The sequence below is a fragment of the Heteronotia binoei genome, chromosome 14 (assembly GCF_032191835.1).
Source record: "Heteronotia binoei isolate CCM8104 ecotype False Entrance Well chromosome 14, APGP_CSIRO_Hbin_v1, whole genome shotgun sequence".
Lineage (NCBI taxonomy): Eukaryota > Metazoa > Chordata > Lepidosauria > Squamata > Gekkonidae > Heteronotia > Heteronotia binoei.
Genome location: NC_083236.1, coordinates 14,929,309 through 15,070,314, shown reverse-complemented (window position 1 = coordinate 15,070,314; position 141,006 = coordinate 14,929,309). Strand labels below are relative to the sequence as shown.

The 141,006-nt window shown below is 47.9% G+C and overlaps 6 protein-coding genes across 7 annotated transcripts; 4 read left to right on the top strand and 2 right to left on the bottom strand.

Annotated features, from left to right (window-relative positions):
• Positions 1-622: 622 nt before the first annotated feature.
• On the top strand, positions 623-6,999 carry DND1 (DND microRNA-mediated repression inhibitor 1). The gene is made up of 5 exons (XM_060254067.1): positions 623-696; positions 899-1,016; positions 3,275-3,733; positions 4,773-5,171; positions 6,647-6,999. The coding sequence occupies exons 1-5, from the start codon at positions 646-648 to the stop codon at positions 6,661-6,663; spliced, it is 1,044 nt and encodes a 347-aa protein (XP_060110050.1). The 5' UTR covers positions 623-645; the 3' UTR covers positions 6,664-6,999.
• A 37,797-nt stretch (positions 7,000-44,796) lies between these two features.
• Positions 44,797-52,592, top strand: WDR55 (WD repeat domain 55). The gene is made up of 8 exons (XM_060254343.1): positions 44,797-44,846; positions 46,795-46,943; positions 48,588-48,688; positions 49,228-49,315; positions 49,485-49,664; positions 50,475-50,574; positions 50,793-50,962; positions 51,777-52,592. Exons 1-8 carry the CDS (start codon positions 44,829-44,831, stop codon positions 52,096-52,098), a joined length of 1,128 nt encoding a protein of 375 aa, XP_060110326.1. The 5' UTR covers positions 44,797-44,828; the 3' UTR covers positions 52,099-52,592.
• Positions 52,593-60,261: 7,669 nt separating this feature from the next.
• Positions 60,262-79,879, bottom strand: IK (IK cytokine). Its single transcript, XM_060254089.1, has 20 exons — positions 79,708-79,879; positions 76,990-77,056; positions 76,200-76,292; positions 75,885-75,944; positions 73,222-73,389; positions 73,010-73,124; positions 71,783-71,853; positions 71,616-71,662; positions 71,085-71,248; positions 70,883-70,991; positions 70,074-70,113; positions 69,552-69,771; positions 69,158-69,176; positions 66,525-66,603; positions 64,752-64,832; positions 62,856-62,913; positions 62,025-62,113; positions 61,818-61,926; positions 61,358-61,392; positions 60,262-61,168 (listed from the first exon to the last, which is right to left on the bottom strand). Exons 1-20 carry the CDS (start codon positions 79,721-79,723, stop codon positions 61,141-61,143), a joined length of 1,668 nt encoding a protein of 555 aa, XP_060110072.1. The 5' UTR covers positions 79,724-79,879; the 3' UTR covers positions 60,262-61,140.
• Positions 79,849-84,369, top strand: NDUFA2 (NADH:ubiquinone oxidoreductase subunit A2). The gene is made up of 3 exons (XM_060254088.1): positions 79,849-80,087; positions 83,145-83,251; positions 84,157-84,369. The coding sequence occupies exons 1-3, from the start codon at positions 79,993-79,995 to the stop codon at positions 84,246-84,248; spliced, it is 294 nt and encodes a 97-aa protein (XP_060110071.1). The 5' UTR covers positions 79,849-79,992; the 3' UTR covers positions 84,249-84,369.
• Positions 83,720-99,775, bottom strand: TMCO6 (transmembrane and coiled-coil domains 6). 2 transcript variants are annotated; one of them, XM_060254085.1, is made up of 12 exons: positions 99,503-99,775; positions 96,743-96,867; positions 96,011-96,120; positions 95,452-95,635; positions 93,291-93,395; positions 91,407-91,492; positions 90,876-90,992; positions 88,138-88,246; positions 87,872-88,052; positions 87,255-87,346; positions 85,647-85,814; positions 83,720-85,549 (listed from the first exon to the last, which is right to left on the bottom strand). In XM_060254085.1, the coding sequence occupies exons 1-12, from the start codon at positions 99,606-99,608 to the stop codon at positions 85,397-85,399; spliced, it is 1,536 nt and encodes a 511-aa protein (XP_060110068.1). In that variant the 5' UTR covers positions 99,609-99,775; the 3' UTR covers positions 83,720-85,396. The 2 variants fall into 2 exon arrangements, with proteins under 2 accessions (XP_060110068.1, XP_060110070.1); XM_060254087.1 differs by lacking the exons at positions 96,011-96,120; positions 99,503-99,775 and having other exon boundaries at positions 96,743-96,872.
• A 25,438-nt stretch (positions 99,776-125,213) lies between these two features.
• LOC132582725 (toll-like receptor 2) lies at positions 125,214-126,618 on the top strand. The gene has a single exon (XM_060254424.1). It carries the CDS (start codon positions 125,247-125,249, stop codon positions 126,588-126,590), a length of 1,344 nt encoding a protein of 447 aa, XP_060110407.1. The 5' UTR covers positions 125,214-125,246; the 3' UTR covers positions 126,591-126,618.
• Positions 126,619-141,006: the final 14,388 nt, after the last annotated feature.

Sequence of the window (141,006 nt, the reverse complement as noted above, 5' to 3'; positions counted from 1 at the left end):
GGAAGGTAAAGGAGATTGTGAGCCGCTCTGAGACTCTTCGGAGTGGAGGGCGGGATAGAAATCCAATATCTTCTTCTTCTTCTATCTTCAAACTGCTTATCAGTACTGGAGATTAACTCAGTATCTTCTGGAACACACCCAGAAAACCAGCATCTCTCCTCCATAATTGCCTACGAGCTGCACAAACCCGTGCAATTTCAGCCTAACCAATGGCGTCGAAAGCATGCAAGTTTCCAGCAGCCACAGAAGGCTGCTTGCCCCCATGCAGTAGTAGCCTAAGCCAGAGGGGTCGGGAAAGTGGATCCCGAAAGTCGAGGGGCGCCAGGGGGGGAGCAGCCGGAAGGCCTCAGAAGAACGAGTGAGGAAAAGGCAAAGGGAAAAGGTCGCCTTAACTGTTTCTAGGCTGAAGTTTAAGTGCTCCAACCGCGAGCAGCCCCGCACCCACTAAGACCTCGCCTCCTTCGCAGGACAACTGCAGGCGAGCACGCGGCTGCGAGTCCGAAGTGGAGGGGGGCGGGAGGGAGCTCCCGCCCAATCAAAAGCGCCTGAACGGCGCCCCGTCCCGCCCCCGTCTGCCGCAGGCGCCCTATAAAAGCAGCTGCCGCCGTTGAGCAGCACGAGGCTGCGAGGGTGGGGCGCGGCAGGATGGCGAGGGCCGGCGGAGCAGCAGCCGAGGCTGGGGCTGGCGGGGAGCAGGTGGTCGCGCGGGCTTTCTCTGCTCTTCCCTGGGGGGGACGGGGTGGCTCTCCCGGCTCGGCCGCCTCCGGGCTTTCCGCCCGCATTTGCAGGGGAGTGGGGTGGAGATGCGAGGGGGAGTCCGTCCGGGGAAGCCCCGTCGAGCGGCTTTGGGTTTTTGCAAGAGCGGCAGGCTGGAAGGGGTCTGTGTTTGCCTTTGCAGGCGTGGAGCGAGGAGGTGAACCGGGCCAACAAGGAGGCCCTCTCGGCCTGGGCGCGAGAGACCGGCATCCGGCTGGTGCAGGTGAACGGGCAGAGGAAATTCGGCGGCCCTCCGCCAGGTAGGTGGTGGGGGAGCGGGCCGAGCACTCTGAGAGAGCCGGTTTGGTGTAGTGGTTAAATGTGCGGACTCTTAACGGGGAGAATCGGGTTTGATTCCTCCCTCCTCCACTTGCACCTGCTGGAATGGCCTTGGGTCAGCCTTCACTCTCGTAGGAGTTGTCCTTGAAAGGGCAGCTGCTGTAAGAGCTCTCTCAGCCCCACCCACCTTACAGGGTGTCTGTTGTGGGGGAGGAAGATAAAGGAGATTGTGAGCCGCTCTGATTCAGAGAGAAGGGCAAGGCATAAATCTACAGTCTACACCATTGGTGTAGTGGTTAAGTGTGTGGACCCACCCACCTCACAGGGCGTCTGTTGTGGGGGAAGAAGATATAGGAGATTGTGAGCCGCTCTGAGTCTCTGATTCAGAGAGACGGGCAGGGGTATAATCTGCAATTCTTCTTCTCTGCGTGCACACCTTGCTGGGGAAGGGCGGTCCCTCATTTGGAACCTCCTGTGGTGTCTGTTGACCCCCCAGAAGTGGATCTTAATGGGGGCTGCGGTGGGGAAAGGCCATTTAGTCTCACCGTCTCACTTGGGTGTTACCCATCCTCGTTGCCTTTACTGCGAGGTGGTTAGCAAGGGTCGTTTTTGTAGAAAAATAGGTGGAGCTCATCCAGGGATTGTTATGCAGCTGCACCTACTATTCAATGGACAAGGAGGTGGAACTCTCAGAAAGGTTCAGGAGCTGTGCTCCTGTGAGCACCCACTGAATCTGAGGCCTGGTGGTTAGTATTCTAACTTATTTATTTACTCCTGGTTGTATCTTGTCTTTCTTCCTAATGAGGACCAGGATAGCTTACCAGGGATATTAAACTCATTTGTTAGGAGGACCGGATCTGACATAAATGGGACTTCGTAGGGCAGAGCCATGTGTGTCCTAAAATGTAATGCCAGATAGAGGAGATAGACCCTTTATAAATATGCCCATTGGCCTGATCCAACATGGCTTCTCTTATGTTCTTATAAAGGACACAGGCAAACACAATTAAAGATATTATTTTTTTAAACTTAAAATACAAGCATGCTTAAACTCTTGCAATATTTTGTTTAAAACTGAAAGGTAGGGGAATAGTGGGATTCTGCAATGCAGTTTTAAAAAGAAAACATAAAGGAAAAACACAAGGATCCCACAGCAGAAAACGAAAAATATAAAATGCTCTCAGCCTGGGGAAACATGAAGTGGCATTGCAAGCTCCTCTCCCCACCCCTACCTCAGGTCTACTCAGATTAGCAATGGCTCTCCAGTGTAGTATCCCCCTTTGGCTGTGGGTTCCCAAGTCAGAGTACTCACTAGGCACTAGGCCTCATGTACATTAAGAGACAAACCTGACAAAATTTGATTTGCAAGGACACAACTCCAGGAAGCTTCAGCTGATCATAGGAACGCTTGGAAGTTAAACCTCTCCATTGAAACAAAGTTGTAAGGAAAATGTGGATTGGATTTCCCATTCTGGTCTGCTCTGCCCATAGCCCTGGGTGGGAAATCCATTCCGCATTTTCTCTGCAGCTTTGCTTCTACTTTAGCCTCTGCAAAGAAGAGGCAGAAGGAGCTGTAAATGTCTGCTTTGCAGGGTGAGGACAGGAGGGGAGGAAAAAGGGAGCCCTGCGGCCCTGATTGAAGCCCTCTGGGGGCCGGTTTGGCCCGTGAGCCGCACGTTTTACACCCCTGGCTTATACCTTGTGTGTTTTATCCTGACAACAGCCTTGTGAGGTAGATCAAGATGGATAGCTGTGCTTGTCTGTCGTAGCAAAAAAGAGAATCCAGGAGCACCTCAAAGACTTAAAGAAATTTGTGGCAGGTAATGAGCTTTCATAAGTCGCTGCTCATGCTGTTTGAAGATGTGAGCAGTGACTCTCAAAAGCTCCTAATCTGCCACAAATTTCATCAGATTGTAAGGTTTTATTGGGTCCTTGCTCTTCTCTCCTGTGAGGTAGGTTAGGCTGAGAGTGTGAGTGACCCAAGGACAACACAGTGGCGATTTCAACCTGGGTCTTCTAGATATACTCAAGGAGAGTTCAATACTCTTTAACTGCTGCACCACACAGGCTCACAACCAAAATTAATTTAGGCTAACAGGATTCAGCTACAGACCTGCGTAAGTATGTTGTGTTCTTCCTTCTCCCAGAATCTTTGACTATTTTTTCTGGGGTCTCCTTGGTTTTGGAGGTTTGTTAATATTTTGTTCTGAGCTGACCGGTTTTTCTCTTCTCTCCGAAGGCTGGACCGGCACCCTGCCCCCCGAGGGTTCTGAAGTGTTTATCGGAAGACTCCCTCAAGATCTTTATGAGAATCAACTGATTCCACTTTTTCAAACTGTCGGGAGGCTCTACGAGTTCCGGTTAATGATGACATTTAGTGGCCTGAACCGGGGGTTCGCCTATGCCAAGTACACCAACCGGCGCAGCGCCCAGAAGGCCATTGCACTCAATGGCTTCGAGATCCAACCTGGCCACCCCATTGTGGTCTGCAGAAGCACTGAGAAGTGTGAGCTCTCCATAGACGGGCTGGCCCCCTCTGTCAAAAAGCGGCCACTTCTCCAGCTGCTTTGTGAACTCACTGCAGGAGTGACCAGCATCTCCTTGTACCCAAGCCCTTTCCAGAAAGACAGGCAGGTTGCAGAGGTGAAGTACGTCTCCCATTGGGCTGCTGCAATGGCAAAAAAGGTGCTGGTGGAAGGTAGGTCTCCCCACTGGTTGGAAGAAGATAGAAGATAAGATATTGGATTTATATCCCGCCCTCCACTCCGAAGAGTCTCAGAGCGGCTCACAATCTCCTTTACCTTCCTCCCCCACAACAGACACCCTGTGAGGTGGGTGGGGCTGGAGAGGGCTCTCACAGCAGTTGCCCTTTCAAGGACAACCTCTGTCAGAGCTATGGCTGACCCAAGGCCATTCCAGCAGGTGCAAGTGGAGGAGTGGGGAATCAAACCCGGTTCTCCCAGATAAGAGTCCGCACACTTAACCAAACTGGACGCAGCTTGGTAAACTTCAGTAGCCAGTTAAGAGAGTAATTAGTCATTTGTTGGTTTATTAATGTCTATGGAGCAGATTTGATGTACTGTTACTTGCCCTCAAAAGGGTTTGTGCTAAGGGCACTGATTGCCTTTAGACAATATATGGCTACTACTAGAGAACATGTGTTTTATCATAGGGAATAAGGGGTAGTATTCTTGCCCACGGGGAATAATGGAGAGCGCACTTACTCATAGTTTTAGTATGGTTCCCAAAGGCACTAACAGTCCTGTTAAAATGGAGTCTACTCTTACATGATTAGTCTTGGTAAATGTCTGTAAATAGCAATAGATATTTAGGTTTGGCAAATTTCTGCCCCCCTCCCCCTCACACATGTTTGAGCTTCTGGGCACAACCACAAAATGGCTGCCACACTAGGTGTTGCAGGCGCAAAGCTGCACACACCAGGGAAGGCCAAGTATGGGGAGAAGAGAGGGGTGATTTGAAAAATACAGTGAGAAAGAAGAATGAGGGAGAATAAAACCTAAACTGTAGCACAAAAGCTCATACCCAGAATTAAACTTTGTTAATCTTAAAGGTGTCGCTGGACTCAAGCTGTGCTACTGAAACACTATTTTAATTATATCTGCAGTAGACAGTCAGAAAAGCCCCACTGGACACCACCCACTTTCTAAAAATATTTGGGCATATGTGGAGGATCCCTTTGTTATGTTGATGCTGAATGTTTCCTGGTTTTTATGCAGGGACTTTATGTCTCTATGGAGACCAAATTAAGGTGAAATGGGTGAAACGAAACACCAAACAAGAATTCCACAACTCTGTGCAAGCCTTCCCAGAGCCATCTAGTTGCTCTGCCAAAGATTCCCGCAGCCAAGGTGATCATCAGGTCTCACTGGCAGTGAGCCATGCGCTAAAATACCTGAATGTGCAGTGTGAGGAGCGGCGACTGGGGTCCCCTGTATTCCTCACCAAATGCATCCAAAGGAAACCCGATGGCTGGCTTCAATACTGGTATCAAGTGGTGATTCCAAACTACCCAACCCCCTTCAGTGGATTAATCTGGATCAAGCAGGATCACTCTGTCGTAGAAGACCATGAAAAGGCAAAGAATGCAATAGCGCTACAACTGCTGAAAGTCCTGGGTAAGAAACAGCGTATGATTTGAGTGGTGTGAAGTGTCGCCAGGATACTTGAATCCCTCGCAGGAACAGAGAGAGGGGGGGCCCAGCTCAAAAGTGGGGAGGGGGGGATCCCAGACTTTTTCCGTTTTTAACTGATAAGCTAGAAAATTTGGGGAGAAGCTCTTGGTACAGAAAGTACTGTGAAGCATTTTCTCCATAATGAATGAGACATTTCTGAAGGCAAGGTTTTTTTATGTTTAAACTTTTTTACGCATGAAAAAGTCTGAGGAAATTGGGGGGGGGAATGAAAAAAATGTATGAAATGTTTCTTCTTTTTTAAGTATAAAAAACTATGTCTTTCACTCATTTCAAATGTACAGCATGAAAATTAAGCCAGGGGTAGCCAAACTGGCTTGGGAGCCACATGTGGCTCTTCAACGCATATTGTTTGGCTCCCGGAAGTCAAGAAGGAGCAATGCAGGCTTACTCTCAAGTAAGTGTGCTTAGCATGGGGACTTCAATCAGCCTCTTAAGTGCTGATTCATATGTAGCTGACTATTTCCATCATATGTAAAGCAGGGAAGGAAAGGGAAATAGGTATGCTTGCCGCAGAGGTTGCCTGGAGGCCTAGAGCAGGGAAAGAGCCCAAGAGCCGAGGAAGCCAATGGAAGGAGGGACAGAATTAAAGAGGGTGAAGCAGGGTTCCTCAGTTTCATAGGTCTTGTATTTACTAACCTTGGTGTCAAGGCAAAGCGATACATCATGATGTAAATGGTGGTTAGTGGTTTGTGTGTGTCCTTCTCCCGCTGTTGCCAAAAAATAATTCCCTAATCTTTTCCCTATGTTGGTCTTATGGGGACTGTTATTCCTAGCTTTTGTTTTTAAATAAGTCGTCTTCTAGCAGGGTTGTGTTGTAAAGTGTATACATAAGTATTTTATCTTTCTGTGCAAAGAAAGTATTAAGAGTTTTCATAAAGACATGTGTTTAATATTAGTTCATGTCTTGTGGCTCTCAAGCCTCTGCTGTTTATTCTGGGTGGCTCTTGTGTTAAGCAAGTTTGGCCACCCCTGGTCTCAGGATTTGCCAGTTGGGGAATTGGAGAACTTCCTATACAGCAGACAGATAACAGCATTTTCAGGATATGTTCATTTTTGTTTTGTTCAAATGCTAATATTAGCAGAAAAGACATTATGGAATATTGTTGCCAACACATTACTAAGGAGTTGTGTTTAAAAAACATAGGTTGATATCCAAACATGCTAGTAATCCTACCCACTGCCATTCTTGGATCTCTCAGGTGCCTAGGGTAGCAGAGGGGCATGGTGGTTTGCAGCTATTTCAAATATTGGGTATACATGCAGTTTTTCTAAAGAAAACAAAGGCAATTATACTTCTGAATGCCTTAAATATGCTATATAGTGCAGTTTTATGCTAACTTTATTATATATGCTTTTTCACATTGTCCAATCAGTTCTTAAATCTTTTCTCCCAATAGGCTGTCCCATGATGTAAGAAGGTTCTTGCAGAAGAATGCACTACCATGCGTTGCAGAAGACCTCTCTTGTGGAGAGAGCTTTTTTTTGAGGGGGGGGGGTCTCTTTTACTGTTCTTTTGATGTTAAATTTTTTCTTGTATTTTGATATATTTTTGTTGCGCGTGGCAAAGAGGGTTTTTTGTTGTTGTTGTGTGGCAGAGTTTAAGAGGGCTTCTTTTTTTTTTTGGCCAGGGTTCCATCTGTAGACCTGCTGCCTTAACATTTTAAAAAGTTTTGTAAAAGCACATGAAAGTAATTTGTATATAACTTGCGCCAACAAACTGGCACTTTTATTAAAGTAAGTTTGAAAGTAATGTGTTCAGTGTTCTTTGCTGGTACTGTTATCCTCGAGACCGGGGTGGCCAAATTTGCTTTAATGCAAGAGCCACACAGAATAAATATCAGATGTTTGAGAGTCAGGAAGGAAAGCAAATAGATGTGGGAAGGGAGAGGTGGAAAGAAAACTACTTTAAATACATTTTCCAAGCTTCCAGCTGCCTTGACTTGGAGAAGTGATTTAAAGAGACAAATGCCTTCTCTGGGCCAACCAATGGCTTGATGCGGCGTTTGAGAGCCACATGTGGTTCCCAAGCTGCAGTTTGGTCACTCTTGCTCTAGTCTGCTGTTAGTAAACACAGCCTTCATTGCACATGGCTTTCTCTACTCCAGGCTACTGTGGTACATGCTATTTAAAAGACTTAATAGTCCCTTGTTATAGAACTGCATTTATGCTCACTTGGTTAAACTTTCCCCTCAGCCAAATTGGAAGGCCAAATTGCAGGCTAACGTATTCAGACAGTCTGCCAATGTGGATTTGGTCAGCTTGACTCCTTAGAATATATTTTGAAGTGTGAAATCTGGCCTGATTTAAGAGAGATTTGTCCTTTGTGAAAATGTACCAGTTTTTCCTTGCGGATGTGGATTGGAAAACTATCTTAGCAGTCACTAAATATTTAGCTGCTGTGATTGCTTGGAAGAGGGTTGGATCTTTTCAGGACCTTTGAGTGAAAAACAATATAAAGACTTATGTGGCTTCTAGTGACCATTTAGCTTGTTAAATTAATGACACTCAACTGACTTGATATCCCTGATAGCATTGAGTGGCTTCTGTGTTTTTAACTTTTTACTAACAAAACTCCCAGATCTACCATAAGAATATCTGCAAGAGTGGTAAACAGCCTATCGGGTAAATTGGTAGAATTTGTTATTAAAGATAGAATTGGGTTTTATTCCCTACTCCATATGAAGCCAGCTGGGGCGACCTTCGGTCAGTTACAGTTCTCTCCAAGCTGTTCTCTGAAGAGCAGTTCTCAGCTCTGTCGGTCCCACCTGCCTCACGAATGTATCTTCTGTGGGGAGATGAAGGGGATTGTAAGCTGCTCTTGAGTGAAGGGCAGGGTATAAATCAAACTCTTCTGATGTTCTTAACAGCAACATGAGATGATAAAGGTGAACATATATGAACATATGAAGCTGCCTTCTACTGAATCAGACCCTTGGTCCATCAAAGTCAGTATTGTCTTCTCAGACTGGCAGCGGCTCTCCAGGGTCTCAAGCTGAGGGTTTTCACACCTATTTGCCTGGACCCTTTTTTTGGAGATGCCAGGGATTGAACCTGCGACCTTCTGCTTCCCAAGCAGATGCTCTACCACTGAGCCACCATCCCTCCCCAGGATCCCTCCCCAAGGTTTCAAACTCAGGCTGACCATTCTTCTGTACCAAGTAATTCATGCAGATAGATCCAAGAGGGCAGCCATGTTGGTCTGAATAAACTGAACAAAGCAGGAGTCAAGTTTCACCCTTAAGATCAACCAAGTTTTATTGAGAACAGGGGTATTGTTGTTTTCTCATTACATATGCTAAACCCGCTCTCAGTGAATATAGCTATACATCCACAGTATTCCAATGTATTTCTTTTATAATAATGTTATCAGAATAATGTTTTATACTGACATACTCAAATAAGGGATATGGGCTATTCATCTCATTACATATACCTAACCCATTTTCATTTTATGTATTGTTTTCTAATGGCAGACTAGAATGATGTTTAAAATGTACAGATTGATGCTGATAAGTAAGAACATAAGAGAAGCCATGTTGGATCAGGCCAATGGCCCATCCAGTCCCAACACTCTGTATCATGCTGTGACTAATAGCCACTGATGGACCTCTGCTCCATATTTTTATCTAACCCCCTCTTGAAGCTGGCTGTGCTTGTAGCCGCCGCTACCTCCTGTGGCAGTGAATTCCACATGTTAATCACCCTTTGGGTGAAGAAGTACCTCCTTTTATCCATTCTAACCCGACTGCTCAGCAATTTCATTGAATGCCCACGAGTTCTTGTATTGTGAGAAAGGGAGAAAAGGACTTTTCTCTACCTTCTCCATCCCATGCATAATCTTGTAAACCTCTATCATGTCACCCCGCAGTCGACGTTTCTGCAAGCTAAAGAGCCGCAAGCGTTTTAACCTTTCTTCACAGGGAAAATATTCCAAACCTTTAATCATTCTAGTTGCCCTTTTCTGCATTTTTTCCAATGCTATAATATTCTTTTTGAGGTGCGGTGACCAGAATTGCACACAGTATTCCAAATGAGACCGCACCATCGATTTATACAGGGGCATTATGATACTGGCTGATTTGTTATCAGCTCCCTTCCTAAATTAAGCAAATTAGGTAGCCTACAACTAGGAAATGCATGTCCTGTAATTTGCAAAAACACCAATTGGCAGGGAACTTTATTACCTTTTATGGCTATCCAGACCAAATGGCCAAGCCACACTGTTTTATCATGTGACCATAGCCAGTTTGCACTCTTAAACAACAAACTGCATGTATTTCAGCCCACAATACCGGATCCCCTCGTCTAATGAAGTGTGCTTAGAGAGCGCATGAAAGCTTACATTCTCAATAAAACTTGGTCTTCAAGGTGCCACTTGACTCCTGCTTTGTTCAAGTGCTTCAGGTCCCTGAAACCAGACAGCCGCCAGCCCAAATCTGTAGCTTGTAGGACCTAGCAAGAGGGAGGAGAGCATTAAGTGTGACCAGAAGGGAGAGGAGAAACAGGCAAGCTAACAACTCTACTGAAGAGGAAACAGAACATTATGAAGACGAGAGAAACAGCAGGCTCTGCCAAGGCCCCAAACAAGCCCCGGGCAGAGGAAAAGGAAAGGCTAACCAGGGCATGCAGCACAGTTCTGCAATACCCCTTTAGAGCTAAGCTTGACTACCTGACAGGGCACACCAGACATGAAAGCTCATATTTTAAATAAAACGTTGGTCTTAAAGATGCCTCTGGAGTCTGACTTCGTTCTGTTACTTCAGCCCCACACAGCTATCCACCTGGCAGGAGTAGGGGCCAGGCTATGAAGGTATTCCCATTTGCTCATCCGGGGCTGAAAGAATCTGGCCTGGGAGGCCCTGGTGGAGAGCCAGTTTGGTATAGTGGTTAAGTGTGCGGACTCTTATCTGGGAGAACCGGGTTTGATTCCCCACTCCTCCACTCGCACCTGCTGGCATGGCCTTGGGTCAGCCATAGCTCTAGTAGAGAGCCAGTTTGGTGTAGTGGTTAAGTGTGCGGACTCTTACCTGGGAGAACCGGGTTTGATTCCCCAACCTCCACTCGCACCTGCTGGCATGGCCTTGGGTCAGCCATAGCTCTAGTAAAGAGCCAGTTTGGTGTAGTGGTTAAGTGTGCGGACTCTTACCTGGGAGAACTGGGTTTGATTCCCCACTCCTCCACTCGCACCTGCTGGAATGGCCTTGGGTCAGCCATAGCTCTAGTAGAGAGCCAGTTTGGTGTAGTGGTTTGTGGTTAAAAGTGATCCCCAAGTATTTAAAATTTTTTGTTTGCTCGATTGTTGAATTGCCAATAAACCATCTCTGTGGGCGCCAGCAGTTTGAAAAGACAACTACTTTAGATTTGGTGTAATTGATAGTAAGTGAATTACAATTACAGTAGTCATAAAAGGCATTCAAATACCTTTGCATGCCCACTCTTGTACAAGAGAGGACTCTTACCTGGGAGAACCGGGTTTGATTCCCCACTCCTCCACTTGCACCTGCTAGCATGGCCTTGGGTCAGCCATAGCTCTGGCAGAGGTTGTCCTTGAAAGGGCAGCTGCTGGGAGAGCCCTCTCCAGCCCCACCCACCTCACGGGGTGTCTGTTGTGGGGGAGGAAGGTAAAGGAGATTGTGAGCCGCTCTGAGACTCTTCGGAGTGGAGGGCGGGATATAAATCCAATATCATCATCTTAGGTTAGGAAAAGGGTCTGACTGCACCTCTCGGTACTGCAGATGTTGTGCAGGTTGTGTGAGGTGCTGCAACTGGTTGTAGGTGGCTCAGGAGGCTTGGAACTTCAGCTAGCCCGGCCTAGCATGTGTTTCTTTGCCAGACACAACCTCACTGAAGTCTGTACAACACTTAGTAATAAAAACACTCAAAAGTTACAGCATTTAAAAAACTGCAAGCCCCTAAAACCGAGTACGATTGAGCATGGGTGGGCTGGTTGTGAACCTAATCTTTTCCTGCCTCTTAAATGTTTGTGATAAACATCTCCCATTTTAACCCCTCCCCCACTGCAACATATTTGCTCAACTATTGATGTCTGCTGCTCATTTGGACAGTGGCCACTAAGTGAGCAAAGTTTTAAATAGTTCTCGTTGACCAGATTCAGGGGGGGGAACCATGTTGGTTTGAAAGAGCAGGACAAAGTTGGAGTCCAGCAGCACCTTTAAGATCAAGTTTTATTCTGGGTATAGGCTTCCGGGTGCCTGCACACACAAGCTTGTACCCAAAATAAAACTTGGTTGGTCTTCACGGTGTCATTGAACTCAAACTTTGTTCTAATAATGAACTAATTCAAGTATTACATCCTTTTTTCTGGCTGAGTGGGATGAAAGCGGCGCACAAAACCCGCCCTGCCTCTGCGAGAGGTTTGGCAATGAATTCGGCATGTCTGCAACCCTGGGATGGTAAATTTCAGCTACAGGGGCATACAACTGTTCACGCATACCCTGGGATATTTTTCCTCTCACAGCAAGTCCAAAACATGAGAAACTTGGCCCTTAGCTGTGAGGTATTTGCGAGCCTTTTTGTGGACATTTTTTTAAATTGTGACAGATCGAAATAGTTAACAGTTAATGAACTGCATCACGTTTCCAACAGCCCTTCCTGATTTGCACGTCTGAATAGGCCAGCAGTCTTTTACTACTCATTGATCACCTTTTTCAAGGGTCAGGTACACAGGGGGACCGGATTCGGCCCACGCCATCCACCAAACATCAAGAAAGCCCCACAGCTGGCCGCAGACCTTGCAAATGCAGTTGCCTGATTCCAGAGTTGCTCTTCAAAGGCTCCTGTTGTACTCCAACCCTCTCTATGAATGCAGAAATTTGATGCCCTTGTGACAGATTTTCACAGCCATTCAAACATGGTCTACTTCATGTTTTAGCAATCTGCTTTAAACTAATGAGTTAAAAGCTGAATGAGTTAGAGCAGGGGTGGCCAACGGTAGCTCTCCAGATGTTTTTTGGCCTACAACTCCCACCAGCTCCAGCCAGCATGGCCAATGGCTGGGGCTGATGGGAGTTGTAGGCAAAAGCATCTGGAGAGCTACCATTGGCCACCCCTGAGTTCGAGAGTTAATACATTTTCTACTTCTGAGGAGCAGGCCCCAAGCCACACAACTCTGTAGGAGTAACGGCTGGTTATGTCTTTTAAGATGCTACAAGACAATCAATTTTGGCTGCATCGAACTAACACAGGTGTCCCAAAAGGGGCTGGCTGCAAAAGAGGGGCACCACCAGCAACCTCTATGCCAACAAAGCCATCCAGAGAGAAAGAAGAGAAGGACAACACATACATTGCCAGCCTGCCCGAAGGAACCGGGAGCAGCAAACCTGAAGGGCAAATATCAATATGTCATAGCATTTTTGTCCACCCAACAGCATCTTTCTTCCCTTTGGGGGAGAAGTTCCTGCATTGTGAAGTTCCTGCATTGCGCAGAGGGTTGGACTGGATGACCCTCTGGGTCCCTTCCAACTCTGATTCTCCACCCCCACCCTCCAAGTGCCCACATCTAGAATCTCACAGGTCTCCCAACAAGCATATACTGCATCCATAGCCATTTTTTTTTTTTATATTCAGAAGGACGGAGCTTAGGGTTACTCCCCGCAGAGATCCAGAAAGGCCGCTCGACACGTGACCCTCCGCGAACTGATACCTCCAATGTCAACTGATGACTGTTAAGCACCAACAGGGGTCATCAAGACCTAAAAGCCTTTTTTAGGAAAAGCTTCAGCTCAACTAATAATTATGGCCAGGGCTTGCCTTGTAGGAAAAAGCCCAGCAGGAACTCATTTGCATATTAGGCCACCAGTGTCCCCTCTAAGCTGCAGAGACCTGAGAGCAAAAATTCTACTTTGCGAGCTACTGGCATTAAAAGTTGTGAGCTGCTGCTGCATAAATTATTGTGCTCTGAGGCCATTTTTCCTCTGCGGAGACAAAAATGTGTCTGCTGGCGGCTGACAATCTGTGAGCCAGCGCACGCCAACTCAGCTTGGAGGGAACACTGCAGGCCACACCTCCTGATGCCAACCACCCGGAATTGCATGCCTGCTAAAAACAAAAAAGAGCCCTGATTATGGCCTCCGGTCTGGTCTCGGGAGGGGAGAGGCTGGCAGCGTCGGGGACAGAGAGAAAGGGCGCCTTCTCCCCCCCCCCCGCCGCCTCAAGCAACGCCCCTTCCCATTCCCACCGTTGCTAGCGGCGGGGAGGGGCCGCATCCCGCCAGGCGCTCCCGGGGAGCTTCGGCCTCGGCTTCCCCCCTTCGCGAGGGAGGAAAAAAGCAACAAATTCCGTTTGGTTGCTAGGAGACGGCCTGCGGAACCCACCTACCCATACCCCGCCATCTTCGCCCAGAGGCGCCTGCGCAGTAAAACACACGTGGAGGGCTAAGAAAATGATGCGAAAGAAGCTGATTGGGTAGAAGAATCCTCATTTGTCAGCGTTGTCCCGCCCCAGCCAGCGCCCTCTTATACCGTCTAAGGAAAGCTGTATTTTGGACCAGCGTGGCTTAGCGGTTCCTTCGCAACAAACTGCCTTTGTTCAACCAAACTTGGTTCGAGTCCCGCGAGCGCTGCCTGGCCCTTTTGGGAACTTTTTCTCCCTTCACGCTTTCCTTCTCTTGGAACTGTCCGCTTAGGCTGTGGCACCGAAATCGAGAGCACTCTCTTGGGGAGTCTGAACAGAAATCTTCCCCCTGGCCGGCTACAGCCCCATCTCTTCGCATGCAACAACGAGGCAACCTTCCAGAGCTCACCCTCACCCTTTACCCACTTTGCCTCGTCGGCTTCTCTCCTTCTCTGAATGCCTTTTCCTACTTCGGTTTCCCAGGTCTCTGGGTCAGGGCTGTAGCCAGGATTTGGAAGGTTGGGGGGCTTATAAATTTTTCAGGGGGCACTCAGCGGCCCCACCCCATAGCCTTCCCTCCCACTCCCTTCAAATAAAACTGCCCTACATGATTTGGGTGATGGGGAAGGGAGGGCAGCAGCTACTAGAGCACTGACTGAACTTGGCAGACGCTGCAGAGGGAATTTTTCCTTGGCTTTAAAGGGTGGGGTGGGGTGGGGGATAACCCCTTTCCAGCACTGGCTGAATTCGGCTGGGGCTGCAGAGGGAAACTGACAAGTGCTTTTCCTTGGCTTTAAGGGGAGGGGGAACCCTCCCCCCCTTAAAGCCAAGGAAAAACTGCGATTCCCCTCTCCTGCGACGGCGGCAGAACTCCACAGGCCAGGCCTGGTTGCAGGGAAGGAAGGGACTGCCCTTCCCTGCCACTCAAATAGCGCCCGCGGGTTGACCCGCAGCAGAAGCAGTCCCAACCTTCCATGCCAGTTAAAGGGCCCGAGGATCAGCTGATTGGCGGGTGCTTTAACAGGTTGGGGGATGCTTCTGCACTGCCACCCACCCTCCCATAAGATTTGGGTGTCAGAGAAGGGAGGGGGGCGGAAAGGAGACCAGAGGCCCAGGGGGCTGGTGGGGGCCCAGAGTTAGGGGGGTCTTGTCCAGAAGTGGGGGGCTATGCCCCCACAGGCCCCCTCCTAGCTACTGGCTGCTCTGGGTTGACTTTGACCTGGAGACTTTGGGGGTGGATCTGGGAGAGGGCGGGGTTTCGGGAGGGGAGGAGCCTCCGCAGGGGGGCAATGCCAGAGAGCCCACCCTTCAGTCCCAGCTTTGAAGTCGAGAAAAAGGAAGACTTCGGGCATGCTGACACGACCAGCCCTGCTTTATTGGGGGCGGGGGGGGGGGTCCTTGACTAAACACAAATGGGAACAAAGGTATTGACAATATTGACCTGTGTTCATCCTGTGCCCTCTACAACACAGAGGGGCTTCCCAAAACCAAGAGATGAAGAAAACCAGCGAGTATTTTCAAGGCCAAGTGGGACAAATTTGAAGAAGGTTGCCCCATGCTTTGCCCACCTTCAGAAAGGAAAGGGGGGGGGGGCGGTATCTTCATGCCTCTTCTTCGAGGGCAGCCCCATGTAGAGAACAGGGTCATGGCAGTCCTCCGGAGGGTCTGCAAGCTCGGATGCGCAAAGGCCAGGTCGTGCTCAAAGTGAGATTGAAGGGGATCGATTGATCGAAGCCCTTTCCTAAGGAGAGGGATGGCACATGCCAGGACAGAAGCAGGGAAATCATACCGCATGAAAAGGCTACGATTAGAGGAGAGAAAACCCGAAAGGGCAAAATATGCAAAGGGTTAGGGTTAAATCCAATTCAAGAAATATCTGGGGACTTTGGGGGTGGAGCCAGGAGCAAGGGTGTGACAAGCACAATTAAACTCTGAAGGGAGTTTTGGCCATCACATTTAAAGGGACCGCTCACCTTTTAAATGCCTTCCCTCCATTGTACATAATGAAGGATTTGGGCACTTTTTCAGGCTCATAGAATTGGACTCCCTGGTCCAATATTTTTGAAATGTGGGGGGTATTTTGGGGAGAGACACTGGATGCTGGGAGCAGCAAACCTGAAGGGCAAATATTAATATTTCGTAGCATTTCTGTCCACCCAACAGCATCTTTCTTCCCTTTGGGGGAGGTATTTGTGAAGTTCCTGCATTGCGCAGAGGGTTGGACTGATGACCCTCTGGGTCCCTTCCAACTCCGATTCTCCACCCCCACCCTCCAAGTGCCCACATCTAGAATCTCACAGGTCTCCCAACAAGCATATACTGCATCCATAGCCATTTATTTTTTAATTTTCAGAAGGACGGAGCTTAGGGTTACCAACCTCCAGGTGATGCCTCCTTGGAGATCTCCTGGAATTAGAACACAGGTCAGCTGCCCTGGAGAAAATGGCCACTGTAGAAGCTGGACTCGGTGGCATTATATTTTGCTGAGGCCCCTCCCATGGCTCTACCCCCAAATCTCAAAGCGCTTCCCTCCCAGAGGTCGCAAGGCAACCCTAGCAGGGCTCTCAACTTGGCTCAGGACATCAAGAGGGATCTGAAGTCATGGGGTGGTGGGCTTAAAATGCACAACTTCCCCTTAGTCCTGATCGAATTAAGCATGAAAGCTGGGAGTTGTGAAGGGGCGGCAGTGGTATTGGCTTGTCAGTGGGGGAGTTGTGCTTGGCAGAGGCATTCATGGTGGTGATTGTGCCACCCTGGCCCAGAGTACTGCGTCTCCCTGTTGGATGAAGGCCACACTGTCAGCGTCTGTCCTCACTACTTGGCCTGGTGCTGCGAACAGTTCTTCCACCTGCCTTCCAAAGTGCTAGCCTGCTTCATGGGCGACTTGATGCTGCCCGACTTTGGGGCCAAGTCCCAAGGGGAAGCAGGCTCTGTATGGGGTGGACAGCTGATACAATCAAATTCTTGGGCTCCCTTTGTGGAAAAGAAGTGGCTCCCTGGACACATCTCACTGGCTGCCTTCTGAGCCTTGCTCAACACCTCCTTAGGAGGCAGTTCGCTCCCACTTAAGCAGGCCCCTCCTCTTCCTCCACCACCTCCTCTGGCACCCATTCCTGCCACCTCCGCTCTTGCCCAAGGAGGCCACTTAAGTCCTGGTTCCCTGGAGGACTTCTGTGCTGCCAGAGCAGGAAGTCCTGAAGAAAAGGATAGGACTCCCTAAGGGAGGATGAAGGCTTTTCCCAGAGAGTGCCCAGAAGTGACTTCGGGTAGGAAGCCACCCCAGATGAACTCCCCTCGAAGGGCATAAGAACATAAGAGAAGCCACATTGGATCAGGCCAATGGCCCATCCAGTCCAACACTCTGTGTCACACAGTGGCCAATATGTGTGTGTATATATAAGTATATACATACACACATATAAATATATATTGTGGCTAATAGCCACTGATGGACCCCTACTCCATATTTTTATCCAATCCTCTCTTGAAGATGGCTATGCTTGAAGCCGCCACCACCTCCTGTGGCAGTGAATTCCACATGTTAATCACCCTTTGGGTGAAGAAGTACTTCCTTTTATCCATTCTAACCTGACTGCTCAGCAATTTCATCGTCTCCCAAATAACAACCTGGGATGCACCACTCAGCATGTTTTCTTTAAAATCTTTTTAATTTCTCGTTCAACGTCATTACTTAGCATTAAAGAGATTTCTTTAACGGACTTGGAAGGGGAAAGTCCTGGCAGAGATCCAGAAAGGCCGCTTGACACGTGACCCTCCGCGGACTGATACCTCCGATGTCAAGTGATGACTGTTAAGCACCATCAAGATCTAAAAAAGGCTTTTTAGAAAAAGCTTCAGCTGAACTAATAATTATGGCCACGGCTTGCCTTGTAGAAAAAGCCCAGCAGGAACTCATTTGCATATTAGGCCACCAATGTGCCCTCTAAGCTGCAGAGACTTGAGAGCAAAAATTCTACTTTGCGAGCTACTGGAATTAAAAGTTGTGAGCTGCTGCTGCATAAATTATTGTGCTCTGAGGCCATTTTTCCTCTGCGGAGACAAAAATGTGTCTGCTGGCGGCTGACAATCTGTGAGCCAGCGCACGCCAACTCAGCTTGGAGGGAACTCTGCAGGCCACACCTCCTGATGCCAACCACCCGGAATTGCATTCCTGCTAAAAACAAAAAAGAGCCCTGATTATGGCCTCCGGTCTGGTCTCGGGAGGGGAGAGGCTGGCAGCGTCGGGGACAGAGAGAAAGGGCGCCTTCTCCCCCCCCCCCCCGCCGCCTCAAGCAACGCCCCTTCCCATCCCCAAGGTTGCTGGCGGCGGGGAGGGGCCGCATCCCGCCAGGAGCTCCCGGGGAGCTTCGGCCTCGGCCTCCCCCCGCCGCGAGGGAGGGCGGGAAAAACCAACAAATTCTGTTTGGTTGCTAGGAGACGGCCCGCGGAACCCACCTACCCATACGCCGCCATCTTCGCCTAGAGGCGCCTGCGCAGTAAAACAAACGTGGAGAGTTAAGAAAATGATGCAAAAGAAGCTGATTGGGTAGAAGAATCCTCATTTGTCAGCGTACTCCCACCCCAGCACAGTGCACTCTTATACAATCTAACTTTTAGGGTCCTTATTCTAGGAGAGGGAAGACTGTGGCGGGGGGGGGGGAACCAGCTGCAACCCCCTTTTTCTGAGCTGGCTGAACAGCGCGGGAGGAGTGCAGCCCCCTGCAGCAGAGTTACTCCCGAGCAGCCCCACTGAGCAGCACAACACAAGGCGTGGCTGGCGGCAGCCTGGCTGAAGCTCCTCCAGGACACGTTTCTCCTTCCTCTGCAGCACGAAAGGGTTAAAACCGCGGAGCTGCTTGCTAGAGAGGCCGAGCAAGGAGGTGGGGGCAGGAGAGGAAAAGCGCTTTTCCTGGGGAGGGGTTTGCTTTTGCAGAACTAAGGAGAACTGGGGTGGGGCTTGCAGAGAAGCTGCAGCTGGAGGGAAAAGGCCTGCAACATCCGGATCCCGGGAAAGTTTACTTGGAAGTAAGTCTTGGAGGAGGAGGAGGAGGAGAGGGGGGGGAATGAACGTTTAGGTTCTGGAGGGGAGGAAGGCGGGGATCATGCCAATCCGTGGCTGTCCTTAGTCATCCAGCTCCCTCCCGTGCTACCATTTTCTCCCCTGGAACTCATCTCTGTCTGCTGGAGGTGGGTTCTAATTCTGGGAGAACTTCAGGCCCCACCTGGAGGATACACACAGAAACAGCTGAAGCAACCGCAATCAACTACTGTGAATGCATCACTAACACATTTTGCTACAGTTCCAAATATTATTTCTTATGTTCAGTGATCAATAAATCGGTCCTCGTCTCCTTCATGCATATATCCGTTGCACAGTTCACAGCATACAGTGCCCGAAATGTCTCCTAAAGTGCAAACATCTTCTCAGCCTCTCACAACAGCAAGCAAAAAGTTCTTGGGCTGATCCTGTATTTCTTGAATAAAGTGCTTGCAAAAAGTATTGTCAGTTTCACGTGTGGATTTCAGTGCAAAGTGGGGGCCTTGTGAGGATGGCCTGGATCAATCTCTCAGGGATTTCTTTGGCACTTGTAGTGAACTTTCTTGGTTATTTATTCAGGGTAGTTGATTGATTATTTTGGCTTCAGCCCCCTAGAGGTTGGTTACTCTGTTAGGCAGCGGTTTCGTTCAGCTTTGTAAGCGGAGTTTGTCGGGGATAAGCGATAATCAGTGGAAGAAAAGTTAACTGTATGAAACTGATATTTTCTTGCTGCAAACCAACAACCCAATCAGGCCTTTTGGGAAGTGGGGTGTGTGGGAGTCAAGAAACCAGACGAGACGACCGTGGGGAAAGCCGACCTCCTGAGCCAGGAGCGCTGCTTTATTTATCCTCGGAAACCAGGCGTTGGCTCAGGTAATGATTGATAACCTTTGGCCACAGTGCAGCGCAAGTGCAAAGTACATACACACGAGGCAGTTCCTGATAGGGCAACGTGGGGTGCAGGCTGCACAGGCTTCCACGTGGTTTGCCAGTGTGGTGTCTGGTACTCTTCCTACACCCTACATCTCCCCCTTTTTGTTTTTAAGCTGATAATAAGCATAATACAATGCACGCCGTTGCCATGTTTCCTTAGAACGCGTATACATTTGCAGCAAATTAGGAAGGCACTGAATACAACAACCGGTAATAATTAAAAAAACAACAATAACAATTATAGCACAAATCAATTGTCGGAGCCAAGTAAGGTTTGGAAGGAAAGAGGTGAGCCATGCAAACGGGTCCCAGTCTGGGTGGAGCGCGTTATTTGCAATCAAGGTGTGCAGATGCTCCAGTTCTTTCTCTATTGTTCGGTTGAGATCTAGAAAGCGCACCTCACAGGCCGCGGGTCCAACAATCTTGCAAAACCCTCCTTGGCGTGCCAACAGATAGTCCAGGGCAAGCCGGTGTTGCAACTGTATTTGGTGCAGGCTGAAGATTTCATTCTGCAGATCACGAATAATGGAGGTGGTTGCATTAATGGATTGTTCTAGACGGCAGGTGAGGCCAATGATGGAAGCGCGGTTCTCCTGTGCTACTATATTAGAATAGCCGCCTAAGGTTAAAATGCCTGTGAGACTTGCAGCGGCCGCCCGCCCTGTACCCCACTTCTCGGGACCCCCACGTTATCAAGAGAGCAGGCCCCAGCCACGCAGGATCGGGCGCGCGGCGATAATAAACCAATGGCCGGGCCAAGGGGGTCCCTTGCTGAAAATGGCGGTGAGCACGCGTATAAGACGACTGCTGAGAAAAACATAAATTCAAGTGATTAATAGTAAAGAGGGTTTGTGCTAAGAGCATTTCACAGGAGACAGCGGAGGGGGGTTCTCCCCCTTTCTGTTTTTCAAGAACCGCCAGGGCAGTTTTTAAGGCATGGTTGGCACGCTCCACAATAGCTCTTAAATCATGTAGTAAGCGCCATTTTCCAGATTTCTTCTTAATAACAAAAACAGGAGAATTAAAAGGCGAGGTAGAGGTCGTAAGGTGACCTGCAACTACTTGCTCATCGACCAGGGAGTGCAGAGCCTGTAATTTTTCAAGGGGCAGCGGCCATTGTTCTACCCAAACGGGTTCGTGAGAAAGCCAAGAAAGGGCCACTGCGGAAGGCTTGGCCATTACTCATCAAGAATCAGGCTTGCTTTTAGCTGATGGAGAAGATCCCTCCCCCAGAGATTTAACCCCAGCGGGACCACAACGGGCTGAATATAGCCCAAAAGAGTTGCCGTGTGCGGGGAAGCGACGGGGAGGGACCGCTGACTTTGGCGGGCGGCCCTGGTCCCACCAACACCATGCACCGCTGGGCTATCGTCTAACGGCCATTCGGCCGGCCATTGAGCAGAATCAATAACAGAAATATCAGCTCCGGTGTCCAGAAGGCCCTCAAAGGGTTTTCCGTTGACCAAATAGGTTCGTAAAGGCTTGGAAGCAAGGATCTCTTGGTTCACCAGAGCGATCTGAAAAACAGAAGAAGAAGAGAAACCACCCTCGCGCCCCCTTATGGGAAGCGTGTGAACGACAGGAGTCCCGGGCGGAAGTGAAAAAGGGAGTTGGCTCCATGCTTGCACTAGGAGCGGCACCCCCGGGGGAGGGGCTTCCTCACAAAAAGGAATGATGAACACTCCCTGTTCCCCCATTTCCCCGAAGGGCTGCGGCCAGAAGCGCCATCTCGTGCTGCTTGGAGCCCACCTCAGCACAGGCTGTTAACATGTCGGCTAAGGTGTAGCCAGGGCGGCTGACGACAGAGCTCAGAACTCGCTTGCAGTCAGTGTTGGCATTCTCATAGCCTAACTTCACCAGCAACTCGCTTTGCGCCTCGATGTTATCCAGCTGCCGCTGGATGGCCTCTTGGAGGCGATCGATGAAGGCGCCATAAGGCTCCCCGTTACCCTGCCGGATGGCACTGAATGATTTTTGTGCCTTCTCTGTAACTGGGACCCGGCGGAAGGAGCGGAGGATGCAAGCTTTAACGCCTGCCAGATGAGCGTCAGTGAGCTGGGCTTGAGCAGCCAGGTCAGCAAACTGTCCCGCCCCATAAAGCTGGTCGGCGGTAATTTGAGCAGTACCCGCAGCAATGGCGGCGGCCCGATATTCGCTGTCCCACACGACATATTGGGAGGGGGACAGAATCATACGAGCAAGAGCCTTCCAATCATAGGGCAACATAGAATAACCTTGTGCGATACCTTCTAAGGTCCCCTGCACAAAGGTAGACTTCAAGCCATAATCTTTAATAGATTTGTTCAATTCTCTCAGGACGGAATAGGGCAACCCTGTCCAAGTTACTTGAACCTGGTTAGGGTGCCGCGGATCCGGGGTCCGTGTTATGGGGAACAACCCCGGAGATTCCCCACCCCACTCCTCTGACAAGTCCAGTTCCCCTGCCTCTCGGGCTCGAGCCAAGGAGCGTTCTAAAGGACTGAGAAGGATGGTGGGAGAGGACTGGGGCACCGGGAGGGCTGAGCCCAGCGGCTCACTGGGAGACACAACCGTCTGGGGAGCTCCCGCGGGAGCTGAGGCCGCTGGCCAAGAGGCCAGGGCCGGGTAGAGATAAGGGGGGGGTTCACCCGATGTCTCAGGGGGCTTACAGAGGATGTTATCAGTCGGAGTGAACTGGCAAATGGCATGATGAATCCGCTGCCAGGTTATGAGCAGAGACATAGGAGCGCGGGGTTCCTGCCGCAACTCCGCTCCGATTTTCCCCCAGTCACTGGGCTTCATGGAACCACGTTGTGGATACCATGGACACTGGCAGTCTATCTCCCGCAGGAGCTCAAGGATCTCTTTCCCTGACGGGCATCTGTCTGGCTGCTGCGACTGACATAATTTCCTTAGTTCATCTGCATGCACAACTTGTTCCTTAGACAACGTTTCCCCCATACTCACCTGAAAGGAGGTGCACCGTGGAAGACCGAAGGGTCGGGTGAGCAGAGGCAGGGAGCTGATCACGTCGGGGTCACCAGCTGTGGGAGTCAAGAAACCAGACGAGACGACCGTGGGGAAAGCCGACCTCCTGAGCCAGGAGCGCTGCTTTATTTATCCTCGGAAACCAGGCGTTGGCTCACGTAATGATTGATAACCTTTGGCCACAGTGCAGCGCAAGTGCAAAGTACATACACACGAGGCAGTTCCTGATAGGGCAACGTGGGGTGCAGGCTGCACAGGCTTCCACGTGGTTTGCCAGCGTGGTGTCTGGTACTCTTCCTACACCCTACAGGGGTGAGTTAAGAAAGGGGTGTGGGCTGGGGGAAGGGAAGTCCAGCCTGCACCGGAATCCTCTGCAGCCCAATCCTAAGTCCCTGATGTGGGGCTAGTGTGGGGCTGCGGCTGCCAGTCAGTGCCCAAGGCCCCCCAGCAGAGGAGAGGATAATTTTAAATGCCTCAGTTGCCAAGGTGAAGAGTGCCTAGCAACCCCATTGGTGCTCATGCAAACACCACCCACTCCCACCAATCAGAGCATTAGGCGACTCCCCTTACAGGCAGAGAGGGGTGGAGCTTGCTGATGTGGCCACGCCCCCAATATATACAGGGCCTGGAGGAACAAAGGCCACACAAGAATCCATCACTGTGAGAATCATGGCATGTAAATACACCAGAGGACTCCACGGATCTGGGTTCTAGTCCCCATTTGCATCAGTGTTCTGCTAAGTGGGCACCCAGGGAGAGAACACGCCTGCTCCAAACACATCGCTCCTGCCCCATCCCTCCATGGCTCACTTGGCAGAGGCAGACGTGACAGGATGCCAGATTCCCCCTCCTGCACTGGGGTTGGGGTGGGAGGAAGGGCATCCTTTTGCCAGGCGAAAGAGGCACAGACCCCCAGGCAGCACAACAGGGAGGAACACCAGAGCACAGTCCCAGGAGGGGGATGGGGTTTCAGATCTCGTTAAGGGAGATGCCAACAAGACTATGAAGCCTGCCTTTGGGGGGCCCAGTAAGGAATCCCAGATGGGATCACATGTAGGAATCATTCATGCTGATTGGCTTCTCGCAATGGCAGGTATTTTGGCTGACCCTCCCCCCAACTGCCATCTCCACCACTGAGATAATTAGTAGCCATGCAAAGGTCTTCAGAGTCTTGGCTTTATTCCAAATAGTCTGGACTCTGGAAAATGGCCCTTCTTTCAGGGTGAGTGGGAATACGGGGCCAGGAGAGAACTGTGATAATTCTCTGGATGAAGGACTTCTGTTTTATTTCCCGCTTCTCTTGGGGAATGGAGGTTGTATTTATATGTGCACCTATGTGTCTGCAGGTGTGTGTGTGTATCTTCCTTTTGACACACTCCTGTCTGTCTCTCTCCATCCCCTCAGGGAGAAGCCTCCCTTCAGAGCCAAATTATTAAAGGCAGCTTTTCAGAGACGGAGGTGACACAAGAGAAGGGGAAGGAGATGGAAGAGCAGGACCCAGAAGGACCTGGAGCTGGCAAGAGAGCAAGGAAGAGTCCCCATTCCATCTCATCTGGAAGTGGTGCTGAATTCTGGGAAAGAGCTGTGCCAGAGGTCCTGTCTAAAGAAACCACGACCTCAGATGTACACTGCCAACACTTTCGGCAGTTCCGCTACCATGAGGCCGATGGGCCCCGAGAGGTTTGCAGCCAGCTCCATGGACTTTGCATCCAGTGGCTGAAGCCGGAGAGGCACACCAAGAAGCAGATCGTGGACCTGGTGATCCTGGAGCAGTACCTGACTCTCCTGCCCCAGGAAATGCAGGGCTGGGTCAGAGGATGTGGGCCGGAGACCAGTTCCCAGGCGGTGGCCCTGGCTGAAGGTTTCCTCCTGAGTCAGGCAGAGGAGAAGAGGCAGGCAACACAGGTGAGGTGATTCTCTCTGTATGTCTAATTCAAGCAACTAAATCTGACCTTATCTTAAAAGTTTCCTTGCCAGATAATTGCCCAGAGCTTCTTCTGCTAGAGAATTTCTGACCCCTGCAGGTACCTCACCAGCTCTGCTGACAGAAGGGTGCAGAGTCTGGGAGTGGGGCAGGATCCCTTCCTTGGTCTCATTCCATTCCATCTCTTACCCCTCTCCCTCGGTGCTGTTTCAGATGCTGGGACCACCTTTGGAGATGGAAGCTGCAATCCCTGAGGCAGAAGGAGCTTCCTTGGAGCAGGGGCAGAGAGTGCCGGCGGTGGAGCGTGCCCAAGATGCCCTCTCCTGTGGTAAGGACTCTTTGTGCAGTTGGGGCAGCCCGTGAATGTGGTGGGTAGAGAGTTCAGGTCAGAGGGTGGGTGGGATGCGTATTTCTACAGACAACACAGAGTTAATTGGTGGCACTCAATGTCCACAAATTGTTGTGCCTCTAAAAGATTAGAAAAATTCCTGGAGGTCACTGCCTCTCATTATATATATATATAAAAAAAAAATGCACATCTCACCTTTTTTCCATCAGAGTCTCAACTTGCCAAGGTGGGGCGGGGGGTAGATCAGCCTCAGCAGAGCTCTTCAGCCTGGTGAATAAAGGGAACCTCCACCTTCTGGGGCAGCCAAACTCTGAAAACGTGTCCCTGGGTGCAAATAATAATGGGTAAATGTGGCTTCAGTGTCTGTGCTTGAAGGGTCACCTGGGGGGCTGCTGTGGGCAGCAGGGGGTGGAGGAGGGTTAGCAGGTGATGGCCCAGCACTGCCAGGGACTTTGGGGAGGGTCTTGGGGTGGGACTTGGGATAGATGTGATGCCATGTTTAAGTTGCATCTGGCTGAAAATCTGGTTGTGAACTTAGTATGCCCAGAGACACTCTGAAAACTCATTCTTATTTCCTTCAACTCTCCAGAACTGCTTGATTCACATCTGGAACATTGTGACGGTGAAGTTTCATGCTATGGCTTTTCCACCAACCCCTTTCCCTCTCCATAGAGCAGAGGTGGCCAACGGTAGCTCTCCAGATGTTTTTTTGCCTACAACTCCAATCAGCCCCAGCCAGCATGGCCAATAGCTGGGGCTGATGGGAATTGTAGGAAAAAACATCTGGAGAGCTACCGTTGGCCATCCCTGTCACAGAGGAAACCGAAGTCTCACAGAAATCTGAAAAATGTGGTGCCCAAAACTGAACACAATACTCCAGGTGAGGTCTTACCAGAGTAGAGTAAAGTGATACCATCACTTCACATGATCTGGACACAATACTTCGGCTGATACAGCCCAAAATTGCATTTGCCTTTTTAGCCGCCGCATCACACTGTTGACTCATGTTCAGCATATGGTCCAGCATATCATCCACCTCACTGCTCCGAAGTGCCTCATAGAGAAAGGAAGGGAGCATCCTTCTCTTGAGTGTCTGAACAGATTACAGGAAGGACAGGTTATCAGAGCCAAGCAAGCTGGAAGAGTAAGCTAACAAATGGTGGCCAGCATAAATTGTTTTATTACTCTCTATACCGGTAAAACTAAGCATTTGTCTAAGCACATCCTCTACGCCAGGGGTGGGGAACCTCCGTCCCAAGGGCCGTATACGGCCCTCGAGGTCACTTGGTGTGGCCCTCGGGGATTGCTTGGCCAAACCGAGCCATGTGGCAGCCTCTCTGGGGCCTGGCTGGCCAGCCAGAATTGCTGCAGGGCCTGGAAAAGTTATTGTCACCGTTCAGTTTGCATTTGATTATCCCAGATGGTGTGGCCTAATACGCTGAGTGTGTGACCTAATATGCTAGTATTAGGGAATATGGTCTAATATGCTACTGAGTTCCTGCTGGGCTTTTTCTACAAAAAAGCCCTGTACCTATGCATTTGCCTAGGGCAGTGGGCCAGGTGTGTGTGAGTGCCAGATTAGGCTCTCCCCACATGACTTCAAATTGAAAAACAATTATTTGCATTAATTTTGCTGGTCTGAATCATTCTCCCTCGGCGGAGCACTGTTTTTTAAGTTGATAATTTTTTATGGCCCACAAAGGATGTTATAAATATCCATATGGCCCTTGGCAGAAAAAAGGTTCCCCAGGTTTTGTTTTTTTAAGACATGTGTATAATGTTTGTTCATGTCCTGCACCGCTCAAAGTTCTGACATATAACCCATTTGGCTCTTATCTTTAGCAAGTTTGGCCTAAGCAGTTAAAGTGGCAGTTCCAAACAACAACTGAATAGGAAAAAGACTCTTGAGTTGTGCCTACGAAACAACGGAACAGAGATTATTTTTCCATCTGTGAAACTGAAATGCACAATTATTGCAAAGGAAACAAACACTCAGGCAGGCACATAAGAATGTAAAAATTAAAAAAAGGGTGGGGGGGGGGGTTTGAATAAGCCTGTCCTTAGGCCAAAGCCACAATATCCTCCCCACAAGAACCCCCATTTTCCCTCCAGGATGCTCCAGGCTTCTATGGTCTCCTCCTCCCAAGGGACAAACCCCCTCCTCTTTCTACAGAAGGTCTCCCCCACCAGCAATCCCATGTCAGAGAGTGCAGCCAATGCCATTGCTTTCAATACATATCCCCCCCCCCCCCCGCAAATGCATCTATGGGAGGGGTGTATTTATTTCTTTGTTTGTTTGAGTTTTAGCCCGCACTTCCCGTAGAACAGGCTCAGGGTGGGTTACATCATAAAAACAATCAACAATGAAAAAAAACCAATTTAAAATATATAAAATCTAAAATTACAACGTAACAGTAGAGACTAAAATGGCAAATTCTGCCTCACAGACATGGCCTTTCCACCAACCCCTTTCCCTCTCCATAGAGCAGTTGTGGCCAACGTTAGCTCTCCAGATGTTTTTTGCCAACAACTCCCATCAGCCCCAGCCAACATGCCAATAGCTGGGGCTAATGGGAATTGTATGAAAAAACATCTGGAGAGCTACCGTTGGCCACCCCTGCCGCAGAGGAAACCCAAGTCTCACAGAAGTCTGAAATATTCTGGCAGCATTTATAATCCCTGAGGCTCATAGGTCCCTGGTGCTTCTCTTCTGCCTCTCCCAGAATGTAATAAAAAGGGTAAGGTTTCACAACCCCAGAAAGGAGGTGTGTGAAGCAGGGAACAAATAAGCCAGCACCCTTCCTTCCTCCCTTGTCTCAGGAACAGGCAGTGAACAGATGCTCTTGAGCCTTCATCTTTTCAGAAGGGTGGAGACGGCTGCTGAACCTGCAATCCAGGTAGGAGAGATTGTGGGTGGGGGGCACAGCCCGAGTCCCTCCTATATTCTCAGAGCAGTTTTTGCTTCTTCTGTTTCTACAAGGAGTCTGTGTGAGAGATCCCTTGAATACTATTCCATTTACCCATCCCAAGCCTTCCTTTCCATATCTTCCTAGACAACTCCCTTCCAGTGTGCAATCTCTGCAAGGTGTGTTCTCTGAAGAGGAGGGAATCTGCTTTTTCTTCCAGGGTCCCTTATCCTTGGAGGAGGTGTCCGTCTCTTTCACGGAGGCAGAGTGGGCCCTGTTGAATCCAGGCCAAAGAGCTCTGTACAGGGAAGTCATGCTGGAGAACTATGAGAATGTGGCCTCTCTGGGTAAGGATCTTTCATGGGTGCCGTTCCGTTGTGATGAGGCATGAATCCAAATACTGAATAGCAATGCATCATTCTGAGGCATGTCCTACCACTAGAGGAGGGGCTATGGCTCCCTGGCAGAGGATCTGTGTGGAATGAAAAGATCTCCAGTTCAACCGGCAGCATCTCCAGAGAAAAGGATCAGGTAGGACGTGAAATGAAAGACTCTGCCTGGACCCTGGAGAGCCGATGCTGGACTGAGCAGATGATACGGACTCCAAGGGATCAAGGGTCTGATTCAGGATAAGGAAACTTGACGTATTCATAGAATTGGAACTGACCTCGGGGGTCATCTGGGGGAGGGGGCAGAGATGCCCATATGCAGTATGTAGCGATGCAGGTGAAAGAACTGCCGACAGCATCCTTAAAATCTATCTTGCAAAAGGGGCTCTTGATGTTCCAGCCACCCAAAAGGTATTTCAAGTGAAGGCAGTTGCAGAAAGGCTCTGTGGCGCTCTGATCGGCCCTTCCTCTTCCAGCTCTGCCCCTCTTCAGAAGGTTCAGACCAAATTCCTTAGAGCAAACCTGCAGGTCCCCAGATGTAACTCGAATGTACTGACATGACTAGAAACTGGCACTTTAAAAATGGAAGACAAAATGGCTTCACTCCATTACTGGCTGGAAAGGGACTTTCAACCTGAGGGACTAGTCCGGGGTGGCCAAACCGTGGCTCTTTCACACAGATCGTGTGGCTCCCAAAGCTCCCACTGCCCTGTCGGCCAGCTTGGAGGAGGCAGTTCTCTTTAAATCACTTTTCCAAGCAAAGCCAGCTGGGAGCTTGGAGAATGCAGTAACAGTTGATTTCTTTTCACCTCTCTCTCCCTCCTCCCTCCCCATCTATTTTCCTCCCTCCCTCCCTTCCTTCCACCCTTCCGCCCTCCCTTCCTTCCTCCCTTCCTGCCACACTCCCTCCCTCCCTCCCTTCCCTCCCTCCCCCCTTCTTTCCTTCCTTCCACCCATCCTTTCTCCCTCCCTCCATTCCTTATTTATTTATTTATTTCTCAAATTTATATCCCGACCTCCCTGCCGAAGCAGGCTCAGGGCGGCTTCCTTCCCTCCCTCCCTTCCTTTCTTCCCTTCCTCCCTCCCTCACTTCCTCTTCCCTCCCCGATCTTCCTTCCTTCCTTCCTTCCTTCCTTCCTTCCTTCCTTCCTTCCTCTCTCTCTTCCACCCTCTCTCCTTTACTCCCTCCCTCCCTTTCACCATCCCTCCCTTCCTTCCACCCTCCCTCCTTTCCTTCCTTCATTCCACCCTCCCTTCATCCCATCCTTCCTCCCTCCCTCGAACACACCTTGATGTAAAGAAAAACCAGAAAAGCCTTCACAATGGCTAGATGTGAGGCTTTCCCCTCTGTGGTGCTTGAGGGCAGATTCAGAAGAGATCCAAATTCAGAAGAGAGACTTTGTGAATGTGAGTCTGGGGAGACAGAAAATATTGAGCATCTGATGCTGAGAAGCTAGTGGTATCATGAGGTTCGAGTTAGATTAATTCAGCCTCTTATAAAAGAGATGCCTGGGCAGACAGATGGGAGGGGGACGTATTTTTAAATATTAATTATTCTTGGGGAAAGGTGGATGTGTGGTTCAGATCAGCCAAACTTTCCTCCTATAGTCATATAGATGCTGTTAGATCTTACTCCCTTTCCAAGTGCTAACAGTTTCTTTCTTTCTATCCCAGCAGAAGATGAGCAGAGGAATGTGGAGGGTGAGGAACTTTATCAGAAAATGCCACATAGAGTTAAAAATGAAAACTTGAACAAAATTGTCAGGAATCAAGGCAAACCTAAGATAAAGAAATATGGTGGTATGGTTGAGAAGCATTATGGAAAAAAGCAGAATGTACATTTTCCAAAGCACAGGATAATGAAGGCAAGGAAATCCATTCAGTGTGGAAAGTATTTCAGAAATAGATCACAGCTCCTTGTACACCAAACAATACAGAGAGAGGAGAAACCACCTGAATTCTCAGAAATGAGTAATAAATTCAGTCAGAGTAGAATCTTTCAGCTGCACCAAAAAACCCACAGAGGAGAGAGAACTTTTACATGCCCAGAGAGTGGAAAGAGATTCAGTGGGAGTGGCAGTCTTCAATGTCATCAGAGAACCCACACAGGGAAGAAACCTTTCGAATGCTCAGAGTGTGGAAAGAGATTCAGTCAGAGTGGCACTCTTCAATGTCATCAGAGAACCCACACAGGAGAGAAACCTTTTGAATGCTCAGAGTGTGGAAAGAGATTCAGTCGGAATGGCACTCTTCAACATCATCAGAGAACCCACACAGGGGAGAAACCTTTTGAATGCTCAGAGTGTGGAAAGAGATTCAGTCGGAGTGGCCATCTTCAACGTCATCAGAGAACCCACACAGGGGAGAAACCTTTTGAATGCTCAGAGTGTGGAAAGAGATTCAGTCAGAGTGGCCATCTTCAACGTCATCAGAGAACCCACACAGGGGAGAAACCTTTTGAATGCTCAGAGTGTGGAAAGAGATTCAGTCAGAATGGCACTCTTCAACATCATCAGAGAACCCACACAGGGGAGAAACCTTTTGAATGCTCAGAGTGTGGAAAGAAATTCAGTGAGAGTAGCGATCTTCAATATCATCGTAGAACTCACACAGGGGAGAAACCTTTTGAATGCTCAGTGTGTGGAAAGAAATTCAGTGAGAGTGGCACTCTTCAATATCATCAGAGAACCCACCCAGGGGAGAAACCTTTTGAATGCTCAGAGTGTGGAAAGAGATTCAGTGGGAGTGGCCATCTTCAACGTCATCAGAAAACCCACACAGGGGAGAGACCTTTTTAATGCTCAGAGTGTGGAAAGAGATTCAGTGAGAATGGCACTCTTCAACATCATCAGAGAACCCACACAGGGGAGAAACCTTTTGAATGCTCAGAGTGTGGAAAGAGATTCAGTCGGAATGGCACTCTTCAACATCATCAGAGAGCCCACACAGGGGAGAAACATTTTGAATGCTCAGAGTGTGGAAAGAGATTCAGTACAAGTGGCAGTCTTCAATATCATCAGAGAACCCACACAGGGGAGAAGCCTTTTGAATGCTCAGAGTGTGGAAAGAGATTCAGTCAGAGTGCCAATCTTCAAAAGCATCAGAGAACCCACACTGGAGAGAAACCCTTTGAGTGCTCAGAGTGTGGGGAAAAATTCAGTCAGAGTGGCCATCTTCAGTATCATCAGAGAACCCACACAGGGGAGAAACCATTTGAATGCTCAGAGTGTGGAAAGAGATTCAGTCGGAGTGCCAGACTTCAAAGTCATCAAAGAATCCACACAGGGGAGACACTTTTTGAGTGCTCAGAGTGTGGAAAAAGATTCAGTCAGAGTGGTTATGTTCAACATCATAAAAGAACCCACACAGGGGAGAAATCTTTTGAATGCTCAGAGTGTGGAAAGAGATTCAGTGAGAGGAGGAGTCTTGAACAGCATCATAGAAGACACAGAGGGGGGGAATCGTTAGAATTCTCAATGTCCGGCCGCGGCTTGCCACACCTGGGCTCGTTAATGACCCCAACGGACGCTTTGATGTTGGAGAGACAGCATCCCAATGAATGAGACCACTCCCCCCCCCCCCTTGAACTTGCTGATAAACTCCAAACATGAGAAACCTTTTCATTGCTTAGAGTGTGAGAGAAGATTCAGTTAGAGTGGCACTCTTCAGCTGCATCAAAGTACCTGCACATGGGGAGAAAACCTTTGAGTGTGCAGATTCAGTCAGTGTGACAATTTTCAAAAGCATATATGAACTCTTATAAGGGAGAAGCCTTTTGGCTTTTCAGACTGTGGAAAGAGATTCTGTTGCAGAAGCAGTGATGGCAACTGAGACCCCACACAGGGAAGATACCATTTTAACGTTGGGTACTTTGAAAGTGATTCAGTCGAAGAAGTTCTCTTCTACTGTGTTGAGGAACCCGCACAAGGAGGATCCATGTAACCTCTAAGCCCATAAAAAGAGCTTTCCCCCTTTTTCATATGTAAAAGACAACCACAGACCACAAAAAGTATTGATGCCACTTGCTTATAAGGCTCTAATCTGCAGAAGAAACCTTACTCTAATCAGAAATAAATGTTATAAGTGCTTGGGCAGGGTTTTTTGTTGTTCAGTCACACAGTCGAGTCTGACTCTTTGCGACCCCACGGACAAAATCACGCCAGGCCCTCCTGTCTTCCACCATCCTCCAAAGTCTGCTCAAATTCATGTTAGTTACATAAATAACGCTGCCCAGCCGTCTCATCCTTTGCCGTCCCCTTCTTCTTTTGCTTTCTGTCTTTCCCAACATCAGGGTCTTCTCCAGGGAGTGCTCCCTTCTCGTTTGGTAGCCAAAGCATTTGAGCTGCAGCTTCAGCGCCTGACCTTCCAGGGAACAGTCAGGGTTGATTTCCCTTAGGACTGACTGATCTGATCTTCTTGCACTTCAAGGGACTCTCAAGATTCTTCTCCAGCACCACAGCTCAAAAGCATCTATTCTTCTGCGCTTGGCCTTCCTTATGGTCCAGCTCTCACAGCCATACATTACTTCTGGGAATACCATCACTTTGACTATACAGACTTTTGTTGGCAGGGTGATGTCTCTGCCTTTTATTATACTGCTCAGGTTCGCCATAGCTGTCCTCCCAAGGAGCAAACGTCTTTTAATTTCATGGCTACAGTCACCATCTGCAGTGATCTTAGATCCCAGAAATGTGAAGTCTGTCACTACTTCCATGTCTTCCCCTTCTATTTGCCAAGGTGTGATGGGGCCGGATGCCATGATCTTAGTTTTTTTGATGTTTCAAGCCTACTTTTGTGCTCTCCTCTTTCACCCTCAACAAGAGGTTCTTTAGGTCCTCCTCACTTTCTGCCATTACAGTGGTGTCATCTGAATATCTGAGGTTGTTGATGTTTTTACTGGCAATCTTAATTCCGGCTTGTGCTTTATTCAGGCCAGCATTCCGCACGATGTACTCTGCATATAAATTAAATAAGCAGGGTGACCTAATACATCCTTGTCGAACCCCCTTTCCTATTCTAAACCAATCAGTTGCTCCATATCCCGTTCTGACAGTTGCTTCTCGATCCTTATATAGGTTTCTCGGGAGACGTGTGAGGTGGGCTGGTGCTCCCATCTCTTTAAGAACTTGCCACACATCTGCATTGTTTTTTCCTTCTTTTAGGGAAAAGGTTGTGTCCAATGTCAGCTTGGGGACCAACAAAGTTTTATTCTGAGTAGAAGCTTCGTTGTGGAAGCACACTTCTTCAGATAGAGAAACAGAACTTCCTCAAGCCCCCTGCCATCTAGGTAGAAAGAGGGTGGGCGGAGGGTTAGTTGCCAGGCAGGGCCAGTTAGAGTCACGATGCAGAAGGAACTGGGCCCTGACTGGGAGAGACCAGGCAAGCCTGATCTTGTCAGATCTTAGAAGTCGACCAGGGTGGACTCTGCCAAGGACTTGGATGGGAGACCTCCTTGGAATACTAGCAGTGGGGAAGCAGAGGCAGGCTTTATTTAGCTACCTCCCTGAAGACCCTTCCAGGCCTCCAGCAGGGGTCAGTTACCAGAGGTCGTCATGGTCTTCAGATGCACACACACACACCAAAAGACGAAGAAGAAGATGCATCAGTCACTGGTCATAAATACAGCTGAGCCTGGACTAAGGCAGCTGGTAAAACCTAAGCCAGGGGTGTCCAAACTGGCTCGGGAGCCACATGTGGCTCTTTCACGCATATTGTGCAGCTCTCAGAGGGCAAGGAGGACCTTAATGCAGGCTTACTCTCAAGTAAGCTTACTTAGCACTGGGACCACAGTCGGCCTCTGAGCACTGAGATAGGCAGATATTTTTTTTTGTTATTTATACTTATTAAGTTTTTCATAAAGCATATCACAGACATTCATTCCGTCGAACGAACAGAGGCACTCATCCTACACCTTGTGCACTGCCACCATATATTTTCCTAATCTGAACTGCCTGAACTTAATCGAGTTAATTAGATGCCGGCATGCCAATTCCCCAGCCCAAGCGCCCCCAGGCAAACAAATCCCAGACTTCAAAATGCGGAGCTTTGAGCACTAGATGCTTCTAAAAAAGCCGACCAAATCTCTTCAAATTGTTGTTGTTGACATTGCCGGCGATATGCTATCCTTTCTTGCACAGCCAAAGCATACATTCCCTCGAGCCAAGTAGTAATCTACACGCCACTGCAGCAGGATAAGCCGCTTCGCAATCATTATCGCACGTGCCACCCATCTTCGCTGCCAACGAGTCAGTGACCAGGTCGTCGGGAAATAGTTCAGTAATATCTGCATGGCAGAAATAGACTGGTCAATGAGATAGGCAGATATTTAACTGAGAGTGAAGGGGGGAATGAAGGGGAAATAGGCAGGCTTGCAAGCGCTTCTCCTCCACCACACGGGTCACCCAGGGGCCTAGAGCGGGAAAGCCAGTGCAAGAGCTGAGAGATCCCCTGGAAGGAGGGATGGAAGTAAAGGGGGCAGTGCCGGGTTCCCCCCATAGTTTCATAGCTCTTGGAGGAGCTGTATTTACTAACCTAAATATCATGGCAAAGAGATACATAATGATGCCAACGGAGAGGAGAGATTTATATGGTGCCTGTTGTGGGGAGAAAAAAATAGAATTGAGGTTTGGGTCCAACATCAAACCATCAGAGTCATATTAATTTGCTCTTGACCTGTTGCAGTAAAAAGGCCGAGACCATGAAGCATTTTTTCTTTCTGCTTGACCAAACAGCCAGGAAGCTCATTTCCACTCACCCCTTCCCCACCCTACTATCACACACACAGTCTGGGCCCCACACCAGCACGCAGGAGGGGGAGGCATTGACACAGAGAAAAAATTGCAATTCACAGAAAATGGCTTTAGAATCATAGAGTTGGAAGGGACCTCCAGGGTCATCTAGTCCAACCCCCTGCAGAAATACCTCCCTCTAAATTCACTGAATCTTCATTGCTGTCAGATGGCCATCTAGGCTCTGTTTAAAAACCTCCAAGGAAGGAGAGCCCACCACCTGAGAAAGCCTGTTCCACTGAGGAACCGCTCTAACGGTCAGGAAGTTCTTCCTAATGGTGAGCTGGAAACTCTTTTGATTTAATTTCAACCCATTGATTCTGGTCCTACCTTCTGGGGCCACAGAAAACAATTCCACTCCATCCTCTATAAGACAGCCCTTCAAGTCCTTGAAGATGATGATCCTATCACCTCTCAGCCGCCTCCTCTCCAGGCGAAACATCCCCAGCTCCTTCAACCTTTTCTCATAGGACTTGGTCTCCAGACCCCTCACTATCTTTGTTGCCCTCCTCTGGACCCATTCCAGCTTGTCTATATCCTTCTTAAAACGTGGTGCCCAAAGCTGAACACAATACTCCAGGTGAGGTCTTACCAGAGTAGAGTAAAGCGATACCATCACTTCACATGATCTGGACACGATACTTCTGCTGATACAGCACAAAATTGCATTTGCCTTTTTAGCCGGCGCATCACACTGTTGACTCATGTTCAGCATATGGTCCAGCATATCATCCACCTCACTGCTCCAAAGTGCCTAATAGAGAAAGGAAGAGAGCATCCTTCTCTTGAGTGTCTGAACAGATTACAGGAAGGACAGGTTATCAGAGCCAAGCAAGGTGGAACAGTAAGCAAACAAATGGTGGCCAGCATAAATTGTTTTATTACTCTCTATACTGGTAAAAGTAAACATTCTTCTAAGTACATCCTCTGCGGCAGGGGTGGGGAACCTCCGTCCCAGGGGCTGTATATGGCCCTCGAGGTCACTTGGTGTGACCCTCGGGGATTGCTGGGTGGAACCGAGCCATGTGGCAGCCTCTCTGGGGCCTGGCTGCAGGGCCTGGAAAAGTTATTGTCACAGTTCAGTTTGCACTTGATTATTCCAGAGGGTGTGGCCTAATATGCTAATGGATGTGTGACCTAATATGCTAATATTAGGGAATGTGGTCTAATATGCTACTGAGTTCCTGAATCAGTATCAGAAATAAATTGCTTCATATTTAAACACTTGAATATAGATTACTAATCGTGTGAGCTGGGACCAGATTCAGCCCTGTACGCCTCCCCCCCCCCGGGAAAATGTGAAGTCTACGCTCTCCCCCCCCCCCCCGCAAGAATGACAATCATGGCAACGCCTCTGTTTGCTCGTGGGTTAACACTAAAAAGTGGTGTTGGTCTGCACTTTTCTCTTTTATACACGGCTGTTGAAAACACTGATCGTAGGAGAAAGATATGGCCAAACACTACTTGAGCCTGCTTTGGCGGGCAGAGCGGGATATAAATCCAATAAACCTTTACACCTTTGCTTTTAGAGGAAGGTTTTGAGCCCAGAGCCATCTTTTAAGTCCAACCAAGTTTAATTCTGGGTAGAATCTTCTGTGTGCACGCACACTTCTTCAGATACAGGGAAACAGAACTACCTCAACCATTGCATATAGCTAGAGGGGGGGTGTTGGTAACCAGGAAGGGCTAGTTAGAGTCAAGAAGGTGCGTGAAGTCTCTCTCTCTCTCTCGGCTTGGCTTCGCGAACGAAGATTTAAGAAGGGTGCAGTAGTCCACGTCTGCTGCAGGCTCGCTGGTGGCTGACAAGACCAATGCGGGACAGGCAGGTCCGGCCACAGTGGCTGCAGGGAAAAGTCTGATTTAGGGTTCGTGCTGTAGCAGTGCGATTCTTCCTCAATCTCCTTTTGTCCTCAAGACCAGCTATGCGTGCGTTCTCAAAGGAAGAGACAGCCTGGTGGATGGTGTGCCTCCATGCTTTGCGATCTGAGGCTAGGTCAGACCACTGGTGATGGTTGATGCAACAGGTGCCAAGAGATTTCTTCAAGAAGTCCTTGTACCTCTTCTTTGGTGCCCCTCTATTTCGATGGCCGGTGGAGAGTTCGCCATACAGGGCAATCTTGGGAAGGCGGTGGTTTTCCATCCTAGAAATATGCCCTGCCCAGCGCAGCTGCGTCTTCAGCAGCAGTGCCTCAATGCTGGTAACCTCCGCCCGCTTGAGGACTTCAGTGTTGGTCACAAAGTCACTCCAGTGGATGTTGAGGATGGTGCGAAGGCAGCACTGATGAAAGCGCTCGAGGAGTCGCAGGTGATGACGGTATAAAACCCACGATTCGGAGCCGTAGATGAGGGTTGTCATCACAACCGCTTTGTAAACATTGATCTTTGTGCCTTTTTTCAGATGCTTGTTGCTCCACACTCTTTTGTGCAGTCGGCCAAATGCACGGTTTGCCTTTGCCAGCCTGTTGTCAATCTCCTTGTCGATCTTGGCATCTGAGGAGATGATGCACCCCAGGTAGCTGAACTGCTGGACTGTCTTCAGAACTGATTCACCCACAGTGATGCAGGGAGGGTGATAATCTTCCTGGGGTGCAGGCTGGTGGAGAACTTCTGTCTTCTTCAGACTAACTTCTAGGCCGAATAGCTTGGCAGCCTCTGCAAAGCAGGACATCATATGCTGCAGAGCTGATACCGAGTGGGAGACGAGTGCAGCATCATCAGCAAACAGTAGCTCTCGGATGAGTTTTTCCATTGTCTTGAAGTGGGCCTTTAGTCACCTCAGGTTGAACAGGCTGCCATCGGTGCGATAGCGGATGTAGACACCATCGTCATCATCTAGATCTACTGTGGCTCTTTGAAGCATCATGCTAAAGAAGATAGTAAAGAGAGTTGGCGCGAGAACACAGCCTTGCTTTACACCTGTGCCTATTGGGAAGGGCTCCGAGAGGTCGTTGCAGTGTCTGACTTGGCCTCGCTGGTCTTCGTGTAGCTGGATGATCATGCTGAGGAACCTTGGGGGACATCCTAAACGTTCCAGGATTTGCCACAGGCCTTTCCTGCTAACGATATCGAAAGCTTTGGTAAGGTCGACAAAAGTCACATACAGAGCCTTGTTCTGTTCCCTGCATTTCTCTTGGAGCTGCCTGAGAACAAATACCATGTCGGTGGTGCTCCTGTTAGCTCTGAAGCCGCACTGGCTCTCTGGGAGTTCTTCTGCAATGGTGGGCACCAGTCTGTTCAGGAGTATTCTGGCAAGGATTTTGCCTGCGATGGAGAGCAGGGTTATCCCCCGGTAGTTGGAGCAGTCTGACTTTTCCCCTTTGTTCTTGTATAGGGTGATGATGATTGCATCGCGAAAGTCCTGTGGTAATTTGCCTTGTTCCCAGCAGGTGACAAGTACTTTGTGAAGTGAGCTATGTAGTACTGTGCCCCCATGCTTCCAGATCTCTGGTGGAATTCCATCAACTCCCGCTGCCTTGCCACTTTTCAGTTGCTTGATGGCTTTAACAGTCTCTTCTAGGGTGGGGATCTCATCCAACTCTGTTTTCACTGGTTGAAGTGGGGTGAGGTGGATTGCTGGATCTTGAACTACGCGGTTGGCACTGAAGAAAACCTGAAAATACTCCGACCACCGGTTCAGTATGGATGCCTTGTCTGTGAGGAGCATTTGGCCGTCTGCACTACGCAAGGGACTCTGAGCCTGATATGATGGACCATATACTGCCTTTAGGGCTTCGTAGAACCCTCTTAAATCACCAGTGTCTGCACACAGCTGGGTTCTCTCTGCAAGCTTGGTCCACCAATCGTTCTGAATGTCTCGAAGCTTGCGCTGGAGCTTGCTACATGCAGTGCGAAAGGTTGCTTTTTTCCCAGGACAGGAGGGCTGAGCAAGATGTGCTTGGTAGGCAGATCTCTTTTTCGCCAGTAAATCTTGGATCTCTTGATTGTTCTCATCAAACCAGTCCTTGCTCTTCCTTGTGGAGAACCCGAGGACTTCTTCAGAGATCTGCAGGACGGTAGTTTTTAGGTGTTCCCAGAGTGCTTCTGGAGAAGGGTCTGTGGGGTAACTGGGGTCCTCAATTCTTGACTGGAGTTTTGCCTGGAAGGCAGCTTTAACTTCGGCTGACTGGAGACTGCCAACCTGAAACTTCCTCCGAGGGATACCTCCTCTCCTGGGTGTGGGTTTAAAGTGAAGACGGAGATTGCAGCGTACAAGACGATGATACGTATGACATTCTGCACTGGGCATTACTCGGGTGTGTAAGACATCTCGAAGGTCTCTCTGGCGCACCAGAATGTAGTCGATAAGGTGCCAGTGCTTGGACCGTGGGTGCATCCAGGTTGCCTTCAGACTGTTCTTCTGCTGGAAGATAGTGTTGGTGATGGTGAGCTGGTGCTCCATGCAGAATTCTAGCAGGAGGCGCCAGTTGTCATTGCAGTTGCCAATGCCGTGTTTGCCAAGTACTCCTTTCCAGGCTTCCGAGTCTTTACCTACTCTGGCATTGAAGTCGCCAAGAATGATCTTTACCTACTCTGGCATTGAAGTCGCCAAGGTGCGTGAAGTAACTGGTTATCAATATAGCTGAGATTGGATTAAAGCACGTAAGACCTAAAGCAACAGGAGGAGATGATTTTTCCACCTGAGAAGCTGAAAGGCACAACTCTTGCAAAGGACATGAGGTCTTCTGGTTTCATAATTTCTACACCCCTCACAGAGGATGCTGCCACCATAAAGCCGACCCCCTGCCCCCTTCTCAAAGCCTCCTTCGGAACCATGTCGTGGCAGACCAGGCCCAGCGCCCGGGGCAAAGACGCCCCCCCCCGCCTCCTCAGCCATTCCGGTTTGTATCATTCTGGGCAGGAGCTTTCCTGCATCCACAGCTGTACCCAGAATCCAACTGGGCTGGTCTTCAAGGTGCCGCTGGACCTTTGGTTCTGCTGCTGCTCCGGCTCAACCGTGCATCGAATGGCGTTGCTCTCTCAGCCGAATCTACCGCAGGGCTTCATTCCTTGGCCTGCATCATTGCCTGCCCCCCCCCCACAACCCCACTGTGTTCTCTGAGCTCTGTTGACCCCCGCCCACAAGTAAAGGGGGGGCTGCCCCTGGGGGAAGATGGGGGAGTTTGCATTCCTCCTCCTTTGCTGTGGGGGGTTAGGCAAGGAAGCCCAGCCTGGCTTGGGGGAGGGAGTCCTGTTCGCCCCCCTTTTGCCGGTGCTTCCTTGCATTTGTGTGGGAGGATCACGCGCTTGACACACCAACCTGATCACCCCTACTCCACAAAGAGCACAGACTTCTCACACTCGGGTTCAACCACATCCCGGTTTCCCCGGGACAAATCTATCCCTGGCAACTACTAGCTTGTATTAATTTTTGTAGACTATGCAAACGCAACTTCCTTGTGCTGTGCAGGTGTTTCCTGTTATGCTTTAAGCTTGAGCAACTTCGGCGTAACTTAAGCATGTATAAATAACGGAGACTTGCACAGAAGGCAAGTTCTTCTTCCCAGTACACGTGTCGAGTGATCATTCCCACATAGGGGGAGGGGAGGGGGGCAGGGCTGGGTTTGTGCCTTGGAGATACATGAACCTATGAAGCTGCCTTCTACTGAATCAGAGCCCCCCCCCCCTCGGTACACCCAAGTCAGTCTTGTCTACTCAGACCGGCAGCGGCTCTCCAGGGTCTCAAACTGAAGTTCTTCACGCCTACTTGCCTGGCCCCTTTTTAGTTGGAGATGCTGGAGATTGAACCTGGGACCTTCTGCTTATGAAGCAGATGCTCTACCACTGAGCCACCATCCTTCCCCGAGGGGAGGCGGGGCTCTGGAAAAGGTAGGGGGTGGCTGGCGGGGGCGGGAAGATTGGGGGAGCTGCCATGGGGTTTCTACCAATATTTGAGGCAGGATTGCCAGTCTCCAGGTAGGGCCTGGAGATCTTCTCGAACAACATTGCTTATTTCCAGAGATCAGCTCCCCTGTAGGCAAGGGTGAATGCAGAGGGCAGCGGGGAAGGGGGGGGCTCTGTGGAATCAAAGCCAAAGCCCCCCCCCCCGCCATCTCCAAACATTCCAAACCTGCAGTTGGCAACTTTGCAGAGGGAGGAGGTCTTCAGAAGGGCCCTGAGAACAGGTGGAGGTGAACAGTTCAGGTTTGTGAACTCCCTGGAGGAAGGTCTGAGTTCTCCTTCGGCCCAGCCTTCCCTCTAGGACTGGTCTACCTTGCAGGGTGGGTGGGTGGTGGAGAGAAGGGGGAAGGGCACAGTGGAGCTCCTGGAAGACGGCGGAGGGGAGTGGAAAGGGCTGCCATTTATTTTTTTAATTTTCAGGACAGAGCTTAGGGTTACCAACCTCCAGGTGGTGCCTCCCTGGAGATCTCCTGGAATTAGAACACAGGTAGCTGCCCTGGAAAAAATGGCCACTGTAGAAGCTGGACTCGGTGGTATTATATTCTGCTGAGGCCCCTCTCATGGCTCCATCCCAAATCTCCAAGTGCTTCCCTCCCAGAAGTGGCAAGGCAACCGTAGCGAGGCCCTCAACTTGGCCCAGGACATCAAGAGAGGGATCTGAAGTCATGGGGTGGTGGGCTTAAAATGCACCACTTCCCCTTAGTCCTGATCAAATGAAGCATTAAAGCTGGGAGTTGCGAAGGGGCGGCAGTGGTGTGGGCTTGTCAGTGGGGGAGCTGTGCTTGGCAGAAGCATTCGGGTGGTGATTGTGCCACCCTGGCCCAGACTACTGCGTCACCCTTTTGGATGATGGCAACACTGTCAGCGTCTGTCCTACTTGGCCTGGGGCTGCGAACAGTTCTTCCACCTGCATTCCATAGCGCTGGGCTGCTTCATGGGCGACTGGATGCTGCATGACCGGGGCCAAGTCCCAAGGGGGAGCAGGCTCTTCTTGGGGTGGACAGCGGGTACCATCGAATTCTTCGGCTCCCTTTGTGGAAAAGAAGTGGCTCTCTGGATATATATCACTGGCTGCCTTGCTCAACACCTCCTTGGGAGGCAGTTATCTCCCAATGAGCAGGTCCCAGGCCTCCTCTTCCTCCACCACCTCCTCTGGCACCCATTCCTGCCACCTCCGCTCTTGCCCAAGGAGGCCACCTAAGTCCTGGGTCCCTGGAGGACTTCTGTGCTGCCAGAGCAGGAAGTCCTGAAGAAAAGGATAGGATTCCCTAAGGGAGGATGAAGGCTTATCCCAGAGAGTGTTCAGAAGTGACTTCGGGTAGGAAGCCATCCCAGATGAACTCCCCTCGAAGGGCACAAGAGCATAAGAGAAGCCATGTTGGATCAGGCCAATGGCCCATCCAGTCCAACACTCTTTGTCACACAGTGTCCAATATGTGTGTGTGTGTGTGTGTGTGTGTGTATATATATATATATATATATATACACACACACACACACACATATATATATTGTGGCTAATAGCCACTGATGGACCTCTGCTCCATATTTTTATCCAATCCCCTCTTGAAGGTGGCCATGCTTGTAGCCACCACCATCTCCTGTGGCAGTGAATTCCACATGTTAATCACCCTTTGGGTGAAGAAGTACTTCCTTTTTTAACCTGACTGCTCAGCAATTTCATCATCTCTCAAATAACCTGGAATGCACCACTCAGCGTGTTTTCTTTAAAATCTTTTTAATTTCTCGTTCAACGTCATTACTTAGCATTAAAGAGATGTCTTTAACAGACTTGGAAGCGGAAACTCCCCGCAGAGATCCAGAAAGGCCGCTTGACACGTGACCCTCCGCGGACTGATACCTCCAATGTCAACTGACGACTGTTAAGCACCAACAGGGGTCATCAAGACCTAAAAGACTTTTTCAGGAAAAGCTTCAGCTCAACTAATAAGTATGGCCGGGGCTTGCCTTGTAGAAAACGCCCAGCAGGAACTCATTTGCATATTAGGCCACCAGTGTCCCCTCTAAGCTGCAGAGACCTGAAAGCAAAAATTCTACTTTGCCAGCTACTGGCATTAAAAGTTGTGAGCTGCTGCTGCATAAATTATTGTGCTCTGAGGCCATTTTTCCTGAGCAGAGACAAACAGGTGTGAGCTGGCGGCTGAAAATCTGTGAGCCAGCGCACGCCAACTCAGCTTGGAGGGAACTCTGCAGGCCACACCTCCTGATGCCAACCACCCGGAATTGCATTCCTGCTAAAAACAAAAAAGAACCCTGATTATGGCCTCCGGTCTGGTCTCGGGAGGGGAGAGGCTGGCAGCGTCGGGGACAGAGCGAAAGGGCGCCTTCTCCCCCCCCCCCCCTCAAGCAACGCCCCTTCCCATGCCCAAGGTTGCTGGCGGCGGGGAGGGGCCGCATCCCGCCAAGCGCTCCGGGGGAGTTTCGGCCTCGCCCCCCCCCCCGCGGCGAGGGAGAAAAAAAGCAACACATTCCGCTTGGTTGCTAGGAGACGCCCTGCGGAACCCACCTACCCATACGCCGCCATCTTCGCCCAGAGGCGCCTGCGCAGTAAAACACTCGTGGAGAACTAAGAAAATGATGCAAAAGAAGCTGATTGGGTAGAAGAATCCTCATTTGTCGGCATAGTCCCGCCCCAGCACAGTGCCCTCTTATGCCGTCTAAGGAGATTTATGCTTTGGGTCAGCTTAGCCCAGCGGTTCCTTCGCCATAATAGAGATTTCTTTCTATCAACCAGTCCTGGTTCGAGTCCCGCGGGCGCTGCCTGGCCCTTTTGGGAACTTTTTCTCCCTTCCCGCTTCCCTTCTCTTGGAACTGTCCGCTTAGGCTGTGGCACCGAAATCGAGAGCACTCTCTTGGGGAGTCTGAACAGAAATCTTCCCCCTGGCCGGCTACAGCCCCATCTCTTCGCATGCAACAACGAGGCAACCTTCCAGAGCTCACCCTCATCCTTTACCCACTTTGCCTCGTCGGCTTCTCTCCTTCTCTGAATGCCTTTTCCTACTTCGGTTTCCCAGGTCTCTGGGCTGGAAAACACCTGGAGACTTTGGGGGGGGGGGCGGGATCTGGGAGAGGGCAAAGTAGGTGAAGGGTTAGGGTTAAATCCAATTCAAGAAATATCTGGAGACTTTGGGGGTGGAGCCAGGAGCAAGTCTGTGACAAGCACAAGCAAACTCTGAAGGGAGTTCTGCCCATCACATTTAAAGGGACCGCTCACCTTTTAAATGCCTTCCCTGCTTTGTAAATAATGAAGGATAGGGGCACCTTCTTTTGGGGCTCATAGAATTGGACCCCCTGGTCCAATCTTTTTGAAACGTGGGGGGTATTTTGGGGAGAGGCACTGGATGCTATACTGAAGATTTGGTGCATCTACCTCAAACAACAGCCCCCTCCCCAAGAGCCCCATATACCTGCGGATCAATTCTTCATTATTTTCTATGTGACTGTCTTCATAGAGAATAACAGAGTTCCCAGCAGACATTTCCCTCCCCTCCCCCAGCTTGCTGATGACCCTGAAGCGGGGGGAGGGCCTCCAAACCGCGGGATCCCCTGCCCCCACCTGGGGATTGGCTCCCCTAGGGTGCCGGTGAGTTCCGCAAAGGCGTCTCCTTGCCTGCGAAGACACCTTCCAGCCAGCTTGCGCTGGAGTCAACTCTTGAAAGGTTTGCAACTCCCCCCAGGGGTTGGCCTGGATTTCGGCGGCAAAGCCTAAGCGGAGCGTTCGACTTCCAGGAGGAAGGAAGCGGGAAAAGCGGAATCCCCGAGAGAGACCCCCACCAAAAGGGCCAAGCAGCCCCGACGGGACTCGAACCATCAAGTGATCGGCATTGCTGTTGATCGAAGGAACCACTAGGCTAGGCCGACGCGAGCGAATGTTTTCGCCGGACGGTAACACAGTTCACTATGCAGGGAGGGAATACGCCAGCCAACGAGGATTCTTCTATCCAATCAGCTTCTTTTGCAGAATTCCCTTCGCGCGCCACGCTTGTTTCACTGCGCAGGCGTCTCTCGGGGAAGATGGCGGCGCCCATGCAGGTGGGTTCCCCCGGCCGTCTCTTAGCAACCAAACCGTTTCCTTGACTGGATTTCGGACAGCTGCTTTGTGCCTTCTTTCCTCCCTCGGCGGGGAAGGGCCGCCGGCTGCTGGGATGGAGGAGGCCGCTTGTTCGGCTCCCTTGCCGCTGGGGGAGGCCGAAGCTCCCCTCCCCGCCGCCAGCAACCTTGGGAATGGGAAGGAGCGGCGGCGGGATCATCAGGGCGGGGGAGAAAACGCACTTTCGCTCCGTCCCCGACGCTGCAGGGGCTCCGCCTACCCCCCCCCCCCCGCTCCGAGACCAGACCTCTGGGTGGAAAGTGCCTGGAGAGCTGGGGGTGGAGCCGAGTGAGGAGTGGGTGGGGCCTCAGCACAGAACCAGACTTTCCCCCAACAGTTTTGTGGCTTGGGGCCCTGCCCCTCAGAAGAAGAATCTGCAGTGATTCTCTCTCTCATTTACTTGTTGGTTGGTTGGTTTGTTCATTTGCATTTATGAATCGCCTAATCCCCACAACTGTGGGGCTCTAGGCAGTGTAGAACGTTATAAAAACAATAGAACCATAACACCAGATCATTGCATGTAATAAAAAGGTAAAGGTAGCCCCCTGTGCAAGCCCCAGTTGTTTCCGACTCTGGGGTGACGTTGCTTTCACAACGTTTTCACGGCAGACTTTTGACGGGGTGATTTGCCATTGCCTTCCCCAGTCTTTTACACTTTCCCGCCAGCAAGCTGGGGACTCATTTGACCGACCTTGGAAGGATGGAAGGCTGAGTCAATCTGAGCCAGCCGCCTGAACCCAGCTTTCGCTGGTCGTGAGCAGAGGGCTCCAACTGCAGTACTGCAGCTTTACCACTCTGCGCTACGGGGCTCCTATTTGCATTTAAATACATTATATATTATACGCATGTAATACATTAATTTAAAATCAAGTGGCAGAATTTGCAGTGCCCTCCCATTTACAGCCTGTGGGTCCCTCGTGAAAGTGGGGGAGACGAATTTGGTCAGTCAAAGAGCAAGGGAAGGGTGCCAACCATGATGTAAGCCATTGCTGCCCTCAGCCAAACACTAGGCGGGACATCTCTGCCTTGCAGGCCCTGCGGAACTGCGTAAGATCCCACAGGGTCCTGATGTTATTTGGCAGAGAGTTCCGCCAGGTTGGGGCCAGGATCGAAAAGGCCCTGGCAGAGGACATCTGGATATCTCTTAGGGCCAGAGATCCCCAACAAGTTGTTATCTGAGGAGTGGAACACTCCTGGGACAGTACTGGAGGAGGTGGTCCCACAGATACATTGGTCCAAGGCTGCTCAAGGCCTTGAAGGTCAAAACCAAAACCTTTCTAACTCATGCTGCTTAACTCATTAGTTTTAAGCAAATTACTAAAACATGAAGAACTAGACCACATCTGAACAGCTGTGGAAATCTGTCACCAGTGCATAAAGTTTATGCACTCACAGAGAGAGGATTGGAATAGAAAAGAAGCAAGGGTAGCTCTGAAATCAAGCAACAGCATTTGCGAGCTCTAATGTAGCCAGCTAGTCTACGCATTCTTGCCTATCTGTGGGGCTTTCTTGATGTTTGGTGGATGGTGTGGACTAAATCCACCTGTGTGCCTGAATCTGGAAAAAGATGATAAATGAGTGGTAAAAAGTCTGCTGGCCTATTCAAACATGCAACTCAGGAAGGGCTGTTGGAGATGTGACGCAGTTCATTAACTTTTAACTATCCCCTCACTCACAATTAAAAAAAATGGTTTGGGGGTGGGTTTCCAACATCTGATAGAACAGTCAAAGAACAAAGAGATGTTTTAAGTAACGTGTGCATGAGCGAGCCATACATGTGGTTCTATCAAATGGTGCTGGGCTGTGATCAGAAAGATGGTGATTTGCAAGGGATGGGTAGGGCCCTGGCAGAGGTTTGATACTTTTTGTTTCTCTGCCCATGCCAATCAGGCACATTTAGATGAGGAGGAAGCAGGACATGAGCCGAGGCTTCGAGATACCCCCGAAGACATTTCCCTTGACGCAGCGGCAAACACCATTGCCTTTCACCCTAGCCGGGATATCATAGCTGCAGGAGATGTGGATGGTGATGTCTATGCGTAAGTACAGCGGCTCTGGGAGAAATGTGGGCTGCACGAAGAGAGAAGTCCTTGTCCTGGGGGATATGGAGGGGCAGCAGCAGTGGGACCTCTTCTCAGTGGTCCAGCACAGTTTGAAAGTGGTGAAATAGACGCTTTTCATTCAATTTTTGAGCCTTCGTTATGGAACAACTGAAGAATTTTTGGTGTGGCTTTCTAAGACTGACAGCTTCAGATTTCCCAAACAAGGAGTGGTGCTACGGAAGCAGATGTGTGGGGAGATCCTGTCAGCCCTGTTAGCTGAAGAAAAAGAATTACAGCTAAAGCTCTGCATCCAGAGGGCAACACAGGAAGTACATTGTTGCAAATACAGGCTTCTTTCTACTTGCAAGGTTTCGGTTCTGGTTAAGAGCAGAGCAGCTAGGAGGGAGCCGCTGCCAGTCTGAGTAGACAATACTGACTTTGATGGACCGAGGGTCTGATTCAGTAGAAGGCAGCTTCATATGTTAAGGCAATATATGTTAAGGGATCAGGCCAAGGGTTCACCTCTAATCCAGCATTCAGTTTCCAGCCTTGGCCAGTACAGAAGCCTCTGGGAGCTCTCAAGCCCGTAGCTGTCATGGTTGCAGCATTTTCAGAGTCTTTTAACACATGATTGTACAGACGTCTGTCCTCATCTCTCGCATTCGTGGCACATTATTAGGATGGATTTTGTGAGTACATGTGTCTGTGTGTGCAGGGTTGTTCTTCCTTGTTTTTTAAATCCCTCCTCCAAGATTACTACCTTCTTACGCCTTCTGTTTGTCCCAAATTATTTTAGAGATTTTTATAATTGACTCAGTTAAATGCACAGCTCACTTGTTATGAGCGATAGATGAATGAGAACCCCTTTGGGGGAGTGTTTGTGCGAGTATTCTTTAAGGAACGTTGTTATTGCTGGCTTCTCTCACATTTTAAACCATTGGCAAATTATTGTAAATATGCTGAGGAACAAGTGATGAAGTTTTTATTGGCTGACAGTTATGAATCCGTCTCACGCAAGGCTGCTAGGTATTGTTATCTGGTAATTAAAAAGCGTAGATCGTACTGTAAATTGAGTTATTAGTGAAGGATTAGTTCGGTCCGGAATTTTAGGGAATTATGGCTGTAACTGTCTATTGCCATGTTCTTATACGTTATTATCTTATATTATTTTGTATGCTGGTCTTATGACTGTTTTTAATAAACTTTGCTTTGCTATTGCTGGTGCACATTTTCTTGGCATGCCTTTTGTGTGAGACTACTAGGAATCATTTGGATATCATTTCCTTTTTATCTTACTGTAAAATAATCTCAGTCCTATTTTCTGATAGATCTCCAAATATTACTGTTGCTGTTAGTTTTTTTTAATAGTTTGGGCATGAAGTCTTGGTGATATTTATCAGAGGAGGGCACATGATTGCTCAGTATACTGGATCAAAAGAGCTTTAACCAGATGAAGGGAAAGGAATATTATTACACATCTCAGACTCAAAGGTGCTTCCAACTGTATCCCCGCTTCTTCGCCGAACCCTTGTTAGGTCTGATGCTTCCTGTGGCTTTTCAACAGGTTTTCTACTTCACCTTGAAGGATTCCCCCCCCCCGCCCCATTACTTTACACTTTCCCTCTTCTTTTTGAATTTCAGGTATTCCTTTTCATGTCTGGAAGGTGGGAACAAAGAGCTTTGGTCCTCTGGGCATCATCTGAAATCCTGCCGGGAAGTGTCCTTTTCTCATGATGGAGAAAGTGAGTGTTTCTCTCTTCTGGGCTTTGTGGTTAATGATTGAGGGGTCCTGGAGTTGGATTCCAGTGAAAGAGTAGCTTCCAGTCACTGCTTCTGGGTAGCATTGTCTAGGGTGCCAAACAGTCTAGGTCTGGCCCTGGACAGCTCCCACACCTTCCAAGGGTCCGAGAGAGGCTCCTACTACTTCCCGCAGAGCATGGAGGAAAGGCAAGCTTGTGGCTGCGTCGTGTCTTGGCATGTGAGATGTGCCAACCTGACCTGCAGGGAATGGCTCCATCATGGGTCACTTCACTGTCACTGCCGAAGATGAAGCAGAGTCTGCCGGGTGCCTTCCAGGGAGCCCTCTTTGGCCACAACTCCAGGCAGACCAAGATTTGCTTCTTCTCTGTGTCACAGATCTTAAGAACTGGTGGGGCCTGAGCGCTCAGGAGCAGTGCTCAGGGATGCATTCCAGTATTGCCGGTTCCACAAGATATGAGCAAGTACTCCCTAGTGAGGGCTGCTTTTATACATCTGCTATTTCCTCGGCCATATTTTCCAGAGCTCTTCACGGTATCCAAGGACAAATGCATTCATATCCTGAATGTGGAGGAGGGCCGTCTGGTGACACGCTTTCCCAAGGCACACAGGTAAGCATTTGGGGCTGTTTCCCGTGTTCCTTTCCTTTGTAACCCTTGGGCTTGGGTGGGGGGTGGAGTGGGGTCCATAGCATTGCCCAGTGACACCAAAACACACACACACTCTAGAGTGACATGGCTAGTGCTGGATTTGCTGCTAGGTCTTTCGGGCTTTCCACAGCTCTGCCTTGAACAGTCTGCTGGTGATAGATGAGCACTTGTTTGCCACGGGAGACGACAATGGGGAGTTGAAAGTGTGGGACCTGCGCAAGGGCACCTCCATCATGGAGATGAAGCAGCATGAAGAGTACATCAGCGACATGGTCCTGGATGGGAACAAGAAGCTGCTGCTGACAACCAGGTATTGCTGCCTTCTGCTTTTAGCCATGTGGAGGGGTGGGATTGGGGTAAAGAACAGCGAGATTTTAGAAAAGAACGAAAGTCCAGAAGCACCTCGAAGACTAACGAATCTTGTGGCAGGGAATGAGCTTTTGTGAGTCACTGCTAACCAAACAATGGGCACATCCACAAACCTATTGCCCTTTCACCACACCCCCTCCAGCCTAGAAATAGCAGCTCTCCAGCAGCCCTGGCCTCACCCAATGCACAGCAGCCAAGAAGGTCAGAGCGCCTGCTCCGACTGCAACGCCACTGAGGATGTTCTCCGTAGCCGAGAACGAACCGTCTGGAAGAAAAACTTTCTCCAGTATTATTTATTTATTTATTTATTTGGGATTTATATCCCGCCCTTCCCACAAGTGGCTCAGGGCGGCCACTTCCCACAAGTGGCTCAGTAGAACATGGCACTTGAGCCCAAAAGAGTCTACAAGCCCTAATCACTGCTAACTTCTTCAGCGGTTTTGACTGTGTCTTCTTCAGCGGTTTTGACTGTGTCTTCTCACTTTAAAGCAGACTCATGCGTTCTTCACCATCAATTCAAATTTCACGAGAGCTGGTGCTACAGGCCAGGCTGAACATTTGATGATCCACAGTTCCTTTGAACACTGTGAGATCCACAGTTCCTTTCTGGCCTTGTTCTTCTTTCTGTGCTCCAACCGTCATCCTGTTACTCATAAACAGAGGAATATACCTGGGAAGAAAACATTCTGTAACGCTTGCAACAACTTTGAGCTGGGGTTGACGGTGTCCTGTGCCTTTCTTTTCCTTGCAGCGGTGATGGGACCATGGGGGTCTTCAACATCCGAAGGCGGCGCTTTGAGCTGCTCTCTGAACCTCAGAATGGAGATCTGACAGCCATCTCTTTGGTGAAGGTCGGTCTGCCACTCAGTGGTCCTGAAGAAGAGGCTTGCCTCCGGCTCGGCCATGTTCTTTTCTGGGGGTGGGTGGATTTGAGAGTCCCTGTTGTGTTCCTCCGTAGTAAAACGTACCTGCTGATTCTGGTTTGCTTTCGACCCGACTAAAAGGGACATGGGCCTTAGGCTGGATACTCTGTCTCTCCTTCACGCTTCTGCTTTGTCTCCTTGCTCAGAGAGGAAAGAAAGTAGTTTGCGGCTCCAGCGAGGGGACTCTTTACCTCTTCAACTGGAATGGGTTCGGTGCTACCAGCGACCGGTTTGCCTTGAAAGCAGAATCCGTTGACTGCCTGGTCCCCGTTACAGACAGCATTGTGTGCACAGGCTCCACTGATGGCATCATCAGGTGAGAGTGGATCCGTTTGCTGAGTGGGGCATGGAAGGGAGCCCAGCAGGGGGACAGAGACCCACCATCCCATCCTCTGCCCCCTTCATCTTGCCTCCTCCACTGCAGTGACTGGCAAGGTAGACTGAGCTGACCTGGAAAAAGCAGCCGTAGGGAGGAGTGGTAGCAGGGGCTGCCACCCAGATCGCAAGCTGGGCAACTGGCCCGAGGGTGCCCCCAGCCACACCAGCTCTGCAGGTTGGGCTGAGCCGCTCCTTCCTCCTTGGCTGTGGCTCAGAAGTCGAGCAGCTGCTTGGCATGCAGAAGGTCCCCAGCATAAGGCAGTAGGTGATGTGAAAGACCTCTGTCGCTGCTGCGGAGAGCTGCTACCAATCTGAGTAGTCAGTACTGACCTTTGGTGGATCAGGGGTCTGACTCACTTTAAAGCAGACTCGTGCGTTCTTCACCATCAATTCAAATTTCACGAGAGCTGGTGCTACAGGCCAGGCTGAACATTTGATGCTGGTGCTGGGAATGAAGTTGAAGGAATCGAGCCCAACCATTTTAATTGATTGCTGAGTTTCTCACCCCCTTTTCTGGCTGCATTCTTATCCCTATTGCTGCTGTGAAATATACAGTGTTGAAGGTTTTCTTTGTCTGACATGAGCTTATCCCTGCAGCAGTGGCAGAAGCCTTCCCAATCATTTTCCAGAATGAATTGGGGTGTCTAGCTCGATTCCACTGGCAACCCTGTGCACACACGTGTGACCTTCCTGAAGAAATGGGGCTGAATTGCAGTGGCCTTCCGTTAATGCAGTTTCTTTCCCTCTCCCAGGGCCGTGAACATCTTGCCCAATCGGGTGATAGGCAGCGTCGGGCAGCACGTAGGAGAACCCATCGAGCAGCTGGCCAAGTCTCCCAAGAGCCCCTTCTTGGCCAGCTGTGGCCATGACCAGAAGGTGAAGTTCTGGGACATTTCCTCACTCGGCTCCATGGTTGTGGAGGACTACAGGAAAAAGAAGAAAAGTGGTCAGCTGAAATCCTTGAGCAGCAAAGCGGTTGGTACTGGGGAGGATTTCTTCGCAGGTCTGAGAGAAGACGTCGCAGGCCCAGAGGAGAAGGAAGAGGACCAGAGCGATGACACAGACAGTGACTGAGAAGTCAGATATTTTTGGGGGGCTCATTCCTCACAAGAGAAACTTGTAGGGTGATTGCCAAGGGAACCTGAAAAGGCAGCAGCCCCTGCCTCCTCCCAGGCATAGCTGCTGGTTGCTTTCCTGAACTGCCTTTAAATCACCACGTGCTTCTGGAGTGTCTTCTTGAGAGAAGTACGGTGGAGGTGGCTGAGGGGCTCTGACAACCTGGAAAGAAAATCCCTTCTCTCTGTGCTGTCAGGAGAGGACGTTCTCTTTGGAGGAGGGACAGAGAAGCTGCTGTTCCTGATTGGATTAATAGTTGTCTTCCTGAGCTATTTAAGAACCATGTGGTCATTCTGTGTATATGGACTGGCTTCCATGCTGCAAAGCAGAATTAGGTATACGGGGTTTTTTTATAATCACATAATGTGGACAGGTTAGAATGCTGGAGGCTCTTTGTTGAAAACAACTTGATAAAAGTCTGTGTGGCTCATCCATTAAAACCAAGACATTGATAACTGAGTGGCTTTTCCTTCTTCATAGATACTTGGCAAGCAGCAGTTCTTTCCTGCTACTCAAGACAGTTAAGGCGACCTCCTTCGTCGTGTCTCCTGTTTGTGGGATGGGGTTACTAAAGAACACCCCGTCCTGCTCATGAACCTCGTTACGGTGTGACTTGATTCAGATTGCTTCTTAGGCCTCTGAGGACAGTGTAACTCCTTCCTAGGTAGAACAGTGGACATTTTGCTAGGCACTGCCAAACCTGTTTCTTTATATTGATTCGTGCCGTAGGTAGGTGGATTTGCAAGGCTACGTTGTCACCCTCCACAGGCCAAGGAGTGTGGAAAGGGCTGCCATTCGATAAAAAGCTAGGTGTTCTGCTATAGAAACTAATGTATGTAACCCACCCTGAGCCTGTCCTGTCCTGTGGGAAGGGCAGGCTAAAAATCGAATTAAATAAATTAAATAAACTGCACATCATGCCCTGCTAGCCTTTCCATTTCCTCTGCCCTGGGCTTCTTTGGGGCCTTGCAGAGCCTGCTGCTTCTCTTCATGATGTTCTCTTCAGCAGGGAGTTGCTAGTTGGCCTGATTCTCCTGCCCCTGCTGGTCACACTTAATACTCTCCTCCCTCTGCTAAGTTCTACAAGCTGGTGGCACTCTCTTGCTTCTAAAACGCCAGGGCTTTTCTTGAGCAGGAACACAGTTCCGGCTGGCCTGGTGTCAGGGGGTGTGGCTTAATATGCAAATGAGCTCCCGGGGCGCAGAGTGGTAAAGCAGCAGTACCGCAGTACTGTGGTCTGAACTCTCTGCTCACGACCTGAGTTCAGTTCCGGCGGAAGCTGGGTTCAGGTAGCCGGCTCCAGGTTGACTCAGCCTTCTATCCTTCCGAGGTCGGTAAAACGAGTACCCAGCTTGCTGGGGGGGTGGGGGAGTGTAAAAGACTGGGGAATGCAATGGTAAACCACCCCGTAAAAAGTCTGCCGTGAAAGCAACGTCACCCCAGAGTCGGAAACGATTGGTGCTTGCACAGGGGACCTTTCTTTTCCTTTCCTTGCTGTATCTTAGTCTGAACTCAAACCTCTGTACCCCACTGGCATTTGTGGGATGGTTGCTGCTGAATAGGTGAGTCATGCTAGTCAGGTGGTATCAAGTTGCCCAAAACAGCCCTGGCTATAGCCCATCCCCATCCCCCTTTCTTGACAGACACTAGGGCTGACAATACTGTTGTGGGTGCCTAGCAATGACCACAGAGGACATTTAAAGCTACAGGCATGGCTTCTATTATTTATAAGGTGTTTTGATTCATCAATGTATTCTTTTTCAGATTTCATATTTTTTCCCCTTGGGGCTTTTCTCAGCTTTGTAGAAAGACCTGTCTTGTGCGCCCATGGGTCTGCTTTCCAGATTCAAGCATCCAGACTTGGCTATGCTGAGATTTAGATATATTGATGATATTTCACTGTTCGTTCAAGACAGACCGCTTCATCTGTTCACGTGGAACGAGAGGACCCACTGCAATTTTTGCAAACCGAGCAATCCAAAGGTGGCTTGCAGACACACATTCCGCATAGCAGAGGATCACTAATGAACTCCGTGGCCAGAGGCAAAAATTTATCACTCCAAGAACACAACAGTTAACTTGTTGGGTGAAAGTGTTGGGTGGTTGTTAGTTTTCACCTGTGATGGGCGTGGCCCTTTTACTTTATTACAAGGGATCTACACCCCAGACAGAGCCATATCCTGACATTCCAACAGACCCAATTAACACTGAAGTCGCGGCTCTGCTACTTGCCATGCGGTTGGTTTAGCATTCCCATTAACTAAAAATGCCTACCTCGCAAGCACTGCGTTTTCATATTGCTCTGTTTTGCAAGTGAGGAAGTAGGACTCAGGTCTCAATAATTTGCAAGCCCAAAGCAGCCACTTGTCCATTAAGCAGGAGCTAGCTCAGAAATTAAGGACAGACTACTTCCATGTGCGATGCCTTGCTTGAGTTCCAGAACACATTTTATCTAGACGGAGTCCATAGCCCCGGGGGCTTCAAACTTGTAAAAAGGCAAAATGCAAAAGCTTCCCAAAGGGAAAAAAAGTTCCAAAACGTAGAACTTCATTAGGGCATTCTGCGCAGACTCGGAGGAAGGCAGCCGCTTGTCTCTTCGCTCCTACTAACGCTAAGTTGTTTTAATCTTTTAACTTTTATCTTGCCTTGACAGAAGGAATTGTTTTTAAATAATCTTATCCTATCACCTCACTTTTGATATTTGGTGCCTCTGTTTTGTCTTTCCCAAGCTCTGGTTGTTTAATTAGTCAATAAGCCTCTGCTTTCGTTTTCCTAATCAGAAGCTGCTGCAGCTAACGACCTACAGCTGAAGTTTTATAAAGTTTTATAAAGTTTTACATAGTCTTAGCCTGTCTCTCAAAGACAGGGTTTTGGTTTTTTTTGTTTTTGTTTTTTAGAATCTTTTAATTTGAACTGAAGGTTGAAATTAAGTCAACTCCTGCAAAGCAACAAGGCGGAGTGCAGTCGGCTACAGAGTTGGCTCTGACAAATTTGGCTTTTAAAGATATTTTACGATATTCTTAGCAGATGTTGTGGCTTTTATCTGTAAGTTTTAAGACATTAGTTGTTTGGTATTTGTTTTATTTATTTATTTTTTTATTCATTTTTATCAGGACAGGGCTAATTGCCACCCAACAGAACCCTCTTAATGGCATCAGGCAAGCGGCCAAGAGAAGTGGAGGAGGAATCTGCTTCTTTGCCACTTTGCAAACAGTTCAGGATAGAGGACTTTTTTACCTTAAACAATAAGTCCAAATCTGCTCTGCCGTCATTTGCTATTGAAACATCGAATCGCTTCTCCCCTTTAGAAGACGAGGTAGAGCCTGCTGAAAAGGAGGAACCGACTAATGAATTGACTAATGAGTCTGATCACGAGGATGGCGTTGACTCTCAACTCCTATCTGGGGTGGGGGCTTTAAAGGTGCAGCAGAGTCAGCATGATAATGAAGAAAGATCCATGTCTTCTGACAAACTTGCCCCAATTACCCTTATTGCAAGCACAGTGGATTGTATCTTTAAAAAGTTAAAGAGTTTAGAAGACCAAATTCTTGACCTTTCTTTAGAACTAAAGAGACTATCAGTGTCAATGGATAAAGTCTACTTAGCCCAGCTGGATGATACCTCTATTGGTGCTCTAGCCCCTTTAAAGCGATGTCCGTCTGCAACTCAGGAGGTTGATCCCCGGAGCTCCTTTACGGAGTCTAAGGTCAGCGTGGGCCTTAAAAGGAACGTGCAGCAATTGGTTCTACAGCCCAATAAGGTTTGCATCACTGTTTGTCCTTATGGCAGGAAGACCCCATGCTGGAGAAGTAAACTTTTAGCTAAATCCCATCTCTGTGAACTTCTTCATCTGAACTATCACAAAATTGACTTGATTACCATTGAATCTCTTAATGATCAGTCTCAAATGCAGAGGATTCTGCTTACCTTTCAATCCTCCAACATTCCTTCACTAATTTTGAGGCGAAAGAATTACCTATGGTCAAAGGGGGTTTTCCCTGTTCGATCTTTTATTAACTCTCAAACTAATGCTCTGCTGCCTAACCTGTCCGCAGGGGTCAGGACACGAAGTAATCCCCATCTCTTGAAGAACGCATCATCTTCAGCGGCAAAATATAAGGCTGCAATGTGTCTTAAGGTATCCAGATCTGGTCAGTCCCAAGCAAACCCCGAGTTGCATAATGAGTCATCAGTGCAGCCCTCTATGGATGTGACGCATAGTCCCCTTAATGTTTCATTAGAAGATGACCTTTTGCAGTCATTTGGGAGTCTTCCAGCAAAAGATCAACAGGCGATACTCATAAGACTTGAAGGTACTAAGCTGCAGCTGCAAAGGTCTTTAGAGCCGGGGAAATCAGTTCCTTCAATCAACCTAGATCCTGCAGGCAACCCCCTGCCCCCTTGTCCCCCATCAGCTGACTTAATTGATCTGTCTATGGAACTCTCTCTAACTGGCTCAAGGGCACCCCAACATAATGGTTGTATTTTCACTGATGACTCCAGGGTTCTAGAAAGGATATCCATTATCGATTGACTACCAGCTAGGGAAGCCACAAGGAAGATCCACATCATCTCCTGGAACATTGCTGGGTGGAAGAGTAAAGCGAATGACTCAGATTTTTTGGACTTTTTGAAATCCTTTGATTGTGTCTTCCTTCAGGAAACATGGGCAGAAGACAGTTTTAGACTGACGGATTTTAAAGTTTTTAATCTCCCCGCTTATAGATCTCACTCTAAAGGTCGCAGTAAAGCAGGCATGGCTGCTTTGGTGAAATCCAGCTTACCATTTAAGGTGATCCTCTTGGATCCTTGCCCGCCAATTGCCCAGGCTTTATTGCTGTCCTCCCCAGCACTGACCCTAATCATGATTAATGTTTATTTAGCCCCTTCTAATGGTGAGCTGGAGTTTGATGCTGTCTGGGAGAAATTTTCTGACTATGTGACGTCTTTGTCTAGGAAATTCCATACTGCTCAGCTCATGATTTTTGGTGATTTTAATGCTCGGATAGGCAGTAACAATCAGAAATGGATCTCTCATTTTGGCTTTGAAGCGGTTGAATCCCCTCCACTACAACTATGTTTACCCCGTTGTTCTAAAGATACTTTAACCAATAAGGCGGGTCTTAGATTAATTGAATTCTGCATAGCGCACAATGTTATAATATTTAATGGTCTCTCCAAATTTCCAGCTGCAAATGACTTTACTTTTTTTTCCACAAGGGGTTGCAGTGTGATAGATTTTTGTGTGGGCTCATCCAACCTTCTGTCATCTATCGATAACTTTTACATCGATCCGCGCACAGAAAGTGACCACCTGCCCCTAACTCTATCCCTACGATTGGATCTGGAGGTTAATATGGTATCACCTTCCCAATCCATGAAGGCCCCTGAGAATGTTCTAAAAAAAATCAAGTGGTCCCCGGCCCTAGAAAGGGAGTTTTCTTCCCTCTTTGGCTCTGAAGCGCTATGCAGATTAAGGGATTCAATCATTAATTCCAATTCAGATGATTCAATCCTTTCAGGATTTTCATTATTAATTGATTATTGTAGTGCCAAAGCTAAACCGGTGATCTTGTCTAGGTCTAGTTTCTCCAGCTGGTTCGATACAGATTGTTTAGCTTGGAAACAAGAACTGAGAGCTCATTTTAAAGAGGCTTGTCACTCCAAAGACCAATCAAAAATTAAGGCCTACATTGCTTACAAGACAGCCTACCTGGAGCTTACTACATCCAAAAAGAAAGCTTTCTTTCAGAATAAATGGGACCAACTTTACCACTCGATAAAATCTAACGATAATAAGGCCTTCTGGAGAATCATTTCAGGTAATCTAAAAAACAATTCTGTTACTGACCCAAATATCTCTGAGCAAACATGGGTTGATTACTTCTCTAACATTTTTGCTGCCCCATGTGTATCCCCTCCCATCTTAGCAAACCCCTCAGTTACTGATATGCCGGTCTGGCCTCCAGTAACTCTAGAGGAAATCAGTGAGTTATTGAAGGATTTAAAAGCGGGTAAAGCACCTGGCCCTGATGGCCTTCCCGCTGAGGTATTCACAAAGTTTGCCGATTGGTGGCTCTTGCCCCTTGCAAAATTGTTCTCTTTTATCGATCTGCATGGCTCCATCCCTGACTCTTGGCTTGACTCTATAATTATCCCAATATACAAAAAGGGGGGGTTGGAGTTACCAGAAAACTTCCGCCCCATTAGTTTATTATCTATAGTGGGCAAATTGTATGCAAAACATTTAGAACTCCGATTAACTGACTGGATGCGCCTAGGCAACATCATAGGTCCTGAACAGATTGGCTTCTCCAAAGGCAGATCTGCTATGGATCACTGCTGCACTCTGGCCTTCCTTGCTGAAAAATATATGCATACCGGGTCAAAAAAATTATATGCTGCCTTCATCGATTTGAAGGGTGCTTTTGATTCAATAGATAGAGCCCAACTATGGATCAAGCTAGGTTACCTGGGAATGGACCCTCGTTTGCTGTTTCTCTTGAGGAAACTTCATTCTAATACCTTTTGCCAAGTGAAATTTTCTTCTAGCGGTGACTTGACTAGTAAAATCCCAGTGTTAAAGGGGGTAAAACAAGGTTGTGTGCTGGCCCCACATCTTTTTAATTTATTTTTAACTGACCTGGCACAATTTTTGACCCCTATCAATGGTCATCCGCCTAAACTTGCAGGCCGAGCGGTCCCCTTATTACTTTATGCCGATGACACTACCATCCTCTCTTGTACAAGAGTGGGCCTGCAAAGGTATTTGAACGCCTTTTATGACTACTGTAATTGTAATTCACTCTCTATCAATTATGCCAAATCTAAAGTAGTTGTCTTTTCAAATTGCTGGGGCCCACAGAGATGGTTTATTGGCAATTCAACAATCGAGCAAACAAAAAATTTTAAATACTTGGGAATCACTTTTAACCACAACTTAAGCTGGGTTTCACATCGTAACAACACCATCAACTTGGCTAAGTGTTCAGCTGCTCAAATTAAACAGTTTTTCTTTGCAAGGGGCAACCAATTAGTTCCAGCAGCTATTAAAGTATTCAAAGCCAAAACGCTTGCCCAAATCCTCTATGGTATCCCTATATGGATCTCAGCTTTTACCAGGAAAGTGGAGGGCATTCAAGCCTCATTCTTCAGACAAATTCTTGGTTTGCCAAAATGTGTGTCCTACTTTGCTCTCTGCTCTGAAGTGGGTCAGTCTTTGGTGGAGACAAAAGCCTGGATTGCAGTGTTTAAATTCTGGCTCAAAATTCATGTTAGAACAGATCCCAACAGCCTTCTTGATTGTATGAAAAGAGACCCATATATTTCGTCCTGGACAGCACTGCTTCTGTCTAAACTCAATCAATTGGGGTTAGAGGTAGATGATTTTTCTACCTCTGAAGAGTCATATATCTTCAGATGTATTAAACTGAGACTGTGGGAATTGGAGGAAACGAAATTACGGCCAACTCTCCCTTATACTTGCTCTCCAGCTTCCTTAGGTCTTTATGCTTTTTGTGGCAAAATGCCCAATTATCTATCAGACCTAACCACTCCAAGTCATCGCAGGGCATTTATGTTGGCCAGACTAAACGCGTTTCCCTCCAAAGTTTTACAAGGGAGATATCAGCGAGTCCCTTTAGCCGACAGACTTTGCTCCTGTGGAGCGAATACCCCTGACTCAATCCAGCATATATTGCTTGATTGTTCTTTTTACCATAACCTCCGTAAAGATTTAATTGGCAAGCTTTCTTTTTCTCCAGATTTGTCTATTCTGCCACCCTGTTATTATTTATTGAGTGATACTGAGGGGGTGGTTAGTGAGGCTGTGGCAAAATTTCTGGCTGACATCCTTAAATTTAATTCTGACCATGTTTGAATGTATCTGTAAGCTCGGTTTTATTTTGATTTTATCTCCAATGTTTAAATTTTTATATTCTGTGTATTTTTATCTGAATCTATTATGCCATTAAAGGTTTGGTATGGTAAATTAGGGCTTCGGAAGTGGTAATAACCCAGGATCACATGCGCATAAATTCTACACGGTACCAGTCTAAATCTGACATCAAGGTCATCTGCATTATGGGACCCACCGGAATCACAACTTGAAAAGAACGGCACTCTTGGGGTACTTATTTAATATATACAGAATGGCACTCTTGGGGTAGTTATTTAATATATACATTTCCTCCCCCAATGGGGATACAAAGTAGCTCACTGCATTCTCTCCTCCTCCATTTTAGCCTCATACCATCTCTAGGCCTCTCAAGATCCTAGTCCGATACTCGAACCACAAAAGCATGCCAGAGCATCAGACCCACGTTCAGTTTCCCACTCTGCTACAGGAGCTCACTGGGTAACCTTGGGCCAGTAGCTCACTCTTGGCCTAACCTACCTCAGGGGAGGGGGTTGTGAGTGGAAGAACTATGCTGTAAGCCACTATGAGCCCCCACTAAGGAGAACGGTGGGATTTACATAACGAAATCAGTAAGAAGAGTAAAAGACCACCGGAAATCCTTGGCTACAGAGGATGCAACAGGAAGTGCCTACATATATTCGAGTACTCATTTGCTAAAGGGACACACACAAAAAAGTCCTCTTCCCAAAGCAGCCTTCCTTCCCTCTACCACTAATTCCATCCAACAGCAGTCTAGTGACGATGCTGCTCATCAAGTATTATAACATCACATCTGGCAGGTGCTAATACAGGTTTTATTGATTCTGCAAGGATTACGAGTCACAGAATCCCAAGCTGCAGTCTGGGGAGGAATGCGCAGAGCTGCAGCCGAGCCAAGAGATGGGCGTGTGGCCTTCAAAGCTTGTCAGCGGCATCGGAAGCTTCCTCCTCCTCCCAAAGGGCCTGCTCAGTCCTCAGAGCAGGGGACGCTCCGGCAGGGAAGGGGGACAGGAAGGGCTAAACTCTCCCTCAAGGCCACACACATGTCCAGTACAGCCAAGTTTCAGGAACAGAACAGGAACGGCCAGGCGCACAAGGGAACTTCAGTACTTTGGTCTCTTCACCTCAACCCTGGAAGGAGAAACACTGATGAGATGTGGAAGAGCAAACCCTGGCGGGAGAAATATGGGAAAGCGGTGCAGCTAAGAGCAAGGAAGCTCCCCTCCTTCCTTGAGATGGGCACTACTGAAAAGCTGCGCCCACTGGGCAGCGGGCTGCCAACTGCAGCAGCATCTCAATGAAGAAAAAAGTTCTACTAACCCATCAGCCTCCATCTTCTTCCTTTTCTCGATGATCTAGGAAAGAAGAGATTGTTACTGCTCGGCAGACGCAGCACTGCTTTGGATACAGGAAGCCGGCCCACTACAGCAAAGGGGGGCACCCGCAGCCCAAGCAGAACACACTGATCTCCAGCAGCATTTAACCGACTTCGCGTGGAGGTGAAACTGCCTGGCAAGTTGTGTCTTCCTTGACCAGCTTCTTCAGCTACAGATTTATCCAAGAGGCCAGAAGATCAGACAAGTTGGACATCAAACCACAGCCTTGGAAGTGGGTGAAAACAGTTGGCCATACAGCTTACCTATACACATCCACCCGGTGTCCCAAACAGACAGCCCTTTCTCAGAGAATCTTAAAATGTGACTCTGGGAAGCTTTTGCCAAACTCCAGACAGGGATATGCGGAAATTCACTGCAGGGGCATGAAGAGTCAAAATACTCACAGCACTGATCTTCTTCCACTGCCGATCCAGCTCAGCCTTGTCGTTGGTTTCCTTGAAACGGCGTGTCTTACGGCCTTCAGACATCTTGATTCCGTACTGGAATGCCGCTCTGGAATCGAACAGGGATATATATGGATGAGGAATAAACAGAACAAGGAACAACCATTCTGCTCCACCCTCACCCCCAGGAAAAACTTCATCACTTACTTGGGTAGAGCCTCTTTGTTGTTCATGTATTCACTGTACTCCTCTTGGGTGTCGAAGTCCCAGCGGCCAAGGGGTCCCTTTTTGTTGCCCTTCAGAAGGGAGAGAGAGAAAACAGGCTGGTTTATATATGCAGCAGAAGATGATACTGGAGCAGACAGCATCATTTGATAATGTGGGAGAGGGAGGGGAGGAGATACAAATCTTGCACATCCCCATGTAAATTTTCTCTCTCACAAGCACATGCACAATTACTTCTCTTTCCTTTGCTGTTTTTCTGCTTGCAGTGAGTCTGAACATTAAGAACAGGTGCAAAATGGCTGCCCACTTTGGTTATATATATATATTCCACTGCCAACCAGAGTGAGCACTCTAGGCTCCAATGGAAACCACGTGAAGTCACATCACCATGAGGCTGCCTTACACTAAATCATAAAGTCCATCAAAGTCAGTATTGTCCACGCAGGCTAGCAGCAGCTTGCCAGGGTCTCAGGCATAGATCTTTCTCATCACCTACAGCAGGGGTGGCCAACGGTAGCGCTCCAGATGTTTTTTGCCTACAACTCCCATCAGCCCCAGCCAGCATGGCCAACGGCTGGGGCTGATGAGAGTTGTAGGCAAAAAACATCTGGAGAGCTACTGTTGGCCACCCCTGACCTACAGCCTGGATCTCTTAAGTGGAGAGGCCAGGGAATGAAAAGAGGACCTCCTGCATGCAAAGAAGCTTCCACTGAGCAACAGCCCCTCCCTTGCAAAGACCAAGCTCTCTAGGAGCCACGAGCTATCAGTGTTGGGGGGGATTCATTCTTGTTCTGCAAACAACTGATAACACACCTGATCCATTTTACTGTAGTCGACTTCTTCGTCACTGTCCACAGCCATGTCATCCATTCTGGAGAGGAAAGAGACAATAAGCTCTCACTTATCACTGGAGTCTTGGAGGCCCCATCTGGATCAATACAGCCAGCCAACATAAAACTTCTTTAAACCTGCCAATACTGGAAAACTCATTCCAGAATGACCTGAGATAATAAAAGTCTGGCAGTTTAGATTCTGTCCCTGCATTCCGCTGGGGAGCTGCTGCCAAAGCCACTCAAGCTCGGTTGCTGGAGTCTTGACAGGCTCCCCAAAGAGTCCCTTGCTCACTTTAAAACTAGTGAAGAAAGCTTCTCTCTTTTGTATCTGGCCGTTTTATGCAAGCTTGAATAGCAAAGTGAAGTGCAATTATCGTAAAAATAATCATCGCGTACTCTCTGTGGGTATTAATGATCTTCCTTACGCCATTCTTTATTACAAATTACTTTGAGAGCTCCACCGCCACCAATGAGAAGCGGCTATAAAATTTATAAATTAGCATGACTAGGAAGTTATTCATAATGAAGGAGTTTTCATTCAAACTGTTGACCTTGAAAAACTCCACTGGTCGGTGGGGAAGGTATGACCTCCAAGCCGCCTCCGGCTCCCGACATGGGAACTTCGAGAGTAAAATACAATTGTTCTCTTTCTGGTTATAGCAATCCCCCGTGAATCAAGCCCACAAGTAACTTTTGCTACTGAAGCGACTTACACCTGCCTCGCTCCATATTCTATATGAGGCTGCAAAAGATATCACCTTTAGGTTACCTTTCACGTGCAAGCTAAAATGCCAGAAGCAGCTTCTACAGAGAAAATACAATTTTGACCTTTATTGTAGATTTAATGTCCATCTTCTGAGCAAATATTTCTTAGTTCCTCGCTGCTGCTCTGGCAGAAGCACAAACACACATCTCAGTTTACTCTAGTGTATTAGCATGTTAAGTTACTGTTTTGATCAGGTGTTCCCAACACGGTGGCACCTGAGCAGCATGGTGCCCACCGACCCACACCTTTCCTTGTACCAACTGTTTTTAAAGATGGGGCCAACAGAACTCCTGACTGCCGGGGGACTGTTTCTTAGCTGTCTCAATAGGTATACCGTGTAAATGAAAGAAGATACTTTAAGTATTTCCATCTTGTTAAACAGAGCCTCTGTTGGAAATGCTGAAGGGCCACAGAGTTATGCATAACTTCACTCTCTGACATTTTGTGGTTGGCACTGCCTCCTGAGACAATCCCTTTATAGTTGTGCCCAGCATCCTGTGTCAGATTCCCAAAGGTGCCCACTGGCTCAAAAAGATTGGGTATCTCTGGTTTAGATGTCATTTGGGAAGTGTCTGTGCCCTCTCCAGGGAACCTGCTCAAGAGAACTCACAAGTCACATAGTAGCAGGTTCCAAGAAGAAAAAGCACCAACAAAAATGGGAAACTCAAGACTTGCAGCTCAGGCACAGATCTCACATTCAAATAGGGCCACAATAATTATTACAGTTGGATTCTAGCAAAGGTTCATTGTCAACCAGCAACAGTGTTTTGGGACTAGTGGTCCAGTGGAAGCAACCAGGTTCCCTTTTGATTTGGTCTACAAACCACATCAAAGATGTGGTGGAGTAAGGAGAGAAGGAAAAACTTCTGGACTCAAGGGAGCATTAATCCAGCATGAGAGAGAAAACCCATCAGCGAAAGAGCACTCACGTTTGCCCCAATTATACAGCACTCTGCACATTCTACACAAGGGTGTATGAGTGGCTAGCAGCCATTTCCACATTGCCAGCTGGGAAAGCATCTTTAAAATAGCCCACCAGGCAAAGCAAGCAAGCATCTTGTTGAAGTCCAAGTAGTTTCCCACCCCCCTGGAGGAACACAGCTTCCTTACGTTGCAGGGTAACATTCAGCGTAGCTGTTCGACATTCCAAAGAAGTCACCCAGCTGTTTTTTGTCTTCAGGTTTTTTAATTGTGGCAAATGTTAAGGGAAAAACCAACAGTCTGGGTAATTCTACAAATGACAGCATTCATGGGAACAGGAAGGAGAAAGCTAGGCCCAAATCCAGCTCTACAGTGGGGGGCTGGAATAGATGGGCTCCTCTCACCCCAGTGAACATGCCTCTTTTGTCTTCCGTTTCCCTCCCAACACTCCCTCCCCCAAGCTGTTGCTTGTCCCCACTGACAGCAACACAAGGCACAAGTTACTGAAGGGGGAAACAGCCATTTTGGTGTTGTGGTTAGAGTGTCGGACTAAGATCTGATTTGCAGCCCCATTCTGCCATGGAAGCTTACTTAGTGACCAGCAGAGGATAAAACGGAGGACAAGGAGAGTGACGGAAGCTGCTGGGGTCTCCTTGGAAGAGAAAGGCAGGACATACATAAAGGCGTTCTCCTCCATAGGCTTGACTCACAACAGTGGCAATAACTCCCTAGTCAACACATTTTGCATTGTGTAGACCAGGGGTCCCCAACATGGTGCATCTGGGCACCACTGCACCAGCCAACATATTTTCTGGCACCCCACCAATTATCTTTAGGAGGTGGGTGGGGCCAGGTAGGGCTTTTTCCCAGCAAGGCTTCTGATCAACTATTAGAAGATTTGATTGGCTGGGCAGATTTTTTTAAAACATTGCTTTGGCGGCAGCTGCCAGTACAGCACAAGAATCTTCACCGTGCATTGGAAGTAAAGTTATGTCAATCATTTTATGCCTTCTGCAGCAGCCATTCTGTGGCAGCCATTTTGTTGCTGCGCCCTCCATGCTGCATCAGAATTCCAAATATGCTTGTGGGCTCAAAAATGTTGAGGACCCCTGGGATAGATGCTCCCTGTTACCGATTCTACTGCGGTGAGTAATATCACTGCCCACTTCAGAGCAAGAAGTGTGCCACTGCCCTCCCCACACTTTAGAAGCCAGCAGTTCTAATTGGCCCACCAAGAATCAGAGTTCTTGGTCATTTCTGAGGAGTCTCCAGAACTGCCCCACCCCACTTCAGGAAGACAGCATCTTTACAAGGCAGGGTTGTAGATTAACATCTGAATCCAGGAGAGGAGGGAGACCGTTCAGGCTTCAGCTTTCTACAGCCACTGTAGTGGTGGAAAATGCCATCAAGTCACAGTCAACTTATGGCAACCCTAAAGGGTTTCCAAAGGCAAGAGACGTTCAGAGATGATTTGCCGCTGCCTGCCTCTCCATAGCAACTGTGGGCTTATTTGGTGATCTCCCATCCAAATACTAACCCGGACTAATCCTACTTAGCTTCTGAGATTGGGCTCGTTTGTGCCATCCAGACAGGGCTGGCTTCAGCATACCCTTAGGTGGGGCTGCTGTTGGGACCCAGGGCTTCTGGTAAGGCAAACGCCCCAACTGCCAGTGCCTCGACATGCCGTTTGTCCGCCAGTTCACTTTTGAGCGGTTCGCCATCCATATGCCCAGTGCCATCAGGAAAAGGGCTGTGGCAGTGCAGATGGCTAGGAGCATGGGCAGTCAGAGGACTTGTGAGCAGGGCAGGGGAAGGATGCACAGGCTGGGCAGGTAGTTGGGAAGGAGCTCCCTTGGGAATTCTCTGCCCAGGGCTCCTGAAAAGCTGCAACTGGCCCTGCACCAGATCAGGGCCTGTGGCCACTGGCTCCCATCCAAAAATCTGATTCACGTGAAAGGATATGAATCGGCTCCTTCCCAGCCGCCGGCACCGGCAAACTTCTCATTGATGGACTTAATTAGTTCCTTGGCTGATCCTGGTCCTGCAGGTAGAGAAAAGCACAGAGGCAGGAGAGATCATTCCCATACAGAAGTGATTCTACACTCCCAATGCCCATGGTCAAAAGAAAGGGCTCTTACCCCACTGTCCTAAAACAAGTAATACACGCAAGCCGTCACAGCAAGCTACTCAGACATGGTTGATGTGCAAAAAAACCAGCAGTAACCGAGTGACCCACAACATAAGGAAGCACACAGGGGGTCAGCGGACGACAGACAGCTATCAAATACAGCATACATGACAATCTCATATCACCTGGAAGACTAATACATGTATTGTGGTCTGAGCTTTCTTGAGTCCCACCTTTCTCCCCAATGTGGACCCAAAGTGGCTCTTCGTTATATCCTCACAACAACCCTCTAAGGGAGGTTAGCAGCCTAAGCATCCGTGACTGGCCCAAGGTCACGCAGCAGGCATACACAGCACAGGTCTCCCAGATCCTAGTCCAAGTCGTTCAGCACTCCATCAGATGATGCAATCAGCCCACAAAGCGATGTCACAATGAGTGAGGCAGTCTTTAAGGCACAGGGTTGACCAGCTTCAGGTTGGGAAATACCTGCAGATTTTGGGAGATGGAGCCTGAGGAGGTGGGAGTTTGGGGGAGGGACTTCAATGGGGCATAATGCCACGGAGTCCACCTTCAAAAGGAGCCATTTTCTCCAGGTGAACAGATCTTTGTTGCTTGGAGACAAGTTGTAATAGTGGGAGAGCTCCAGTCACTACCTGTAGGTTGGCCCACTATCATTTAGGCTGCAGGAGACTAACACAGTTATTTAGGAATACATCGGAGTTACTGATTTTAGAAGATACGTGAAGAGAATCTTTTAAAAGCACAAATCCCTGAACAGGTCAGCTAAGATCCGAAGACGTGAGCGGTGACTCAAGAAAGCTCCTACCCTACTACAAATGCTGTTAGTCTTTAACAGGTGCAACTGGACTCTTGCTCTTTTCTACAGCTAAGATAACATGAGCCTTTTATTTATTTATTTTATTTCTCTCCTGCCCTCCCTGCAAGCAAGTTCAGGGCAAATTACAACATCAAAATTAACAGTAACTGCATTAAAATTCCAAAAATATCAGTTAAAACCACAAAACAGACAGATGGCATATTAAAAATGTCCTGTTATCCTGATTCTGCATCAGCTATTAATAAATACGGTCTGGTTCGCGGGTATCTCAAATTACATCGTTCCCTGCCGTTATGAATCGCAGCCAAACAGCTTTACAGTGGTTTGAGCGGGAGGGGCTGAAATTAGCTGGATGTCTGCAGCCTCAATTAAAATCCTGGTGGAATAGCTCTGCTTTGCAGGACCTGAAGAATTGTAACAAATCCTGCAGGGCCCTAATCTTAACTGGGAGCTCATTCCGCCAGGTTGGGGTCAGGGTGAAGAACACTCTGGCCCTAGTTGAGGCAACTCAGACATCTTTTGGGCCAGGGATTATGAGTAGATGTTGATTGGCTAAACGTAAGGCCCTTTGGGGTACATAAGGGGAGAGGCGGTGCCTCAGGTATGTTGATCCTTGGCCGCCCAAGGCCTTTAAGGTTAAAACCAACACCCTGAAATGGATCCAGAGTTCTTATTGGCAACCAAAGCCGCTCACCTAGCACAGGGCGAAAGCATGTCTGCAGAGAGGGCACAGCTAGCAGGCACGCTGCCGCATTCTGCACTAGCTTCAGCTTCCAGGTCAGGTACAAGGATAGACCCGCACAGAGAGAGTTACAATAGTCTAATCTGGAAGTGGCCACTGCATGGATCACTGTAGTTAAGTCATGGGAGAAAATATAAGGGACTAATTGCTGAACCTGCCAAAAATTAAAAGAAGGCTGATTTGGCAACTGCAGTGACCTGGGCCTCCATTGATAGTGAGGAATCCAATATCACTCCTAGACTCTGGACCCTAGGCATCAACACTGCCCCCAACCCCACGTCCCGGATCAGGAGCTGGATTCTCCCATCTAGACCGCAGTGGCTTAGGTACAGGACGTCTGTCTTTGATGGATTCAACTTCAGCCAGCTCTGCTGCAACCAACCAGCCACAGCCTTCAGTGCCCAGTCCAAAACATCTGAGGCCATGTCTGGCTGGCCATCCACTAACAGATACAGTTGGGTGTCATCAGCATATTGATTGCACCCAAATCCAAACCCCCGGAATAGCTGGGCGAGATGGGGCATATAGATGTTAAACAACATTAGGCAGAGGATCACCCCCTGAGGGACCCCGCAAACCAATGGGAATCCTGGGGAAACCCTCTCCCCTAGTGCCACTCTCTGTCCCCAACCTTGAAGGAGGGAAGGAGAGCCATTGTAGGACAGTTTTCCTGCACAAGACCAACATCAGGGGGATTCAGACTGGACTATTTAGTCCTAGCAGCCACATGCTTCAGTCTTATTATTTCTTAACATTCACAAAACCGCAGGGTTCAGAATTAAACCTCACCCTGCCCCACAAGCCCATAAAACATACCTTATATGATCAAAAATAAGTCCTATGTATCTCAGTCCATTTCAAATTGAACATAAAAAAGAGGAACTTACCTTTATCAATATCAATTGGCTAAAAGGAGAAAGGAAAGAACTCATTATTCTGAGAGGCCAACAAAGGGAGCGACTGAAGTGTCAGGGTCTCACATTAGGCAAGAGGGAAGGGACAGATCTGTTCAGAATTCATGACTCTTCATTATCCCTCCTTTGTACTATGAAACAACATACCATCCACCTCACTGCATTCTCTGGCTCCCCACTGTGAATTCTACACCAGAGACATCCAATCTGGAAGAAACTCATAGCCCCAGCTATGACCCCAAGGAATTCTTAAACCCAGCATACTACGCCAAGGCCCTACAGCTGTTACTGCAACCAAGGAAGTATTCCCAGCTTGCACTTTCAAATCCCTGGACATGGCATGCTGGCAGAAATAACATTCACTTACCTCGTCATCAGCTTTGGGTTTTTCAAAGTAACTGTGCCTCTTCTTCTCTTCCTCCCGTTCACGTTCTCGCTCCCTCTCTCGGTCCCGTTCACGGTCCCGCTCGTGTTCCCTGTCTCGCTCTCTCTCGCGCTCTCGGTCCCGTTCCCTGTACCTCTCCCGCTCTTTCTCTCGTGGCATCTTTGCCGCAGACGGCACGTAATCTCCAATGTCCTCAAAGATACTGTTTGCAAAAGAGATATGCATTAAAAAGGCTCAGAGAGCACGAAAACATACAGGTTCCTCTAAAGTAAGCCCTTCCCACCACCAGTTTCCTGCAGTTCTGGATACTAAAGTTGTCCTACAGGAAGGCAATGAGCTCAAAGGGGTGATGAACCCAGCCTAGATATTTGCTTGCTCTATCCTAAGTCCTGTGGGAAGTCCATTCAACAGCCCTCGTTTCAACTTAAAGTAAGCAACTGCTTGAAAAAGGCCCCAAATCTCACTTAAACCCTGGGGATAATCTACTGAACGCAGCTTACTTACTTCATATCTGCCTCTGGGGGTTTCTTCTCATCCAGTTTCCCTGCAAACAGAAAGCAGTGAGAAGAAGCCTATTTTTGGCACCCATTTTATCCACTTCAACTCTCATCTCCTGAGATAATGGAATTGTTTTGTGCAGTTGACCGTATCAGAGGTGGCTGGATTTCAAGCTTGAAGGAACTTTTTTTTTAAAACCAGAGCTCCAGAAGCCACCAGTTGCAGCCAGCTTCAAAACTGAAGGTGCAGCCCGCCACAATGACACATGGATCTGCTGTACAAGTTCAAACTCACAGCTGATTTCCCTGAACACATCAGAGATTCCAACACTGAACTCTAAAATTCTACAAGGAGACCTGATCACAGGCAATTATACAATCAGTGTACAGGCAAGCAGTACTGATACTGAGGGACTAGAAAGCATCCTTGCTTACAAATGGGCAATGAGGAATCCCTGGAGCAGCTGAGCCAGGAGTTTTACAGAATCTACCATGACCCACCTGAGGACTAGAACTGCACATGCCTGGCAAGCCAGACTGACCTCTCCCCCTTTTCCTCATTTGGGCCCCCCTCTGCAGCATGACATGCAGGCAGTTTTGGGAAGAGGTAGAATAAGGACCGTTTGCATCACAACTTCACCCAGTCCCAAGAAGCCTCTTCCAGGAGGAGCCCTTGTCTTAGAATTCTGACAGGGCTACTTTCTTCCTTCCTGGGAGTTTGTTCATTATCTTCTTTCCGACACGGCTCATCACGGCCAGCGTTCGTTAGGGAAAGAAAGACGCATCGCCCTACTAAGCTGTGCAACAGAGGCCCACCTTTGTCCTTCTTCTTGAGCTTTTTGTTGCGAGTGCCTTGCCTCAAGTAGGACAGAATTTGGGTCAGTTTACTGATGACAATATCATTGGTGGTCAGCGTGGTCTGGGCCTGGAAGGAGGAGACAGAAGGCATCACCCATGTGACACTCACAAAAAGAAAACATGCCTTTTCAAGTTCAGGGAAAGCATTCTGGATGCTCACCTCCATGGTGGGGCAATCAGCTTTGCTTCGAATCAGGGTTGTGGGGATGTCTGTGTCTGCATACTCATCGTCAAGATCCACCACATAGGCCATCCGCCCTGGTAGGAAGAGCTCATTCCGCTCATATGCTTTGTTCTTGAACAGCATCCGATAGATGTTACGGCCTGGCACAGACAGATAGTCAAACACTCATATGAACATATGAAGCTGCCTTCTACTGAATCAGACCCTCAGTCCATGAAAGTCAGTATTGTTTACTCAGACTGGCAGTGGCTCTCCAGGGTCTCAAGCTGAGGTTTTTCACGCCTGCTTGCCTGGACCCTTCTTCGTTGGAGATGCCGGGGATTGAACCTGGGACCTTCTGCTTACCAAGCAGTTCCTCTACCACTGAGCCATCCTCCGTCCCCTATGGAACTTGTGTCCCAGTAGCACTGGGGCATTTTATCCTCTGCCTGGTTTTTCTAGCCACCTACATTCAAGACCACAGTATCTCATCAATGCAATATTCATATACACACACACGCGTCTTACCCAAACGGGTCTTGAATTCAATTTTGTTTTCTGGATCTTCATCTTTTCTAAAAAATAAAATGGGAAGGGGAGAGAAAGAGAGCATTATGGGAAAATAGGAATTTCTATTCCACCTTCTCCTTGACATTAAAAGCCCACAATCCGGTGCTTTGCTTGCCCCTACTCACTTTGTTTCTTTCTGGGGCTTCTCCATCAGTTCTTCCTCTTCCTTTTCCTTGCTGGCAATCTCCGCACGCACCTGACCAGAAAAAGAAAAGATGTTCAAAATGCTACTCTGTTTCCTTCAGTGCAGTTTATGAACCTCTCAGGGGCTTAGGCAGAAAGACACAGAGCCCTCCAGTAACACGGGCAGTCGGTGAAGAGACAAGGATGCCGGCACTCAAATTAGCTCTCCCACATATACACCAGAATGGGGAGGGATGTGCAGAGGAAGGGGGAAAAAACACAGAAGAGAAGCCTGAATTTTTCCTGAATTGCTCATGAAAATTCATTGTATAACTGTCTTTTCATTATTCTCAACTCCTATCAATAAAAACAGGTGTTTCAATATTTGGTGGAACTATATAACACTTGGATGTTTTATGTGAATAAAAATCACACATGTACACACACGCTCTGCATATAAAATTGCACAATTTATAATAAAATTTTGACTGGCCAAGAGCAAACAGGCAGAGCTGAATACAAAGTTGCAAAACAACACTGCAGAACAGTCTCCCAGCTGCAGGGCGTCAGCTACCAAACTGTGGTGCAGGGCTAGAAAAAGGAGACGTTCCCCTCCTAGAATTCTGTCTGAAAAGCACAGAGCAATTGGCAGTGGGAAGTACCAGATGACCACTCATATATAAAAAAGGTTCAAGTTATGCACCAGCAGTAAAGTCATAATCCTTGACCTCTAGCAGGCAAAGTGCAAGAAATATTCTTCAGCACTGTAGCAGAAAAGAGCAAGAGTCCAATAGCACCTTAAAGACTAACGAAATTTGTGGCTTTTGTGAATCACTGCTCACTTCTTCAGATACCAAAAAATCAGACTTGAGCACACAATGCACGCTTCACATTTTGAACAATAAAACCCATATAAGAGATTCTATACCAGTCTATTAAATGAATAGCTATGTCAGAAGTGTGTAGATCCTACCACCCTACTGAAAAAAGTCTGAAGCCTTCCTCCAGCCAAAGGTGCCTTCCTCCAATGTAAGAGCTATTTGAGATGGAGGAAGGCTTGATTCACACCACTGTCTGTTTCAAACCAGTTCTATAGGAATTAGGGTGAAATAACTGCAAAGAGGAGGCCAACTGGATCATGAGCAACATATTGTTAGTGGAGAAGTCACACACAACACATGGGGAAAGTGGTTCCCAAAAACATGAATGACTGATATGCTGTCGCTCACCTTCTGCAGCAGAGCAAAATCCAGACCCTTCACCAAGTGAGTGTGCTCCATATCACCACCCAAGAACTTGGACTCTTGAATCAACTGCCGCCTTTTTTCTGCAGCTGACTTATCCCTAGGGTAAACAGAGGGGGGGGGGGGGAACCACACATGTGACACCAGAATCACACAACACTTCCAAGAGAAAAGGCCTTCACAGCAACTGCACTCACGCCTCGGCAGTGGGCCCCACTGCCCTGTAGTTGGCCGTTGTGCTGATCAGCTCTGTCTCCTCGTAGTCCTTGTTGACGCCGTCTCGTCTCTCCTTGGCACGGTCCCTGTACTTCTCAGCCAGCTCTCTTTCTCGCTCAATCTCCTGCTGGCGCAGCTTGGCATAATAGCTGGTATCGGAAAACAAACCAGTTCGTTATCATTAAGAAATCCCTGCTTCTCATAACATATGCGCATCCTGACTGCTACCACACGGTATTAAAGCAATAGCTATTTTGGTTATTCTTGATCCGCTTTGTCCATGGTGATGGAACCAGCATATTTAATATCGGATTTCCTATTTTTTTTTAAAGCAGATCCTCAATAAACTCCTAAGTTTACAAGCTTCTGGAAAAACACTCCAGCCTAGCTTCTGTTGACACCCCCTCCCCCAAATAGGGACTCTGACTGCACTGGGACTACTCAGAGGCCACCTCTCCACTTTTGCTCTTGGGGAGACAAAGTACCTGGGAAGAACAGGGCATCAGGTCCAAGCCACTGAAGGCATCTTGAATCATGAACAAGAGAGTGCAAGCAGATGCCTTGATGCTAGAATCATGTGGGCATGAGGCACGCCTCTGCTTTGACTATAGGAGGTCACAGATTCAATCCCTGACACTTCCGGTTAAAAGACACTCTGGTAGCGGGACCAGGAAAAACCTCTGTCATGGATCCTGGGAAAAGTACCAACTATAACATGCATAGGGGAGATTTAATAAGCCTTATACACTTGAGCTTCCAAGAAACTTCTGACAAGGTCCTTCATCAAAAAGCTCCTGAATAAATTTAGAAGGGGAAGAATAAGAGGACAGGCCCTTTTCTCGATCTGTAAGTGGCTGAACAGTGGGAAGAAGGATGAGAGTTAAAGCAAAAAGTGGGTCCTAGTGGGAATCTGTTATGGAACCAGGGGTCATGGCAGAAAGCTTGCTGAAAATGTCAGTAACGGTTAAAAAAAAAAAGGTAAGTTCTATGATAAAGATTGACAATAAAACTGTGATAATTTACATCATGGCTGTATTTTGAATACTTCACAGTTTTAGTCATCCCATCTCAAAAATGAATGGTACAAAACCAAAATAAAGAACAGAAGAGGGCAACTAAAACACTTAAGGGATTGAAATATCTTCCCTGGGAGTAAAGGCCGAAGAGCAAAGAGAGGGTCTTAAAAAGGGGTCATAATATAGGCTTATAAAATTATGCATGAGTAGAAGAAAGTGGAAAGAGAGGGCCCTCCTCCCCAACATCACCAGAACTTCAGGTTGTCCAAAGAAACTAACTGGCAACATATGCAGCGAAGAGTATCTCTGTCCCCAAAGCATAAGCACTGTTATACCCCAGCGACTGAGACTCAGCTATGAATCAGGGAAGCCTCAGGCAAGCCATTCTCTCTCAGCCTCAGCCCTGCCTTCATCTGCAACACTGGAATAATAATTATCTACACCAGGGGTGGCCAACAGTAGCTCTCCAGATGTTTTTTGCCTACAACTCCCATCAGCCCCAGCCATTGGCCATGCTGGCTGGGGCTGATGGGAGTTGTAAGCAAAAAAAGCATCTGGAAAGCTACCTTTGGCCACCCCTGATCTACACTACAGAGTTGCAAGGACGACAGCAGCCTAACTTATATGGACTGTTTTCAGTGCCTAAAATGTGCACTGTGAATCTGGATTATAACTTATAGAATTCATGGTCATTTCAATGGCAACTAGCTCAAATGGTTTTAAAATGAGACTAGAAAATTCAAGGAAGACCGATTCCTCTACAGGTGTTAGCCATAATGGCTACAGGGAACTTTTATATAAGGATTCTATATAATTTTGCATTTCAGTTACAGAAGAACAACAGCGGGGGAAGGCCTCTATATTCTTGCGCCGTCTGAGGACTTCTTTTTTAATAATCTATGTTTTCCTTTAGGGATGGAAATAGTCTTTTTGCATCGGTAGTGATTAATTTATAAGAGGTATTTTCCCTTTTTTGTTTGTTTGTACCTTCTACTTCATATGCATTTTATAATTATTTTATGATAAATACTTTATATATAACAAGGTTCTGTATATGATACTTTGTAACTTTTTATGAACAAGGAATTAGCATTGTGAATCATATATATTATTTTCAAGTATTACATTCAAGATAATATCATGAAATATAAACAGCCTGAAGAATTCTAATAAGTGTAAAAAGGTTATTTCCAAGTTGAAAGATCTGAAAACTTGATCTCTGGCTGCCCTTTGCTTAGAATTTTCATCTTTATGGCTGTTGGTTTTCAGGAGAAATAGGATTTATGGCTAGATGAGGTCGTGATTTGATCTAGAAGGGCTGTTTTCACTGCAAATTTTGTAGCTGCATCACCAATACTTCCTGTTTAATGATGTCATAGGCCGTGCAAAGATACAATAAAATAATTATCAGCCTGGATGGTAAATGGATGGAGCAACCAGTATCAAGGATTCAGTTTTCTATCCAAACACAGAGTGAAGTCCTCTCCCTAGCCATCTGCCTTCTCTTAAAAGGGAGCCAAGCAAAAGTCCACCTTCTTCTAGCAAGTATTTACTGAGAATTCTTCCTGTACTTTAATAAACCATCAACTCTGTAGGAAGTCTGTGTTGCCAGGTGTGCGTCTATTTACCTTTTCTTCTTCCTCCTGCGAGCAGCTGGATCTTCATCTTCATTGTACTCCCTTGGCATCCTATAAACAAGAACATTCACGTGCATGAAAACAGCAATCACCCTAAAGCACTACATAAAAAGTAAGTGTTATTAACTGCTGCTCAGGATTCAACATACTGTTGCATTAACTCTGAATTTAAGTTTCCTACTGTCTCAAGCATACAGATTATTTAGACTGAGACTTCCATACTGAAATGTAATAGTAAATAAATACACAGTAACTAAGAAATGCTCATCAAGGCTTTGTCAAGAAGTACAGAGAATATGTGCTTACTCATGATGTCGAGATTTGGATGGTGGGGCAGATGTCGGTGTTGCCCTTGGGGTCATAAGAAGCTTCCGAAAGTCTTCATTGGTAAGCTTGGACCTGTGACAAAAAAATAGTGTTTTACTTTCAGGACAACAGTGGAATGCTTTCTTTTTTTTTGTATTTTGTATATTGTGTGTGTCTGCACCTGGAAGTCATGTCGACCTATGTTGACTGACCCTGCTGGGGGCCTGGAGAATATTCAGAGATGTGGCAGAATAGAGCCTGCCCCTGCCCTCTTGACTGGGTATTTCAAGGAAGTCTCCTATCGAAGCACTAACCACAGTTGGCCTTGCTTAGCTTCTGGGATCTGATGAGATCAGGCTTGCCTGGGCTATCCAGGTCAGGGCAACAGTGAAATGAATTAATAACCTGCATTCATTAAGTAATGCCACAAGTTAGTGACACATCAGAAAATGTTTCCAAGTGCTGCTTTACAGTGTGCTCCCTGGATGTACTTGCAAGACAGCAAGGAGCTTTGGAGACCCTATAAAAAGGAGGATCCACGGCCCTCTTGTGGATTATAACATATGGGGTTGGGAGGGGGTACAGAACATATACAAAACACAGCACCACGAATGGTTTTCTAGATCCAGAGCTAACAACGGTTCACTCTCCCTCCTATACTGGGTGTAACTCCCCCAGCCTGTTGCTGCCAAATGTTGTTTGGGCTCTTTGCAGTTTGAGCAGTTGCCAAAATTTTGATTTCAAAAACATTGAGCTGTCTACTCAAAAGACAATGAAAGGCTGTACTCACTGGTGGAAAGAATGAGAATCATCCACCTCATGGCCATCTGGGGCCAGAGGGTTAGAAAACGGCTCACCTGGAAGGAAGGAAAAGTGAATTACTAATCAATGAGGTAGACATTCTATTGCCAAGCACACAATTTACTGTAAGGGCTCTTGACCATGCATATGCAGACTAACGATGAACCAAGAGCAGAAAAGAGTAAGGGTTCAGTAACACCTTAAAGACTAAAAAAAATTGTGGTAGGATATGAGCTTCTGTGAGTCACTGCTTACAAAAGTTCATCCTTTGCCACAAATTTTGTTAGTCTTTAAGATGCTACTGGACTCTTAGTCTCTTTTACTGCTACAGACAGACTGACATGGGTACCCATCTGGATCTATCTCCATGAACTAGGGACTTCGTGGATAACTTGAGATTCACTGCTCTGTAAGGTAAGTGGTCCTGTCTCCGCTGCAGCAGTCCTGAAACTACAAGCTGGAATGTTCTATGGTAGCTAAAGGCCCTCCTATGCCCAAGTCAACCCATGCAATTCAGCCTCCAGTGTGTCACAAGCATAGTGCAGTGGGCACTGCAGCAAAGTCTTGCAGATCTATTGTAGGAGCTACTCCCAAAGATTCCCCACCCCATTCTCTCTGTCTTCAAACAATACATCTTACCTGACATCTTAACTTGTATTGATAGTCACTGGCTCTTTGGCCCATAGACTTCTTGACAAGCAGTTTGTCTTCCTTCTGATGCACTATTTCCACTGTGATACTGTAGCCCTCTCCTGAACAATCAGTAGTATTCAGATTATATTCCAGGAACCAGACTGTTCCTTGGATGGTTTTCAAGATCTTCTCAATTAGACTATCAGTGACAGCAGACAAATTTCCTTGGAGGACATCTAGCCTGCAATTACTAACATTCCCCTGCAGTTTGCAGCCTCAGAGAGTGTCATCTGTCTTTTACGATGCACCCCTGGTTAACACAAAGCACAGGCCCAACAAGCATGGCCAGAACCCTGCATGAATTTAACTTGCTTCCTAGAACAGGGCCAGTCTGTCCTACGTGGGAATCATCGTTCCCAAAACAGAATTCCCATAATTCATTAAGATGGGTTAAATACACAAGAGCACACACTCCGGACTTCTTAAAGCACAGCTAACTTCTGTTCAGCAGTCTTGGATCAGACTAAACTCCATTCTTTACAAGAGCTCCAGCCACTAGCAAGTCCCACCAGAAACTGCAACTGAGGAAGCAAAATTCTGACTCTCACAAACACACGGGAATAAGTGTTTTAAGTTTTCAAGGTGCCCTAGCCACATGTTTTGTTTTGCCTCCAGAAACTGGCTAATCTACCCTGTGATACAGTGCACCCCCTGTTCAACACACACTCACATTCTCTACAATGCCAAGAACTGAACTTGGTCAATACCAAGTTCGTTTCAAATGGGTAGCCATGTTGGTCTGAAGCAAAAGAACAAAGTTTGAGAAGTGTGCAAGCACAAGAAAGCTTGTAACTTGAATAAAACTTTAATTTTAAAGGTGTCACTGGACTTTATTTTACTGCTACAGAATCTTTTTGCCAAAGGTAGAAAGCTTGAAAGTGTTGCTTTAGGACGCTCTTCTCTGACCACTCACACAACAGACTGAAAAGCAGTGGTTCTTACCCTGGAACCCGCTACCACCTACCAAATACAAATGCCCCCCAAATCATAAAAAAGTTACAGCATAAAAACAGCATTCCAGACAAAACTATTTTATTGAGAGCCAGTTTGGTGTAGTGGTTAAGTGTGCGGACTCTTATCTGGGAGAACTGGGTTTGATTCCCCACTCCTCCACTTGCAGCTGCTGGAATGGCCTTGGGTCAGCCATAGCTCTGGCAGAGATTGTCCTTGAAAAGGCAGCTGCTGTGAGAGCCCTCTCAGCCCCACCTACCTCACAGGGTGTCTGTTGTGGGGGGAGAAGATAAAGGAGATTGTAAACCCCTCAGAGAGAAGGGCAATGTGTAAATCTGCAATTCTTCTTCTTCTTTGCAGTATATAGCCATAGGCCATCAGCGAACTCCTTGAGGCTAGGTTTGGTTCCTATTTGCTGTGTACCAGTACTTTAAGGGTCTTTGAGAGAAATCAAGGCTCTGAAATTTTACCCTCACAAAAAGTGAGCAGTTATGAAACAGTTCTCCTCCAGCAGCTGCCAAGAACCATTGCGAGTGGGAAGGAGCTATCTAAAGTTCCAGATACCCCAAGCAATTCTGAATGCCACCACCCGCCCCCTCACGAGGATAACTCCTGTTAACAACTCCCTTCTTACGGAGTCATTATCACACTTTTTCTCCCAACGGGGACCCCAAGCTGCTTACATCCTTCTCCTCTCCTCCACTTAATTCTCACAACAACCCTGTGGTTAAGATTGAGTGCGTAATTTGGCACCCAGCAAGCTTTCATGGCGATGTGGGCATTCGAGCCTAGATTTCCCTGATGCTAGCCCCGACAGTTTAACCACACCACTACACTAAGCTGGCTCTAATTGTGTTGTCTGAACATGCCTTTAAGCAAGACCTGCTGTTCAGATACCGGAAGTTCAAAGCTATTAAGCGACCCAACTCCACACTCAGCCCACCCCACAGGGTTGCTGTGATAATAAAATGGCGCTAGGCCCGGGATACTGGGAGATACACCTCGGCACCTTACGGGCCAGGGAGAACCAGGCTCCTCCACCCATCACCCCGGTGACACTCACTGTCCCGCTCCGGCATCTTCGCTCAGCAGTTCCAGTCAGGACAAGCGCCGACACCACCACAACAGCTGAAGGCCTCCCTTCCCACAAGACACTGCGCGGAGAGGGCCGAGGCAACAAGAGCCAATGAACGCAGCTCAAAGAAGGACTCTCGCCCCACAATGCAACGCGCGGCAAGCAGCCGCGGAGGGGGGCACTTTTACCCACAATGCGGCGCGCAAGGCCACGCCCCTTTATTGATTCTGAAACGTGGATTGGCGGAGGCGTTTTGCGGGCCTGGGGCTGAACATGGCGGCGAGTTCGGCTGCGCGGGTCATCGGGAGCCACCTCAAGGAGATTCGGCTCCACCTTTGCCAGCGCTCGCCGAGCAGCCAGGGCGTCAGGTGGGTGGGCAGAGACTTCCCGACGGAGGAGTCAAACAGCTGATGTTTGATCAAGCGGCCTTGAGTCTCTGCCCTTTCAGTTGCCAGGCCCCAAACACCGGGGGCGTGGTCTTAAGGTGTGGGTGGAGCTCGAGGGCGGGGTTAGGATATGTAGTTGATGTATATAGAAGATTTTGGATTTATATCCCTCCCTATAAAAGAACATAAGAGAAGCCATGTTGGATCAGGCCAATGGGCCCATCCAGTCCAACACTCTGTGTCACACATTGGCCAATATATATATATATATACACACACACACACACACACTGTGGTTAATAGCCACTGATGGACTTCTGCTCCATATTTTTATCTAACCCCCTCTTGAAGCTGGCTATGCTTGTAGCCGCCGCCACCTCCTGTGGCAATGAATTCCACGTTAATCAACCTATACTCAGTCTAAGAGCGGTCACAATCTCCTCTACCTTCCCCAACCCCCCAGCAAACACCCTGTGAGGTAGGTGGGGCTGAGAGTTCTTTTATAGCAGCTGCCTTTTCAAGGACAGCTTCTATGAAAGCTATGGCTGCAACCAAGGCCATCTCAGCAGGTGCAAGTGGAGGAGTGGGGAATCAAACCCAGTTCTCCAGATAAGAGTCCAGGCACTTAACCACTGCACCAAACTGGCTCTGAATCTGAATCTATCAATACACCAAACTGGCTCTGAAGTCTGAATCTATCAATATAGAAGTCTGTTCGTCCTGCTGCTCCCATGTATTTTGTTTATAGAACAGTGGGACTTTTAAGACCAACCAAGTTTTATCCTGTGTATAAGCTTTTGTGTGCTGCTTCAGACCAACACAGCTACCCACTTGAATTTACTCATGCTGAGACTCAAAGCAGATTGGTGGTGGAAACTGCCATTCAAGTCACAGCATAGGGTTTTCATGGGAAGAGACGTTCAGAGGTGGTTTGCCATTACTCTCCTCTGCATAGCAACACCCTGAACTTCCTTTGGTGGTCTCCCATTTGATTACCAACCAAGGCTGGCCTTCTTCAGCTTCCAAGATCTGGTGAGATGATGAAATCAGATTAGTCTGGGCCATCCAGGAGAGGGCCAAAGGTGGGTCACAGAATATAAAACAAAACTCCAGTGGCACCTGAAAAGCTAATGAGGTCAATTTCAGAATGAGCTTTTGTGAGTCACAGCTCATTTCAGATATAATCATGATATAAAGTGGTATAGTCACGTAGCATTAAAAAGACAATGGAGCAATGCATTACAGCAACAATTAGAGAACAAGATAAATGGCAAACTATTGAAGGCAAGATATACTATAAATACAGAAAGTGGATTAGAGGGTAAAGACAATGCAGTAAAAGCATGTGATAACCTACAATAATCATTGCAGTAGATTACACTCCTATTCACTTGTAAAGGTGCTGTTACTTCTTCCATTGAAGATGCTGAGAGGGACAAAACTTTGACGCTTCCAGCACAAACCTCTGTTCACGTAGATGGTGTATGTTGAACTGAGCATTCCTAATATGTCAGCTCATCTTGAAGGCTGTACCAGAAAAGGGGAAGTAGCTCTAGGGCAGTGATTCCCTAATGTGATGTAAACAGGCACTATGGTATGAAGATACAAATTGGCTGCTACTGTTGCATCTAATTTGGTCCTCAGCTGTGTAGAGCGAGATACAACACAAGCTTTGGCTAAACTGTATCAACAATGAATACACCGTTGTGATTAACACAGGATTTTATTGATGGCATTCGTGTGCGTACAAGGGGTGGGGAAAGATAAGGAATGGTATATGATAATGCACAATCCTGTGGTCTCGGAAGCTAAGCAGGGTTGGTACGTGGAAGGGAGAGCCAATTTGGTGTAGTGGTTAAGTGTGTGGACTCTTATCTGGGAGAACCGGGTTTGATTCCCCACTCCTCCACTTGCACCTGCTGGAATGGTGTTGGGTCAGCTACAACTTTCCCAGGAGTTGTCCTTGAAAGGGCAGCTGCTGTAAGAGCTCTCTCAGCCCCACCTACCTCACAGGGTGTGTTGTGGGGTGGGGGGGAGGTAAAGGAGATTGTGACCGCTCTGAGATTCAGAGTATAGGGGTGATATATAAATCCAATATCATCATCATCTTCCTTCTTCAACTTCGCAGAGGATGGCAAAGGCAAACCACCTCTGCTTTTCCCTTGCCTGGAAAACCCTATGGAGTTACCATAAGTTGGCTGTAACTTGATGGCACTTTACACAAATGTGTGCAAGAAAGTCTTTCAGTGTGAAAGTGCTTAGGATGCCTTGCTGTATCCTTCAGTTTTTGCATCTTTGAATCTGTCATTGTGTTGTGCAGTAGGAGGGAAAGGAGCCAAGAGCATACATGCTGCTCTACTTTTGACTTTTGAGAGGCAGCAAGAGACATGACAGATAATCCAGTCTGCCCACAAAGAGAAGGGTGAGCACAAGTATGCAACAGTCACACTGACAGTGGAGATAAAGTGGTGAAGCATGGGGGGTGACTGGCGCAACTATTAATGTCAGGTTACTGCAGGGAACTAGGAATGGAGGTATCAGCCGTTTCACCACTGTTGATTTTTGCCATGCTTATTCCAGCAAAGATCAGTGGCCCCCATAACACACGTGTCGTTATTGTGTTGCTTAGGTCTATCGTACCAGTTGATGCTTATCTTAGTACAGAGGTTTTCATACTGAGTTCCAGGGAAGGGAGGGGTCCCTCAATAATATCAGCAACATTGGCTAAGCTTCCCTGAAAGACATCTTAATCATCACTACTGATCCTTCTCTTTACTGGAGTTGAGCACAGAGTATCTTCAAGAACAGACTCTCATTTGGCGCCCTCAAACAAGTCCCAGAATTCTTGGCAGCATGTAGAGCTTTCGTGGCTGATAATGGAAAATGTTCCCCAAAGCTGTGAAGTTTGAAAACCACAACACTAAGACAACCTGTATCTCTCAGGTCATATCCCTAGTACTGCATATTTCTTATTGCGTTAAACTGAAAGGCAGTTAGAAAAGACCAGCCTGACAAATGTGTGTGGTTTCTCCTTTCCAGAGACTTCATTGAAAAACAGTATGTTCCATTGAAGCAGGCAAATCCAGATTTCCCTATTCTGATCAGAGAGTGCTCAGACGTGCAGCCCATGCTATGGGCTCGATATGGTGAGTTATGGAGCACTTTCCTGTTGATGTTTACAAGTGTAAGTGTGGTGGCTCAAACATCAGTTTTTCAGAGTGGTGGGAAATTGGGAGTGCCTCTTCTGTGGTTCTTCAGTCTTATTGGGATTCATAGGACTGAAAGAAATGTCAGAAAGCGGCTTCAGCTCAACTTATTGCTTCCTTCTTTCTCACATGTCCCTCCCTCCTGGAGCTTAGAGATCCAAAGATGCTGTTTTGATTCTTCTCCCAAACACATTCAGCCTGGCTGAATAAACCTTTCCTGCAGGTGGAAAGAGTATGATGAGCAGGAAAATCCAATCGTTGAGCCTACAGAACAAGGCATATCAGGATCTCTTTCTCTCCATTCCCTAGCTGTGGATCTCTTCCCCCAAGATTTTCTTTTCTTCAGGGGGGACGGGATATCAAGATTACATAAGAAATTTTTAGGACATTATCTCCAAAAAGCCTATATAAGATTTTATTTATTTATTTATATTTCAATTTATATCCCGCCCTTCCCACCGAGGTGGCTCAGGGCGGCTTACAACATATAAAACTTACATAGGTTTGGCTTAAAAACAGTTCAGTACAACAGTTAAAACAATAATTTAGTAAAACGTAAAACATAAAAAAGCAGCGGTCTATCAAATGCATTCTAGCTCCATCCAAAGATTCTCAGTGTCAGTTAGTTGTTGTAGGCCAGCCGGATATGCTTATGATTAAGGAAGGGGACCGTGGCTTGCAGGTGGGGACACTGCTTTGCATACTGAAGGCCCCAGGGGAGGAGGAGCATCATGACATCACTTCAAGCTGAGCACCAAGAAGTGATGTCACGGCAGGTACAGTGCTAGTCTAGGAATTTCCCGATCACTATGGTAAATGCTTACATACACTTTGTATTCACCCAGAATTTGGCAGAGAGAAGTGTGTACAGCTGAACAACCTGAAGATGGACCAAGTTGCCAAAGCTTTAGACACTGTTATAAACAGCAAAGCATGAAGATAACGCACGGTACCTGCATTCAAGAATCTTAATCCAGTTGTGAAGCATGTATGGATGTAACTTATTAAACTGCATATAAAAATAGAGCTTCCAAAATACAGCCCAAATACCTATTTTAGCCAAGTGTATTTTTTGCAGGTTGATTCTTCTTACTATACTGTGTTACGGTCCGGGGGTGGAGGTGGGGAGAGGAGAATAAAGAGGTTGTAAACTTGCAGACTACCCCTTTGTTGACACCCCCTGACTAATACTAAGCTAACCAGGTCAAAGGACTGCAGAAAAAAAACACATCTGGTAGAAGCTAAGGCAAGATATTTATTTGATCAAGAAGCTCTTTCTTGCACTAATGCTGCCTCTTGGCTTTCAGCCATCATGCCTAGGTGTCTTCCAAGGTCTCTAATTAGGGAAAAGGGGGGGTGGGGGACATGGTTATGGTACCTAAGTCCTTCCACTCTTTCCTGGAGCATTGTCCCTGCCTGAGCTTAGAACAAGGGGCTCTTTTCCCCCTCATCCCTTGCCTGGTTATGCCATCTCCATTTACGCTCCCTCTCTGCCCTGGCCATTCATTTCCAGCCCCACCCTTGTCTCTTGAGCCATCATTTGGGCCAGATGTTGACACACACACCCTCAGTCTCCTACCTCACCCTCTCACTAGCCAGCTCTCAGAGGGGCCTCTGCTGAGCTTGCCTTTCCTGGTTCTCTGAAAGCCCTTGCCTGGTTCAGCTCCGCCATTCCCTGCCCAGTCATCACATCTAGGCTGCTGTAGGGATCACTGGCCTGCTTGATAGCCTCTATGGAGGCTTCTTCTTCCTTGGCCTTTTTGTTGGTTCCTCGATGCCAGCCGATGACATCATCAGAGGGTGACAGATTTTCTGTAACCCAGGAGAGTGCTGGCTGGGCCCACATTCCACTACTGCAGCCACTATTGACCAGGTTCTGCCTGCATCATGGGGGACAGCAGGAATGCCAGGAAGGTAAGTACGTGGGTCCTGCTGAGTTCCAGGGGAATCCCCAGACTTGACAGCGCAGGATCTGGACAGTGAGAATGCCCTTCCCAAAGGAAGAGAGGTAGTGCTTTCTTGGGAACAAGCTGGTACAGGTGACTTGTCTCTCGGTCAGTGTTTTAACAAAGTACGCTACAGATCTTAAGCTGAATCCTCAAGTGGACAGTTCTGAGAGGGAGCTGCTAGCTGGCTGGCAATTCTGACGAGTGCCTCAACCTTCTCTCGCAACAGCAGGTTCTCCCGATGCCGCTCTAGAGCCTGTAGTCCTGATTGATCCACAAAGTCAATGGCAGCCTGAATCAAGAGAGGGGTTCAGGTTAGACTTGTTATTGAGCCCAATGATGCAACTGGAGCCTGAGTGCAACAATACACATCAAGTCAAATCTTGTACCTCTGGCCAGTGTAGGAAGAGGAGGTATGCCAGTTCCAAAACTTGATTCACTGCTTCGTCATCAGAAAGGGCAAGGGCACCAAGGAGAGAAGGAAGCCGGGCCTTCTGGAGCAGTGCCTGGCAGTGGGCAGGCCCCTTGGCCGCAATGTTGCACAGCACTGTTAGAACCTGTGGAGGGGGACAACAATGGAGAGCAGCTGATCACCTGCCATTCTAGTTTGTATAGAAGGACCTCTGGGGCATTAAGTCCCTTCAGCTTTCCTTTACTCTGCTTGCCTACACTGATCACTGCCTCCCCTCCTTGGGATGCAGGAGTTCAGTCAGTACAGCTCCAGGAGTCTTCTTCCTTACTAATTTGGCACTCATTGAGTGCTGCCTTGGATTACCGGTATATACTTTGTGGTGACTGAACACCCAATATGATTTCTGTACAGCTTCTGGCTTGCCATGCCCTTGGCCTTATGTTACGGTTAGCCCTGGCTTTTCTAAGCCTCAAGAAATGTCCAGATCAAGCCCTGATAGATTCATGTTCAACTTTAGCTTGATTTTACCTGGTGAAATATGCCTGCATTTCTGACCAGCAGATTGTACGCAGTGTGTTCGGTCAGGATGCTCTTTTGTGAGAACCGACCTTGCTGGTCAAAATTATGCCATTTGGAAGCAACACTTGCTTAGAAAAAGGGACTATTCTGCTGAGAGGGTCAAAGCCTGAAATGATTCCAAAGAAACTGCTCTCTGTCTTCAACATGCTTGTTCCTGTTTGTTCCTTATCCCGCCATTTTAATTTTTTAAATAAAATCTTTTTTAAAAAAAGATGCATGCTTCAACCTCTTTTTATTTTCTGTTAGAATAATCTGATCGATGGATTCTCATTTGATGATGTGTATGGATATACACATCATCAAATGAGAAATAAACAGCAAGTTGGAAAGATAAAACTCTCAAGGAATTCAAATAAAATTACTGCAGTGCGAAGAAAGCAGCGTGAGACTTGACAGCTCTTCTGGTAAACGGTGTTTCTGTTCCTTCAGAAATCCCAGTTAGTGAATTCCAAATGGCACGGTGGCATGATGCTGGAGGTTTTTTCCAGCTTACATGAAATCATGGATTGCAACCAAGAGATTTTTTAGGCTGGAGAGTTGCTTTCTAAAAATACAGATGAGTGGTCTGCCGGTCTGTGCATTTGGAATTCACTAACTGGAACTTCTGAAGAAGGAATGGAAATGCCGTTTACCGGAATGGCTGTCAATTCTCCCACTATCTTCTTCACACTGCAGTATCCGTAATTTTACTTGGACTCGTTGAGAGTTCTGAGTTTATTTTTTCCAGCCTGGTGTTTATTTCTCATTTGATGTGTATATGTTTCTATAATCGTATAATTACTTTTGATAATCTTTTTGTGAGTCTTCAATACTACGGACACATTGCATTTGTTAATGGTTTGTTCATTTATTCTTTACATCCAATACTGAGTGTTATTATATTTTGCATACATGGTGTTTACAGTTTTGTGCTTTCAGCTGTTTGCACAGCATGGTCCCGTTTGCCTTTGCACACAACGTGGATAGGCAGCTCCATGTTCCAATCCCAACCGGTATTGTCACCTACCAGCACGCTTGCCTTCTGGCAATGCAAGAGCTGCAGCAGAGATGGAAAGAGGTCCAGGCTGAGCAGAGCAGAACACAACGTGGGGTCATCAGCTGGGAAAAGCAGGACGTAAAGGGGTCAGAGGTTGCTACTGGCATTTTCCGTTTCATTAAAAACAGACTGCAAGAGGAGCTCTCATGAAGAGTTAGGCACACAGGAAAAGGAGAATGAGTAGAGCAGGTAGCCCAATTAGGCTCTGAAGACTTCTTTTTTGGCTACTCAGTCTAGCCCGTGCAACCCCACTACGCATAAACATGGTATACATGGCAAGACACATATGATTTTGCTGAAAAGATCTTCCTACAAGATACAATCTCTTTGAAGTGTTTAGAAGGCTCTGAGATCAAATGTATGTTAATACTGTCATCAGTTCCTTGCGACAAAGAGATTTACCTGTTCTTGGGACGTCCAGGAGACTCAGTTGGCATTTTGTAAGAGTCTGAGGGATGTGAGAAAGCAGCACTATTAGCTCAGGTCAAGAGAGCTGCCTAAAAAGCACACAGGCTGTTTGGCTCTCAACAATACTAGCTGTTGTGCTTCCTCTTCTAGCCTTGACGCAGCGAGTGAAAGGGATGTACCTGTGAGGTTATTCAGCAGCCACAAACATTCCTGCACAATGAAGAGGTGCCTGGGGAGGAAGCTCCTGATGAAGACAAACACAGCCCGCAGGAGGCCCTCTGCTTGTGCCTGGAGCTCGCCACCACAGGGCTCGTCTTCAGCGAGGAGGTTGCTGACGCACCGCACCACAGGACAGACCAGCTGAAAGCAGAGGGGAAGAAGGGATCTTCAGGAGAAGCTGGGCCACAGGTCAGCAACTCAGCAAGAGACCTCCTGTTTACTTTACCAGTTCCAGACCCTCAGCAGAAGTTGTCGTCATGGAAGCCAGGGCTAGCAACAGCTGCCCGAGAGTCGGCAGGGTCCCTTGGGAGATGAGCAGTGAGTTGTTCACTCGGCTGAGGGAAGAAGAAGAAGAATTGCAGATTTATACTCCACCCTTCGCTCTGAATCAGAGACTCAGAGCAGCTTACAATCTCCTATATCTTCTCCCCCCACAACAGACACGCTGTGAGGTGGGTAGGGCTGAGAGGGCTCTCACAGCAGCTGCCCTTTCAAGGACAACCTCTGCCAGAGCTATGGATGACCCAAGACCATTCCAGCAGCTGCAAGTGGAGGAGTAGGGAATCAAACTGGGTTCTCCCAGACAAGAGAGCTATGGCTGACCCAAGGCCATTCCAGCAGCTGCAAGTGGAGGAGTGGGGAATCAAACTCGGTTCTCCCAGATAAGAGAGCTATGGCTGACCCAAGGCCATTCCAGCAGCTGCAAGTGGAGGAGTGGGGAATCAAACCCGGTTCTCCCAAATAAGAGAGCTATGGCTGACCCAAGGCCATTCCAGCAGCTGCAAGTGGAGGAGTGGGGAATCAAACCCGGTTCTCCCAGATAAGAGAGCTATGGCTGACCCAAGGCCATTCCAGCAGCTGCAAGTGGAGGAGTGGGGAATCAAACCCAGTTCTCCCAGATAAGAGAGCTATGGCTGACCCAAGGCCATTCCAGCAGGTGCAAGTGGAGAAGTGGGGAATCAAACCCGGTTCTCCCAGATAAGAGAGCTATGGCTGACCCAAGGCCATTCCAGTGGGTGCAAGTGGAGGAGTGGGGAATCCAACTCGGTTCTCCCAGATAAGAGTCCGCACACTTAATCACTACACCAAACAAGAAGAGTAGGTTCTTATACCTCATTTTTCTCTGCATTAAGGAGTCTCGCAGTGGCTTCCAGTCACATTCCTTTGCTCTCCCCACCTTGTGAGGTAGGTGGGACTGGGCCAAGGCTTAAATGTGGAGGAAGAGTGGGGGATCCAATCCAGTTCTTCAGAATTAGGCCTAGGAATGGGTGCTGGCCGTAGGCCATTGAAAATCTGCGTCATCCACAGACTGAAGTTGACTGCAATTATAAGCAGGTTTACTCACCCGTAAGCCCTATTTTATTCATTTATACTCCACATTTCTCCGCAACAGGAAGCCAAAGCAGCTTGCATCCGTCTCCTCCATTTTATCCTCACAAAAACCTTGCGAGGTAGGTTAGGATGAGTGTGTGACTGGCCCCAAGGTTATCCAGCAAGCTTCCATAACAGCGTGGGATTCAAACCTGGGTCTCCCAGACCCTAAACTGATACTGTATCTATGGTACCACACCAGCTCTCAGGAAAGTGCACTTAGGATTGCAGCCTTTGTCTATTATCTAGCCCATGATGGGATTGGACTAAGTATTCTATCAGTATTCTTATATGGCAGAAACTGTGTTAGGATACAGACAAGTCTGTAGAAAGACTTCATCTAAATATCTATTTTTGAGCTTACAGCAGGTATCATTTAACTTCAGTACTCAGCATTCACATCATCCTTCTCCAAAGCACATAATTAAACAAAAGAGTGATTCAAGAGACATGTTTGGTCCTATCAAATTTGTGACCAGAGATGAGGCTTTGAGTGGGACTGGCTAAATCAGTGTGCCACTCTTAGCGGGCTGGGTCAGGTCCCATTCACCATAAATACCTAGACGTTGGGGAAACTGGGGTTCACAAGAGGTTGGGTAGTGGTTAAAACTCCTCCAACATCTTGATACTACAAGAAACTCTGCACATACTCTGAGAAACCAGTTACAGCCTAGGTAACATGTACTTAGCCATGTTAAATCAACTGCTGTTTATCTGAAAGTCTGCAGACTGTGTGTGCCTTTCTCGTTTTTGCTTTTTGCCCATTTTCCACCCCTTTTTTGAATCCAATCCCTTTTTCTTTTCATTTATAATAAATATTTTAATAAAGCCATTTTTGCCTTCGTTTAGTATAATCTAGTTCTCTTCCCTATATCCTAGACCACACAGGCGCTATGTAGTTTCATATAACTGAAGGACTTCTTTTAAAGTATCTTTCAAGACTTTCCACCTTGTTACTTGGTTTCTGTTCTAGTACTGCACTAAGGACACCTACTTATCAGGTCAGTCTAGATGTTCTCAAGAAGTCCCTGAGTGGCAGCAGCTGGTTACCAAAGTGCTTTACAGGGAACACTTGGTCTAAGGGCATTTCCCAGCAAGGAAAGGCGTCTTCTCCACTTCCCTCTGTAACACTAACCATCAACAATTTTCTTGAGGTCTGTGTCTCACCCATGCTCTAGCTATCTGCATCCTTACCTTCATCATGTACTACCAGCAGCTTAGGCCAGGGGTGGCCAAACTGTGGCTCTTTCACGCATGGTGTGTGGCTCTGGAAGCCCCACCACCCCATCAGCACATGTCTCTTTAAATCACTTCTCCACGCTAGCCTGTGGCTTGAAGAATGTACTTAAAGTTGCTTTCTTTCAACCTCTCTCTCCCTCCTCCCATCTGTTTTCCTTCCTCCCTTTCTCCCTGTTTTGTAGCTTTCAAACATCTGACGTTCATGTCTTGCAGCTCTCAAACATCTGACATTTATTCTATGTGGCTCTTATGTTAAACAAGTTTGGCCACCCCTGGCTTAGGCAATCCACTCACCCACAAGATCCCTGCTCCAACCCCCTGACTGTAATTTACACTCTACTGAAGCACCCTTACCTGCAAATAATGTAGTGCAGACACCATGCAAATTCCACAGCAACTCCCATTCCCTGTTCCAAGTTGGAGCAAACCAAGCGAAGCATGTGTTGGGAGAGGCCAGAATCTAGAACCAAGCTGGTGGGGGGGAGAGACAAAATAAGCTTCTGTGTAGTGACTGGGAGAATTAAGCAGGCTTAGAGAGAGTAATACAGCTGCTCTGACCAGCAAGAGGAGCTCTGACATGGCAAGGGAAATCCCCAAGACCACGAAGCCAACTCCTGTCATTGCAAAGAGGAAGCTGAGGCTAGCATATGTCCTTAGAGAGCAAGTAATTGCCTGCTGGAGCCAACTGGTTCAGTTCCTCTCCTTGCTACCGGCTCTTGAGACCAGCTCACAGAGCAAGGGGCGTGCATGTGACAGAGATTCATACTCCAGGCATGCAGATTCCTTCTAACATCTCAGAGAATGGTAAGCTTGCTTCTCACATGCACACACATAAACAGACATCCAATTCCCAACAGGGTAAACTGGAAAGACTGTTCTGCTTACGAGATTATTTCCTCTGTGGATTCTTTCGACTGCAAGAGCTGTGACAGAGCATAGCCTGCGCCTTCCTGCACTGCCAGGTGAGGAGACTGAAATCAGAAGATACAACATTCATCAGCCAATGACATGGGCTCAGAAGCACCAAGGAAAAGGAGCACAAGCAACAAAGAGCTCAGCAGAGAGTGCATTTTAGTTCTTTTCCACTCCATGCAATAAATCAAATGGAACATTTGCCCAAGGCCACCAGCATCTGCCCAAGCCCAGAGAGCAAAAGTGTGGCAAAAGACCATAAGAACATAAGAGAAGCCATGTTGGATCAGGCCAACGGCCCATCAAGTCCAACACTCTGTGTCACACAGTGGCAAAAAATGTTATATACACACATACACTGTGGCTAATAGCCACTGATGGACCTCTGCTCCATATTTTTATCTAAACCCCTCTTGAAGGTGGCTATACTTGTGGCCGCCACCACCTCCTGTGGCAGTGAATTCCACATGTTAATCACCCTTTGGGTGAAGAAGTACTTCCTTTTATCCATTTTAACCTGTCTGCTCAGCAATTTCATCGAATGCCCACGAGTTCTTGTATTGTGAGAAAGGGAGAAAAGGACTTCTTTCTCTACTTTCTCCATTCCATGCATTATCTTGTAAACCTCTATCATGTCACCCCGCAGTCGACGTTTCTCCAAGCTAAAGAGTCCCAAGCGTTTCAACCTTTCTTCATAGGGAAAGTGCTCCAGCCCTTTAATCATTCTAGTTGCCCTTCTCTGCACCTTCTCTAAAGCTATAATATCCTTTTTGAGGTGCGGCGACCAGAACTGCACACAGTACTCCAAATGAGACCGCACCATCGATTTATACAGGGGCATTATGATACTGGCTGATTTGTTTTCAATTCCCTTCCTAATAATTCCCAGCATGGCATTGGCCTTTTTTATTGCAAACGCACACTGTCTTGACACTTTCAGTGAGTTATCTATCATGACCCCAAGATCTCTCTCTTGATCAGAGACCTTGTACAGAGACTGCAGATCAGGGGAGAACTCGGGTACCCTTCTGTATTTCTTCCCCCTAAAATTTTCCAACTCTCATCCATGAGCTCACTGGCACTCAAACACAAAAAATCTGCTCTCTGCAGAGAACCCTCATTTGATTTGGTGTTGAAGTTGAAAAGTAGCCTGTTTTTAGGGCAACCTCCCTCCATATTAGCTGATTCAGACATGTCCATTATACTGATGGGTAGCCATGTTAAGTCTTTAGCAGTAGCAAAGAGCAAGAATCCAGTAGAACCTTAGACTAACAAAATCTACGGGAGGGTTTGAGCTTTAGTGAGTCAGCCAGCTGTATCTGAAAAGGTGAGCAGTGACTCATGAAAGCTCATACCCTGCCACAAATTTTGCTAGTCTTTAGGGTGCTACTGGACTCTTGTTTTTTTCTACTGTCCATTATCCTGACAAATTACATGGGCAGGCAGGATGGGATGGGACAACATCCCCACCCCAACTCCAAGCTTCTTGGTTCAGAAGCACATGCTACTTAGAAGGAGAGTGGGCTTGCCCTGGAGATACGTGCCTTGAAAGGTACATGCATACTCAAGTTGAGAGTCTCCGCCATGTTTTTCAGACAGAACCAGTGGTGACAGAACTACCAAATGGTCTCTGGGTTCAACGGGACGTGGGGTGGTGAGCCCACAGGGATGCAGACTCTCCCCCTTTTCCTTCCTCTTCCCTATTGCAATAGGTCCTCCTCAGAATATGGCTTCCACTTGCTCTAAGAGCCAAAGAAGATAATTCTTCCCTGAATAAAATACATCCTTTGACTAGACAAAGCCTGCAGGCAGCTGGCTTGCAAAGGATCTAAAACAAAGACTCACTTCTTTGCTCACCTGCATACAAGATGCCAGCACTGGAACAATGCCTTGGGGCAGAAGCTGCTTCTTCACAATCTTTGTCTCAACTGCCAAGTTCCCCAGCGTGTACAAACACAGTTCCTGAAACATGAAGGGCTACAGCTCAATGCCAGGCCATCTGTTTTGCATGTACAAGGTCCCAGTGTTAGGCGTCCCCCCGAGTACTCAATAAACAGTCCTTGTGGGTTCAATAGATTCCATTTATTAAGAATTTCAGGTAAGCATAGCCTCAGACGGGGTGTGAGTCAGATCTACTATACATGGCTCAAACCAGCAGTAATATAGGTTTAGCAAAAGGCATAGCAGCAATGATAAGCATTCCCCCCATTTTACTTTCCTAAGTATGTCTTCGGGAGTTTGGTTTTGTTTCCCATCCGCCCAAGGTTGCAATCTCAATACAATGTGTTACTAAGCCATGAGTCCTTAGACATAACATCCTGGCCCGTTAGCAGGTGTGTACAAGCAAAAGCATGGGAAGGGGAAGAGGTATGCAGAACAGCACAAGATAACAGTGATTCGGTATTTTAAGCCAAGTACAAATGATACAGTATCCCTTTCATGCCAAGGCACTTGACACCCAGGTGCAATCCCTGGCATCTCCAGTCAAAAATAATGGGTCACACAGAAGCTCTCTACCCGAGACCCTGGAGAGCCGCTGCCACTCTGACTAGACTTGACCGACTTTGATGGACCAAGGGTCTGATGCCATGTAAGGCAGCCCCCATCATCTCACACAGCCCCCATCATAGCTGTAGGGACAGCAACATTCCCACAAGAGAAAAGAGAAGCCTATAAGGATGTACAGATATATTTCCACAGCATAGAGTTGCTGTAACAGCAGAAAAGATAAATACTAAGCTGATCGCTCATTTTCTGCTAAGCATTCCCAGACTTTTTTTTTTGCCAAACTTCTCTTCAGAAGCCAGGCCCACTGCAACCCCAGTTCGCACCCTAGGATGGAAGGCAGGCCTGCTCTGAAGCCAGTCTTCTCATGCACTCTGCTCAGTGTAGCTGGATTCTATCTGCCTTTCTTCACCATCAGGTCACTTCCTCACACAAAGGTGTCTGAGCTGCCAAGTTCAAACCACTGCAACAAGTCCAGTCAACTGCAACCTCCCCCCTTCACACTTTCCCTTAATATGTCCTTCAGTCCTCTCTGCTACCCCACTCCTTTCTGGGATCATCTGGTTTTGCCATGTAAATACCGAGTGTGTGTTTTTTTGTTTCTATGTTTTATTGTGGAGTTTAAATGTATGTTGCTGTGGTCTAAAATACAGATCTGTAGAGTAAGCAAGAGGGGAGCTGGGTGGGTGAGTGAAATGTGTTATGACTGGATGGTAGCTGTACCCTAGAGGGCAGAGCTGACTTGCTTCTGTTCAGAGACAGGCTTTTGTGCAAGAGAAGGAGTGCTGAGCAGCGTGTGTGTGGACAAAGAAACTTGAGTGAGGTGCTACTGAGTGCTGTGAGAGAAATCTGTGTGGAAGTTACTGGCCTAAGCAGCAAATGAGAAAATAAGCCTGTGAGGCTAGGTCTATTTAAAGAACCGTTTCACTTACGTAGCAATCTGAAACCATTACATCTATCAACTATACAGAAACCAATATGCTATATTATAAATAAACTGTTTGTGTTTAAGAAAAAACCCGTTTATTTTAGAGTAAAGGGTCCCTTTTTAGCTCAGAGTCACCCTCATGCGCTGACTGTTCTGTCATTCTACCATATACAACTAAGCCTCCCCTTTCTTTGAGTCTAACTAAGCCTTCTGAGGTAAGAGCCTTTGATGTCAGTGAAAATAAGGGAGGCAAGGAGGCAGCATAACACACATCACCTCAGAACATTACAGAGAGGTGTCTTTACAGAGGTTATACATGAAAGGGTCACACAACAAAGAACAAAAACATTCCAGACCCTTTCTGGTAGATCTAGTCTTCTGAACTCAGACTACAGACAAGCTCTTTGTTACGGTGAACTTGAAAGCCCCAACAGAAGACACTCTGTTAAAAATGGAGCATGACGATAAAGACCATTTCCACATCATGCCTTGGAAGGCAGACTCAAATGTCAATGACCAGCCATGCTTAAACCACGTCACTTAGCAGAAGCTGGAATGCTTGAGAGGTGAGGGCCCATGTCTTACCGTGAGGGCTGTACTGTGTCCAGAGAGGTAGGTCAGGAGGTAGGAGGTGGCTGGCAAACAGGCCTCCACAACTTCTGGGTCTTGGGAGTGTGACAATTCATGTAAACACCAAGCTGCCTCCATCTGCAGATCTGCTAGATTGCTGGTGAAGAGGCCAATCAGCATCCGCATGCTACCCTCCAGCCTGCAAAAGGAAAAACAGGGACTCTAGGTAGCCACCCCACATTGCATGCTTTTTCTGCTCTCCAGTTCCACTCACCCCAGTGCTCCAAACACTGAATATCTCCATGACTCAGGAGCCAAAGTGAACTTGCATTGAATGGAAACCGAAAACTGGCTGCACTCATTTTTCCTCTTTAGGTTGAAAGAGAAGCTCTTCTGCTTTACAAATCACTCAGATAAATTAACCATACACTCACAAATATCTAGAACAGATGTGGGCCTATCTCTACCTACTAGAGCTGTTCTTGCGACAAAATATCCCAAATTAGTTTCATTTCCTTCAACCAAGGCAAACAACACCCACTTGGTGAGGCACCACTAAGGCCTGTTAGCCAACCTGATGAACGTCCGCTGGGTTTCTTTGTATTGCAGCCCCCATCGAAGGCGACGCAAGGATTTTATTCTCTCTTCCATTCCCTTGTGGGTGCTTTTCAGAAGCTCTAAAACCTGCCAGGGAACAATACTGAGTCAATGGCAGGGATGAAGTAGGGTCCATATTTTGAGACAGAACTATCCAGGATGGTGGGAACGGACAATCCTGCAAACCCAGGAGGCAGTCTGAATGGATCTGGTATACTTCCATCTTTGAAACTACACAGTTCATTGGGTTGGATCCTGTCCAACTTTTTCACAGCTGACTTTTTACAGGGTGGTTTGCCATTGCCTTCCCCAGTCTTTTACACTTTCCCTCCAGCAAGCTGGGTACTCATTTTACTGACCTCAGCAGGATGGAAGGCTGAGTCATCCTCGAGCTGGCTACCTGAAAACCCAGCTTCCGCCAAGGATCGAACTCAGGTCGTGAGCAGAGCTTAGGACTGCAGTACTGCAACTTTAACACTCTGCACCCTCTTTAGCTAACATTTATTTTGAAAGAAAGAACACATTCACATGAATATCTCTCTGCAGTCTGGGCAGCTTACAATCACAGCCAACAATAAACATGAAATGCCCATTATCCCTAAGCAAACCAGTTGGGATTCAGTGCACTGCAGTGAACCCTGATTAAGCCCCAAACTTCTTACCCCCTGTTCAGAGACTGAACAGTTGGATTAAGCCCCAAACTTCTTACCTCCTGTTCAGAAACTGGAGCTGTTGTACCGCTGTTTGTTCCCATGCATATGTCCTCTATCAGAGCATCATCCCGTAACAGCCGCTTACTGACCAACTGCTGCAGCCTCCGGGCACTCCTCAGGGCTGTACCAAAGCAGCACCCAATTGTCGAAGTGATCAAATCCAAGGAAGAGAGCAGAGAAGTGAAAAGAGTCTTTTACTGTGATTATGCAGTTCTCATACAGAGCAAAATATATGCACATCAATCCAATTCTATAAAACTATGATTAGCAATGGTTAAGGTATGAAGAAAGTCTGAACGGAGAAGATAGTCCAAGGTAAAGTGAACACAGATTATTAGGGAAGTAATTAGTAAGCTTCACAACCCTTTGTCACTCCAGCAATCTGCTGCCCATCCAAGAACAGAGGTCAGATGATCTACAGATGATCGCATGAATGTGTGAGAAAGTGAAATCCCTGAAAACAATAGGGAATCCACAATACATTCCAGGCACTCTTCTTTACACCAAAGGGAATGGCTACTGTTCTACAGATTTGTCAAAATATAGCTAGCAGTTACAGCAAGACCAGAGACTGAGTGAAACTGGATACATAATCAGTGACTTTAGGTGGGTTCATAGCTCACAAAGTACATTGAAATTGCTTATTTTCATTACAGAAATGCTGTGGAGTGGATGGTCTATAGAGAATGGGACCAGAGAGGAAATCAGGTTGAAGCTGTTTGGTTGTGACAGAGATAGTGGAAACTTGGGGAAAGGGGAAAAGAAAACTTGGGAAAGGGCTGATGAAGGAGCAAGGGAGAAGGGAAACCCCCTCCATCCAGAATAGGTGACTGCTTTGCCTAAAAAACTGAGTGGCCAGCAGTTAGAACAGCAGTTGTGAGGTTGAGGACAGAAGAGGACTCTCATGACAAAGGACAGTTGGGAGCTGTGGGCTAGTGACACCGAATTACAAAACGAAATCTGAGTCCATCTGCACCTTTAAGACCAACAAAGTTTAATTCTGGGTATAAGCTTTTCTTCTTCAGATACATGCACATGAAAGCTACGCCTAGAATTAAACTTTGTTGGTCTTAAGGGAGCTGCTGGACTCAAACTTTGTTCTGTTGTTTCAAACTAACACAGCTTCCCACCTGAATTAACCTAACCATGAACAGCAATAAAGGTGTTTGAAATGTTGCATATAAACATGTGTGTTATATGCTTAGATCAAACCTCTGAGTAACCCACATGCCTTTATTTTAACCCAGAGACTGAACAACAAAAACATTACAACAAAATCTCTTTTATTGCACTTCAGGATAACTAATGGGTTTAGTACATGTACACCAATCTGCTTTATATCACCTTTTGTTGTTTCAGCCCAGTTAACACTAACTAGCAAACACCAGACTCCAACTCATGATTCTTTTAATCTGCTAAAAAAACATTTCCATGACTCTGCACACCAACCCACAGCCCACTTTCTCTGTATTTAGGATTGCTTGCCATGCCTTACTATTATCTGATGAAGTGTGTTTAGAGCACACGAAAGCTTACATTCTGAATAAAATAGTTAAGCACGTAATTGTAAAAATGGTTTCCCTGCTTATTTTAGAGCAATGCTTTGAATGCTGTTCAACTTCCCACTATTTTGGTCTGCTAATTCGGCAAGAAAGTTGAGACCTGGAAAATAGGCTATGAAGTTTTTACAGGTTCTTAAACGACACCGAGGCATAAATACCACATACAGCCAAAAGCACCCGGCTCAGCTATACCGTCTAACAACCCATCGATCCTAGCAGACTTACTTAATCCTGCAAAACCGCTTTTTTCCAGAATTCACCTACATGGGTTACAAAGAATACTGGCGAACAATGCATGTGAAGTAGCTGATATTTTGCAGGATGCCAAGGAAGGTCAGGCCTGCAGCCTTCGTACTGGTGGGCGTGACTGCCCCAGCTGTTGAGGGTGCTGCTTTTGGACGGCTGCCCCTGCCAGGTAGCCCCTGGGTGGCAGCAAAAGGCCTCATCCGTCCCCCTTAGGGTTGCCAATCCCCAGGTAGGGGCAGGGGATCCCCTGGTTTGGAGGCCCTTCCCCTGCTTCAGGGTCATCAGAAAGTGGTGGGGGGAGGGAAATGTCTGCTGGGCACTCCATTCTTCCCTATGGAGGCAGATTCCAATAAGGAATAATGGAGAATTGATCCACCGGTATCTGGGGCTCTGGGGGGGGGGGCTGTCTTTTGATGTAGAGACACCAAATTTGCAGCAGTGCATCCAACACCTCTCCTCAAATGACCCTCCAAGTTTCAAAAAGATTGGACCAAGGGATCGAATTCTACAAGCTCCGAAAAAGGTGCCCCTTCCATTATTTCCAATGGAGGGAGGGTATTTAAAAGGCGTGCGGTCCCTTTAAATGTGATGGCCAGAACTCCCTTTGGAGTTCAATTATGCTTGTCGCAACCTTTCTCCTGGTTCCAGCCCCAGTCACCTGGCTCCACCCCCAATGTCTCCTGGCTCCACCCCCAAAGTCCCCAGATATTTCTTGAATTGGACTTGGCAACCCTAGTCCCCCTCGCCACTATCAGACCCAGGAATGTCACACCCCGAACGGCCCCAGGCCCCAGTCCCGCTCTTCCTGGGTAACTGAAGCAATGCAAGCGCTTGCATGCACCCTGCCCCGCCCTGCATGCATGCACCCCGCCTCTTCTTCCGGCCATGCAGTTGCTCCATGCTCGGGGCAACTCAGAGCTCAATGCCTGGCCCCTGCCGCCCACTAACCCGCTTCGCGCTCTCTCCGCCGGGCTCGCAGCTCCTCCACGGTGCAGCTCCTTCTCCAGCACCTTCTGCCAGCCAGGCTGGAGGAAGCGGAGCCCGGCGAAAGCATGCCTATTGCGGGCAAAGGGAGCCGTCTCTGCCGTGGAAAAACAGCTAGGCGAAGCCGCAAGGTCCGAGGAGCAGACTTCTTGGTTTTTGTCCCGCGCGGGCAGATGCAGTCCGGGTCCTCCGTTCCAGACTCTGCCCGACCGACAAGCGCCTCAGGCGGAGGAGAGGGAAAGCGAGAGCCGGAAGCCGCGAGAGAAGCCTTCCGCCGGGCCTAGGCCGCGTGGCGCGGTTGCTAGGAGACGCACCAGAGGGAGGGAAACAAAGACCAAATCCAGAGCAGCAGGCTCTACTAGGGCAGCCAAAGCCAACTCCGGCTCAGGAAGTTCCTGGGGATTTGCGGGTGGAACCTAGGGAGGATGGGGTTTGAGCAAGGGATAGGGTTGCCAATCCCCAGGTGGGGGCAGGGGATCCCCCGGTTTGGAGGCCCACCCCTCGCTTCAGGGTCGTCAGAAAGCGGGGGAGAGGGGAGGGAAATGTCTGCTGGGAACTCAGTTGTTCCCTATGGAGATTTATTCCCATAGAAAATCATGGAGAATTGATCCGCGGGTATCTGGGGCTCTGGGGGGGCTATTTTTGGGGGTAGAGGCACCAAATTTTCAGTATAGCATCTAATGCCTCTCCCCAAAATACCCCCCAAGTTTCAAAAATATTGGACCAGGGAGTCCAATTCTATGAGCCTCAAAAGAAGGTGCCCCTATCCTTCATTATTTCCTATGGAAGGAAGGCATTGAAAAGGTGTGCCGTCCCTTTAAATGTGAGGGCCAGAACTCCCTTTGGAGTTCAATTATGCTTTTCACAGCCTTGATCTTGGCTCCACCCCTAATGTCTCCTGGCTCCACCCCCAAAGTCCCCAGATATTTCTTAAGAATTGAACTTGGCAACCCTAGGAAGGGAGAATTTATTATGGATGCAGGCTGGGCTGTTTTTGAGCAAGAACCCACAGGAACATAGTTCCGGCTGGCTTGGTGTCAGGGATGTAGCCTAATATGTAAATAAGTTCCTGCTGGGCTTTTTCTACAAAAAAGCCCTATGTGAAACAATGGTGATATCAGGGGGTGTGGCCTAATATGCAAATAAGTTCATGCTGGGCTTTCTCTACAAAATAGCCCTGGGTACCAGCCTCCAGGGGAGACCTGGGAACCTTCCAAAATTATCACCCATTTCTACACTATAGACACCAGTTCCCCTGGAGAAAATGGATGCTTCAGAGGGTGGATTTTCTGGCATTGTGCCAGACCTCAAAAGACCTTCAAGAGAAAGCATTTAGTAAGGTAAGGTAAAGTAAAATTTTATTTGTATCCCGCCCTCCCCACCTAGACGGGCTCAGGGCGGCTAACAACATTTATACATATACAATAAATATAAAAGCTTAAAATTAACAATAAAACTTAAACTTAACATCATAAAAACCCGTTAATGTATTTAAAATTCATACTTTAATTTAATCTGGCAGCAATGGTGACATTCTGACGCTAATTTCTGCCAGCATAATTATTTCCATATTGACATAGGTCCTTGAACAGGACCATGTTGGCGTGTCCTTAGTTAACAGCAGCAGTCAATATATGCTTGTTTAAAGAGGGCGGTTTTGCAGGCCCTGCGGAACTGATCAAGGTTCCGCAGGGCCCGCACCTCCTCAGGAAGCTGATTCCATAGGGCAGGGGCCGCTGTTGAAAAGGCCTGTACTCTGGTACTCTGGAGCCTGATCTCTTTCAGCCCAGGGATGGTCATTTTATTTTTACCAACTGACCTCAGTGCTCTCTGGGGTTCATATGGGGAGAGACGGTCCCTCAGGTAGGCCGGTCCTCGGCCGTATAGGGCTTTAAAGGTAATGACCAACACTTTGTACCGGACCCGGTAGGTAATTGGCAGCCAGTGCAGTCCGCGCAGCCCTGGCCGTATGTGCTCCCATCTCGGGAGCCCCAACAGCAACCTGGCTGCTGCGTTCTGCACCAGCTGCAACCTCCGGGTCCGGCACATAGGTAGCCCCAAGTAGAGGGCATTACAGTAGTCCAATCTTGAGGTGACCGGAACTTTTGAAGGAACTTTTAAAAATACGGAACTTCGTGCCTGCACCTTGCTCCAATGTCCACTCTCTCAGCCACTGCCCCGGCCGACAGGCCCCAGCTCCCTTGGAAATATCAGACTTTGCTGATGTCTTTGAGGAGAAGGGGGCAGACCAGCTCTCTCCTCATCGCCCCTATGACTGCGCTATCGATCTGGTCCCAGGGGCACCCCTACTGGTAGGGCGCCTACACCCAATATCGGAAGCCGAGCTAGAAGCCTTACAAGACTTCATCTCCAAGAACATGCAATGAGGGTTCATCTGGCCATCCATGTCCTCGCTGTCAGCCCCCGTCATTTTTGTGAAGGAGAAAAGCGGGGAGCTCTGCCTCTGCAATGACTACCACACGCTCAATAAGAGGCGGCTAATAGGTGTATGATCACCATCTTCAAGTACTTGAAGGGCTGTCCTATAGAGGATGGTGTGGAATTGTTTTCTGTGGCCCCGGAAGGTAGGACCAGAACCAATGGGTTGAAATTAAATCAAAAGTTTCCGACTCAACATTAGGAAGAACTTCCTGACCGTTAGAGCGATTCCTCAGTGGAACAGGCTTCCTCGGGAGGTGGTGGGTTCTCCTTCCTTGGAGGTTTTTAAACAGAAGCTAGATGGCCATCTGACAGCAATGAGGATCCTGTGAATTTAGGGGGAGGCATTTGTGAGTTTCCTGCATTGTGGAGGGGGTTGGACTAGATGACCCTTGAGGTCCCTTCCAACTCTATGATTCTATGATTCATGCTCCTTGGGAGGACAGCTATGGCGAACCTGGGCAGTATAATAAAAAGTAGAGACATCATCCTGCCAACAAAAGTCCGTATAGTCAAAGTGATGGTATTCCCAGTAGTAATGTATGGCTGTGAGAGCTGGACCATAAGGAAGGCTGAGCACAGAAGAATAGATGCTTTTGAGATGTGGTGCTGGAGAAGAATCTTGAGAGTCCCTTGGACTGCAAGGAGATCAAATCAGGCAGTCCTAAGGGAAATCAACCCTGACTGTTTCCTGGAAGGTCAGAAACTGAAGCTCAAATACTTTGGCCACCAAATGAGAAGGGAGCACTCATTGGAGAAAATCCTGATCCTGGAAGGACAGAAGGCAAAAGAAGAAGGGGACGGCAAAAGATGAGATGGCTGGACAGCATTACTGGTGTAACAAACACAAATTTGAGCAGACTTCGGAAGATGGTTGAAGACAGGAGGGCCTGGTGTGACTTTGTCCATGGGGTCACAAAGAGTCGGACTCGACTGTGTGACTGAACAACAACGCTTGAAGTTTGATTGTTTAATTCGTATTTATTGCCTGAAATTTGGACTGTTAGCCGACCTGAGTCCACGTGGAGAGGGCGGGGTATAAATTAAAGGTAATTGTGGAGAAACGCCATCTGAGAGTGTTGGTGCTTCATCCAAAAAGGCAGGGATCAGTAAATCCATTCAGCAGGCTTTGTAGCCTTCCCCCCCCCTCCCTTCTAGAGCCAAACCAACAACGCTAGGGGGAAAATCTCCTAGAGAGGCAGGAAGTGCTGTTGTTCCTTGCATGTGTTAGGCAGGAAGAGAAGCCAGATTTGAACTGGGGCTCGAGCGAGCATGTGGTGAGCAATGGAGGCTCCTGCCTGGGAAGGCCCAGGCAGGCAGACTAAGTAAGTAATTCACAAGACAGGGCAGGTTTAGAGCAGGGCCAGCCGGATGCGTGTATAATCACCTTTTCTTTGTTATACTGGTTGCTGTGCTGGGCTGTGCTGTGCTGTGCTGTGCTGAGCTGGGCTGTGCTGTGCTAATTTGGTAGATGCAACTGTTTTTGTTTTGTTTTTCTTTTCCTATCTTTTTCTCTTTTTAAATAAATATATTTTTACTGTTTAAATGCTGGCAGTCAATCTCTGTACCACCTAGATCCCCAGACCGCTTTAGACCACGCTGTTTTTGAGAAGGGGGCCCCGGGGAAGGGGGAAGGCATGCAGTTGGATAAGGTGCCAATCCTCCAGGGGTGCCCCAAAGAAGCGCTGAGGTCTCTGTGAAACCCAAGTGCAGGGTGGCAGAGGACCTGGAGGCCTAGCCTCGCAGCTGGAGAGGGGGATTGGGAGTCCTGTTCCTCTCAATCTGAACCCCGGGACTGAGCAGGTGGTGGCAGCGAGCCCAAGGGGCAGGAGGAGAAATAGCTCCCTCCAGGAGTTGGCGACTCAATAGGGAGCTGACGGGACCGGGTCTGAAACCAGAATCGGGCCGGTTCCGCCACACTTGGTGGCAGCGGTGGGATGAGAACAAACAGAGAACTTGATTGGCCAGGCATTTTTGGTTTTTGATGCGTGCAAGCACCCAGAGGAAGCAACAGCGGTTTTGTTTTCTTTTCGGGTCAACTGGAGTAGGGAAAGTTTAGCTAGTTAGGATGGAGCGTGCTAAGATGCGGGAAATCCTGGAGATGACAAAGCCACAGCTCCAGGAAGAGTGTGCAAAGCACAAGCTGGAGTGCGACAACATGACTGTAGTAGATATGAAAGACCTCCTTTTGGAGTATCATCAGCATGTAGGGGCACTTGCAAAAGTGGCCCCCACCCAGTCAGAAGTAACCTTGCAGCTACAGTTGGAACTGGCAAGAATACGTACCAAGGCGTACCAAGAGCGCAGACAGGAGGAACGAGAGAGAGAGGAACGACAAGCAGAGAGGGATGCAGTCCGCAGACAGGAGGAACGAGAGAGAGAGCTGAGACGAGCTGAGATCCGCAGACAGGAAGAAAGAGAGAAAGCTGAAATCCATAGACGGGAGCAGGAAGAGCAACGTCGCCATGAGCTTGAGGTGCTACGTCTGGAAGCTGAACTAAGCAGAACGATCAAAGTCACCCCCAAAGACTTTGCAGTGTACAAGGAGGGAGAAGACCCCTCCACATACCTCTCCAACTTTGAGAGGGCAGCCAAACAGTGGGGGATTGCAGAGGAGGACTATATGTCTTACCTCTGTAGCAACCTGACTGGAGAACTTTCAGCCATCTATTACAGCATGCCTATGGAAGATGGGGGATAACTTTTGCAGGCTATAAAGCCACTGTATTTAAAAGGTTTAAACTGGGGCCAGACCACTCCCGAAAGCAGTTCAGGGGTTTGGCTCCACAAGAAGGTAAATCCTATTCTGAATGTGGGGTAATGAAGGAACAAACAGTTCCAGTGTTATTGGGCCGGGATTTGGTGGTTGGCCAGTACTCTATCAAGGCTGTACCCCGCAGCCAAACCCCCAGGGGAAAGTGGGAGGAGGAAGGCAACTTTAAGGAAGCCACCTCACCACCAACCAGGGAGGGGGAAATAGCCCAGGTTACTGAGGAGGAAGAGAGGGCAGTCACCCGGGAGGGGGAGGACCAGCCTGTCTCAAGCCCTGGAGTAGGGTGTTCCCAAGGGGAAGAGGGGTGTAGCTTTCCCCAAGTGCAGCAAGAGGCTGTGGATGTTCCTAGCGAGGAAGGGAACCTGTCTAGCGTAAAGGATGTGCAAGCTGAAGAGACCGAGGTGGAGAGTGGAGATTTCACAGGAGGTTCTGAGAGCAGCAAGGCTAATGTGGGCTCAGAGGAGCACATAGCTGAAGGCTTGGGGGGACGGGAGCGGTTCCAGAAGGGGGTCCGCAGCGGCCTTAGGTTGGAACCGGTTCACCAAGTAGCTGTGGATCAGGAAGTGGGATCGTCCGAGATGCTCTCAAAACAAGTCGTCTTGAAGCAGGGCAGACAGGAATCCTGGGAAGCTGTGGGACCTTCCAGGCAGGAAGGGGGTCAGTTGGGTAGTGCTGAAAAACCAACCGAGGGGACTGAGAACCCAAGCCAAACCCTCAGGGGAAGGTGGGGGGAGGAAGGCAACTTTAGGGAAGCCACCTCACCACCAACCAGGGAGGGGGAGGACCAGCCTGTCTCAAGCCCTGCAGGAGGGTGTGCCCAATGGGAAGAGGGGTGCCAATTTCCACAAGGGCAGCAGGATGCTGTGGGGCCTTCCAGGCAGGAAGGAGCTCAGTTGGCTGACACTGAAAAACCAACTGAGGGGGTGGAGAACCCAGATCAAACGTTGGCTGTGTGTTCTGGAAACAGTGGGACTAGGGGTGGCTTGAAGGAACAGATGATAGGAAGTCTGGGGAAGCCAGAAGTGTTCCTGTCTGAGGTTCAAAGTGACCCTAGGCTGGAAACACTGTGTGAGGTGGCAAGGGACCAGAAAGTGGAGTTCTCAGAAGCTGAGACAGGGGATAGGGTGATGGATTTCCTGCCCCTTCATACTGGGGAACGGAAAGTGGAATGGGTGGGACCCCATGTGATTGTGGATGACCTGGGCGATGCTACTTATGTGGTGGCTATGGAGAAAATGGGAAAGGCAGTTCAAGTGGTGCAGGTGAAGATACCACAGCCATTCTCTACGAGGTCCATGGTGGTGCATATAGGTAGGAAGGAAGGAGACAAAAAGAAGCTGGGACAGCAATTGTTTGGAGCCCCAGAGGTGGTTTTCTGGGAGGACAGAGTGGACAGAGGGAACATTCCACCAATGAGGGATAAAGAAGGAGCAACTGGGTGGGAACTGGGCAGTTTCCAACCCCATATGTGGGGCCAGGAATTTCCTCCTTTGATGGACCACTCACCCCAGCAACAGCAGCAACGGAGGGAGAGCACCAAACTCCAGAGGTGGTCCTGGGAGATGGAGGAGTACATCTTAAAGACTGGACATTCCTTCTGCATGCAGCAATGCAACGTTTTGTCCAGAAAGGACATGGGCACCTAGGGTGCTGGACTTTGTGTATTATTGGAGAAATACCTGAATGTTTGTGTAATATTTTGGGTTAATGGGTTTCTCCTTGTTTGTTTGGATTCTGCTACGGGGTCACCTCTGTAGGAGGCAACCCCTCCGGCTCAGAATTTAAGGAGGGGGACGTGTGGAGAAACGCCATCTGAGAGTGTTGGTGCTTCATCCAAAAAGGCAGGGATCAGTAAATCCATTCAGCAGGCTTTGTAGCCTTCCCCCCCCCTCCCTTCCAGAGCCAAACCAACAACGCTAGGGGGGAAAATCTCCTAGAGAGGCAGGAAGTGCTGTTGTTCCTTGCATGTGTTAGGCAGGAAGAGAAGCCAGATTTGAACTGGGGCTCGAGCGAGCATGTGGTGAGCAATGGAGGCTCCTGCCTGGGAAGGCCCAGGCAGGCAGACTAAGTAAGTAATTCACAAGACAGGGCAAGTTTAGAGCAGGGCCAGCCGGATGCGTGTATAATCACCTTTTCTTTGTTATACTGGTTGCTGTGCTGGGCTGTGCTGAGCTGGGCTGTGCTGTGCTAATTTGGTAGATGCAACTGTTTTTGTTTTGTTTTTCTTTTCCTATCTTTTTCTCTTTTTAAATAAATATATTTTTACTGTTTAAATGCTGGCAGTCAATCTCTGTACCACCTAGATCCCCAGACCGCTTTAGACCACGCTGTTTTTGAGAAGGGGGCCCCGGGGAAGGGGGAAGGCATGCAGTTGGATAAGGTGCCAATCCTCCAGGGGTGCCCCAAAGAAGCGCTGAGGTCTCTGTGAAACCCAAGTGCAGGGTGGCAGAGGACCTGGAGGCCTAGCCTCGCAGCTGGAGAGGGGGATTGGGAGTCCTGTTCCTCTCAATCTGAACCCCGGGACTGAGCAGGTGGTGGCAGCGAGCCCAAGGGGCAGGAGGAGAAATAGCTCCCTCCAGGAGTTGGCGACTCAATAGGGAGCTGACGGGACCGGGTCTGAAACCAGAATCGGGCCGGTTCCGCCACAGTAATAAATAAATAAACAACAACAAAATGGTTGATATGAGTACCTAGTAATGCCGTTCAGGCTGACCAATGCCCCCGCCATCTTCCAGCAGCTGATGAACGACATCTTTCGGGACCTGCTCAACCTCTTCATCATCATATATCTTGCCGACATTTTGATATATACCAGCAGCTCTGCCAATACACCGAGCACGTTCGCCAGGTTCTGCAGTGCCTACAGTACCATGGCCTCTATGCCAAATTCAAAAAGCTCCTCGGCAATATCGTGTCACCCCAGGGGATCCGAATGGACCCAAAGAAAGTGGAAGCCGTGCAAACTTGGCAAGCCCCCCGCAATTGCAAAGACCTGCAACATTTCCTTGGCTTCTCGAACTATGTCAAGCCCGTTGTTTCTTGCTGCCCAGTGGGCAGGATAACATCTCAATAAACTATTACCGCCAGTTCATCCCGTCCTATACATCCTTGACCACTCCTCTGACCCAGCTCCTCCGACCCAAGGAACCATTCCATTGGACCTCAGAGGCTGACCAGGCCTTTGCAGCCCTGAAGGCTTGCTTCGTCACAGGTGGGTGAAGCAATTCTGCACTCATTACTCCAATATGATACTCACCCCACCTCCTAAGGTAAAGCTTGCGAGTAGTCCCAATGTTGGGCTGCAAGGGGAGGGACAGTGGCTAGAGCATCTGCTTGGTAAGCAGAAGGTCTCAGGTTCAATCCCAGGCATCTCCAGCTAAAAAGGGTCCAGGCAAATAGGCGTGAAAAACCTCAGCTTGAGACTCTGGAGAGCTGCTGCCAGTCTGAGTAGACAAGACTTTGATGGACCAAGGGTCTGATTCAGTATAAGGCAGCTTCATATGTTCATATGCAGTAGAAAACAGGGTTGCATTTACCTGTAACTGTTGTTCATCGATGTCTCCTTTGCAGACACACATTCCCTCCCTCCTACCCCATGTGGACTCTCATATTGTACTAAAGATTGTTTATTATTATTATTGGTATAGTGGCTGTTATTGAGGGCTCACGGAAGCTGGTTATGGAATTGAGGGAAGGAAGGGCAGTCCATCCTGGGTCACATGCAGTGTTCCATCTATTTTGAGTTAGTGTACGCTAGCTCAAAGTTTTTTCACCTCCAGCTCACATATTTTTGTCTTAGCTCAGAGAAAATGGCCCCGTAGCAAACTAATTTATGCAGAAGCTCAGAACCTTAATGCCAGTAGCTCACGAAGTAGAATTTTTTCTCACAAGAGTCTGCAGCTTAGAGGGAGCATTGGTCACATGACCCATTCTGCGGGGTTCCACGCATGCACAGTTGGGACGCAGAGAGACCATCCCAGCTGCAGAGTTTTTATTTAGCTAGAAAATCACTCACCATGGCTGGCCTGCACAAGTGCAGTCCCAGTGTGTGTCTGCAGAGAAGACATCGCTGAACAACAGTTACAGGTAAATGGAACCCTATTATCTCAATTCATCACGACAAGAATCCAAGCCATATTTTTTTAGTCCCATAAAGCCCCATGGGGAGTCCAGCCTGATAGCTAAAGTCATCAGAAGGTCCATTACTTCCCTTGAAGCATTTACATTTTTTTACATTTCCCACCTGTTTGCATAAGGTCTCTATTTTATTATACATCACCTGCAACATTCTGCAGATGTAATCCACCGTTCCGGCTGTCAGTTGAAATCCAAGCGGAGGCCTCAATATGGATTGATATAAGAACATTTAGACTCAAAGGACTGAGCAAGAATACCTTGTAAAGGGGGATAGAGATTTAAATGTATACTTTGTATGAGGAAAAGGATAAGCTCGATGTAAATGATGAAAACAATAAATATATTTATATATATTAAAAAAAAGTTGAAGTCCAAGCAGGGAATCAAACTTGGTTTTCCCAGATTAGAGTCCACACTCCTAGCCTCTACACCAGTCTCTCTCTCTTGTGACAGAGTAAAATAAATGTGGTTTGTCTTTAAGGTGCCAGTGAACTTTTATTTTGCTATAACAGAGTGGCACAGCTACCCCTTCACAATATCTTGTCACACCTGACCCTCACTGAGGTGCTAAACATGTGCCTTGATTGCACCGCAGAGAATGTAGGTGGAAGAACCATGTTGGTTTGTATTGTCTCGCATGGAAAAAAAAATTCCAACTTATAAAAAATGCCCCCTAAAAAGGTCAGGGAGAAGGTCTGGCTCACAACCTTCTCTCTTACCTATTTGGGGACAGATTGCCTTTCTCTGTTTTATACAGGTGATGCATTGTATCATTTTAGTAGTCTTGTACTATCATTTTAGTAGTCTTGTACAGGTCAGGTACAGGTTTTAGTAGCTCAATGAGCATTCTTAGGCTACAGTTATTGATCAGCAGAAACACAAAACAGCAGGGCACACTCAACTCAGCTGCATATCAGCACCCAAACTAATGCAGAACTAACCTGCTTGATTTTTCCTAAGAGAAAATGGGTTGAGCATCTATGAAGAGGTGCCCTTGAAGATTATTCATTATTTAAAATATTTACAAGCTTGCCTTCCTCCTGCCCAAATCAGAAACAAAAGCATTTTAAATCCCCCAAATTAAAAACAACAACACATTAGTACAAAATAAATAAAACTCATTTGACCCTGGAGAGTCGCTGCCAGTCCCAGTAGACAATAATGACTTCGATGGACCAAGGGTCTGATTCAGTATAAAGCAGCTTCCTATGTTCATATGTTTAAACTGGCACTTTAGAAACAACCCATGCACTTATTTCCAGTGGCCCAGATGTTCTTTGGAGTCCCTTTAAAAGCAAGAAAACTCATTGTAGCAAAACTCTTAGGAGCATGCTGACCTTTAGGCAGATGTGCATACTCTTGCTAAGAAAGTGTTAATAATAAGTCTTAATACGAAATATCTGATATGTACTCTGAGAAATACAACATACTCCTGTTTCTTACATTCAGCCTGAATGTAAGAAACAGGAGTATGTTGTATTTCTCTTACTCCACCTCTCCCCCGCAGCAGCCTGATTGCAGGAGTCGTTTCATCACGATCTGCTAATCTGGTGAAACCTCAGTTCTGGGGGAGGTATATAAACGGGACAGAGAAACTCTCTCTGTCATCACAACCGCCCAGATCCTTCTCCGTTTTCATTGATTAAGCTCGGTGAGTGTTTTTTCCCCTCTAAACCACAACTCAGAACCTCTTAAGGCCCGCCTGCCCCACATAGCGAATTTCATAGCTATTCTGAGACTTTTCATTTTTAGAAGAGATGGGCTAAAAGGGGGACACGATAGAGGTAGGGTTGCCAATCCACAGGTGGAGGCAGGGGATCCCCTGGTTTGGAGGCCCTCTCCCTGCTTCAGGGTCATCAGAAATTGGGGGGGGGGGGAATATCTGCTGGGAACTTTATTATTCCCTATGGAGATGTATTCCCATAGGAAATAATGGAGAATGGATCTGCGGGTATCTTGGGCTCTGGGGGGGGGCTGTTTTTTGAGGTAGAGACCCCAAATTTGCAGCGTAGTATCTGGTGCCTCTCCCCAAAACACCCTCCAAGTTTCAAAAAGATTGGACAAGAGGGTCCAATTCTATGTGCCCCCAAAGAAGGTACCCCTATCCTTCATTATTTCCTATGGAAGGAAGGCATTTAAAAAGTGTTCAGTCCCTTGAAATGTGATGGCCAAAACTCCCTTTGGAGTTCAATTATGCTTGTCACACCCTTGTTCCTGGCTCCACCCCAATGTCTCCTGGCTCCACCCCCCAAAGTCTCCTGGCTCCGCCCCCAAAGTCCCCAGATATTTCTTGAATTGGACTTGGCAACCCTACAAGGTGGGCATTTCGGAGAGGGGATGGGGGTTCTCCCTTGGGGTCCCTGCGGGGGAGGAGGAGGAGGAGCCTCTGGCAATAAGGGTGAGGGGGCAAGAGGCAGCAGAAGGGAGGAAGGGTGCTGAATGGCGGCTCCCGGGAATTTGCAGAGGGTAGTATGCCGAGCAGGGTGCTAGTAGCAGCACATGGTTTGCATGCAGAAGGTCCCAAGTGAGCTTGGGTAGAGAATCGCTGCCGGGTAGGGACGGCGCTGGACTTTGCTCTGGCTAATTCCCACGGGGTGCATGTTGATGGGCTGTGGGGAGCCGGCTGTCCGACAGTCTTTGGTGCTTGATATCGCACTGTATGCGTGCGGAAGGTCCCCGTTTCAATCCCTTGTTGTACCCGATTAAAAGATTTAGTTTAACAAATCTGGGAGAGTCCTTTCTCTGCCTGAGAGCGCTGGGCTGTAGTCTGATTTGCTGTGAAAGGTCTCCATACATTACGTTGCAAATACGCTGTGACGGAGAAGGGGTCTGGCTTGGGAAACTATAAAGGGGAGCATGATATGATAATGCATGGCTGGGTGCATGGTAATGCCTGGCTTCTAGGTAAAAGGTTAAATCTCTGGGGCTTGAAAAGACCTTCTTTGGGTTTCTTCTTACCTGAGTCTATTGACAACTGTTGTAGCAGTTTAGTCAGGCCATTGCATGAGGTATTTTTATATGTGAAATTATTGTGCAAGACACACTCTTTGTGCACAGTTCCTTTCTACTGATTGCCTTTCAAAGAGAAGCCTCTACATCGTCCGTTCTCCTTCACCTTTTCTTCCTTGCCTCTCTCCCCCCATCCACACACTTAATTTTGGGTAATATAAATGGCAGTGGCTGGATTGAGGATGTAAACTACATATAATTCCCCCCCCCCCCATTGGAGCTGAGCACTAGATTTATTCTCCTTTCCAGTTTCCCATTTCCCTGTTACAATATTCAGGAGTGTATTAGTGAGGAAGCTCATTTTCCTCCTATCTGTCCTGTAAGGCAGTGCCCCTTTTTGTATGTATCTGGTTGGCATCATCAGCAGGCTCTGCATTGGCAAGAAAAAGAGAGGAGGTGGAGGTAACAGCAGCAGTGCAGAGATAACCTTCCACTAAAGTATTTCTGTGCTTTTCTGCTGCTTTCAAAAGTACAGCTGTGTAAAAGCAGATGGAGTGCTGAGTCTTCCTAGTTTCTCAGTGTCCTGTGTATTGTTGATGATAGATGGATAGTGTCTAAGGTACATACTCTGTGTGAAACCTACTTGGCTTCCTGTGTGAATGGATTTATGCGCAAGCTCTTCCCCAATTCTCTTCATGCCATCTTTCAGTCATGGATTTTACTTCTTCCCGCTTTGTGTAGTGATTAAGAGCAGCGGACTCTAATCTGGAGAACCGGGTTTGATTCCCCATAGCTCCACATGTGCCCAGTTGGGTGGTCTTGAGCCAGCCACAGCTGTCTCTTAGAGCTCTCTCAGCCCCACCTAACTCATGTCTGTTGTGGGGAGAGGAAGGCAAGGCAAATGTAAGCCGCTCCAAGACTCCTTCGGGTAGTGAAGGCGGGTAAAGCCAACTCTTCTCCTTTATGTTGCAAAGGCTTGCCTATGGTATATGTGGAAAGAATGTAGAAGACACGGGAAAAGGGGTGGAGGTGCAACTACACTTGCCTCTGCGATGTGCTTTCCTCCTACACCCTTGCAAACAGTGCCAACAGTGAGATGTGTGCAAGTGATACAGTCCCTGCCCTATGAGCTTCCGATAACTGTTGGGTTTCTCTTCTTCCTGATCCTGTCACAGTGATCTTTGTGAGGGATCTTGCTATAATTAAAGCATGATAACCATAAGTTTAGCTTGTTGGCTGAAGAGGTGAAAATGTGCTGGGACTGTACCTAATGAAAGTGCTTCTGTATTTGCAACAGCGGACCCGTGAAATTGCATGACTTCCCTGGCCTACTTGAAGAGACACAGCACTTTTATCCTTGCAAAAAACTCCTTCAGAGCACTGCTTGCCTGCCTTTTGGCTAACTATTAAGGCTTAGTAGAAGCTGATATAGAACAAGATGGATAGCCATGTTTGTTGAAAAGAGCAAAAGTCCAATAGCATCTTCAGGACTAACACAATTTGTGGCAGTGTATGAGCTTTCATGAGTCACAGCTCGGTTCAGATACACTTCTTCAGATCTGAAGAAGTGAGCAGAGATTCAAGAAAACTCATACCCTGCCACCGATTTTGTTAGTCTTTAAGGTGCTACTGGTCTCTTGCTCTCCTCTAGATCCTGGTATGTGTTTGCTGCTTACTACTAGTTTGGTCACATCATGAGAAAACAAGACTCAGTGGGGGGAAAAATAATGCTAGGAAAGTTGGAAGCAGCAGGAAAGGAAGACTCATCATGAGATGGATTGACTGAATAAAGGAAGCCATGGCCTTCAATCTGAGCAAAGCTGTTAGTGATAGGACAGTCTTGTTGAAATGTTTGTCAGCACAAGCAGGTATCAAAGATAGTGGATTGTTTTCCTGTGAATCTGACTCAAGAGGAGTTGCTGTTGGAGCCTTTTTTTCTTCAGCAGGGAACATCGTGAAGTTTCTCTTCTTTTTTCAAGTTGTATATTTTGGGGGTGGTAATGTCACCAGAAGTCTCTGTTTCCAGAAGTGGCAATTTGGGGAAGTGACATCACTTCATGTTTCCGGCAGTGATATTTGGGGGAAATGACGTCACAGGAAGTGCTGTCACTTCCTGCTTCCGGCAGGCGGCGCGGGGAAACGATGTCACAGGAAGTGATGTCACTTCCTGTTTCCGGCGGTGGCATGACGTCACCGGAAGTGCCGTCACCGGAAGTGATGTCACTTCCTGTTTCCACCGGCGCGCACGCGCACACACAATCATTCCCCCCTCAAGGTATCCCTGGCTGGCCTGCAGATATTATGGCCACCCAATCACACTCTGTCTCCGCCGCCTCAGCCCAGTGCCAGAAGTGTGCGTTGCTAACGCGAGTTTAGGTCGAACGTCACTTCCGGTCTGATTTTGCCATAACCCGGCGGGCCGCATAAAAGTCCTCAGCGGGCCGCATCTGGCCCGTGGGCCGTAGTTTGAGGACCCCTGCTCTAGACAGACCAACCTGGACTGTATCTCCAACACTGTTTTCAGCTCCAAGCAAAAGAGAAATCACTCTTTTTTCCGACAATGCTTGCAGGCAGCCACCAAGGCAAGCTCCAGGGAGTGTATTATGCAGTCTTTGCAGCTGCAGTCGCACTGGCAGCTCCCAATCTTCTTTCTCCTCGGGGGTTCTTCTGGGTGGGATGTACTAAAACGAATGACAGGATGGTCCATAGGAAACAATAGCAGAGCCTAGATGGTCCATAGGATATAATGGGAGAGAAGATTGTCCATTGACTTGCATGGGCTTCATTGAAATACATTGCACAGAAACGGTTGCAAGAAAAACCTGGAATGGATAATCTCTCCCATTATATTCTATGGACCATCCAGGCTCTGCTATTGTTTCCTATGGACAATCGTCTGCCAACTTCCAGGACTGGATTGACAGTGCTTTGCCAACCTCCAGGACTGGATTGATATGGGAAAATGTACCTTGCCAACATCCAGGACAGGATTGACAGGGGAAAATGTACCTTGCCAACCTCCAGGACTGGATTGGCAGGGGAAAAGGTACCTTGCCAACCTCCAGGACTGGATTGACAGACGAAAAGGTACTCTGCCAACTTCCAGGACTGGATTGACAGGGGAAAAGGTACTTTGCCAACCTCCAGGACTGGATTGACAGGGTAAAAGGTAGTCTGCCAACCTCCAGGACAGGATTGACAGGGGAAAAGGTACTTTGCCAACCTCCAGGACTGGATTGACAGGGGAAAAGGTACTTTGCCAACCTCCAGGACTGGATTGACAGGGTAAAAGGTACTCTGCCAACTTCCAGGACTGGATTGACAGGGGAAAAGGTACTTTGCCAACCTCCAGGACTGGATTGACAGGGGAAAAGGCCCTCTGCCAACCTCCAGGACAGGATTGACAGGGTAAAAGGTAGTCTGCCAGCCTCCAGGATTGGATTGACAGGCAAAAATGTACTTTGCCAACCTCCAGGACTGGATTGGCAGGGGAAAAGGTACCTTGCCAACCTCCAGGACTGGATTGACAGGGGAAAAGGCCCTCTGCCAACCTCCAGGACTGGATTGACAGGGGAAAAGGTACTTTGCCAACCTCCAGGACTGGATTGACAGGGGAAAAGGCCCTCTGCCAACCTCCAGGACAGGATTGACAGGGGAAAAGGCCCTCTGCCAACCTCCAGGACTGGATTGACAGGGGAAAAGGCCCTCTGCCAACCTCCAGGACAGGATTGACAGGGTAAAAGGTAGTCTGCCAGCCTCCAGGATTGGATTGACAGGCAAAAATGTACTTTGCCAACCTCCAGGACTGGATTGACAGGTGAAAAGTTACTCTGCCAACCTTCAGGACTGGATTGACAGGCTAAAATGTACTTTGCCAACCTCCAGGACTGGATTGACAGGGGAAAATGTACCTTGCCAACCTCCAGGACTGGATTGACAGGGGAAAATGCACTTTGCCAACCTCCAGGACTGGAGTGACAGGGGAAAATGTACTTTGCCAACCTCCAGGACTGGAGTATTATTTTTGTTACACGGAGAGGCTTTGAGGTGTTTTCTTTGACAGAAAATGAGGCAGAGAAATGGAATGGCTGTCACTCCCAGCGCAGCATTTACAAGTGCCATGGCACAGCCCTGTCATGGAGAGATAGGAGTATTGAATTATATTGCAGGATTATTAAGTCATTTTCTCCCAGCTCTGGCAACTAAAAATATGGGGATAATAAATTTGTTCTGTGCATTATCATGGTATTTGTAAAATGTTTAAACAATCCAAAGCCTCTCATATTCTACACAAAGTAGACTGGAAGTGGCCAAAGAGGCCATCTAGTCCAGCCCCCTGCTCAATGCAGAATAAAGCATCCCTGATGAGTGTTTCACCATCCAGCTGCAGTTTGAAGAGGGGGAGCTGCCCACCTCCTTAGGCAGCTGATTCCATTGCTGAACTACTCTTACTGTAAAAAATGGGGGGGTTTTGCCCATAGTTTAAACTCTTAGACTTAGGGATCTGTTGTAGTTCCTTCACGGCTCCCTCCAGTTCAATTTATTTTAATGTATGATCAGCTTGATGTTCCAAATCTCAGTCTCTTCATTTCTTGATCACAGTGTACTACAAGCACAAAGTTTTATTTGATTAAAATTTTAAAAAAATTAATAATTCTAAATATTTTTGTTGTTTTCTGTCAACCTAAACACACATAAATTGGGAACCCAAGTTAATAATTAAATACTATAGGATAGGGGTCGCTAACGGTAGCTCTCCAGATGTTTTTTGCCTACAACTCCCATCAGCCCCGGCCAGCATGGCCAATGGCTAGAGCTGATGGGAGTTGTAGACAAAAAACATCTGGAGAGCTACCATTGGCCACCCCTGCTATAGGACAGAGACGCCTTCACAGGAACCAGGCCCATCATGAACTGGAGTTGTGTATTAGCAGTGTACTGCCCAAAATTTCCAAGTGATCTTTCTCAGTGGTTTCAGTATGGTTAAAAGTATGAGAGACACTCCTGAGGCACCCCAACAAAGTAGTTAAGAACAGAAGGGAAACCATGTTGGATCAGGTCAATGACCCATGTAGCCCAACACTCTGTGTCATACAGTGGCCAAAACCCAGGTGCCATCAGGCTTCCACCAGCAGGACCAGATCTCCAGAAGCCCTCCCACTGCTGCCCCTCCCCCAAGCACCAAGAATACAGAGCATCACTGTCCCAAGCAGTCTAGGGTTCCCAATCCTCAGGTGGGGGCAGGGAATCCCCAGGTTTGGAGGCCCGCCCCCCACTTCAGGGTTCAGAAGGTGGGGGGGGGGGAGAAATGTCTGCTGGGCACTCCATTATACCCTATGATTATGAAGAACAGTTCCCATAGAGTATAATGGAGAATTGATCTGTGGGTATCTGAGGTTCTGCGGGGAGGGTCTGTTTGTTGAGGTAGAGGCACCAAATTCTCAGTATAATATCCAGTGCCTCTCCCCAGAACACCCCCCAAGTTTCAAAAAGATTGGACCAGCCAGTCCAATTCTATGAGCTCCAGAAGAAGGTGCCCCTATCCTTCATTATTTCCAAATGGAGGGAAGACATTTAAAAGGCATGCGGTCCCTTTAAATGTGAAGGCCAGAACTCCCTTTGGAGTTCAGTCATGCTTGTTGCACCCTTGGTCCTGTCTCCACCCCCAAAGTCCCCAGATATTTCTTTAGTTGGACCTGGCAACTCTATAAGTGTTCCCTCTATACCTTGTTGCTAATAGCCACAGATGGACCTCTGTTCAATATATTTATCAAGCTCTCGATTGGGAAATACCTGGAGATTTTGAGGGGGGTACAGTGCTATACAGCCCACCCTCCAAAGCGGCCATTTTATCTCCTGGAACTGACTTTGGTTGTTTGGAGATCAATTGAAATCACCGACATCTCCAGGTGCCACTTGAAGTCTGGCAACGCTATCCCAAAGCCAACAGGTAGGACAGTAGTCTCCCCTCAGTTGGACTGAGACCACTAAAAAGCCATACCTGGCTAATACGAGCCCCAAAGGAAGCCATAGGTGATGGTGGCAAGAGTGGCTAAGGAGCACAGAAGCACCAACAGGAAAACACTGCCCCCCTGGGTATTTGGCGAAAATCATCTAACAGGGGTGTCAAACATGCAGCCCAGGGGCCGAATCAGCCCCCCCCCCCAAGCAACTGGCTGTCATCTGCTTCCCTCTCTCTCTCTCTCTCTCTCTCTCTTGTTTCCTTCTGCATCACGGCCTGCTTTGCCAGGCTTGCTTAATTGCACAGGAACTACAGAGCAAAACCTTGATTTTCTCCATTGGCTGAGGTTCCTTCCTTGGAGAGGAAGGGTGGGGGGAGGCAGAGCTTGCTTTGCCAGGCTCTTTCAATCACACAGCAGAGCTACTGAACCAAGCCTCTCTTCCTTCTATTGGCTAAGGCTCCTCCCCCTCCTGGTCCCCTGGGGAAGGAAGGAAGGAGCCCATGGGAGAAATACAAAGAAAGCACCTTTAAGACCAACGAGCGCTAATGTTTTAAGCATGTTTTGTTTTAAATTTGTCCTTTATAAAGTTTCTATCTTTGCTACCTAATATTAAACAGGAACACACACAGCCCAGCCCAACATGGTTTGGCCCTGCAAAGTCTCGTTTATGTCAGATCTGGCCCTCATAACAAATGGGTTTGACACCCCTGATCTAGCAGGACATTTATGACAGTGTCTGCCCCATACCCAGTTCAGAAGGCAGGCAGGAAATCCTGGTGTTGCGCTGCCATCCCTCTCTCAAACACCTTGATGTCAAGCCATGTTCACTGCACTATTCTTCACATTGTTTGGCCTATTTAGGACTGGAATGTAAAAAAAGACTTCCAGAATTGATGGCAACAAAGCCAAATTTCCCAGCAGGCTGCAGAGGCATTGGTCCACACGCATCTTCTCTTGGATATATTTTTTTTTAGCTTTCTGACCTTCAATTGTTAAAAATGAATCAATTTCCACATAGGTGATGGCCTCAGGCAGAAACATTTTGCTGCCTACAGAACTGACAATATGGCAGGTGATGATGGCAAATACCTCTCACTACAAATGTGAAGTCTTCAGGTTGGGCTTAGCTTTGTGCTGGGTGAAGTGTGCAACTTGTAATACTGAAAATGAGCTCCTTTCCGAAAAAGTCAGCTTCTATATTCTCACCAACTCTCTTCCCCCCCCCCCCAAGAATTTGGATCTGAACCAGGATCAATAGGAAAAGAGGGGATTCAACACCCCCCATTCACACACACCATCTGCAGGCCTGTTCCATATCGCAAGAAGACGCACCTATATAACTGCTTTTTACAACTTACAGTGGAATCCTAAAGAGAGTTATACCCTTCTGAAGAACTGTGAGTGCGCATGAAAGCTCATACCCAGAATAAAACTTCGTTGGTCTTAAAAGTGCCACTGGACTCAAATTTTGTTCTGCAGCTTCAGGCCAATGCCACTAGTACCCACCTGAATCTGCCTTCCAGTTCCAGTCGACAGTTTTGGGCTGGAAAATACCTGGGAATTTGGGGGTGGAGTGGAGCCTGAAGAGGGCAGAGTTTGAGGAGGCAGGAACCTCAGCATGGAACAATGCCATTGAGTCCACTCTCCAAAGCAACAGGGGAACTGAACTCTGTAGTCTGGAGAGAAATTGTAAAAGGGGGCATTCTCCAGGCCCCAACTGGAGGATGGGAACCCTCAAGACGACTGTAAATTTTATATCTACTCCTGCATGCCAACTCTCATAGGAAAACAATTTTGCCTCTCCAACATCTCATTCAAACCAGCCTTGGGATTCTGCTTTGGGCTTTTCATCAGGCCTTTTTTTGTAGAAAAAGCCCAGCGGGAACTCATTTGCATATTAGGCCACACCTCCTGATGCCAAGCCAGCTGGAACTGCATTCCTGTGCATTCTTGCTCAAAAAAAGCCTTGGCTTCCATACTTTTCTTTCCACAGCTGTGACTGGGAAGTCAACACACACACATCGCACTAGGGTTGCCAATCCCCAGGCGGGGACAGGGGATCCCCTGGAATGGAGGCCCCCCCCCACTTCAGGGTCATCAGAAAGTGAGGGGAGGGAAATGTCAGCTGGGCAATCCATTATTCCCTATGGAAACTGATTCCCATAGGGTATAATGGAGAATTGATCCACGGGTATCTGGGGCTCGGGAGGGGGGCTGTTTTTTGAGCTTTGTTGTTGTTCCATTGCACAGTCAGGAGAGCCAGTTTCGTGTCGTGGTTAAGTGTGCAGACTCTTATCTGGGAGAACCGGGTTTGATTCCCCACTCCTCCACTTGCACCTGCTAGCATGGCCTCGGGTCAGCCATAACTCTGGCAGAGGTTGTCCTTGAAAGGGCAGCTGCTGGGAGAGCCCTCTCCAGCCCCACCCACCTCACAGGGTGTCTGTTGTGGGGGAGGAAGGTAGAGGAGATTGTGAGCCGCTCTGAGACTCTTCGGAGTGGAGGGTGGGATATAAATCCAATATCTTCATCTACTTCACAGGGTGTCTGTTGTGGGGGAGGAAGGTAAAGGAGATTGTGAGCCACTCTGAGACTCTTCGGAGTGGAGGGTGGGATATAAATCCAATATCTTCATCTACCTCACAGGGTGTCTGTTGTGGGGGGGGGGAAGGTAAAGGAGATTGTGAGCCACTCTAAGACTCTTCGGAGTGGAGGGCGGGATATAAATCCAATATCTTCATCTACCTCACAGGGTGTCTGTTGTGGGGGAGGAAGGTAAAGGAGATTGTGAGCTGCTCTGAGACTCTTCAGAGTGGAGGGTGGGATATAAATCCAATATCTTCATCCACCTCACAGGGTGTCTGTTGTGGGGGAGGAAGGGAAAGGAGATTGTGAGCCGCTCTGAGACTCTTCGGAGTGGAGGGCGGGATATAAATCCAATATCATCATCATCATCAGTCGAGTCCAACTCTTTGCGACCCAATGGACAAAGTCACGCCAGACCCTCCTGTCTTCTACCATCCTCCACAGTCTGCTCAAAGTTTTTTTGAGCTAGATGCACCAAGGTTGCAGCATAGCATCCAATGCCTCTCCTCAAAACATCCCTCAAGTTTCTATGAGCCCCCAAAGAAGGTGCCCCTATTTAAAGAAGGCATTTAAAAGGCGTGCGGTCTCTTTTAATCTGATGGCCAGAACTGCCTTTGGAGTTCAATTGTCCTTGTCACAACCTTGGTCCTAGTTCCACCCCCAATGTCTCCTGGCTCCACCCCCAAAGTCCCCAGATATTTCTTGAATTGGACTTGGCAACCCTAACGTGCGCGCACACACACACACAGAAACACAGATGCCTGGCCTGCCCAAGAGCCTCACTTGACTTTATTGGAGCTGGGCAGACAGTGAGGGTTCAGCTATTTGTGTCCGGAATTGCGTGACATCATCGCCTGTGCTTGGAACTGGCTGTGTCGCCCGCATTGAGTTCAAGAAGGAAGAGGGGGGAAATGCACACAGAAGATCCTTTATTTCCAGACTCCTGTTAAGCAACACATCGGCAACCATATCCTTCTGCATTCAGAGTTCCGCAAAAGGCTTGTGAAATAAGTGGTCTGGGCCCTCTCCAGAAGCCTGTTTTACTTCTGGTGTAATTTTGAAGAAAGAACCAGATGCAGATCAGGAAGGGGAAATCACATCTGGAAATGTGAAAGACAGTCACTCTTGGCCCCTCCCCCAGTTCCAGAAAGAAGGGCCCACTCTGCCAGATCAGGACGCTTTGGAAGCAGATTTCACCCAGCCTCTCTGGGGCAGAAAAGGATTCTGGAAGCTGGAACAGGAGGTAGGGGAGTCCTTCTTTGTTTTGACGCTGAGGTGTCATTTGTCTCTTGCCATAAGCCGGAGGTTGCTTCTAGCATCCTGCCTCTGGAATAACAAAAATATTTGGCTTATGATAACCCAAGGGTGTTCTTGCAAGGCTGGCTGGTAAAGGAATGTCTTCTCTGGTTTTATTATCTGTTTCCTTCCCTGCAAGGGTCCTCCTTAAAAAAAAAAACCAGAAAATGATTTTTAAATTGGAGTCATACGACAGAGTTATAACTGATGGAACAGCAAATGAGCAAAAAAAGACCTGCTTTTCTGTGAGACTGGACCATGCTCAGTCATAAGTTGTCAGCTGTTGTTTGCAGGAGGAGTGCATTTATGCTAAAAACCACCTGCTGGGAGAGTTTCCTTTGACTCTGTATTACTACAGCAATTATTTAAGTACAGTACGAGTCACGAGGAATGTCAGCTCACTTCTTGCAGAAAACACCAGAGAAATGTTGATATCCTAAACTCCACACTGCAATAACACTCCCACCCACACATGGCTAACGGCTCAGGTGCAATAAAACAGGTTTGCTTTCTGACCTTCCTACCAGCAATTCCCTTGTCTAGGCCCCATCTCTCACCAAGGTAGTTGGCAACTGTAGGTTTGTGTTTGGGCTGCAGTACTTCAGATGGCAAGCTGTAGCTCCTATGAGAGAATACAACAATTCCCTGCATGTTGAAAACTAGCATCAGACAGGACACAGGGTTGCCAGTCTCCAGGTGGTGGCTGGAGATTTCCTGAGGTCACAACTGGTCACTGGACAACAACAATCAGTTCCTCTGGAGAAAATGGTTGCTTTGGGAAGGTGGACTGTATAGCATTATAGCTCACTGAAGTGCTCCTAAACCCACCCTCCTCAGGCTCTACTGCCAAAATCTCCAGGAATTTCCTGACCTGGAACTGGCAACCTAGAGAGAAGGGTTTTAGCCATCTCCTTGTAAGGTTTCCGATGACCACCAGTGGGGAATGGGGGGACAGTGTTACTAGATCCAGGATGGAAAACTCCTGGAGATTTGGGGATGGAGTCTGGAGGGGGGGGGCAGGGACCTCAGTGGGGCACAAGGCCACAGAGTCCCCCCTCTAAAGCAACCATTTTCTCCAGAGGAACTGACCTCTAGTCTAGAGATGAGCTGTAATTTCAGGGGATCCCCAGGTCTCACCTGGAGGCTGGCATCCCTATTTCCTTGGCATATTAATTTTTAAATGCAGACGCATTAAATCATCTGAGTTTCTATCTGCCAACTGAAGCAAAATAATCCCAAAGATGATTCGCACTAGGGAGAACAAAATGTATATGGAGTTCAGTGGCAGCTTTTCCCACAGTGTGGCGGGATTGAGGCTCCCGTGTAGTTCAGAATTGCAGTGATAATATCATATAGAGATGGAACTTAGTTCCTGTTATTTATTCTCTTCCGTTTGCTCATGTGGTCAGTCTCTCAGGACACCAACTCTAGGTTGGGAAATTCCTGTAGATTTGGGGGTGGAGCTTGGGGAAGGAAGGGGTGGGACTTCAATGGGGATATAATACCATAGAATGCATCTTCCAAAACAGCTATTTTCTCCAGGGGGACTGGTCTCTGTTGTCTGGAGATCGGCTGCAATTCCAGGAGATCTTCAGCCCCCACCCGGAAGCTATAGCAACCAAAAAGAGTAACGTGAAAAGGTAGAGCAGTAAGGAAAAGCCACACGGGCATTCACGTTTCACACGAGGTGTCACATGCTGGGGTAGGGTCAGGCAAAGTCCAGGGGCAGTCCAAGGTCTGTAGCTGGGGAGCAATGAGGGTCCAATACACCAAAACCGAATCAGTCCATGTATCGCAAGTCAAAGGTCCAGGAGCCGAAGTCGGGGGGGGCGGGGTCCAGAAGCCAAAGTCAGAAGCCGAAGTGGATGCTAGAACGTCAGGTAAGTGACTAGTTGCTTCCACAAAGTCTTCTCCCAAAGCCCACAGCTATATAGCCCTCTGCTGGCTGTTGCTCATTTGGATTAATTGCTGACTCAGAGGGCAGCCAGGATCCTGCTGGGACTCAGGCATCCTCACTCCTAGAAGAGGCAGGATCCTTTTAAAACTCAGGGCTCAGGGAGCGTCTTGCTCGTGAGCGTGCCGCCCTCCTCCGGTCCCTGAGATCCTGACGCAGGCGGTCACGTACATGAGCCACCCGAGAGGGCGAGGCCTGGGGGCTTGGATCTTCTCCAGTAGGCGGCCGGGGCACGGGTGCAGGTGGCAGGGGCACAGTTTCTTCTGCAGGCTCAGCTTCTTCTGCAGGGTCCCCAGCACCCATGACACGAGGCTTCAACGAGCTTCGAAAATGACTAAAACAATTCATATTGGAGACCAACGCTCCTACATTGGATAGAAAGACGACGGAGAAAATGGCTGCTTCAGAAGGTGGGCTGTGTGGCGTTATACCCTCCTGAGGTCCTTCCCCTGCCCAAACTCTGCCATCCTCAGCCTCCACCCCCAAATCTCCAGGTATTTCCCAACCCTAAGTGCAATGGACATTTGGGTACGCTTTACATTTTGTGATGTATAAATTGTATGTTATCATTGTGATCCAAGACTTTGATACTGTATCTTTAAATTGCGACATTAATATACTAAAGTAGACACAGATTTCTTCTCCGTAGTGTTGCATCCCCCGTGTGGGGCCTGGAGATCTCCCAGAATCCCACCCCCAAATCTCTGAGAATTTCCCAACCCAAAGCTGGCGACTCAGTTTATGACTAGTGTATTCTAGGTGAGGCCTGGTGAGAACTGGAATTAAAATTGACCTTCAGGCAACAGAGATCAGTTCCCTGGAGAAAACAGCTGCTTTGGAGGATAGACTCTATAATATTAAACACCCCACTGAAGTCCCTTACATAATAAAAAGAGACCGGAAACTGTGTCCTTCAGGTGGCATCTGGAGAGTGCCACTGTTACAATTGATCTCCAGATGACCAAGATCAGCTCCCCTGGAAAAAATGGCTGTTTTGAAGGGCAGACTTTATAGCAGGTGTGGCCAACGGTAGCTCCCCAGATGTTTTTTGCCTTCAACTCCCACCAGCCCCAGCCAGCATGGCCAATAGCTGAGGCTGATGGGAGTTGTAGGCCAAAAACATCTGGGGAGCTACCGTTGGCCACCCCCTGCTCTATAGCATTATACCTTGCTGAGCTCCCTCCTGCCTCCAAACCCTGTCCTTCCCAGACTCCACCCTCAAATCTCCAGGTATTTTCCAACTGAGAGCTGGCAACCCTGCCTGCTGACCACGCATAGAGTTCTGAGATGAGAGCAGGGATTGCAGAAATGCCTGGAGAAGTCACAAAGGCACCACTGGTGCCGTCATTTCTATTCCATTCGTGAAAGGAAGGGGGTATTTGCAGTCTCTCAAATGTCAGGGTTTTTTTGGGGGGGGGGGGGTTGGGGGGGCTCCCACCCTTGCAGGGAAAGTAGTTCAGGAGTCACAGATAGACAAAGTTGTAGAGGGTTGAGTTACTACTTGCTACCTCTTGTTCTGTCTGACATCCATCAAAGGACATAAATGGCTGTTATCATTTTTGAACTTCCTGCCATAGATTTCCTGTGATTCTTCTCTTTTCCAGGCTTGGTATCATGTGCAGAACTCAGGCCTTTATGTCCCTCCTTCTCCTGGGACTGAAACTCCCCAAGGCAAAAGGCAACTGTGGGTTTTTTGAGTCTGAAAAACTCTGCGTTTGTTCACTGCTGGAGGAGTCAGAGACTGAAAACGTTTTGGAATGCTTGCAAGCCACCACATACGAGCTTCGAGGCGGAAACCTGGAAAAATTTGCCATGTTTTCAGAAATGACACCATCTCCATACATTATCGATATTCTCCAGGCCCTGGAAGTCCGCAAGCTCATCTTTACAGACCTCGTTGTACCAGAGATTCAATTGCCAGGAGCTCTGGAATTTGTTTCCCATCCTCCTCTGCTCTCAGAAATCGAATTTGTAAACTGCACTTTCCTTAGGACAGCCGGCCGGCGTTACAAAGATGGGCCTTCCCTGCTGCAGGTTTCCTCTCTGCGTTTCCACAAAGTGACAGCTGAGTCTCTGGCTGACAGGCGCAATGATTTGACCGGTCTGACAAGATGGCTGGAGACCCTGAAGAATTTGACACTCACCGAATCACAGGTCACCTCCATCCCATGCGAAATCAGCCAGGTGTTCACTGGATTGCATTTCCTTGATGTTTCAGGAAACCATTTCCAGGACAAGAGCATCAGGTCTTCATTCTGCCTGGGAGCTTTCCCAGCACTCCAGGTGTTAAAACTCCACCACAACCAGCTGAGCTCTTACGATGCTGCGTGCGAGGCAGTTGTTGCCCTCAGCATGCTCACTCACTTAGACCTCAGTCGGAACGATTTCCTGCCTGGATTCTCGCCCTCCTCCGAGTGCACGTGGCCTCAGACCCTTCGGGTTCTCAACTTGTCCAGCACAGGGCTAGAACATGTGGAATGGTCTCTGCCACCCAACCTGGAGACCTTAGACTTGAGCGCCAACAACATCTTTACCCTTGATCTCTCACTTCCTGCCTTGAAAGAACTCTACCTGTCCAATAACAGTCTGCAGGCAATCCCCTCAGTCGAGAATCTCCCTCATCTGGAAGTCCTCAGTGTCGATCAAAACCAGATCTCACATCTGCCTAGCCAGAGCCTGCTGCAGCTGAGGCACTTGAAGGTCTTAAAAGCCGGCCACAATCTCTATAATTGCTCTTGTCCTTATACCCAGCAGCTCCAGGACTTGGCAAGCAAGCTGTCCTTACTGGCCGACTGGCCTCATGACTATACATGCCAATCCCCTCCTCATTACGAGGACTCCTTGGTTAAAGATATGCCTTCTTCAACACTGCGGTGCAACCAAGCTCCGGTCGGACGTGGCTCCGTGGTCGTCTTGCTGTCCAGCCTTCACCTGGCTCTTTGCCTGTTTCTGATTTGATGATCATCAAACTTTTATTTAGATCAGTTCCAAAGTTCCAGCTGCAACTACTGAGTTATCCAGCATACATGACAGGGTATTTTTGAAAAGAACATTTAGAATTCCACACTGGTATGAGATTGGAATCCATGCATGTAGCACTCTCTGCTGCAGTGTGTTGTCACTTAGAATTATATTCCAAGACTTTTAGAAGTCTAGGGGAACAAAAAATCCTTAGAACAAGGAATTTAACCAAACAGACCCTATTTATTTTAGAGGGTTTAAAAAAAAAAAAAAAAACCAGCCTCTGGGGTTGCTTTATCTAGGGAGAGAACTGCATGGGGAGAGAGGGAAGCTTTAACCCAGGGGTATTACACATGTGGCCCAAAGGCCAAATCGGCTAACTTTGCAGGCTCTCTCAATTGCACAGGAGAGTTACTGAGCCAAGCCTCTCTTCATTCTGTTGGCTGAGGCGCAACAAGCTAGTGAGGTGGGTTAGGCTGAGTGTGCGTGTTTGTCTGTGTCCTTTATAAAGTTTATATCTCCCCTACCTGGCATTATATTTTATGACATGCATGGCCTGGCCCAACAAGGTTAAATTTATGTCAGATCCGGCCCTCATAACAAATGAGATTGACACCCCTGTTTAACCCTTTCCTTCCTTGCAGTTTTCTAACACACCCACCCACCAATATGTTTACTTTTGCCAAGGAAAATTTATGAGTACCTGTATCCCCACCCCCACCCCCCACGCACGCATATACTGGGGCTTAAAGGATCTGTGGTTGTCTTTTTCTAGTGAGAAAACAGGAGGGGAGGAAAGGGTTACCATTTCCCACTCTGCTGGCACCGTTCTCTGCTCCTTGATAAGCAATTTCTGAGGCTGCAATTGCTAAAGAAAAATAATGTGATATAAAATATAAACAGTATGTAGGAGGGGGAAATAAAAGTGAACCCTCAGAACACACAGACTGCATCAAATCCTCTGGGAACAACCAGGAAGTCAAAGAAATATTAATCCTTAGATCATATAAATTCATAAACTACAACAAAGAGAATAAATTAGTTGAACCTTAACATACACCGGGGAGGCCAAACTTGCTTAATGTAAGAGCCACACAGAATATACATCAGAGAGCTGCAAGACATGAATGTCAGATGTTTGAGAGGCCACAAAGACCAGGAGAGAGGGAAGCATATTGATGGGGGGAGAGAGTGGTGGAAAGAAAGCAGCTTTAAATGCATTCTCCAAGCTGCTGACTGGCTTGGCTTCGAAAAGTGATTTAGAGAGACAAATGCCTTCTCTAAGCTGGCCAGTGGGGTGATGGGGGCTCTGAGAGCCACATAATATGTGTGTATGAGCCACATGTGGCTCCCAGGCTGCAGTTTGGCCACCCCTGACATACTCAGTTCAGTAGCCTGAAGAAGTGTACATGCACATGAAAGCTTACACCCAGATTACACTCTGTTGGTCTTAAAGGTGTCACTGGACTCAAACTTCATTCTTAACATGTACTGACTGCATTGGAGAATAGTCTGTACTAAAGAAGTCTTCAGGAATTGCCTTTGGCAGGGCCCAGAGAAATGGATCTACCTGATCATGGTTTGAAGTTTGGAGGCTGACTACTTATTTTAGTTTTTAGATTGTAACCTTGTCTTGTATAACAAGAGCTCAGCATAATAGAAGTTTTGCATGACTTGAATTTTGTTGGACTGCACGAACATTCTTTTGAAATGGCATATTTCCCTCTGTAGAACTGCACATTTTGTTTCTGGTTGCACATATAAAAAGCCCTAATGCAGAATTCTACCAATTGGGATGTAATAAAATAACCTCCTGGAATTGTGGGAGTGGGAAGGGGTAGAGGTTCCACTTAACCTTGCTGGGAAAACTGTACACATGTAGAATTTATAAAGAAGATTGGGCTCCACTTGGACTGTTCCATTATCTGCAAAACACAAATAAAAGAGGCTTATTTTTAATGCAAATTATTATTAATTATTATTATTTTGAATAGTTTCTTTACATTCCGCCCATTCCCCGTGGGGGCTCAGGGCGGGGCACAACATGATAAAATCACATTAAAATCATATATTAATAAAAGCAATTACAATTATTCCATAAACAAAAAGCTCGGCAGAACAGTTTTGATGAGATGGTGCAGCTGGACAGTGCAGCCAGTCAGCACAATAGGATATACAGTATATACAGTAGGGGAGGCTGACCGATCTAATGGGCAAATGCCCACCGCCTCACCCGAAGACCTGGCGGAACAACTCCGTTTTACAAGCCCTACGAAAGGCTAGTAAGCTAGGTAGGGCCCAGATCTCTATAGGCAGCTGATTCCATCAGGTTGGGGCCAGGACCGAAAAGGACCTGGCCCCGGTAGAGGCAAGATGGGCATCTTTTGGGCCGGGGACAGTCAGCCTATCCTGGGAGGCTGAATGAAGCGACCTCCAGGGCATATACAAGAAGATGCTGGTCCCAGGCCCCGTAAGGCTTTAAAAGTCAGAACTAACACCTTGAAGCGGATCCAGTACTCTATAGGCAGCCAGTGCAGGCCACGAAGCACCGGCCACATGCTCATCCGAATGGGTGTGTCAGAACTGGGACGAACTTCAGAAGATTCCAAGACTTGTTACAAAGTTAGGATCTTTATTGAAGAACTACAGTACTAGAGCAACGAGATAACAGTAATGCCAATTCTTGGCAGTTGGTTACATTTTAAGCCATCAGCAAAGCACAATAAAGCTATCATTCACACGGTTACAGACAAGTGTCTCTTTTCCCAGCATTCGTTATCAGAAGGGAGGATGTTCCCCTGTGGTGAAGGCCAAACGGCCTGTCTTCAAAGGGCACCTGTGGATGTTAAGCAGAGACTATCTGTCGCCTGCTCTACTGCCCTAAATATTTGGCATAGCTAAGAGGGCAGGGTTAATTACTGAGATTAGGCACTCTATGTTAGTGTTAGGTTACAGCATGGAGTCGGTTTGGTCAAGGCAGATAGAGCAAAAGTTACAAGTTCTGACATACTGCCCCCCCTTAGCTCTTCGCCTTGGGCTTGTGTGGGTACAGTAGGTGGAATCTTTTGAGCAGTTGAGGAGCAGATACATCACTAGCCTTTACCCATTCATCACAACTCGGGGGGAAATACTTCCACCTAATAAGGTAGTACAACACACCCCGTTGAACTTTGGAATCTAAAACCTCCTGCACCTCATGGTGACTCTGACCCTTCACTAAGGTTGGAGGCGGTTCCGGAGGGCGAGGATGGAAGAACGTAGCTCCAGGATCTTTGCGAAGAAGGCTGCAATGAAAAACAGGGTGGATCTTACTCAAGGATTTGGGCAGTTCTAATTCTACAGTCACCTTGTTGATAACCTTTTTTATCTTAAAGGGTCCCAGGTATTTTAGAGCGAGTTTACGGCACCCCTGCGGGAGGGGCAAGTTCTTTGTGGACAGAAAGACAGTCTCCCCCTCTTTTAGTTCCCATTGGGGGGCGTGCTTTTTGTCAAAATGCCGCTTGTACTCCTTCTTCGCCTCCTCCAGGTTTTCTTGAATCACCCTCCACCCCTCCTGCACACCTTCCCACCATTGTTGACATGAAGTGGGCTCCGGAGATCCGGATGGCAAGGGAAGGTTGGGAAAGGGCTTCCCTTCGTAACCGTTGACTATTTGGAAGGGAGAGGTTTTGGTGGAGGAATGAAGGCTGTTATTGTACCCATATTCTGCGAAGGGGAGTAGTTCCACCCAATTTGTCTGTTGGTAATTGATAAAGCATCTCAAGTACTGTTCGAGAAGCCCGTTCACTCTCTCCGTCTGTCCGTCCGTCTGCGGATGGTACGCGGAGCTAAGCCCCTGCTCAATCCCGGCTAGTTTACAAAACTCCCGCCAGAAGTTGGCAATGAACTGTGGCCCGCGGTCACTAATGACCTTGTATGAACGAGTGTAGGCGGACCACGTGATTAAAGAATAGCTGGGCTAATTTCTTGGCCGTGGGGAGTTTTTTGCAGGGGATGAAGTGGGCTTGTTTGGAAAACGTGTCTACCACCACTAATATCACCGTTTTCCCTTGAGATGGGAGTTCTACGATAAAGTCCATCGAAACTACTGCCCAGGGGCGGCTTGCCGTTGGGAGGGGAACCAAGTGACCCGGTGGCTTCCCCCCCTTCGCTTGGACATGATGCAGGTGGGGCAGGCTAGCACAAACTCAGAAACATCTCTTTTTAATTTTGGCCACCAGAATTGCCGAGTAATCAGATTGAGGGTTTTTACGTATCCAAAGTGGCCGGCTAGCCGGCTGGAGTGGCTCTGCTCCAGGACCTCTTTTCTTAGAGATTTCGGCACGTAAATTTTCCCTTTGTGAAACCAGAGCCCCCCTTCTCCTTTCTCTAGCCCATCGGGTCGCTCTGGCCCCTCTAACTCTGTTTCTGTGGCGAAGCGTTCCTTCTGTCGTGGGTCTGGGACTCCGGTTTGCTTTCCGGAGCGAGTAGTGACCCCCCCTGCGACGGCGGAGGGGGGAATGAGAGAGTCAATCACTTCCTCCCTCTGGCTCTCGTGCTGGGGCATGCGCAATAGCGCGTCAGCCAAAAAGTTTTTGGTGCCGGGAATGTGTTTCAGCACGAAGTCGAATTTGGCAAAGAACCCCGCCCACCGAATCTGTTTTGCAGTTAGTTTACGGTGGCCGGTGAGGGCCTCTAGGTTTTTGTGATCGGTCCAAATCTCGAAGGGGACTCTGGCTCCCTCTAGCCAGGATCTCCACGTTTTGAGGGCGAACATTACTGCAAAAGCCTCTTTGTCCCACACTGACCAATTCCTCTGTTCATTTGAGAATTTGTGTGAGATGTATGCACAGGGACGGAGTTCCCCCTCCTCATTTCTTTGCATTAATATGGCTCCTACGGCGACGTCGGAGGCGTCGCATTGCACCACAAAGGGCTTCAGTTCATTGGGGTGAGCCAGTATCGGTTCAGAGGTGAATAGTTGTTTGAGTTCCTTAAAAGCCTGGTGGCACTCCGGCGTCCACGTTAGGCGTGCGCCGGGTTTTTTCGCCTCATCCCCTTTTCCCTTCGTCTTGAGGAGCTCGGTGAGGGGGAGCATTACCCGGGCGAACCCCTTAATGAATCCGCGGTAAAAATTTGCGAACCCGAGAAATGATTGTAGCTGCCGTCGGGTTCGAGGGGGTTCCCAATCTAGAACCGCCTGGATTTTTGCGGGATCCATCGCTAGTCCCTCCCCGGACACCCGAAACCCCAGATAGTCTAGTTCCGTTTTGTGGAACTCACATTTTGACAGTTTAGCATACAATTTGTTCTTACACAGGGTGGTTAACACTTTTCTCACCAATGGTACATGCGATTCAAGGTCCTTAGAATAAATAATGATGTCATCCAGGTACACCACCCCCCCCTTGTACAAAAACTCTCTCAACACCTCATTGATAAAGTTCATGAACACCCCTGGCGCCCCTTGGAGTCCAAAGGGCATTACTAAGTATTCGAATTGTCCCATGGGTGTGTTGAAGGCCGTTTTCCACTCGTCCCCCTCTTTAATCCGCACGCGGAAGTATGCGTCGCGGAGGTCGAGTTTGGTGAAAATTTTCCCCTCGGCCACAGTGTTCAATAGGTCCTTTATCAGTGGGATCGGGAAATCCCGTTTATCCCACGAAAATCTGTGCAAAGCCTCAGCCCCCCATCCTTTTTCTTACGGAATAGGGCCGGGGCTGCGTGGGGGGCCGTGGCGTTCTGCACCCGCTGCAGTTTCCGGATCAGCTTCAAGGGCAAGCCCGCGTAGAGCTATTCAAGATCAGAACTACCCCAGAGGAAGTGAATAGGCCATTGATGGTTTTTATAAAGAGAAAGTGCCAAAATAAGGCTGCTTTTGATCCTGGGCTGTTTGCGGAGGTCATATTTTAAAAGCATGCCCTCTTTAGTTTAGTTTAGTTTAGTTTATTTATGATTTATATCCCGCCCTTCCCACCAAGTGGCTCAGGGCAGGTTACAGCATATAAAATCTAACATGGAGATATAAAAAATTTAAACATGTTACACAATTTACACAGTTAAAAACAGTTAAAAACATTATGGGTGATATGGCAATCGAGTAATATGAAAAAGAGAGAAATGCCCGATCCAGAGTCATACATGTGCAGTAATCATTAGCATGGTAGCATTTCCAATTCAATAGATTAGTCAGATAGAAAGCGAACTTTTGGTCTCACCTTAATAAAGCTGAGTAGAAAGTTTAGTATTAAATTTTTGAAAGATGTCTGACAAAAATAACAGATTTTCCTTCCACAATGAATGTACGTAGTTGAATGAGTTTCTAATGTTGTCTTCTAAATGATGAAGTAGTTTATTCATCTCAATAGGAGCCATTTGTATCTATTAAATTAATGAGATGTTTGGAAGGTTGCAGGTATTGATTTAATTATTAAAAATTAATTGCCCAGATTAGTTTGAAACAGATTTTTCTACATTAGGTGATACAAGAGCAAAAACCTCCAAAACGCGCTGTTGGTATTTTTTGTTTTTTACCAGACTCCCAGACTTGCATGTATCTTAGTTAATATAATTAAAACTCCCACAAATATATATATATAATAAGATTTTTTAAAGCAAACAAATAGAATTCAGATGGGAGCTTGAGAGTTATCTGTGACTCCTTTTTACAAGAAATGTGATCAGGAATAATAAAAGCTCTGTGCAGATCACTGACATGTGGGGAAAGCAAGAAGTGGGGATAGGCACAATGCTTGCTATCTCCCCCCCACCCCATCCATGCATTGATCAGTCATTCTTATGCAGCTGGACTCTGTTGAAGTCCTCAACAATATGTGCAAACAGGGATCAAAAAGCAGGGTCAATTATCCTAATCTCTCCCTTTGCCTGTAGTAATTATCCCAAAACATATTCCCAGGGATATAAACAGCTTTCCTTCAAGGCAGGTCACTATAAATTGTATCATATAGGGGGCAGTATCATATAGTGAGTTTAGCCAGCTTGAGGTAAACAAGAATGTTTATTGAACAAAAACTGAACTGCACAAAAACAGGCCACCACATTTGGCCTGAGTTTAACATGGGCCCTTATTTGGGCAGCAATCCACCCTATGGGTCTCTCCAGGATCCTTTATTTGCATTTGCTGAGAGAAATGTCTTGCATCCTGATTGGCTGATTCTCAAAAACAGCCAATTGGAATGTAGGCATCAGGGTCATGGAGGACAATGAAGGTCACTTCAAGGTCAACTAATAGGAAAGGAAAGGTCCCCTGTGCAAGCACCAGTCATTTCTGACTGACTCACAGCGTTTTCACGGCAGACTTTTTACCGGGTGGTTTGCCATTGCCTTCCCCAGTCATCTATGCTTTCTCCCCAGCAAGCTGGGGACTCATTTTACCAACCTCAGAAGGATGGAAGGCGGAGTCAACCTCGAGCTGGCTACCTGAAAACCCAGCTTCCGCTGGGGATCGAACAACAAACCAACAAAAATAACAAACCAGCAGTCAAAACAACCAATACACAACAGGACGGAGCAAAGATTTATCTCATAGCCATCCTGGCTTTTTTTTTTTTGTTACCCAAAGACTTCACTTGAAGCAATATCCCCCCCCCCCCAATTGTCAATACTCTTAGAGCTTTAGCCCCACACTGGACCTTGTTTTTATTTGTGTCTTGTAACAGCCATTGATGGGTCTGATCCTCCAGTATGCCTCATCTCCTCGTTTTAAAGCTGTCTAAATGAGCGGCCTACAGCCTCTGCCCATGAATCCCACGTTGTCAAGACAAACTTTTGTAATATTTATTTAATTCATTTCTTTCCTTAATTCATTCGTACCCTGCCTTTCCCCCTACTGGGGACCCAAAGCAGTTCTCTCCTCTATTTTATCCTCACAACGGCCCTGATAGGGAAGTTATGTATCCAAAGACAACTGCGCCAAAAATACCAAACACTTGATACAAAATTAGAAAATTGCAGTATTTTATGAAAGTGCACAAGCATCCAAAAATTCATACATGAATTAAAAAACAGTCTTATACAAAAAGTCCCATACAAAACGTTGATTTCACTGAGTGACTCCGAAGAAATTTACAAATCCTCATCGGGTAATTTACTCCAAAGTAATACACAGAACGGACTCCATCCACAGATGCTGGCTTCAAAGGTAAATTCACCTTCATTGGCTTGATACCACGTTCTGCTGATTACAGCTTCTTCATAAGCCAACTGAACTTGAATTTGAACCTGGGCCTGCCAGAGACTAGTCTGACACTCTTAGCCACTGCATCACACTGGCTCCCCTTTGTGGTGAGTGAGCGCCAATCTTTTTGGATAACACCTGGTCTTGTAATCACTGACAAGTATAGAACCTTGCCTATGGCAGCTCTGAACTTATTATTTTCCGGTTGTGGTGTGATGCTACGGAGGCCATGGATGATGCAGCATCCCAAACAGAATCTGGCCTGTCCTCCTGAGCCCTTTTACCCTGCCTCCGTGAATTTTTCTCCTTCTCCACTGCATGACACTGTTGTTTGCAAGGTCTCCATAAGGCCCAGTCACTTCTCTACCTCTGCCATTTCCCTGCTTATCCTTGAAGCCGCTTACATTGCTCTGAAGACAACTGTCAGGAAATGCCAGACACAGAGATTAAACATTAACCGTAATTCTATCTCTCTAGTAATGCTATCTGTGTCTACAGCCCCAGGGAGCGGGGGGAGAGACGGGTGTAAAGACGAGAGCATTGTCAGCCATGGATGCTGAGCAGGTGAGTGCAGCAGAGGGGAGCCAGAAGGAACAGAAGCTCCTGTCTAGCTGGAAACGATTCTCTCTCTCTGCTTGGGCTCTGTGATGGTATCCACACCTGAAGGTGCTCGGGGTCAGCATTGGCTGCCTGCCCATTTCTCCCACCTCTCTTAAACTTTTCCCTGCTCACTGAGTCCTAGAGATGGCAGGGGATTCACCCCTCCTTCTGCTGTGTTTCCTTCCAGGCGGAACAGGAAGTGTGCATTCGAGCAGCGGTGGGACTTCGGCAGATGCCAGGTAGAGTACCCAGAGCTGGCCTGTCTCGGAGAAAGGGTGTCCGCAAAGTCTCCCTCTAAGGGGATCCATCATGCACAACGCCGGATAATTGGCTGTACCCGACGCAAAATTGCCCTTTGACTAGGCAGTGGCAAACGGGTAGGGCTGACTGAATGCTGTTTAGGAAGGTCAGAGCAACATGGAACAAAGTAGAAATATCAAAGATTTCAGGTTTTCACGGCTGGTAACATCATTAGGGTTTGTAGAGTCTTTCGGGATCAAGTGCCGTGTTCTACTGGAGAAACTTTTCCTTCCAGACGTTTCGTTCTCAGCTGCGGAGAACATCCTCAGTGGCGTTGCAGCCGGAGCAGGCGCTCTGACCTTCTTGGCTGCTGTGCATTGAGTGAGGCCAGGGCTGCTGGAGAGCTGCCATTTCTAGCAGCCCTGGCCTCACTCAATGCACAGCAGCCAAGAAGGTCAGAGCGCCTGCTCCGGCTGCAACGCCACTGAGGGTGTTCTCCGCAGCTGAGAACGAAACATCTGGAAGGAAAACTTTCTCCAGTAGAACACGGCACTTGATCCCGAAAGACTCTACAAACCCTAAAGTAGAAATAGCTTTGTGGCATGTGAATATATGGATAATGAAGGTGCTGAGCAGGTAGAAACAGAGATACAGCACAATGGATGGTTTTGTTTTGTGTACTGTTGCATGACAGCGCATGCAGAACCATAATCGATTTGTATTGGGGACATTTACTTAAGGTTGTCAACCTCCCAGTGGGGTCTGGAGTTCTCCCTGAATTACAACTGATCTCCCAACTATAGAGACCAGTTCCCTCCCCTGGAGAAAATGGCGGCTTTAGAGGGTAGATTCTGTGGCGTCAGGCACAGATTGGATACACTTAAGTTTCCCTAACAGGCTCCACACTACCATTTCAGGATGAGAAGATGGCAATGGGGGGAGGGGAAGCTCCCTCTCCCCACTCCCTTCAGTCCTGATCCAAATTGGATCCCCACATGCCTGACATTTAAATGGATATTCCTCATGCTCATCTGGCCAACAAGGCCAGGGGTAGACACAGGGTGTTTTTACACTGACAGTTTGTGACTCTCTATCACCGCACTGGAAACTCACCTTTTACATTACCTAACGTTCTCACAACTGTTTTGCATCGTTGCTGCCCGAAGCTTCTTCATTTGTTTCAGTGAGATGAGTTCTGGCGCTGCTGCTGCAATGTTTTTCTTGAAATTAGTTTTGATCCGGTCATTTCTCTACAGGCATTTCAAACTTGTATTGTAGAAGTTTTCATGCGTTTTAAAAGACTTTTCCAAAAGCCTCAAGGCGCAGTAATTTGCATGAGAACTGACAGCACTTGAAATTTTTACATATCATTGCTTGCCTCATCTTGTAATTTAAATTTGTATTGTTTTTGCAGTGTTGACACGCTTTCCAAGCAATCGTATACATTTAACTAAGCGCTAGTATTCCATCTGCCCTCTGATCAGAGACCCCCCCCACCCCCCCGCAAATGCTTTCAGCAGGAAATATAGAAGTTTGGCTACACAAAATGAGCAGAGCAAATCCACAAATGTAAAAGGGAAATAATTAAAGCAGAACGGTGGCAGGTGATTTGAAGACTCTAAAACTTTGGATCAAACTGAAGAAGAAGATGAAGAAGAAGATATTGGATTTATATCCCGCCCTCCACTCCGAAGAGTCTCAGAGCGGCTCACAATCTCTTTTACCTTCCTCCCCCACAACAAACACCCTGTGAGGTGGGTGGGGCTGGAGAGGGCTCTCACAGCTGCTGCCCTTTCAAGGACAACCTCTGCCAGAGCTATGGCTGACCCAAGGCCATTCCAGCAGGTGCAAGTGGAGGAGTGGGGAATCAAACCCGGTTCTCCCAGATAAGAGTCTGCACACTTAACCACTACACCAAACTGAATGTAACAACACCCACAAAGTGGACCTGTAAAGGTTTTATCACATAGTTTTGTGTCCAGTTCTGAGTCTCTTTGTACTAATTGTGTTGTATATTGGCTGTTTTGATTGCTTTTTTTGTTATGTCCGTTAGTTGACCTTGAAGCATACTTCATTGCTCTTCAGGACCCTGGGGTCTGCATTCCAATTGGCTGCTCTTTTAGAACCAGCCAATCAGAACACAAGGTCGGTTTTTCCCAGAATTTGCTTGAATGCCACAGAAAGCTACAAACTTGGCTTGAGTGGAGAGGTGAGTAGAGGAGAAAATCAAGCCCTTCGCTGGCCTCCATGACCAAGAGAGATACTTCTTCCCTCATGCACACGCCCTCTGCTCTTGGTTACAGCAGTTCACCCCCTTGCATGCTAGACCAGTTCTTAGTTCCCCGACTCTTCAAAGCTTATACCCAGAAACCCTCGTTGGTCTCAAAGGTGCTACTAGACTTGAATCTGTTTGACTGCAGACCAATACGGCTACCCTCTGAAGTGGAGTTCCCCATGTTTCTCTAGCACCTTCCTCCTTTATCAGCCCTCAGAGCAACCTCAAGCCATTTGTGCAAGCCATGCAGGATAAAGGACTGAGCAAGACATTGAAACAGCTGCAGAGCTCAACAAGAACGTGTTCCTCTTGTGGCTCGAAAATAAATTAAAAGGAACTTCACATAAGGCCTCTGGACTGCATAAGATCACTTCCCCTGGAGGAAATGGCTGTTTCGTAGGATGGGCTCTATGGCACTGAAACCTGCTGAGGTCCCTCTCCTCCCACCCCCCCCCCTCATGTTTCCAGGTATTTCTCAATCCAGAACTGGCATCCCTAAAAGCTGGCGCTCTTTCTGCCCCAAACAAGTAATATACACACGTCTATCTGCTTCACTGATGTCAGGCCCAAGGCAGATGGCAAAGGAGGTGCGGCCACCTGTGTACTACCACCACCTTTCACTATAGCAGGGACTAGAACATATAGCCAAATGTTGTTGGGGAGTGAGCGACTGCATGGCCCTCTTCCCCTGCAAGAAGGTTATCCCCCACCCCCCAGCCCAAGAACTCCTACCCGCTGACTGTTCATATTGTCATGCTCTTTGGCAGTGACACAATGCAGGCTTGGCTGCGGCTAAACTAGGACTGAGGTCCTTGTTGAGTGCTGGTGCAAGAAGGTGAAGAAAATTCATCTGGTATTTGTGCCCCATGTCAGAGGACACAGCCTCAAAGAGGCCCTGGAATGACTACTTAGAGCTGGTTCTGCGGCCAAGCTGCTCAAGCATAATGTGTAGGTCTTATTGCCTCCCATGAATTGGTGGTGTGGATAGAGTTGCCAGCTCTGGGTTTGAAATACCTGCAGATTTTGGAGCCTGGAAAAGGCAGGGTTTGGGAAGGGGAGGGACCTCAGCAGGGTATAATGCCATAGAGCCCCTCCTCCAAAGTGACCATTTCCCCCAGGGGAACTGATCGTGGTCATCTGGAGATCAACTGTAATAGCAGGAGATCTCCAGGTGCCACCTGGAGGCTGGCAACCCTAGGTGTGAGACATGACTGGCAAATCACACCCTCCTGCCTTACTTGTAAATAACAGGAATCTAGCAGAAGTGCGGTAATCTTCATTGATTCCTGTTAGCATGTATAAGTGCAGCTACAGAAATTTAATTTTAAAAAACAACTACCTATACCTTCCAGCATGGAGCAGGCTGCCATTCAAAGGGACCTCAGCAGGGATGTAATCCCATAGAGTCCACTCTCCAAGGCCTCCATTTTCTGCAGAGGAAAAGATCTCTGTAGTCCTCCAATTATAAACCCAGGAGAACTCCAGAGCCCACCTGCAGGTTGGCAGCCCTGTAATGTCTGCACTTTATGCTTCTTCCAGGTTTGCTGAAGCAAGAGAGCTTCCTGGTAGTGAATGAAGATTCAAACCGTCTCATATTCTTTAATAAGGCAGATAAGAGAGTGCAGGTAAGACAGCAGAGCATGTCTGTCGTGACCCTTCAGCTATTTATATAACAACATGCAGGAAGGTGAGTTTTGGGCCCCACACACAGCTACAAGTAGCCAAAATTAGCTCATATATGGGTAGGGTTACCAACCTCCAGGTGAGTCCTGGAATTCTCCTGGAATTACGGCTCTGAGCCAACATTATCTTGACTTGATGTGCTCATGTCAATGATTTCAAGGATGATATTTTGTGCAAACCCCCAATCTGAAGCCTGACGAAGCTATCTGTGAAACAGCTGTTCCATCTAGTGGCCCCATTGCTGAGGACTGGGGGGCACATCTGCATATTCAGAAGAGCACTGGAAGGAAGGAGCAGGTCTCCATATGAAATTTTGAAAAATTTCTCTCAGTACCAAAGTATGACATCTTATGCAGCATCATCTTGGTTCCCATGACTTTAAGTGCTTGTGGCTTTCTCGAGTCAAGAGTTGGGAACTTATTAGCACATGTGTCTATTGAAGAACTTTTTGTATGACTGGAATTTTGCATTTTCTCATGAATTGTTATTTGAATAATTTGATGCACCCTTTAGAATTTTCTTCTATAAATGTTGGTACTATAAATGTTTGCATAATAATTTGAGCTTTTTTGCTCCTGTTCACTATGATAGCCAGCGTGACTTAGCAGTTGCCAGCTCCAGGTTGGGAAATCCCTGGAGATTTTAGAGGGTAGGGTTTGAGGAAGGGTGGGGCCTTAGACAGGTGCAATGCCATAGACTCCACCCTCCAAACTAGCCATTTCCTCCTGGGGAACCACTGTTGCCAGTCCCCAGGTGAGGGCTGGAGATCACTCAGAAATACAACTTCTCTCCAGATAGCAGAGATCAGCTCCTCTTGAGTGGGGTGTGGGCAGGGGTGGATTAACGATTAGGTCATGGGACCCATCCCTTTAGGGACCCCGGGCCAGATTCTCCCCCAGGTTTGCAGCCCTCCCAGCCTACACAAGTAGTCAGCAACTGAGTTGCTCTTTGCCCGACTTGCCTGGTGTGACTGATACTGGCAATATTGCCAAGTTTGCCTCTCTCTGTCTCTCCCCTGCAGCTTTGTCAAAGGGGCTTTTGAGAAGGTGCCTGCAGGCTGCAGCAACAGCTGCAGGCAGCAGGGTGGCCACCCCAACTCTTAGATAATTTGTGAACCCCCCTCCCCTGAGATTTTGACTGCCTAGGGGCCTCCACAGGGTTTAATTCGGCCCGGGGGGGGGAGTGAATGCTTTCACTTGGGTGGGAAGACAGCAGGGGGTGGGGGCACAGAGCCTTTTTCTAGAGCCTGTTGTATTTTTCTTCACAAAAGTTCTTATTCCTATTACTAACAATAATAATATCATATGGAATTGTGTGTAGATCCTAAGATTGTCTGGCAGCCACAAGTTCTAGCTCTTAGCAATGTGCTTATGGCAAGCTAGATTTGTTTTTAGGGACAGAGAGCTCTGAAATAACTGCGATTGGCCCAAGGTCATCCA

Excerpts from the sequence above, each read along its gene's own strand:
- DND1 (XM_060254067.1), top strand. The coding sequence starts at position 646 with ATGGCGAGGGCCGGCGGAGCAGCAGCCGAGGCTGGGGCTGGCGGGGAG. Across the intron at positions 697-898 it reads CTGGGGCTGGCGGGGAGCAG|GCGTGGAGCGAGGAGGTGAA; the intron begins GTGGTCGCGCGG and ends TTGCCTTTGCAG. Across the intron at positions 1,017-3,274 it reads ATTCGGCGGCCCTCCGCCAG|GCTGGACCGGCACCCTGCCC; the intron begins GTAGGTGGTGGG and ends TTCTCTCCGAAG.
- WDR55 (XM_060254343.1), top strand. Across the intron at positions 50,575-50,792 it reads CAGCCATCTCTTTGGTGAAG|AGAGGAAAGAAAGTAGTTTG; the intron begins GTCGGTCTGCCA and ends CTCCTTGCTCAG. Across the intron at positions 50,963-51,776 it reads TCCACTGATGGCATCATCAG|GGCCGTGAACATCTTGCCCA; the intron begins GTGAGAGTGGAT and ends TCCCTCTCCCAG.
- IK (XM_060254089.1), bottom strand. Across the intron at positions 70,992-71,084 it reads CTGATTGCCCCACCATGGAG|GCCCAGACCACGCTGACCAC; the intron begins GTGAGCATCCAG and ends TCCTCCTTCCAG. Across the intron at positions 69,772-70,073 it reads CCCCCAGAGGCAGATATGAA|TATCTTTGAGGACATTGGAG; the intron begins GTAAGTAAGCTG and ends TTTTGCAAACAG.
- NDUFA2 (XM_060254088.1), top strand. The coding sequence starts at position 79,993 with ATGGCGGCGAGTTCGGCTGCGCGGGTCATCGGGAGCCACCTCAAGGAG. Across the intron at positions 80,088-83,144 it reads CCGAGCAGCCAGGGCGTCAG|AGACTTCATTGAAAAACAGT; the intron begins GTGGGTGGGCAG and ends TCTCCTTTCCAG. Across the intron at positions 83,252-84,156 it reads CATGCTATGGGCTCGATATG|AATTTGGCAGAGAGAAGTGT; the intron begins GTGAGTTATGGA and ends GTATTCACCCAG.
- TMCO6 (XM_060254085.1), bottom strand. The coding sequence starts at position 99,608 with ATGCTTTCGCCGGGCTCCGCTTCCTCCAGCCTGGCTGGCAGAAGGTGC. Across the intron at positions 88,247-90,875 it reads CTGCACTACATTATTTGCAG|CCGAGTGAACAACTCACTGC; the intron begins GTAAGGGTGCTT and ends TTCTTCCCTCAG. Across the intron at positions 87,347-87,871 it reads GCTGCTGAATAACCTCACAG|CTGATGACCCCACGTTGTGT; the intron begins GTACATCCCTTT and ends TGCTTTTCCCAG.
- LOC132582725 (XM_060254424.1), top strand. The coding sequence starts at position 125,247 with ATGTGCAGAACTCAGGCCTTTATGTCCCTCCTTCTCCTGGGACTGAAA.